The 144,179-nt window shown below is 40.4% G+C and overlaps 4 protein-coding genes and 3 long non-coding RNA genes across 9 annotated transcripts in view; 3 read left to right on the top strand and 4 right to left on the bottom strand.

Annotated features, from left to right (window-relative positions):
• Positions 1-55, bottom strand: part of LOC119022160 — a 911-nt gene extending 856 nt beyond the window's left edge. Inside the window, exon 1 of the long non-coding RNA XR_005075842.1 lies at positions 1-55. This exon is cut by the window's left edge and continues 225 nt beyond it. This is a non-coding gene — a long non-coding RNA (uncharacterized LOC119022160).
• Positions 56-5,465: 5,410 nt separating this feature from the next.
• On the top strand, positions 5,466-12,550 carry LOC119023342. Its single transcript, XR_005076241.1, has 2 exons — positions 5,466-5,588; positions 12,254-12,550. It is a non-coding gene; the product is annotated as an uncharacterized LOC119023342 (long non-coding RNA).
• Positions 12,551-33,247: 20,697 nt separating this feature from the next.
• Positions 33,248-74,558, top strand: snphb (syntaphilin b). 3 transcript variants are annotated; one of them, XM_037103781.1, is made up of 8 exons: positions 33,248-33,433; positions 49,208-49,337; positions 58,879-59,058; positions 59,615-59,722; positions 60,590-60,739; positions 60,930-62,392; positions 66,944-67,109; positions 72,932-74,558. In XM_037103781.1, exons 2-7 carry the CDS (start codon positions 49,288-49,290, stop codon positions 67,072-67,074), a joined length of 2,082 nt encoding a protein of 693 aa, XP_036959676.1. In that variant the 5' UTR covers positions 33,248-33,433; positions 49,208-49,287; the 3' UTR covers positions 67,075-67,109; positions 72,932-74,558. The 3 variants fall into 3 exon arrangements, with proteins under 3 accessions (XP_036959676.1, XP_036959674.1, XP_036959675.1); XM_037103779.1 differs by lacking the exons at positions 66,944-67,109; positions 72,932-74,558 and having other exon boundaries at positions 60,930-65,161; XM_037103780.1 differs by lacking the exons at positions 58,879-59,058; positions 66,944-67,109; positions 72,932-74,558 and having other exon boundaries at positions 60,930-65,161.
• Positions 73,164-94,225, bottom strand: sdcbp2 (syndecan binding protein (syntenin) 2). The gene is made up of 9 exons (XM_037103782.1): positions 94,069-94,225; positions 86,039-86,090; positions 85,003-85,099; positions 82,110-82,210; positions 78,681-78,845; positions 76,830-77,005; positions 75,699-75,870; positions 75,096-75,187; positions 73,164-74,817 (listed from the first exon to the last, which is right to left on the bottom strand). Exons 2-9 carry the CDS (start codon positions 86,087-86,089, stop codon positions 74,763-74,765), a joined length of 909 nt encoding a protein of 302 aa, XP_036959677.1. The 5' UTR covers position 86,090; positions 94,069-94,225; the 3' UTR covers positions 73,164-74,762.
• A 3,285-nt stretch (positions 94,226-97,510) lies between these two features.
• On the bottom strand, positions 97,511-106,724 carry fkbp1ab (FKBP prolyl isomerase 1Ab). The gene is made up of 5 exons (XM_037105656.1): positions 106,574-106,724; positions 106,376-106,423; positions 102,664-102,776; positions 100,423-100,580; positions 97,511-98,872 (listed from the first exon to the last, which is right to left on the bottom strand). Exons 1-4 carry the CDS (start codon positions 106,608-106,610, stop codon positions 100,452-100,454), a joined length of 327 nt encoding a protein of 108 aa, XP_036961551.1. The 5' UTR covers positions 106,611-106,724; the 3' UTR covers positions 97,511-98,872; positions 100,423-100,451.
• A 4,302-nt stretch (positions 106,725-111,026) lies between these two features.
• Positions 111,027-120,960, bottom strand: nsfl1c (NSFL1 (p97) cofactor (p47)). Its single transcript, XM_037104999.1, has 10 exons — positions 120,942-120,960; positions 120,707-120,844; positions 119,464-119,564; positions 119,229-119,306; positions 117,594-117,759; positions 117,398-117,493; positions 116,567-116,676; positions 116,233-116,370; positions 114,979-115,149; positions 111,027-112,173 (listed from the first exon to the last, which is right to left on the bottom strand). Exons 2-10 carry the CDS (start codon positions 120,806-120,808, stop codon positions 112,011-112,013), a joined length of 1,125 nt encoding a protein of 374 aa, XP_036960894.1. The 5' UTR covers positions 120,809-120,844; positions 120,942-120,960; the 3' UTR covers positions 111,027-112,010.
• A 1,776-nt stretch (positions 120,961-122,736) lies between these two features.
• Positions 122,737-131,122, top strand: LOC119023229. The gene is made up of 3 exons (XR_005076208.1): positions 122,737-122,873; positions 130,011-130,101; positions 130,259-131,122. It is a non-coding gene; the product is annotated as an uncharacterized LOC119023229 (long non-coding RNA).
• Positions 131,123-144,179: the final 13,057 nt, after the last annotated feature.

The following is a 144,179-nucleotide window of genomic DNA, read 5'->3' as shown; positions in this document are numbered from 1 at the left end:
CTCCCGTCCGCTAGCTTCCCCCCGGTTAGCCTGCGAGGCTCCGCTCTCTTCTTGCTTCCCGGGAACCCGGAAGTGCAAAAACTCTCAAAGTTCATGAACTTTCACTAGTGATGAGAATGACCTTTAACTTTAACGTTAAGTTCTTAAATGCATTCAGACAACGTGAAATCATATTTCAAAATCAACATCTGAAACAAAAATCATTTATACATTTTAGCCTCTTGTTTGTCTCAAAGTATTATTTATGCAAATTTTAACTTCCCAGGAGACAAATCCAAATAAATACAACTGATATTTATCAGAGTATTACATCTGTGAGCAAAAAACAAGTTTCATGTAGAAAGAGTAGACTATATCAGCCTTTCTCAAAGTGGGTGCCGCGGCACCCTGGGGTGCCCCGTGACTGTGTCAGGGGTGCCGCCAAAAAATTACGTATTCTGTATTTAAAAAAAAAAAAAAAAAATTCTTAAAAAAAAAAAAAAAAATCAAATTTCATATGACATATATGAATATATTTGAATACATAAATACATTCTTTCTTACATATGAATGGATTAATAAAATTGTAAAGTCATTTTAGATAAACAATATATAAAATGAACCATAAAAATCTGTCTCACGTAACGTGACGTCCCCACCGGTGTCAGCGTGATAGCGCAGCACACAGCACATTGTTTTATAATTTAACCGCGAAAATACATTTCACAAAGAGCAAGGAACAAGCACCATGGATCGTTTTTTAAAAAGAAAAGCCCCACAAGAACCAGACATGATTGACTGTGAAATGGAGCCTCAGCCTACTACTTCATGCGAGCCTTCGTCCACCAGCTCTGAGTCTGCACCAAAGGTCGCAAAGGTAGATAAGGCTAAAAAGAGAACATACAACGACAATTACCTCAAACTTGGCTTCATCAGTACTGGGGATGAAGCATGCCCTCTCCCTTTGTGTCTAATATGTGGGATGAAACTGTCAAACCAAGGGATGGTTCCGAGCAAACTTAAAAGACACCTGACCACTAATCATCCATCACTTGCTGACAAGGATGCTGAATATTTTGTTCGAATGAAAAGTCAACACAGCCGTCAAGAACAAATGATGATTAAATCTGCAAAAGTCTCGGAGAAGGCACTGGAAGCTAGCTACCTCGTAGCTGAAATAGTAGCTAAAACAAAGACGCCCCACACTATTGCAGAGACTGTAATTATGCCAGCATGTACAGCAATAGTAAACAAAATGCTAGGGCCTCAAGCTGCAAAAGAAATTTCAAAGGTCCCGCTGTCGGATTGTACAATAGGGAGGCGAATCAATGACATGTCTGTGGATATTGAAGCTGCCGTTTTGGGGAAAATCAAGACAAGTGGACATTTTTCTTTACAACTTGATGAGTCAACAGACGTGAGTGGGCACGCTCAGCTCTTGGCAAATGTTCGGTTTGTGGATGGGGACCGTATTAGAGAGAATTTTTTATTCTGCAAACCGCTGCCAAACAAAACGACAGGAGAAGAAATTTATCGTGTGACAACTGAGTATCTTGAAAAGGGAGGATTGAGTTGGAATAACTGTATTAGTATCTGTACGGATGGTGCGGCTGCTATGACGGGCTGTGCCAAAGGTTTCATTAGCAGGGCCAAACAGCAAAACCCTGCCATCCGCACAACCCACTGCTTCCTTCACAGAGAGGCACTTGCTGCAAAGACGCTCCCAAAAGAACTTTCGGACGTACTTGACAGAGCAGTGGACATTGTTAATTTCATAAAAGCGCGCCCGTTAAAGAGCCGCCTGTTTTCGATTCTGTGCGAGGAAATGGGGGCAGAGCATCAGAGCTTGTTGCTACACACGGCAGTCCGCTGGCTGTCACGGGGGAAGGTTTTGGGCCGATTGTACGAGTTAAGAGAAGAACTCAGAGTCTTCTTGACAGAAGAGAAATCTGCATATGCAGAGCTGCTCGCAGATGAGCAATGGTGCGTAAAACTCGCGTATTTGGCTGACATCTTCAAGCACCTCAATGAGCTGAACATTAAAATGCAAGGCAAAGAAGAAAACCTCCTCTCCTCGTCTGACAAACTGCGTGGCTTCAGATCTAAGCTCACACTCTGGCGTTCCTTTGTGGAACAAGGCAGGCTGGATATGTTTCCCCTGTGCAATGTGCATGTAAACAGCAGCACGCTTTCTGACCTCATAGCCCAGCATCTGAAATCTCTTGACGAGCGATTTAATCATTATTTTCCATCGGAGTGTTATGCACAGTTTGACTGGGTCCGTGATCCATGGAGTTCACGCGCACTGGAGAGCGCAACGGACTGGCCACTGCCAACACAGGAGCAACTGATGGAGATCAGGGAAGACCGCACATTGAAAATGAGATTTGGTGACATGGAATTGGACAGGTTTTGGATATCAGTGGAAAAAGAGTATCCAGTGGCTTCCAGTAGCGCTGTTGCTATTTTGCTTCCCTTCTCCACAACTTATCTGTGCGAACTGAGCTTTTCAAGCCTGACATACATCAAGAACAAGTACAGGGAGCGACTGAGGACTGTGGACCAGGAGCTCCGTGTCTGCCTCTCATCCATCCCTGCCAGGATAGGCCGGTTGTGTGCGTCGCACCAGGCTCACGTCTCTCATTGATTGTGAGTCACACCCCCCCCCCCCCTCTCCCCTCTCTCTCTCAATTGCGGCTTATTTGTGTGCGTATGCGCGCTGCTGCGCGAATGTGGACCTCTCTCTCCCTCTCTCATTGCGGATTATTGTTTGCGTGTGTGTGTGTGTGTGTGTGTGTGTGTGTGTGTGTGTGTGGGTGTGTGTGCGTGCGCGTATAGCACGGATGGAAACAAGCACTATGATGGAAAAACATTCCTGCTATCTCTGCACTTCATTTGAGTTCTCCTGCTCTCAATTTGTTGGGTTCTTGTATTGCCTGTGTTGCTGTATAGCTTGGGCGGTCCACCTCTTATGGTTTTATGGCATTTGTGTCTCTGCTTTATTGTTTTGTGAAGCACTTTGTAAACCTGTGTTTTTAAAGGTGCTATAAAGTTGCTATGAAGTTGTTATTATTAATATTTACAGTTGTATTATGCTCTGTTCATTACTGTCCTGTCTAAATAAACAGGACGTTTGCATTTACGTTTAGGCTATGCAGTGTCGTTTTTAATCATATTTTACACTGGGGTGCCTTGAGATTTTATGCACTTTTGAAAGGTGCCCTGGCTGAAAAAAGTTTGAGAAAGGCTGGACTATATCATGGATGGGTCACGGGCAGACTTTAAATGTATTCCCAGATCACCTGGTTTTATCCTGCATATAAGATTACTGATTGAAAAACATTCACCAATATATCAATCAATCAATCAATCAATCAATCAATCAATCAATCAATCAATCAATCTTTATTTATATAGCACCAAATCACAACAACAGTCATCTCATGGCACTTTACACATAGAGCAGGTCTAGACAATGCGCTTTAATTTCATTTTAAAGAGACCCAATATTAGAACAACACTAGAAGATTTTTTTAATAGCCAAAACTGGATCAGATACGTTCAAGTGGTGCTGGGCGGTTTGACCAAAAATGTATATCATGGTATTCTAACAGTTTCATGGTATATGATGATATTTTTTTTTTTCATGCATAATCAGGTCGTCACAGCATTTTCTACTGGTTGAGAGAGGAATTACTAGCTGCCTTTAGATAGATTTAGGTAAAGGCTGCACTCTGCCGCTCTGTCCTTCTAAAAGGGAGGTTTAATATTCCTTCTTTCCCAAAAAGCCGCCACTGGGCTAGGAATAAACATGTGATGTGACATGAAGCACGAAATTGGGCATGAACAGTGACATACAACAGTTAATGGTACACAGACTCTGTGCAAGTTCATATATATATATATATATATATATATATATATATATATATATATATATATATATATATATATATATATATATATATGTATTTATATTTATATTTATATTTATATTTATATATTTATTTATTTATTTATTTTTTTGTAACAGAAGCTATTTCAAATGTAATGAAGTAAATTACTTCCAACAATGTGTAGTTAAGTAAAAGTAAAATTACTCAAAATAGTACACAGAAAAACACTCAGTTACAATAAGGAGAATAAATGTAGCTCGTTACTTTCCACCCCTGCACATTTCTAAACCAAACTGGTAACTGTTAGCTACTTTTGCTCTACCGCTGTTTAGCAGAGAAGAAAGAGGCACTGAGATGAAGCTCATGAGAATGTGCATGAAGTCACATCCTTTGGTCTTTCACTTAAAATCCGGCCTGGGTCCCTCACAAAGAAATCCACATTCTAGCTGCATTAAACAGCTTCAATAAGTAGTCCACCTCTGAGAGAGACGGGTAAGGTCTCATTTTCCACTTTCCATTGCAATCAGCTCATTGATGGGTGATACAAAAATTATTAAATGTAAAAACAAATGATCTGGAGACAGTGTTTTCAACCCACTGGCACTGTTTAGAAAAGTGAAGCAAACTTTGTACCACCCCTGTCTGAGATACAGGACACAATGTTTGAACAGTTAGTGGGAATTTAATGGTACATTTTCACCCATGCCACTGTAAACATCACATGTGCTGTGCAAAATAAGCAGGTCTGATAGAGGTAGCAAGAGTAACTAAGGAGGTCTGGGCTTGTTGAAAGATCAGTTGGTCAGTCTTGGGTCCAATTACCCTGGGTCAGTTATTTCAGTCTTTTGACATATTGAAGAAATAAAAAGAACTGCCCTTTTATTATTGTCCATGATTACCCTTTTCACTGTGGGTATGACATCACAGGAAACATCAAAAGGTTTTTCTATTTCAAAGCCTCTGTCAACCATCCTTTGTGTGCACCCTTCATCAGTCTGTGGACACAAAGTATTCACATTGAAAGATTCAAGAAGAGGGTTTTGTAAAACTTACAGAGGTGGCAAATGAAAGTGACAGAAAATTGTGTTCTCAGTGCATTCAGGTGACAGAAATACCCAACAACATAGAGGCAGTGACGTACATGTCAAATGTGCTATGTCACGTACAGACATACAGACACACACGGGTGCGCGCACACACACACACACAAACACACACACCACTACCTATAAACCTGAGACAAATGAACTTCTGTGCTGCCAAAGCAATTGAGAAGATGGAGAATAGAGTTGAAAAGAGTTGAGCGTTGAGGATGATTATCACTTCACTGGGATAGTAAACATAAGTTGTTCTCTCAAATGAGGCCAATATGCTTACATGACCCCTCTGTTAAAGCCACACACACACACACACACACACACACACACACACACACACACACACACACACACACAGTATAAACACACACCTGTTAACCATTAAGCTCCACTTTCACTTCTCACTATCCATTCAGTCCCATGTTTAGGTGTGTTCAGGGACACTAAGGGAAATGAAACTTCTTCCGGGGGTTGCCATAGAAACTGAGAAAGTCCTCATACCCTTGGATCAAAATGAACATGATTTTCTGTGACAAGACATCAAAGATAGAGAGGCAGTGAGAAGGCCACACATTGATCACAGCCATGTTGAAGGTTACTGTGGTTATCACATAAGGTTTGTGTTTCTTTACAATTGATATTGCATTTCCATTATAAACTTTCCTGTTGCATGACAGATCAACTACTCTTCATTTTAGAGTACTGAATCACTCTGTTTAAATTAAATGTCACATAAATGTTTAAATGTCAGAGAAGGTTATGCTATTTTGTGTGAATCAATAAGGATACATTTTCTTCCTCATTCTTAAATCATATTTTTGAGTAAAATAAACATGTACACTGATACTTATAGAGTAGCATTAGGTGAAGTATTTATTATCCTCAAGTGACTGAAAGATGGGCATTCATGTATTTGTAATATTTAGATGACAGAATGTGTCTGGAGGCTGCTGTCCTCAATTTATAATTTCCTGCAGCAACATTTTTCACCAGACTTCTGGGTGCAGAGTGTATCCCATCAACTGTAAGCACTGTCTCAGTTTCAAAATACATTTTTGAACAAATTATATTATAGCCCTTGGCAATATTAAAGTTGTTGTCTGTAACTATTTGCTAAAATTGTCAATATGATTTTACAGTAGAATTAGAAACAGGTCAGCTGTGTAAAAATCCACTGTCTGTGGCTCTACCCAGTGGCTGTAATTTGATTTGCAAGAGTCCACCCCTGCCGAATCAACACAACCAATCAAAGCCAAGGAGAGTGTCTGAGGCCCTGTCCACATGGGCGAAAACAATCTTTTTTTTCTCTGTCTTCCTCGGCAGCATTTCAAGAATATTTGCACCCACATGGTCCACCATTGTTGTTGTTGTTGTCATAATAAGACATCACAGGGTTCAGAAGGCGGAGGCTAGAGTTTTAGGGGTGGGGCAATAGCGTCATCATTTCGTAAAGTATGCAGATTTGCCATCCACATGAGAAGGGGAGGGCTGCGTTTTCGGATTTCTCCACCCTGAGTCCCGTTTTCCAAAAAGTGCGTTTTCAGGCCCTGTGTTTTCAGGATCAGTATGGACGGTCAGCCAAAACGATGCAATACATGTGTGTTTTCGCAAAAGAGTGTCTTTCTAAAACGGAGGTTTAATATTCCTTCTTTCTCAAATAGCCGCCACTGGGCTAGGAATAAACATGTGATGTGACATGAAGCACGAAATTGGGCATGAACAGTGACATACAACATATGCATTGGAAAAAATGTGGTGACACTTGATAGATTTGCTTAATTACAGATCCATGGCCCATTTTCTCGCCTCCTCAGTCAAACTATTGACTAAAGGAAGCGTGCAGCGGAGCACCTCGCGTTAGCTGCCTCAAGCAACAGACAGCTAACAGGAAGCAGGTCGAATTTGTCTTCAAAATAAGAGCTTTACTTTGCACCCCATTGGAATTTAGATCTGGATTCCTAGCAGGGGGCTTTTAATTTGAAAGTACCGTTAGAATCTTGCAGCTACAACAATAAGCTGACAGCGACAGAGACCGAGGAGAGCTAGCATCTCCCGGACCTCAGTGGCTTTCCAGTTGCTCATCCTGACGTCCACAGATGAAGTCATGAACTCCAATGTCAATTCTAGCCATCTTCACCATAACATAACACCAGAGCACTACTCTTTACCCTCACCATGCCTCACAGTCGCACCATGCCTGTTTAGAAGCACAACATTGAAAAGGGTCCGGTTTGAAACAGTGTTGCACAGCGCAGCATAGCCTTCTGAACGTTGTGTAATGAAATACACCAGCATGGCGGTATATTAAAAATTGATATCATAACGAAAATATACACCAGTATTCGGTGTGAACCGGTAGGCCGCCCAGCACTACGTTCAAGCATTGCATGTAGGCATGTGTCGGTCTGGCAGGTGAATACCTAAACACCTCAACAGAACAGGGTAATGTCTGCTGTGGCAAAAGGCTCATATTATCATTCTTCCTTTGGTTGCTCTCCAGCTGAAGAATGTACAAGTTAATATTTCATTTTTGTTTATAGAATACACAAAAGAATTCTGTGTGATATTGTTTTACTCTCCCAAATTGAAAATATTTCTTCATGCAAAAAAACATATGTAAATAAAAAGTGTGATTGAAGTCCATAGCATTTCACACCTGTTCAATAGAAATGTAATGTGTTCTGACAATTTAAAGCTTTTTTATCTTCACCATCACATTCACACACATATTCTCTCTCTCTCTCTCTCTCTCTCTCTCTCTCTCTCTCTCTCTCTCTCTCTTTCTCTCTGTCTCTCTCTCTCTCTGTCTCTCTCTTCCTGTGCAAACACTGACAGGGTAGGACACATTGCATGTACAGAGAAAGGGGTCAGTCAATACCAACTATATTCATGGTAACTAAACATCAGCGTCTCACAGGCCATCTGGTTGCTTGCACAGTACAGTGAACCCTTTTCTGTTTCAGTGCTTGTTTATATTACACAGTCAAACTTTTTTTTACCATTAATTCTTTTGAGAGTAGAGACTCCCACATGGAAAGAGATTGCTAACATGATGAGTGACTGGTTTCTGTTATTAGCACATTACCTCAGATTACACAACAAAGATTATTAATTTCGTCTGTTTAAAGGCCTGAAGGTGACAGAGTTTTTTGGGAATCAGGCCTAAAGTTCACTTCAGTTTAGTTAGTGACTTTAAACTACAAAGTACTCTCGACCTCTAGAGTCAGTTTTGCACATTAAGAGTTCTGCCTCGCCCTGATGCTCAGTGGTGAGAACATGGGCCATGTACAGAGGTTTTGTCCTCACCTAAGCAGCCCATGGTTTGAATCCAACCTGTGGCCCTATGCTGCTTTTCTTTATCAGTATTCTTATTTACTCTCTCTGACATGGGCAATGGTGGGGCATTTTTCAGTTCTGTTGTTGTTGTCTGTTCTCCACCATTGCTTGAACTCGCTTTGGCTCTGATTGGTTGTGTTGGAGTGGTGGAATCTTGCAAATCAAATTCGGGCCTTTACGGGGAGCCACAGACAGTGGATTTTTACACAGCTGACCTGTATCTTATTCTACTGTCAGATCAGGAAGACAATTTTACCAAATATATCAAAAATAGTTACAGACTACAGCTTTAAGTCCCTATCGCCATTAGGGTTAAGTCAATGTACCTGACATAAACACCTACCTCATTAAATGTCCAGGTAATATTTCTGTCATCTATCATCCTTTCTTTTTTTTTTTTTTTTTAAGTATTTTTTGGCCTTTCTGGCTTTATTTGATAGTACAGCTTGAAGAGTTGGACAGGAAACAGGGTAAGAGATGGGGAGCAAAGGGACCCGGGCCGGGAGTCGAACCCGGGTCCGTTGCAGAGCCTCGGCACATGGGTCGCGCGCGCTACCGACTGAGCTATGCGGCGCCCCATCTATCATCCTTTCTGTCATTGAATCATTTGCTGTTTTATAATCTGTCCAATGTGATGTTGCTGTGAACTAATTATATTGTTGTAGTAAAGTGGAACCACTGTCTCTGTTCTGAGAGCTGTTTGTTCTTAACTACATGACCCTTTACTCGTGGCTGGAAGGAGGTGACAAGAAGTCATCTTTCGCTCCACTTTCAACATTACTTGCTGTTTTACAAGATTCATTATTAGAAAGTAGGTCTCAATTTATGTATAAAATACCCTCTGCTCCTGGTGGTCTGTTCAGTGGACAGACTGATAAACCAAACTTCATTCTAAAAGCAGGTGTTTTATGCCCAGGCCTTCTTTGCAAATATATTTTTGGTTCTAATTTTACAGAGGCTCTTTTTTCACGTCAGTCGATCGAGGCACAATTTGTACACGTGACATTAACTCAGTGACCTTATTATGTTACCTGTGAACACTGGGATTTTCATTGTTTGATGGAAACAGTGCAACACGCAGCTTTTAGACATGGAGGGCGTGGTTGTTCTGGCGACAGGAAAATGTTGTGTGGCTGCTCACAACTATCCTAAGCTATCCTATTAGATAAAGACCAAAAAAAATCTTGGGAACTTTCCATGCTAGAGGGGTGTTTCAAGAAGAGACAATAGAGGGCTTACACCAGTGTTGCACCTAAAAGTGTAGGGCTGCTGATCAGGCTGCTGTATTTGATGAGTTAGGAAAAAAGCTGAATATCTAAACAACATCCTCATGGAATGGCACAAAATTCATGCTCCTGTTAAACCTAGTCTGTAATGTTGTTCAGAAACCTATTTTGTTATAGGGAGAGTGAGGTAAGATGAGCCAGTGGGTAAGTTGACCCACCCCTTGTATCTAGGCAACAGTGCACATGTTTTGTCATGTGACCTTAAATTCAGGAAGCACCCATCATTTCCATCTTGCTGTGATGAATAGAAGCACATGGGAGAAGTGGTAAGTATTTTTTTACACAAAAAACTGTTTTTTGCTTGTCAAAGTAAATTTTCTGGATACGAGGTAAAATAACTGTCATGTCAAAGCAAATTTATCCAGGTCTAAAATTATACATTATACACATTGGTGATTTGCTGACGTATAAAATCATGAAGATTAGCCTGAATTTCTAAGCTAGCCCGTTCTTTCCAAAATGGTGGCTATGGGGCAAAGTGAGCCAAAGGCCATGGGGTAAATTGAGCCATTGGTTCAACTTAGCCCACCATAAGACACTGAAGAGAGCAAGGAAGGCTGAAGGAAACAAACTCAGAGAAAAATGGCAGTGGAAAGCAGCTCCAATGAGAGTGATGCTGCCATCCCATTTGATGACACTTCTGAGCATGAGAGCTCCAGTGATGAAAGAAGTGAACCAGATGTCTCAGATCTGGTAGTTGGTGACTTTGTCATCGTAAAATTTGCATCCAAATGCAGGAGCCACCATTACATTGGCTTGGTTGACAGCCTTGCGGGCGACGAAGTGAGTGCCAGATTTCTCAGAAGAATCCGAGGGATCACTGGCACTGAGAAACCCACCTTTGCATTCAAGGAAATGGATGAGGCATCTTTCCCACGGAGTGATGTGCTGAAGAAGCTAGGTCAACCTCAAAAGGCAGGAGGAACTGCAAGGAGGGAGCAACAGTTCATATTCCCCTGCAACCTTGACAGTTGGAATATCGAATAGTTGTTTTGATTGAATGGTTAAATGGTTTTGAAACTAACTGGTGGTTTGTTCTCACAAGTTTAAAACTGTTACAACGGTTTGTTAGCACAATATGCTCAGGTGTACATGTTAAAACTCGGATGGTCAGTTTACCCCCAGATGTCTCAACTTACCCACTGACTTGGTGCAACTTACCCCTGACCTGGGGCAAGTTGAGCCACAAGAGCACTTTTTTTTGAGAAGCCATTATTTTGGGCAGCTTTGTCAGAGATGCATTTTTTAAATTTCATTTGATAGCAGACATCCTGAAATAAAGGTATATGTTTTCATTCTATTTCTGTGTCATTTTTCCTTACCTCTAGGACAACATAAGTAAAAATTGGCTCATCTTACCCCACTCTCCCCTACTGGGTGAAATGGTCCTGCTATCCTGAGAGTATTCAATACATAATGTATTCAGATAAAGGGTCGAAAATAATCAGACCTCTGTGGCAGCTGCAGGACTGAGAAAAAGCCAATCCAATCCGTGCTTTTTGGCCCAAATAGCACGGATTGGTCAGATGCCTTCATGTCTCGTTCTACCTGCGCTCCCCTCTGTCCCTCCTTCCTCCGCGCATGCACAAGTTACGTTTCACTGATGCCAAAAATATTCAGCACACTCCTCTGCAGGAGAAGACTGTTACTTGTAATAGCTCACCCCGCTAAAAAAAGGAAAAGAAACCCTGAGGCAGAAATGGCTGCGACAAAATAGGCTCTGGATAAATTGCAGAGGTTGCTCTCGTTCTGTTGGACAGGTAATGCTTTGTTTTGTCTCGGGGGGATTTGTTATTTTCATGAAATATGTAAGGTTTGCCAACTTTGCTACGTTTATAGCTCGTATTAGCCCAATTCTAACGTTAGCTTCTTTGTGTGTTGTTTTTAGCCATGAGAATAACTAATGAGTCGTCCCAGTTTCCACTGGATACGGGTCCGCTGTGGCGCAGTAGGGTAGATAGCTGGCCTCACGACGTGTGCTGGTGTCACCACGGAGTGTTTTATTTTGAAAAGTAACCAGATGCTATTTGTTATTTCGGCGCTATACTTCCTGTCTGCTCCATGCTAAATTCAGCTAAATTGATGCGTCATCCCACTGCCTGATAGTGTTGTGTCGGTCCCGAACATGTCGTTCGAGCGAACAAATCTTTTAAGTGAACGGAATCACTTCCTTTCTCAGTTCAGTTGAGCTCAGCCGCGATCATGCCGGCCGGAAGTGGAACTGCCGCCTCACTCAGGGAACTGTGATTCACGTTCATGCTGTGATTTGTTCATGACAAACTTACTGCACACATTCTCGTTCACATACTGTGCTGACAGTGGCACTGTGTCACTCACTCACTCAGGGCAGAGGAGTTGATTCATGTTCAGTAACCATACTGCTAAAATTAGCGCTGTGTTGCTAACATCCGTGTACCATCTTGTTAAGTGATTTTACTGTGCACAGAGGACACTTTCAATAATTGTGTAATAATTTTAGTAGATGTATACCACTCAAAGCAGCGCTGCATCTCACGTGAATGATTGTGTGCTATAGTCCGTGAATGCACCGTCCCTCAGTAAGTGAACGTGAACCTGAGGGCTGAATCACCTTAGATAGCTCAGCAGATTCAAGGTCTTTCAACGGATCCTGATTTCCTTCTACTCTGCTGCTGTACAGAGTATACTGACTGGAGCCATATCTGTCTGGTACGGTAACAGCTCCTGTGGGGACTGACGAGCCCTGCAGAGGGTGGTGAGGACTGCTGAGCGGACCATGGGTACCACACTTCCCCTTCTGCATGACTTATACACCAAACGCTGTACCAACAGTGCCAGAAGGATTATCAAGGATCCACATCACACCTGCACTGTCATAAAACACGCACAGAGAGGATGAGGAACAGTTTTTTCCCTGCAGCAATCAGAGCCCTGTACTCTGCACTCTGAACAAAAAAAATAAATACATAAAAAAAAGGTTTTTATTGTATTGTATTTATTATATTCTATTGTATTCTACTTGCACTGCATTATATTTTTATTTTTTACTCAAATTAAGCACAGAAGTACAGTACATGTCACAAAAACATTTCACTGCACATCCTGTATGAGTATGTTACAAATAAATCCTTTGAATCCTTACATCCTTGAATCCTTGAATCATGAACTGAATGACGGATCGTTGCTTATCAGTTCAGGGAGTTGGAAAGCACTGAACGATTCGGTGAACGAATCTTGTGAATGAATCATTTTAATGAACGGATTCTAGAGATTCAGTATAGTGAAAAGAGCTGCCGTTCCTGTCACTACTGCCAGATGCGTGTTCAAGTTTGTTTGAGGCGTGGCTTTGGATGGAGCACTGACGGGACCGGGGGGGGGGGGGGCCTGGAACTTAGAGGAGGTGCCACTTTCAAATCTTGCTAGCTCGCTTGCTAGCTCTCCAGGATTGTAGACCCTAGCATATGGACGGAGTTATAGTCCTTCAGAGAGAGAGTGGTGCCACCTTCATTTACTGCAATGGTTCAGTTTTTTCACAGCAATGGCGGATGGAGCCCCGCAAAAGTTCCTGGAAGTTAGCTTTCGCTGACTTCCGCTCAATGTAATTTGGAGCAACACTTGATCAAGGCAAAATGTTTAAAGAATGATATTTTCACATCATTAGTGCATCATAATATGTTGGCGGACTGTCCCTGTCTAGATTAGAAGATTCAGAGAATATTAACAGATAAAAGTTTAAGCTAGCATACTGTCTAACGATAGCAACACATGCAACAGGCTAAATTCTAAATTCTGTTCTCTAAATACAACTTAATCAAACGCTGTCAATTTATACTTGTGGCAAGGTTAATGTGTAGGTAGTGTGATTGCAGTTAAACATCAATTCAATATCACTGAGGCTGCGGATTGACGGTTGAAGCTTATGATATGAGGACTTTCATTATGAACTGAACTCATAATGTCTCTCACCACCGCTTAAGAGAGCTATTTTGTGAAATACTGCAGCCCATACAATTATACAACAGCCTACTATATTAGGGCTTTCAGTTCTTATTTCATATTTGAATATAGGTGCAGTGATGCCACTTCACAACTCCAACACGCTGTTCACAACTGCAGTGCAGTACAACAGCGTGTGTGCCATAAATTCTGCTTTTTTAAATCTTATACATGTTCAGTTTTTGTTGACATTATCAGAAAGGTGTTCATTCTACTTTATGATATATATGCTGAGGTCAGAGTGGGTGGTCGTGCTGGGCTGGACTGCATTATCTCAACAATTGTTGCTTATATTTTGCCTTCAAGCATTTTAATGGAGAGGGCAAAATATCAGCAACACTGATGAATATAATGCATCGCAGCACAGCAGACACTTGGTAGTGAATCCAATGGGGTGTTATTGGCCGTTATCAAGCAGGGGATGAGTAATTACCTGGGGATGATGCTTGATTTGTTGGTGGAGAAGTTCAAGGAGTACGCTAAGTAGGCATTTGTGGACGTACGGACAATTGTCTATTTGGTTGGCCGGTGTAGCTGGTCAAAGTATTGAATTGGCCTTTAGTATTGAATTGGCTTCATTTGTGTTTTTCATCCTCTTCTTTCTATATACCGGGGACGCGAAAGTCCAAGAAAGAAGGGATAACATCTAAGGTCGGGAGACGTATGACAATCACCAGGTTACCGGTTAGGTTTGCTCGTGTCATCCGCCTGCGTGACCCACGCTAAATCTGTCAGGCTAGTGCGATCTTATCCACAAACCCCTTAAGGACACGCACACAAATACACCCGGTTGAAATAACCCTAAGAAGACAGAGACACACATGCTTGGTTGCTGATAGCGATTTTATTATTTGTGCATAGGATTTGATTTGATCTTGGATGATTCAGTATCTGATGTCTGAATTGGTTTATAATTATTGAAGGACATAAACAGTGGAAAGACTGGAACAGACGTCAGCGACAGTTGTCAGTTCTCAGAAGGAGCTGGTGAACTTTTATTTCTATTTTCCTTCTATCCTCACAGACAGTCAAGTCCGGAAAAGTTACAATTTTTAGGGCGATGCATTACGGGCTCTCACTGCGGTCTGCAAATTTGCAAAAGTGTTCAGGGTGACACGGGGTTCTGGGAACACAGTATAGAAAAAAAGAAGGAAAGCTTGCGGAGGAATCAGGTACTTTAGGTGTGCGGCTCAGTCAGGTTCAGATGAATGGATAAGTCGCCAATCAATCCAAACTCTGCTCAGCTCCAGTTGCATAATTGTGGGACCACAAGAAGCACCCATGAGAACATGACATTGACAGAGGCATCCTACACGTGACTAACTGGTTAGTCAAGGATTATGAACAAGAACATGTGACAGAAATGATGGCAGAACAGAGGATGCTGCTTCTGTTCCAACGAAAGAAAACTCTGGCATTTGGAAAAGTAAAAATTAGGAGCTCATGAAAATGATGATCTCCACCAAGGACTGGGACAACTACAAATGGTTGTTTACGGACACAGCACGGACATTGGACTCGGGAAATCAACCCGACCAGCAGAAGTTGACCTCCAACCCAGAACCTGGCCTCCATGGAAGAACTAGTACCCAACAGAGGAAGAGGTAATCCAGGGGACAATATCACAAACGAAAGGGCTACTAAAATCACACGTCTTGTAGATGACAAAGAGTCCTCAGAGCAACACACCATTGTTGCCTGTAAAGAAACCGGATGACTTGTATGTTTTTGTGCACGGTGTAAGAGCGGTGAATGAAGATTGGCTGACTTTCCAGCAGATGTACCTGATCCACATGCCTTGGTGGCTTGAACTCCTCCAAAGGCTTTTTACTTTGCAGTGGAACCTTCTACAGCGTTCCCCTTAGTGTTGAACCCTAGTAATTGTTCGGTTTACATACAGGCAGAGGAACATAGAGACACCTCACACATCATATACCTAATTTAGTAGAGTGAAAATTACAAGAAGAGATTGAATTAAAATAGGTTCTTACTGGTCCAGATCATTCTAAAAGTAATTAGTAAATAAAATAAATACAGCAATGGATAAATAACTGAAAACAGCAAGCTGAGCTGTGCTCACAAAAGAGAAGCTGAAGATTAGTGTGCAATGGACAGGACTTGTCATCTAGACTTAGACCACATAGACGCTATGGCTGTTTTGTATACAAGACCTCCAAGTTGAGCTATGGCTCAATAACCAGCCTGTTAGACCGGTTTACTTTTTGATTAAATGAGTTTTATTTTCCAAAAGAGGTTCCAAAGTCAAGCTACGGGTAAAATAATAAATATTCAAAACAAACACGATAAAGGAGGGTCATGATAAATTTGTAGAACGTCAGGGGCTATAGGAATGGGAGGATGTCATTCTAGCTGGACGCACCACAGCAGATTTTGTTGAATATTTGCCGACCCCAGAGGACGAAAAACCACCAGATGGTGGCAAGAAGCAAATGGGCAAGCCCATGTTGCAAGGGGGGAAGTTAAGAGAAGAAAAATCCAAAGGAGCAGAGTTTTTGGAACCATACCTACTGGAACAAATTGATCATGTTATAGGTGGACGCACAGTCTGTGTGAAAAACAAGGTTAGGAGAAGGGTGATGGTCCCTCCTGGTTATATTTGGACTCCAAGAGATTATATGCATGAGCTAGTCAGGGACTTTATTGATATGATAACATCAAGTGAGGGAAAAGAGATACATGGTAGTAGGTGCAGACCAATTTTAGCAAAGGCCTGAGGTTTGTCCTACCAAGTGGAAGGATGCTCAGTCTGTTGCCAAGTTCTTATGTTGGGAGGTTATAAGTCGATGGATACTTCCAGATCACATATTAACAGATAATTAGGGAAAAATTTGTGGATAAAATTGTAAGTTTGATTGTACAACAATCGTGAATTCAACAACGTGTAGGAGCGGTTTATTATCTCCTCAAAACCAAGACATCTGCGAAAAGTTATAGCGTCCTGAAAAAACGCATTGCTAAAATCTGCCAACACAGGTCTAAATTGGGTAGTGGTGCTTCTGCTTGCATTGATGGCCTTAAGCAAAAGTTTAGTTTGGAAATGTAAGAGATTTATATAAGCAAATTTTGTTATTGTCCAGCGAAAATCAACTTACAAGAGGTCATCGCTTTTGTTGTTCAGTCTATTCAAGGTGCCATTGTTGAATCACTGATCTTGCCATGTATTGTCTTGCCTGAAAATAAATCAAAGGGGGGTGGAGTTAATTAAAATATCTTAAGGTCATAAATGAAGCTGGTTAGCATCCAATATATGGGGTAATATTAACCATATTAATGGTGAAGTTTTATTTTGGATACAGATGCCAGAGGATTTTCATCTCCGATTTATCTCTGTTTGCTGTGGAACTGAGAGGGGAACATTAGTGGTCATTGTGTGATAATGCTCATGTTCAGATGTGGACAAAGGTTGTGTATAGGTATTCCTATACAGGGGCATAGTTAAACTGAGACAAGGTCTCTACTTTGTTTTCTGGCAGAAAACAGTCCTAAAGTTTTGAAGGACAAAGATGCAACTCATTTCATAAAATTTAAGGCGCTATTATTCTCCGGAGGGTCGTGAATTGGGTTCCGATCACATCCAGACAATTTTGGATGTTCAAAAATTGTGAAAGAAATCAAACAATTGCCTTATTGGATTTAACAGGCTATTGTTGTCCATGGATTTATAATTTTGTGGAGATCTCCCAACCTATGTATGACTTTACACATGGGGGAAACATTTGACCAAGACTGGCATTGACTGACTTGTGAGGCAGAGATAACCTCTACTGACTTAAATATACTGACTTAGATCAAGCTTGATTAGGCCTCTCAAACCACTGAAGTTTCTGAAAATTTGTCAAAGGGCGGTAACAGCTGCTTTTTCCAAAAAGCTATGGCCATAGCTGATATAATCATGTGTTATCTAACTGCTCGTGTTTTGCATGCTTCTCCCGGAGGAGAAAAATTACTCCTTTAACCAAAGCATGACTGTGGAACTAACAAAGGTGATGTACAGCCCTTAATAGACTAGCTTTGCTTCCTGCAGGTCCGGATGGAGAACCACATCCATATCCGAAAGTGGCCGATACTTCGTCAAACCAACAGAGCATTACTTGACACACCCCTCATTAACCCTAACTTGATTTTCTTTTCAGATGATTTTGCTGTAAAACTTCTGACCAACGGATCTCCTCATGTCCCATAAGCAATTATGTAATAACACGTCTGATCAGGCAGCTGAAAATGTGGCGATAACTTGAGGTTTTCTTTCCAGGAACAAGAAAGGATGTCGTAGTTAACACTAAATTTTGAACATCAATAATGTCTACCTGTCTGTGTAAGGGTACGCAGATATGAAGTTCATACAGGTTTTGCTGACCCAGAGTATCTCCAAAGGTAGCTGCTTTTACATCTATCTCTCCAAGAGCAAGAAGTTGGAAGCACTGGAGCACCAGGGGAAGATGTCGGGAATGTCCTCACTGGCAGTGAATACGAAAGAAGATCCAGTGACACCAATACATAACATGATTTAAAGGAAACAGGATTGACTGTTTCAGGGAGTTTAAGAAAAAACAATTGAATAAAAATGTTATTTGATGTATGTTAATTAGTATGTGGATGGAATAACAGATGAGTTGTTGATAACAAGAACCGAGAAAAGCAGTAACATTGTCTACAGCAGAAGCGTCCAAACTTTGAATGGGGATCAGTAAATTATCGATGCAAAATTACAGACTGAATATAATAAATGAAATTGAAACATTTGAAATTTGGAAAATGTATGATATTGAAGAAAATTGGGGTTGTATAGTGGTTTTAAGTGCGAATTTTAGGCTACATCAGAAGATTAGTATGACATGACAGATGTGTATGAGTAGATATACAAAGCTGGAAGGAATTCATCGATTCGGAGTGTTTTGGATAACATGCCACTCTAAAGGGCAACGCTGCTGAAGAATGAGAGTTCAGTTGATACAGCAATATGATATGTTTGTTATGTTATGAAGAGTTAGACAGATTTCTGTGTTCTCATATGTGTATCCATATGTCATGATGTGGAAATTGTTGTGTTTTGTTGTAATCCTGTGATGTATGAGCTATGGAATGAGCAATAATCTTAACACTTTAATTAGGTTTTACTTCTCATACCATCATGGTGATATATACATTTTGATAATATTTGAAAATAGAACCTGTAAAAAGTTTGGAGTTCAATGACCGATTGGCATATGGTCATTCAATTAGAGTATAAATGGTAATTGGTACTTGTAAATTACAAAGGAGTCTCCCCGCCTGGATTGGCTTGAAGGCATGGATGCTCCATAGTTGATTAGTGAGGTTTCCTATTTCTTTTTGATACTCCTTAGGAGGGGTATATTTTTGGAATGGGAAGCAACAGCTGATCTGTGAGATTCCCCTACAACTACACATAAGAAGCCATAAGCAAAGATTTCGAAAATACGAACTATTTTTGTTTTCAGAGTTTGCTGAAAAAGTGTACCTGAGGGAAGTCCTGCAGATGAGGCTAAGGGCAGCCGAATTCGATCTAATTAGGATAAATACTGAGCTTATCTAGTCATAAAGTAACTTAAAATAATGTGCTATAGAGACTAATAAGAAGCTAAATAATTAGTTTCCCCAAATTGCAGTTCACAAAAACACAAAATTAGGACTCTGAACTTAGCAATAGGATTGGATGAGGAGCCCTTTGTTGAAAACAGACATACTGCGACAGGAGTTGGATAGAAGCATACTATTGCAGATGTGCTTGTAGGTTTTTCGAGACCTAAAGGGTCTCGAAGGGGGGAATATGAGGTTTCTAGACGGCCACACATTCTGGCCTTTAATTCAACTCAGCTAAATTTAACCTGTTCCTCCTCCTTGTGTGAGTTAGGGAATGCAGACAATACGGGGCGCACAGCTCCAAGAGACCTTGGAGTCAGCATTTAGCTGTGTGGGTCAAAGGTTAGCAGGGGACAGGGCCACTATAGGGACTGAATTGGAGCCTGACTCCTGTTTCAGATGGAGGATGATATTTAAACACGCACATCTCCAGAAAAGGATAGAGGGCTCATCTAGGTAATTTTGGAGTACAAGCCCGAAGGAGGGACAGTAACAGATTTGGTCATTTATGGGAGATGAACCTTCAACCCACCACAGTGACCAATTAGGAGTAAGCAGGTACTGCCCAAAGGACTTTAAGAAGGGTCCCACGAGGAGAGACGGGGGGTGGCACTTGGTAGAATTCCTAAGAGCGAAGGCATAGGAGTTCTGATAGGGCAAGAAGGGCAAAAACGTTTGGCATTACTTTGCCCTAGATTGGAGAACATCAGATGTGTGGCCACACTCTGCTCGGATGCTAGGCTCAAGTCTGTTTTAATAAAGATTGCTCTATCATTCCACCCAGCCTTGCCTCCGCAGAATTTTTATCAACCTACTACACACCGACATTTTTGAGGAAGACAGCCCAGAAACTACAGTAGCTATGTTCTGGTAGTTGGTGGAACAGTGATGTTTGCCTGATACAGGTAGGTAGAGGGGCAGTGATGCTGGCTTTGCCCTGAAACACTGTCAGCTGTTCTGGGGTTGCTTGATGTTGAAATTAGGACACTGTTCTTTTTCTCTTTTTTGGTTTGGCTCTTGCCTCCAAGATGGCCATCTTTTAAGTGTTTTTTCCTTTCCTTTTTTGGGGGGGGCTTCAATCCGCGACTTCAACCTAATAAACCTCCTGATGATCTTTTCTTTTACTTCACAGCATGATTGAAGTCTGCTGGAGAGTGCCAGAGCTTCCTTCTCCAACACACCCACTGCGTTTGGAAGTTCCATGAGGGAGGAACCAGTCTTTGTCCTTCCCTTCCCTTGGTTTTTGCATTGGTTTTTGAAAGTGTGCAGAAGTGCAAGTGCATTGTTTGAATATGATTAGCCCACATATTTTTTTGTTGTTTAAAGGAGAACTTCGGTCAATCTAGACATGCAGTTTCATTGCTCAAGCTACCCTTGACTTGCCAGTACCGAAGACGCAAACACATTTGGTCCAACCATTACAGGGCTCCATGAACGGAGCTCCACATCTCACCCCAAAAGTTATGCAACATCAGCAGACACCTTACTACACAGCACTTTTCGTTTTTCTGTTCATAATGTACATGTCCATGTTACAGCCTGTCATGAGCCATGAGCCTTACAATAGCATGTTAAGCCTGTTGCGCACACGCTCGACGGATAGACTAGTTCGGTCTAGCTACCAGAGCCAAGCCAAGGTTAGCTTGAACAATGAAGCTGCATGATTAAATCGACCAAAATTCTCCTTTAAATCTTTGAAGGTGGCTAAATTGCTACTTCTGACTTTAGCCACCCAGGCTACATTAATTTCTCCGAGCGACTGGAGCATCCCCATGCAGCACAGCATACCATGGTGAAGACTGTATTTAAAGACAACATATCGAAAATGACACAAACAGCTTGACATGCTGATCTGTTTGACTTTAAAAACAGTTTTTAAGGAATGCATCGTGGTAAGTGCATTGGGAAAAACAAGAGTCTGTGAGTTATTATGTATCAATGAGTAGAGTAAGTTTGGGATAAGTACGAATAGTTAACAAATAGTGATAGAATTACATTTATTTGCAACAAATTCAAATCAAAATTTATTTTCCATGGATTTCCTATTAAACACAATTATCATCTAAAATCATATTATCATCATCATCATGCTGTTGTGAGTCCAGTCTTATTCTGCAGTCAACTGGCAAATCACTTAGTCACCTGTTAGTCTGCCACACTCAAGTCTGAAGTTTAAAAAAGAAGAAGAAGAAGAAGAAAATATTACGATTTTATTGCTGTCAATGACTGTACGGGTTTAGTGAAGTTAACAGAGTTCAAAGCAATTAACACAAGTGCGCATATATTGCTAAGTAACAATAGTTGACAAATAGTGAATTCCATTTATTTGCAATGAATTCAAATAAAAATGTTGTTCATTTGCCATGTATTTCTGATTAGAAGAGTTATCATAATGCTGCTGTGAGTCCAGACTTGTCTGTTAGACTGTTAGTCTGCCTCACTGAAGTCATAAAATAAATAAAAAACAACAAAAAATATTACGAATTTATTGCTTTACAGGTTTAGTAAACATAACAGAGTTCGAATCAATTAACACAAGCATATAAATGTTGCAAAGCAAAGCATTTATTGACCATTTATTGACCATTTATTGACCGATTCTCGTGGTTTTCCTAGTCTTTTCTATTGCCACTAAGCACTTCCGGGAACTTTTGGAGGCTACATGGACCACATGATCCACCAGCGTTGAACTTCCGTTGTCACCACTCTCTCTCTTTAGGACTCTAGACGGAGCCTGCTACTCACACCATATTAGAATACATACAGATTTAGTAAAACTGTATGTATTCTAACTCTCTAACTTTAACACTGTTTTACAGATAGAGAGTTAGAATACATCAAGTTTCGTGGCATAGTTGTCAGATGTTTGTTGACAACACAATAAATATATATTTTTGAGAAATTGTTTTATGTTGGATTATTCTTTAAGGTATTTCCTTTAGTTTTGGGATTGTTTGGAGCTTTTACCTCTTGTAAAGTTATTTAATGGACTGTGGTGGAAGTTAGAACAGTGAACAAAGGTATTGTGTCAGATGTGTTCACATAAAGTTTATTATTGCCATCTTCCACCTAATACCATTGTTTTGTATTGCTGGGTGAATAAACAGGTAGGGTAAGGACTAATACAGTATAATGCAGTTATTGTAATTATCATTTCTTTTGATAATATTTTTTAAAACATTTGTTTTGAGCATGCTGACAGAGAGAGAGAGAGAGAGAGAGAGAGAGAGAGAGAGAGAGAGAGAGAGAGTAGCATAATCTGATCTTTCATCTGGAAAAAGTTACCTGATTATAAGAAATCTGATAAACAAACTCAGGTGTTTGCCTGATAATTAGTTTATTCATTGCATGTGTACATGTTCATTTGATTTCAATTATTTTGTTTTAAATCTAGACATGTGCAGGTGGACTCAGCCAGTGTTAAGAAAGGTCTTCTGCCTGCCTGTTGGAGAGCTAGGGAGACTAAAGCCTCAAATTGCAGTAAAAGATGCTGTATAAAATACAGGCTACAACTTTTATTCCTTGTCCCCCCCCTGGATTTATTCTCTAAAATTTTACTTTTTCACTAGTTTATTGTCCCCCCCAACTATGGAATGGGATTTTCGCCCTTGGCCACAATGTCTTAAAGTTTGTGTTTAGTGCTAATCAGTATACAATAAATTAAAATGGAGAACGTGGTGAACATTATAATTACTTAATATGAGCATCACAATTCTTACATTAGAAAGTGTGTAGATAATTAGTTTTATCTTGATGCTTGTAGTGAAACACAGAACATGCATTTGGATATAAAACTCATGTTTTAACTTACTTACTACACTTACTAACAGGAAAGAACTACCTGCTGTGAAATCGGTTCAGATGTATGAATCAATTCCATTCCTGAATGAACTAAAGAGATAAACAAACAAAACATGAATGCTAGCATTTAAGGTAACACTGGCCAATGCTGAAAAAAACTGGTATATGTTTGAACTTCATTGCCGGTGCCAGCATTAGAGGATCTGCAGCACTATAGAAGGATTACACTGGCCATATCCTCACTTTGCTGTGAAGAATAGATCTGAATACTTCCCATAAATCGATTTGTTTGTCAATGAGTTGAAAAATATGGAGAGATGTGAGCACAGTCTAGACTGTACAAGTCCATCAAAACACACATTTCCTCATGAAGGGCTCACATTTTGTCAGATGTCATCTCTTCAATAAATGCTACAGTTTGTGTTATGAAGATATTCAGGTTTACACTGATCTCTGGGCCAGTTTTGCTCGGAATAATATTGTATAATTTCTGTGTGGATGAGGGCCAATCTCATCTCTGTAAATGAGGCACTCTGAGTACAAAGGACTGTCATTTAACAGAACAAATAACTGAGTTGTACTCTAAGTGCCGTTTAGTAGCAATCGAGCCAGTGAGATCAAGAGAACAATTGAGAAAATGGTTTAAATAAGTTAAACTAAACATTGTGTTGCTTTCATGTTGCCGCAGCTCAGATTCCTCAGGTGGCACGTTAAGGCCCCTAAGGAAGTTAATTCAGACAATTAATGTGTCTGTTCCACTTTCACCCCATACAGAGAGGTATGATCATAGAGGTGTTCCTCAGATTCCAGCACACTTCAGCCAGGAAACTAAATAATGTTGGTACCTGTCAGACACACCAGCTTGAATGCACATGTACACTGCTGTACTGATCAAACATTATATCGAACCAGGAAAAGGAAGAGGGAAGGTGCTGCAACAAAGCCTCGTTAACAAGACGTGACTGATCTAACACCAAATGACTGCACTTTCCCCAGCATTGCAAACCAGTCTGACAGGAAAGTGTGTCATTGTGACGGTTTGCCTGTAAAAGGCACACGTGTGCATGAGGATGCATTGCCAGCAGGGGGCGACTATGAGGAGAGCACAGGACAAACTCTGCAGGAAGCGCCAGAACAAAGTGGTGTAGGAATGCTGTATTTCTGTAGGGTTTTTTAGTTGGATTTTGAAATATCACTGAAAATAAGATGTGTAGCAAACACGAGTTTGTGATAATTACACTTTTTGTTAAAAAGGATAATAGAATAGAATTATTTTATTGATCCCAGACTGGGAATTTATTAGATGAACACCACTTTTATGATTTATAAGACTAATAAAAAGCTGGAATTAAAAATCTAATGTAAAGGCTATAGATGAACGATGTTGTGTTCGTATGACTTAAACGTCACCACAATTAAGCGTCTTACTACACTATTACTATACAGTTTTTCTATAAACTGATCAATGTACTGTAATATACTGTACTGTAATCGACTTGTAAAGTTATTTTGTACATGTAAATGCAAATGTAAGTAAGAGTTAAAATAGTTCGTAAGTAAAGTTGGCCTGTTAAGATGGACCAGTGCGTATATGAGTCTCTGTTTTTCCTGTGCCTCTGTATTCTCATTTAGACACTTGTTAGCAACCACCACTTTTAACATATATTTAATAATATGCAAAAATGCAAACAGATTTCCAGGTTTTAGGACTACAGACCACACCACTGTATAGGACCACAGTTTGAGTCCTCTGAGAAGCAAGTATTTAATAGTAAGGGTTTTAATGAAGCAGTTGTTATAAGCAAAACCACAGTGTGTTCATTAATAGTGAATTTGAGAATCCAGATCACCTTTAATCATCAAGGCTATTATGAAAGTTAGCAGACAGGTTAAGGAATCCAAATTAATAATATGAAACCTGTGCTTTAAATTATTATTATTGTTGTACATACTGCACCTTATCCTCTTGCAGCTTATGTTCCACTTACCTTCTTTATTCTATAGATACTTAAGCTATTGAATATTATATAATAATTGATTGTTTTTTAAATATAGAGTCATGTCTGGCTTAAAATAAACTTTCTAATTTAGGTTGAGTTGTTCATTATAATTGATTGCAGAAAACTGATACGTTTATCTTTACAACTCAAGAATATAAATACAAACTAAGACAGATTAAAGACAGTTATGAGCACAACATCCGAATTGTATTTGAAAGGCTTGCTGCCCATGTTTTTGGGGGCACTTACTTATCTGTTGCGCCTCACTAAAGGTAAAAGTCTGAAGTGAAATTGAGATCCCCAAAGCTTTACTCAGTGTACAGTATTTCATTTAGATTTCTCACTTGGTAAGAGCTTCACCATAATCTCAATCAAATGAGATTATTCTTCACGCCTGGATTCCCATATCAAATGACCAGTTTTCTTTCCAATGAACAGTATGAGAAAGATACTGTGTTTTTGAGCATTTGAACAGTAAACCCATTATTATAAGAACTTCTAAATATTTTTGTATGCAGGATGATCACCAGCACACGTTGATGTAAGTAGCCCCAAATCAATTGAATTGATTAGATCTGGATGATTTTGTTAATGATTTATGATAAAATATGATTATGTGCCAGTGCTATTGATTAACCCATATGAATTGTCAAGTCACAAAGTAGTATTTTTTCAATGTTTGTTTTTACTTTGAAAGGGTTTTAGCTGGTCTCCTTTTCATTATGACATCAGTGGGCAGTATGCATCAATAGTACAGAAAGAGATTCACCCACAACTCTGAAATAATTTTATTCTCAGGAAGAAGCAAGTCAGAGTTGATAAAGAGGACATGATTTGGGGAAAGTAATAATTTAGTGACCTCTGCTGGTCAAGCTTTAGCATTACAGGGTCGGGTAAGGGTTGGGTATGACTGTCCAAAATGGAATGAAAGTCAATGGAAAGTCCTAACAAGAACACTTTGAACAATGTTAATATTTTTACTCTTTAATAGTGTTAAATATTTGACACTCTTGGTGTTGTTTTATGACACCACATAAGTGCACTTTTAACTCAAAATTGTGTTATTCCCTTTCACTGTGAGTGTTAGTTTTTAACATACACAGTGTATTTTATGACACATTAAAGTGTATTTTTAACATTTAAATCGTGTTGTTTCTTTCCACTAGTGTGTCAGGCTACGGAAAGTTAACATCACATACCCTCTTTACCGTTATATCATAAGTTCAAATGTGTTAACCAGCAACAGTGCTCAAGTAACAAAATCATTCAAACAAACATTTTATATTTTTTCATTCAAAAAATACTCCCCAGCACCATAGGAATTAGCACAATAATAAAATCAAGCAGAACTTAAACATTTACAAAGAAAATAATGGCACAGTATATTGGCTCTCATCTGCACCATAAGCACTTTGTAAATCGAAGGGCTTATAAATCACAAGATAGTCTGCTTTAACATCTTTGTCAATACTTTTAAATACTTTGTAAGCATGAAAATGTTCATTGAAATGGTCAACCACAAGCTTGTTCACAAGGACCCAGATAACAGTGTCAACAACAATTATTTTTTCTATTCTAGAAAACACAGGCATTTCATGTTCAACCTCACTGCAAATTATTAATCCTGCTCTGTACTCTGTCACACTGATTGTAACCCAGTTAGTTGCATGGATGTCTTGCGATACAGACTCAACATGCAAAGCTCGAGCCAACACATCGCTGTCATTGTCCACATTAATAGATTTCATAGGTCCATACAAATACATTTTGAATGTGATGTCTCCCAATGACATGCAATAGACATCTGATGTTTTTTCGCAAGAGATTTTGTGATTTTTCAGATACAAGAGGGATAGTCTATCATAAAGTGATTTTTCGGGAAACAGCTCTTTGAACAACTCATGATGTACCATTATCAAATGCTTTAGAAGTGCAGTCGTGCCAAGTTTAACAGATGGAGAAAATATAATGTTAATCATCTGCAGTAAAAGCAGCAGCGAAAAACAGTTTCCGTTTCCTTCTGGCACAATGTCACCAAAAAGCAGAGGAATGTTTCTTATAAGACAAAGAGTCTGAATGGAATTGAGCCCTATATTATTGCCACTACTGTCCAAGTTAATCCTTGTAGGTCGATTTTTGCGCTCCACCTACCCATTGTCAAAGGGAAAAATTCTAGACAATAGATCAGGTTTCAACAAAACATTTTCTGAGAGATATTCCAACAGTAACTTCAGCTCATACTGAGCCACCCCTTCAAGAATGTCATGCATAATGTCCAAAGAAAAGTTATGACACACATCAAAGAACTGTAAGCTGTTAAGAGTCAAGTTATTTTTTAAACCAAACATGGATAATGTCTGTGGGTCTGACTGCAGCTCAGTGCAGTGCATTTCAAAAAGTTTCTTTTCTACGCAAGATTATCTTGGGGTCATCCTCATTGTAAACATCCTGGGCATCATCTTTTTCTATTAAACATAAATGACAAAAATAACATCCACTGAAAGATTCTGTAAATCCCAGAATTGCGTGCATCAGTGACGGCTGGTGACTGAAAAAACTGGGGAGGACAGGAGGAAAACCAGTCCACGGTGTCATGTTGTTTTATACAAGTCAACTACTTATCCCTACTTTCTTATATTCAATGAAAATTAAGCAATAAAACAATGACTTCCAAGACTTCTTTAAAAAAAAAAAAATATTAAATGGCAAAAGGCTGTTGACATTAGGACCATGAGAGGAGCAGAGAGGCTGAGTTATTTTTCATATTGCCCATTCATTCAGTGGGTTAGGATTATATATAATTAGGATTATATATATATATATATATATATATATATATATATATATATATATATATATATATATGAAGGTCTTTGTAAGAAGAGACAGAGCAGCAGTCTGTGATCTCTTGCCTGTCAAAAATAGAGGAGGACCAACCTCCTCTGCTTCTATGGACGAGCCTCCTCTGTCGTGCATACTTAAGTTGTCCACACTTATGTAACATATATTGCCATGGACTTTTTCAGCAGAATTTGGCAAATCAAGGCCACAACTCTCAAGTGTTGATGTCATTAATCAGTGTCTCTAGAATAGGATCAAAGCCATATTTTTTCAAATGTTCAGTGTGAAATAATGCAACCGAATGAATACTCATCAAGACAAAGTTAAACTTTGGTGGCAGATGAACTCTGCATAAAACTAATCTTACCTTTGGTTTTCAGTATAAACTTGTAAGCCGTCCTCATGTTACTCAGAAAATCTGTTATGATTTTAGTGGTCGGCAGATTGGTTACTAAGTCTGCCACCCACTTGCCTTTGCTATCCTTGTGGCTCGTAAGTAAAATTTGCAGATAGCCCAAGGCATAATGTATTTGAAACTGAAATCAAACACGCACATTACCACTACATTATTTGACTACATTACTACATAAATTGTAGTCCATCTACTATTTAAAGAATCAATCTTGCAAAAAAAAAATTCACTTTCTCTAGGTGTTTTCCATTTGATTAGAGATATACTGTAAAACTGATTCAAAGAACTAAGTCATTCATGAGGATTTGTTATTGCAACTGCCAGTGCTCCATTTCGTTTGAAAATAATTGATCAGATGTTGTGACAGTCCTGAAGATGAGTCCCACTCCACACTGAACTTGAACAATGACCCCAAAGAGTGCCGTCGCACAAGAATCTTGAGTTAGAATCAGAAACAGAGGGCAGGGACAAGTAAATCCACAAGCAGTTAGAGAAAGGTGCAAAGATTGTATGTAATGGAACTGCCTAAAGGCTCAGGTATAGACAATAGTGACACGGTAAAGTTGTGAAAAAGTCGCTAGTGCACGATAGGGCTGTCAAAATTGCTCTAAATTTACTCTAAAAAAACGCATAGGTTCGAACAAGTCGAATATCTATATTTGAGCATTATGTCAATAACAGGAGGACAAACTAATATAACGAGAAATAACTACTTGTACAGGTATTTTCAGGATAAGGTTCCCATTCTTGACAAAACTCTCTGAAGCCAGTGCCATCAACGACACTGATCGGCCTCATGTCCTTGTATATGAACAAAGCAAGTTTTTTTGTGCACGCCTCTTGTCGTGCTGTAGACAAAGAGCTTGTGGCAGGCGGTGAAAAATATGAGTCGAGATGTGGCTGTTTAGTTGGAGTTCCAGACATCATGCTTATTTGGGTTCACATTTTCAAGATGTGCCCTCATGTTGCTAGTGGTGGAATGGTAAGCTAACTGTAGCTTATACAGCTTGCATACATCTTTATCTTGACGCTCCACATTTTTGCCGTCTACTGACCAAAAGCCGAAGTATTTCCAAACAGGGCTTTTTAGGTTGCTTGGAGTCCAAACCACTCTCTCTGCTGCCAAGTTGGGCTCTGAACTTTCTACCATTTAGTTTTTCTCTACTCCATCTGCATCTGCCACAGTTTTTGTCGCGTCTCACTTTCAGCAGTGAGTGACGCTGTGCATGTGCGCCTCCTGTGACCTGCCCCACCCCATCATGCCATGTGCCCACTCGCAAAGCAGCCGCTGATGTGTTTTTTTCCACAGTCGAATATTCATTTTCACAATCGAATTTCCATTTTTTTTCAATATTCTAATATATGTTTGAATTAAGAATATTTGTTGACAGCCCTAGTGTGCAACATGTTCCCTGGCATGCAACCGTGAGGATGGATGTGAATGATAATGTAAATACTGTATGTACTTTGAGTTTCACATCGATTACAACTCAGTTCATGAAGTATGAGCATTATGAGCATCATATGAATAATATACTGTATATCAAACATTGATGCAAACACATGTATACTCAAAAAAGACAGAGTATTCATTCACATTCAGGTTGACGAGTTGGAACAGTTGACCCAAATGGCTGTTTGTTGTCCATCTGTGTGTAAAACTGAAAAGGCCTACAGGGATGGGCCTATTGAAATAGCATGTTGAATTTTCAAACTAACAGCCACCTTAATCTCCTGGCAATAAGTCCCCTTAAGTTTTGCATTATAGCTTACTTTAACATCTACACCCAGCAAAAAAGAGTAAAGAAATGTAAAAGTTACAGTTACTTATTTGGCATGCTACTTTATCCTGAATAGTTGACATTTTCAAGACAGCAGTATGCTTAACATAGCACTAAACTAATATTATCAAAGGTAGTACTAGCCATGGATGTTTGCAAGCTTAGAAGTTGTATTAAATTAGTCTTTATGTCAAAAGCACTCTTAGCTAGCTAATAGGCTAGCCTATATTGTGCAGCCTCATGCACATTTCATTTGGTGGAACAAGGTATTGATGTTTCTATCCCATGAAATTGCTACAGTGCATGCGTAGCAGAGTCGAAAAACGCAATGATGGTTGGGATCGTTGTACATGTCATCATATACATTGATGTGTCACCATCAAAGTAGTTGGCCAACATAATGCACATGTAAAAACTTGCGCAAAAAAAGTCTTAATAAAAAATTGAAGTTGCAAGCAGCGATGAAAGGCCCCTTGCAGTCCACGCTCGTCGGGGCATGCTGGCGTCAGGGCTTGTTCATGCAGCACCTTCCGTTGAGGAAGTCATTCATAATTTGGTGCCTTGCTTCCACTGGGATGAAATAATGTATGCATGTTCAGGCAGTGAAGCTGAAAAGTAAGAGGGTTGAAACACCTTAAAAACGCTGAGTTTCTCCAGCTGAACATGAAGCTGAATGTATGAAGACGCTGAAATGCAGAAAGATGAATATTTGAAAAAGCTCCTAGGACCAGCAATGCTAGGAGCCCTATTGTAATTGTAAGGATTTTTGTTTTTATTTTTCTCCGGCTAAAAGTGGTGCTGCAGACTAAACCGTGCAAGGGAGGGCAGTGCAATTTGGAGGGTTGGTGCAGACTCCTACAAAAATCTCAGACACAAAAAAATACATATATCCGCCTGCAGGGGGCACTATAACCTAGGCCAATGCGTTTTTGCTTATAACTCCCACACCATATGTCGCACATTCAAAAGTCTGTATCCCCAGATTCCCTGCATGGAACTGAATCACTTTGCGATTGGCCCCGCCCACTTCTGCCTAAAGTTTTTTTCGCCAAATTGAAAAAACTGGAAAACCTACTTTTTCGAACTCCTCCTTGGGATTTTGTCCGATCTGCATGAAACTTGGCACGTACACTCTTCAGCTGGACCTGATCTAAAGTTATCAAAAGAATTTTGCTCGGTCAAAAAATGCACAAATTATTAACAAACAAATTTCTGTAGTTAGCTATAAAAATGTTTGATATCTCGGTCAATATAAATGCTATTATCACCAAATTTGAGTAACGTGGTTGCCATGACACTGGGAAGGGATGAGCTGAACTGTGCTAAAAAGATGGGATGTTCATAACTCTTGAACAGCTACACTGATTTTTACGAAATTTGGTCAGTATGATGAAGGTGGTCATTATTATATTCCAGTGCACTTCCCATTACAGTGAATACCATGGCTCGGATGTTGGCCTGTGTCCTCACTTTTACCCAGAGCCCATCATCCTTTGGGGCCGACCTCCGTGGACTCTGTGCTGCGCGTGGGGGGGGGGGGGGGTGGCTTGGCCCCCATTCATAACTGCTTGCAGTTCTAGTTATTAATATTATTAATATATTATTTGAAATACAATAGGGACATCGGTCTGTGAGCCCTAAATATGCATTCTTCTCAATTTCCTCAGCTCACTCCACCTACACTCAAGCCGAATAAAATCATAGGAAGTTAAACTAGCCAATTTAAGGATATTTCATATTGGCCCTCTGCCTCTCGATTATGGAGAAATAATAGACTTAAAATCAGGCCAAAATTCAAACACTGTAACCAATGGATATAGGACGATATTTAGCCCAAAGCATATCCTTTTGTTTTATGTAGCCTACCTAGCCTACCCAGTTAATAATTATTCACACCATGAAAACGAACGTCTCCACAGGCTGACACTCAACCAAATCGCACATAGGTTGCCTTTCCTTCTTCGTCTGTCCCCAACCATGAGGGATTTACATGCGGGTCTATGAGACAACCCTCCACGTTGAAGACCAATGCAAAGGGGTAGCAGATACTGACACGAGGGGGGTTTGACCAAGTGTCAAGTGTCTGACAAATAGGGATGAGACTGTGTTGGTGTGGTGCTGCAATTTGCAGAGTGCACTAGAATGTTTTCACAGTATGGAAGTTATTGATTTTCATGACCTAATCACAGCAGCTGTAGCTCAGTGGTGTAGAGCAGGTAGGCTAGTGATCAGAAGGTCACTGGTTCAAATCCCAGCTCCGGGCTGAGCTGAGCTGCATGTTGAAGTGTCCTTGAGCAAGATACTGAACAAATTGCTCCTGATGTGCGGTTGGCACCTCTGCCATCAGTAACGGCCCTGTGATGAGCTAGCGACTTGTCCAGAGACAAAACCCCTGACAAAGCAGTTACAGGGTTATGGCATAATCAAATTCTTCTAAAGCCAAGGGATCCCAAATTGATTTGAAAAACAGTATTTACGGCATTTACACACGGTCAGGGTTGTTCACCAATTTCAGACAGACACTAACACTTTAGCAGCTTAAGTGAATATTCAGGGCTTCCAGATACTTGGATAACAGCGGACAAGCTGTTCGGAGCCGTGTTTTTTCTTCTGTGTGTTTTTTACACATTAAAACAAGTCCCCATCTACTTCAGTTATTCAGAAGAATGCTGCAACACTGTTTTGCAGTGAAGGCCCACAAATGTTTAGTGGACTACGAAACTTCACCAAATTCTCTATCCGCATGAGAGTGAGTAGATAATGACTGACTTTTTTTTTTTTTTTTTTTCATTTGCAGTGAAGTGTTCCTTTAGCAATAATTACAATAGTTATGATAAAATAGCCAGTCTTCTGGCTGACGGTCTCCTTTGCTAAATTTAAGTCACTGGCACCAGTATTACACCAAGACTGTTTCATCAAAAGAAAATAACTCCTTGCAGTAGGTTTAAGTTTATGAGTAATACATGTTAGGCTACATACTGAACTGATTAAGATTAATTAATCCTGACTCAGCACTTAATCTCTACACAGCAGCAACCTCGGGTCACTGTCACTTTGAGTAGAAAACTAACACAACAGCAGCAGGGCCCTGTAGCTCTGAGCCATCTTCAACAAATTTGGTGGCGTTTCCCTTTAAAACAAATTCGACGTAACGTGACGCAGATGCTTCCATCCCTGTATCCTTGTGCGTATCCTCGCGCGGCAGCCACCCAGCGCACCTCCTGCACCGCCCCGACCCAGCCCCTCCTCTCCTCTCCTCTCCTCTCCTTCCCTCTTCCCCGGTGTGTGAGCCAGGACCACCGCTCCATCCAGCGGATATCTTGGCGAAGAACCCGAGAGGAAAACAATCAAATCGGAGGCGATGGACCCGCGGAAGGAGTAACAGTGCGACTAGAAAGGGGGCACAGGTAAGCAAGGCCTGAGTTTGTCATTGACATCATCAGAGCCATTGGCCGTGGCGGAGCTGTCATTTTGCGGACGATTCGCCTGTGTAGTGGAGAGAGCGCGCTTGCATGCATCAAGGAACGATGATATACGAATGGAGTGACCGTGCAGGACCGTGCATGTGTAGAGTTTGGTGTTTATTTGTAGTCTTCCGCGACGCTCGCTCTATTTCCAGTCAGTTTATTTTGGTGCAGCTGATGGATGCTGCGCAGTGCGCTCTGGCAGATGTTTGCGCGTCTTGTAATCCTGTGCACCTATTTCTGAGCGTCAGATGCGTGTTGTCCGCCGAACAGTGTTGTCTAGAATAGAAAAGCCCTGACTGCTCCCCAAGCCCTGCACGGAGAAACAGCTCCGTGTGTCTGAGAGCCAAAGTAAGTGACATCCATGTTTGCAGGAAGCAGAGTCGTGACAGGTTGCCTGGCGCTGCAGTTTGACCTTGCAGCATTTCTGTATTTCAGGAACTCACGTGACACCTCAGAGATAAAAGAGGCACAGCTCTTTCCTTTGAAATATTGCGACTGAACTTTTCTAATGATATCAACGCTTTATCCAATTAGCATGGGGCTGAATCGGGTTAACGCTGTGCACATTGAATTTGCTGCCATTTCTCCAACACGTTTGTGATATAAAAGCCTACACGCCTTGTTATGAATGTAACAACTGGCCGCACAATCAGAAATGACTGGACATACTGTAGTGTAGTCTTCGGTTTGAGATTCTTAGATCTTCCTTAAAACATGGCGCAAACCACATAATGTATTTCAACAACTAATACTGATTGATGTGTACTACATATACACATTCTTAAATAAACATATGAACATGGAAGGATTATAGGACATTGGACCCAGGGCAAATATGTATGAAAGGAACCCTATCCTATTCCATCAGAGGAGCAAAACAACCTGATTTAAACAGACACTTTGAGTCTTTTGTAGTCTCTTTGTGGTTTCTTTGTTGTTGTTTTGATTCTCTTTGTAGTCAATTATGTCTCTCTCGAGTTGTTTTGATTCTCTTTGTAGTCAATTATGTCTCTTTGTTGAGTCTCTTTGTAGTAACTTAGTTTACATTTTTAGTTGTTTTGAGTCTGTGTAGTTACTTTGTTTCTCTTTGTAATTGTTGTATCTCTCTTCATAGTCGTTATGTTATCATTATGTCATTTTGACACCTTAAGTCCCTGTGACCTATACTCCTGCTCAATAAACTTTCTGTGCATATGGTCTTTTATTTATTTATGAGGCAACATACAGTCTGCACAGTGTTTGAAATGCAAGAGTGAGCAGAGAAGAAACACAAACACACCTCGACTGAAGAGAAAGCTCAGTATTGTGTACTGTCCTTTGGTACAGGTCACTTTTGCTCTTTGCAACATGGCCATCTTGTCAACCGCAGGCTCCTCCCTCCCATTCCTCAGGATTCTTAGCCAATAGCAGCTCTCCTCCTGCTCACGTTCCACACAAGTGGCGGACTGAACGTCGCCATGGTGACTTGGCAGTTGTTATCACTGCAGGGTGTTTGCTCAAATGCGCCTGTGATGGGAAAATTCTGCCTTCAACCATAAACAGAATTCTTGGTCCTTAAAAAGTGTTACTCCACAGCAGAGGTCTCACATGACTTTATACAACAGATAACTTAAGTTCTTTATTATGGCAAAATCTCTGGTGTCCTTTCCATTGTTTACTACTCCTCTTTCATGCAGAGCATGTATCTGTTCTTCTCCTCTAGACTTAAGTTGCAGAATTAATCATACCATTTAACTCCATGGCTACCTTTGCTGTAGAGGGCAGAAGAGCATTTCCATCTGAGAGAGTTTCAGCCTGTATGAGTGTCACTATCTCAGTTGATTGTACTGTACATTCATTGGAAATGGTGTTACTGATAGCTGAGTTGCTCTGAGGGGAAAAGTACACGTTTGTCATCTCCTGCCCAGGGGCTGCAGATGTATGTTAGCTTTTAACTAACTCTAGTAAAGCTAAGAAGCCGTGCAATGTCCCTGTCAATACATAAGCAAATAAATAAGAAAGATATTTGGAAATGGCAGTTAGCTTAATGAGGTCATTTAGTTATTCTATATGGTACATGACAGTGGTTCAAGTTTTTGGCTTGTTACCTTATTAAGCAGTGCTGCCTAAAGGAGCATCCTATAAGGTTCTTTTTGGCCCACAAGATGTTTCTAGCATGAGTTCAAAATGATCAACACAATGTCAATAAATAACAGTTAGCGTGCCAACCAGCTATCCCCACACCCAGGAAACCTCTTTTCCTCTGCAATCCGCATCTCCTGTGCTAGCAGTGTAAACACCAACACTGAGAGCCCAGTTAGCTGCAAGGCTAACTGAAGTAACAAACTAACAGTAGCTACGGTCATGTATTTATGAACAGAAAACAGTCAGCAGTAGTGAGCAGTTGCTCTGGTGATATGCTGCACCTATTTGTTGGGAGTATGAATTCAAGTTCGCCAATTCCTACATGTTACACCTTTACTTTGTTTATGCTTTTATTGTTTTGTCTATGAGGTAAAAATGCTCTTTAAATATGTAGGATCAATAATGTAGTATTTTTCATGATGTGATTATGGCAGTCAGTGTGACACTTTACACAGGAAGTCAGTAAATTAAGGATCTTGTGCCATTTTGCAATGAAATTCAATAAATGCTTCCTTTTTGCATGTAACCCACCTTAAGTTTAAGTTTTCATATATCTGACAACACATCAATAGTGATTAATCTCCAATAGATCTGCCATAGGGAGATATCAGCAAAAAAAATAGGTCCATCGATGTACAGTGGTGGTCAGGCTCTATTTTCATCAACCCTGTTTCTAGCAGCTCAGATTTAGCACAAAAGAACAGACTGACTGTCAAAGTTAATGACAGTCTGATGATCACAGTGGTCAGCCTGTAGCTGACATATTGTTCCATTTGTTGGTGAAGGCCAATGCTGAGCATAGAGTAAGTTAAAACAATGGCCAGAAACACTCTAAACTTTAGATGATGGATATATGAATAAGCAACTGTTTGCCATATCATATTTACCAAGAGAATATGATGATATTCTAAAGAAAATGATAAAAAAAAGATTTACTGTCTTCCTCTTATTAGTGCATGGGCGTAACCACGCATTTGCATTCAATATTGAAAAAATGGCAGTCCCCCCAATATACAGTAGAAAATATGTTAAATATGCACTCTTTTATAAACCCTGTCAAAAAAGAAGTCTTGTTATTTCTTATTTATTTTAAATTTATTTCCGTTTCTGAGCTCCCAGAGGTTCTAATTGCTTCAATTTGCATATGAATGTCACTGAAAACATGCTTAGGCAGATCAAATCTAATCAAATCACTACTTATAAACAAGCAAATCATCAATGATTGGTGGGCAGATCTGTCACTATTGGTCACCCTGGGTCATTATAAATTTAAACCCCAATGATTATATATATATATATATATATATATATATATATATATATATATATATATATATATATATATATATATATATACATATATATACATATATATATATATATATATATATATATATATATATATATATATATATATATATATATATATATATATACATACACGTAAACATACCCCTACCCTTTACATGTGAATTCAAATGGTCAGTGTTGTCCTCAAAACTTCTAAAAGTGCCAATTTTCATATATAAATTATCATAGAATTGTTGGAAATGTACTTTTAAAAAAAAAGGGGAAAAAAATGGTGGAAGGGCTCTCATTTGGACCCACCCAATATCTAGACCAGTGGTGTCAAACTGATCCAGTAAAGGGCCGCTGTGGCTGCAGGTTTTCATTCCAACCAAGCAAGAACACACCTGATCCAAATCTGGTGTGTTCTTACTTGGTTGGCTGATTGGTTGGCTGATCCAAATCAGATGTGTTCTTGCTTGGTTGGAATGAAAACCTGCAGCCACAGCGGCCCTTTACTGGATCAATTTGACACATGTGATCTAGACCATGGTTATGCCCTTTTATTAGTGTGATGATGAATGACGCCTGATGCTGACAGAGAATGAAGAGATTAATAATCTCCAGTCTCCTCCCACATGGCATTAATGTGATTGTGAATATTGCTTTCCTGTTTATATCACTGCTCTTGGCTTGTCTTGCCCCAGAGAAAAATACTTCACACAGACGTGATCGCTTAGAGAGCAGCACTCTGGCATGCTTTTAATCGCTGCGGCTTGGCTCACTGATGACAAACCCATGGAGAAAGATATTTTGAGCTTATGACCTGATTTAAATTACGATGTTCAGCTCTGACAAGAGAGTTGTGTTAATTGCCTCACTAGTCAAATGAACGCCATTTGCATTTCACCCAGAGCTTGCAGCCAATGAGGGCTAAATCATGTCAAAATCCAGTGAGAATATGATGTAAGAACGTTAATTGGCTTTATTTTAAGCTTGTAAACAAGAAAAGTATATTTTTTCAAGTTTTAGGGAAATATTATCTTCATTTCACCTTTCACCCTCTGTACCAAGTGTTGTGGTGATTGATGGCCCTTTAAGGGCAGTGCTTATCGCTGTGCTCTGCTGGATCTTAGCTATGCCAAACTGCATCCGCTGCAGCAGCAGGATGACTCTGCAGGATTGGCCTGACCTGTGTATACTGTGAAAACCATGAGTCACTATTTGTGACACTAAACATTATTTTCTGTCTGTTTTTACTGAGGACAGATCTAATGAATGTGTGAGTATATGCTCAACACTCTCCTCTCCAGCAACATGCTGCTTTACACTAATGCACTTTCACTCTTGGACAAGCATGTCTGTGGAGCTGCTAATGGTCTTGCAGTCCAGTATGCTCATGTGGTTTATATTTTCCATTGGTGACATTAACAATTTGAAGAGTAATTCCACAGCTTGGTCAGCCTTCAAACACACAGTCATGTCATGTCATTGTTGCGGGGTGTTGCTGCTGGAGCCAATCCCAGCTTTGTCTCAGGGCGAGGGCAGGGTACTCCCTGGATAAGTCGCCAGCTCATCACTAGTGAGCAACGTGGGGTTCAGTATCTCGCTCAAGGACAGTTCGACATGCAGCTCAGCCTGGAGCTGGGATTTGAACCAGTGACCTTCCGATCACTAGTCGACCTGCTCTACCCGCTGAGCTGCATACAGGATAACTCTCTGGAAGTGCAGCAAAAGTCATCTTTAAAGTGTTAAGGTGTTGTGATTGAATTTTTTTGAGTTACTTTTGCTTAAAGGTGCACCATTTAGTTTTGGGGGAAAAATGTAATCAGAAGAGAAAGATCTTCATTGACAAATGTTTTAAACCTAAATTAACAAACTCTCTTCGTTTTCATGACTGAATATGCTCCGTCCAAAGCCACGCCCCCAAAAACTTGAACATGTATCTGGCAGTGGGACTCAGCAGGGAGAAGGAGATGCCGGAGCATGACGCAGCAATTAAGCTGAATTTAGCACGGAGCAGACAGGAAGTAAAGCACCGAAATAACAAACAACATCCGGTTACTTTTCAAAATAAAACACTCCGTGGTGACACCAGCACACTTCGTGGGGCCAGCTATCTACTGTACTGCGCCGTGGCGGACTCAAACCACAACCAATGGTGACTGCCGGAAGGCGGAGCAAGACCGGATCAGAGCCGTAATGCAGTGGACTGTATCCAGTGGAAACTGGGATGACTCTTTAGCTATTCTCATGGCTAAAAACAACACACAAAGAAGCTAACATTAGCATCGGGCTAATACAAGCTACAAACATAGCCAAGTTGGCAAACCTTACATATTTCATGAAAATAACAAATCCCCCGAAACAAAACAAATCATTACCTGTCCAACAGAAAGAGAGCAACCTCTGCATCACTTTTCAGGTCCTTCACACGCCCCAGTTATCTCCACCACTCAAACGCCGCACCGATATTGACTCGGGTCTGACTTCTTTCTTCATCCAGAGCCTATTTCGTCGCAGCCTTTTCAGCCTCAGGCTTTCTTTTCCTTGCCTTTTTAGCAGGGTGAGCTGTTACAAGTAATGCTGGCTGAATTTTCTCTGCCATTGTATCCAAATGAACGTCTTCTCCTGCAACTTCATATTTCTGCAGAGGAGTGTGCTGAATATTTCCGGCATCAGTGAAAGGCATCTGATCATGCCCGAATAGCACGGATTGGCATCTGACCAATCCGTGCTATTTGGGCCGAAAAGCATGGATTGGTCAGCTTTTTCTCAGTCCTGCAGCTACCACAGAGGTCTGATTATTTTTGTTCTTTTTTCTGAATATATAATGTATTGACTACTCTCAGGATAGCAGGACCATTTCAAGGACAACACAATTTCATACTCTTCTGCATTGTTTTTATTTGGCAGACCCTGCCACCTTTAAAGCTTCAAACAGTGTTTTAGAGACTTTCCCCCTGAAATATGCTTGTTCATTATTGAAAAAAAAAAAATTAGTTTGTATTATTACCCCATGAATATTGTGAATTTCCTCTCCAAAACAACAAATTGTCCCTTTAAGAATTGAACTAGTGACGCCTTTCGTGTCTATACCAGCAAGCACTGCACATGAACTACTCAAAACCAGATGGAGTACTTTATGGTTTATGTGCCTTAGCGTGAGTCATTTATCATGCTTCCATTGAGTCAAGTTTTGCTTGCTCGACAAATGTGCAACACAACGTTTGGCAATATCACAAGTCACAAATTTGTATTACCTGGTAGCCCTCTAGAAGCAAGGAAATACTCCATCCCTCGTAAGAGGAGAAAAATGGAAGAAGCAGCCAAGATGATGTTTGTACAGAATAGACCCGCGTAGTAAAATTACAACAGGAGGACATCGAGCAACTTTTGGTGTAACCAAACAGACCAGAGTCACATATTCTATCCACAGTGGACACCTGGAAAAGGACAGACTATACTAACATGCAAGAGCAGTGTTGTCTGTCTCTCTGTCTTTCCAGTTTGTTACTAATTATCTTTGAAGAAGGTTTCTGCCCCTCACTTGTCATTACATTGCAACACATCAACACAGTGAACGTCCACAGTGAAATATCGTGACTTAATTTGCAACTGGAGCTCAAATACTACCAGCCAGGACCACCTGGCAATCCTGTTTATGTCATCCTGTTAGGGGACAGTGCTATAAAGACACAGTGCAAGAAACCTGTTTTGGACTGTCTTATCTACGCCATAAGAGACTGCAGTGCGAAACATGTCACTGCAGGAAAAGTTAAGTGTGTAAGTAATACAATTAACAGAGTTTGAATTCCATTTAGCTGCTTCAGTTTTCAGGGTACTTCAGGATATTGTGTACTGGGAATAGAGCCTTTCTAAACATTATTAACACCTGTGCTGTTACTATTGCGACCAGTCAACATGACTACAGGGGAAGGACCTGTAATGTGTTTTTTTCTTTTTTTTATCTGGAAATAATCAGCATTAATGGAGCATGAACTCATTAGATTGAAACCTTCTCAATTTATGGAGTTTGGGAGATTGAGTAGAAGACTAAAAATGTTAAGAGCTTGTTTGTAGTAGCAACCTTTCTTAGACCAAGTCGGATGTCCCTATTTAGAGATTATTTGTGCTAATGAAACAAAAATTATAATCCCAAAAATGTACTTGTAGCAGATGGATGTTCAGTCAACTGTCACTTTGTCATGAATCGCAAATAAAGAAGTTACCAGCACTCACTGTTGTGAGAGACTGGCTTGGACAGAGCCACAACAATCAGACATTTTTTCTTTTCATAATTTCCTAAATCAAATCACCTTGTTTTAACAAACTTTTTTTCCTCTGGAAAGCTGTTTCTTCCTGTGCAGTCTTTGGCTCAATCACTGTACACAGCTCTGCCCTGCCTCTCCCTTTTGTGCATTTTCGCCTCAACATACGGTGTTGCAATTCTTGTTGGAATTGGGGTAGGGCATAGTGTAAGGCAGCGGTCCCCAACCTTTTTTGCCCCACGGACCGGTTTAATGTCAGACAATATTTTCAGGGACCGGCGTTTAAGGTGTGGCGGATAAATACAACAAAATAATATGATATGACCTGCATGAAAACTGTGGTATTTTCTAAACATAATAATAAACACAAATCATGATGTGAGCCGCCGTCATTTGCGATCTCCAGCAGTTGATCTTTTTCTTGCACAGACATGTTGGATTCACCTGGTTTGTTGAGAAATGGGTCGCGGATCCATTCTTTGGCAGTTCATGGATCTTTTGTGGTTGGGAAGTAGCGCTCAAACTCTTTCAATAGCAAAGACAGGTGATCGTGCACCTGCTGGGAGAATGAAGGCTCAGATTTGGTCTCTTCCAAAATCCCTGCTAATGTTTGAAACATGTCAAATATACCTCTGTTCACGCGCCGTCCCCACAAATCCAATTTGGCTTTAAATGCAGCTACTTTATCTGCCAACTTGAAGACAGTTGTCATTTTCCCCTGGAGTGACAGATTGAGTTCATTGAGCAGGCTGAATATGTCGCACAAGTAAGCAAGTTTAGCGACCCATTCCTCGTCACTGAAATGTGCAGCCAGCGGTGACTTTTTTTCTGAGAGAAATCTCTGCAGCGGCTCCCGTAATTCAAACACTCTGGCCAGCGATCTCCCTCGGGATAACCATCTTATTTCTGTGTATAACAGAAGGCATCTGTGCTCCATGTCCATCTCCTCACAAAGTTGCTCGAACAGGCGCGAGTTAAGGGCGTATGCTTTGATGTGGTTAATAACTTTAATGACATCATTCAATACGCTGTTAAGTTCCGGTAGCATTTTTCGGCAAGCCAGCATTTCCCTGTGAATGACACAATGTGTAGACTCACATTCAGGTGCAACCTCCTTAATCCGAGCAGTTAAACCAGACAGCCGTCCGGTCATGGCAGCAGCTCCGTCTGTGCATATGCTGACACAAAAGGCCCATTTCAGTTTTCCTGATATATAATCATCAAGGGACTTGAATAGTTCTGCGGCCGTGGTTTTGGTTGGCAATGACAGTGCTCATAAGATATCCTCATGCACATCCTCCTGATGAACATATCGCACATAAACCAGTAGTATTGCCTTGTTGTTAATATCTGTAGACTCATCAACCTGGAGTGCATACCATGGTGATGTATTAATCCTCTCCAGCAATTGTGTCTCAATGTCCTCTGCTATTTCTTTGATGCGCCGAGTGATGGTGCTGGCCGAAAGAGGCACCTGTGCTATCTTTTTAACCGCAGCCTCTCCTAGAAGTTCACGACAGATGTCTTTAGTGGCGGGCAGGATCAATTCTTTGCCAAAGGTGAATGGCTTTTTAGCCTTAGCAATACGATTAGCCACCAAGTATGATGCTCTCAGTGCACTCGCATTTGTGGTGGCCCTCAGTAATTGTTTCTGTCCTTCTTGTTCACGCTTTTTTCTTTCAAGATACTCCAAAGGCTTGTCTTTTAATGCAGGGTGCTTGGTCTCCAAGTGGCGAAGCAGTTTTGAGGGCTTAATTGCCTCATTCGAGAGCCGGTCGCCGCATATTATGCAGAGCGGGCTTGGTGCGTGGGAATCTCCCGTTGGGATAAATCCGTATTTTAAGTAGGACTCCTGATATTGTCTATTAAATGTAGCTTTCTTTTTCTTGGAAGTCGTAGGCTCCTCTTCTGTCTCCTGGCTGGGCCTTTTCCCCTTTGCAAAGAAACTTTCCAAAGACGTTTGTTTTTTACTCATTTTGCTAGCTCCTGGGTTTCATTTTAGCGGTAACCTATCACATGACCGAGAAGAGCGCCTTGACCTGCGTCAAGAGTGACATAGACAGATATAACAGAGAATCAGGTAATTTTTCAAAATAAACTATCTTTCAGATTCCAAAATAAATAAAACAGAAGTAATGTAAGTTATTTATTCTTTCTGTGCGGCCCGGTACCAAATGACCCACGGACCGGTACCGGTCTGCGGACCGGGGGTTGGGGACCGCTGGTGTAAGGGCTATATGTTTTTCAGAGGCACACTTCATACAGAGTAGCTATATGACCTCACTGTCATTTCAGTGTGTGTTGTAGTCTTTACTTTGTTACAGAATGAAAAATTAGCTTGTAGCCTTGGTAGCTAATTAGCTAGCTAGCTAGCTTACATTACATTGTTATTGTAGATTTAAGCATGGCAGTCCCGCATTTTGACATATTTCAACATTCCATTCACCCTCTTTTAACTGAGGTCCAGCAGTGAAGTCACTGGACTTGGTGCAATTCCTCTAACATCAGTGCAGACTGGCAGCATAGGGGCACAGGTTGTGTGTTAGCCTATAAAGCACCGTAGGTGGCCAGATAATGAAGAAGTGTCCTTTTTTATTTTAAGGGCTCTATGTAACTATTTGAAGCAATTCTCATGTCTGAATTACTTTTTTAGTGTCGATTTGTGACTGGATTGTAACCTGACGAGGTAAATGAGACCTTCCCCATCTCTCTCAGTTGCCTATACAAGTGGACAATTTGTTGAAGTTGTTCAATGCTGCTGGACTGTGGATTTCTTTTGGAAGGATTTGGGTTGGATTTTTTGCACCACTCAATGATGCAACTTGCACGTCTTAGTCCCTCTCTCCACTTTGCTAACAGTTGCTAACATTAGTTTAGAAATGGAGTTGCTAACATTAACAAATGACTGGCTTCCAACACAACACAGAAGTTCTACAGACTCCCTTTAATGACATGATTTCGAATGTCCATGTTTTTCTATCTCCATCAGATGAAGGGCAAATGGCATTAACACCAGGATGCCAAAGCTGAAGATGGGTTACTGGAAATTCCCAGTCGTGTCTGTTTAAATAGACCAGTACTCCTTGTAAGTGGGGGGTACTTGATTTGCCCTTGCATATTTTCCAAAATGTCAAACTACTCTATAGAATTCTGACAGAAAATGCTAAATTATATCTGTAATATTATTTTCCTTTCTTTATCAATTGTAATTTAAATACACTAGAAAGTGTATTTACACTTTCATACACACTTACATACAGCCCTGCTGATTACGTTTATTGCAATAGTGACTAAATGACATTTCTGAAAACTTATTATGACATGTCTGTTACTGCAAACAATGAATGGTGACAGCAAATGGTCAGCAAGGTACATGATGACAGGCAGGCAGGATGATATACAGCTTTTAACATCGTCCTGACTAAGCACAGTTTTGTTCTCTGCATGATATAACCTAACACAGAGGGAGCACAGAGAATACACACACTAGGTAATCACTGCCTCTCACTGATCAGTGTCCAAACACCAGACAAAAGAAAGTGCTGAATTGGACCAGAGAGGCACTGGATAAGAAATACTCACCCAAACACATCCATGAGTGTTCATTGGAGTCCCTGGATTAACAGCAGTGACTCAGTGTTGTTAACCCTGGGACTGCTAAAAGTCTTTAATCTCTGTAGGATGGGAATGTGCAAGGACACTGGACTCAGCTGGTGTGAGTCATGCTTTCCTACAGACACATGCACACCCCCTCCTCCCCCACCCTGCCCCAACCTATGAGGTACGAGTTGTGATTTGCGTTGCCACTGCAGTTTGGTCCGGCTGCATGAGGAGGGGGGCTTCATTACCCCCTTGCATCTCTGCATCTAAACTCTTTCCTTGCACTGTGCTGTGTATAACCAGTAGCTGTCACAGTTGTATACAGCTTCTGGACTTTCACACACAAACATGCATTCTCCAGCTCTGCAGAACATTTGTTTTTATGTATCTCAAGGGATTAGTCAATGTCACATCATCCAAGTTATCAAGGACTCACTGTCCCTCAGAAGAGAAACAGCAGTGTCTCCTCTGCAGCACTCACAGAAGGGGATGAACAACGTGGGTTTTTAATCATATTCTTCCACGGTGCTGTCCATCCTCCCTCTATCATCTGTCCCTTCCTCATCTACTCATCATCCTCCCGTCCGTCTCTACTTTCTTACTTTCCTCATGTGCCTCTTCCTTTCATCTCATTGGCTTAATATTCTCTTCTCCTGCTCTTCATCCAATACACTTTCTCGCCTCTCACCCACCCTATCACATCTATTCTCTCTGCCTGCTTAGTATTTTTCAGCCTTGTCAGCACAGATGCTGCCTGCGTGCTGTCCTTACTGTCTGTGGCTGCAGATGGTGTTACATAACAGGCCTAACTTAATAAATCCTGTATGATGTGCTGTGATGTGGTTTTGATCCTTTGTGACAGCAACCAAGGAACAGGGTCTACATCACACTGCTTAGAGTAAACCAATATTATATTAACTATGTTACACAATAAACAATACAGTTGTATGTCGTTCTCTCTTTTCTTTCTTTTACGTGCCATGTGTGCATGTATTTTCATGTTTATTCTCATCCTTAATTGTCACCAAAGCGTCACATTCTCTGTAGCTTACCCACCAGCCAATCAAATTTGAGTACTGGCTGCGGATTTGTTCCAGTTCATCTTCCCTGCTCCCTGTGTTTCATCTTTTTGAATCTCTGAGTCATCGATCATAATGATTCATTATCATATCACATACATTTATTAAGCAGACTGATAATTGATTGGAACTGAAAGACACATAATTGAACTAGATTTGGAGGCATTAGGCCTGTTTATTCTGGATTTAATTATGCAGAATAAATAATTGAAGCACTCAAAGCTGTCTGACCTCTGTGTGTTCATGCACACATTTGTAGTGTTTCCCATTAATTACCTGGACTGTGGTGGGCCAGCAAAAGCTAATTTTTCCATTGTTTTGTACTGAAAAAAATTTCTCACAATAGCATTAATGATATTCACCGTTTTGTGCTGTTACTTCAGCAAAGCATCCATCACTTTGGTTTGGTTTTAACCTCCAGGAATGTCAGGCAGTGAGGAAGGAAGTCTGCTAACAAGGCTAAAATGTAATGCATATAACATAAAACATTACCTTGTCCATGAACATCTGTGTCTGAGTCACATCAGATAGTGACTAGTGATTCAGCAGAATGGCATATTATGTGTTCAATGCAAGTGGCCCATACTATGTTTCTTCTTTGTAATGTTGAGGAGGAGATGGTGTAACAGAACAAGCAGGATATCATGTGACCCAGTAATACATCTGCACTGTCACAGCAAATGTAAATAATCTTGCTAGCTGAAGTAGAATTCCAACATTTATTTGTTAGAATGAGTGGATTAATGTTTAATTTATTTGCTGTATAGTTACACTGGTCTGGGGCTGATTTTGGATTAGAATTTGGATTGTTAAGTGTTAGTCTAGACACTGATGGGAACTTCAATGGTAGTATAATATGAAGCAGCAAGTAACAACCATAGTGCCCAGATCTTTGATTCTTCTAAGGAAAGGTCTAAATATGGGAAGCTATCAAGAGAAATTAGTGGTTAACTGTGTGTGTGTGTGTGTGTGTGTGTGTGTGTGTGTGTGTGTGTGTGTGTGTGTGTGTGTGTGTGTGTGTGTGTGTGTGTGTGTGTGTGTGTGTGTCATGTTGGAGGACTGGATATCAGAACTTTGAAATGCTCAGCATTGGTCAAAGTTCAAAATGTGTGTGAAATACGGTGGGGTCTCGGAGGGCGGAACTCTTGACAAACACTTAGAGTAAACCCCCTGTTAAATGTAAAAATCACATTTCTGGGTTGTGGAAGCAGCAAATAAAAAGCAGCTGTTGCACACTGTGACATAGCTGCTGCCTAGTGTGGTGTCTCATGATGTTGTACACTGCAACTACAAATATTGGATAATTAATACCTTTAAATTCCACCATGTATAATTTATGTTGTGCAAGCTACTTTGAATGTGTGGCTGATGTAGACCTAGTCTGCGGAAAGTACCATGAATGGGACTGTGCACCCATCAGAGGATATTTTGCAAACTGTTCCAACACCCTCTGGATCCTACACCTCCCATAATGCAACTCAGTTACCTCACAATCCCAGTTTGTAAAGCAAGCATTTTGTTGGGGGGAAAAGAAAAAAAAAAAAAGATCTAGTTTCCAATCTCAGTATGAGATGACTCAACTGACATAATTTGTTTTTACACTTTCTTCATTGGCTCCGTGTTACTCTTCATCATTAGTTCTCTTTCCCTTTAAACATGCACTGTGAATATAACAAGAATGTACACGTAGACACACACGTAGGAATAAGACAGTAGAGTTGATAAAGTTGTAGGAACTAGATAAATAATCTGTTACTGAAGTGACACAGCAGGAATATAACAATATAAGACTTTATTTCCATCAATCCACTGACTGTATGTCAGTGTCTGAAAAAGGACAGAACAGAGTTATTTGAAACAGTCCTGGTTGGCTGAGAGACAACACAGTATGTAGGTGATACACCAGGAAGGTGACTTACAGCAGGTTTCATTTATACAGGCTACAATCAGAACATGGCCGGCATGGGCTTTGTCCTTGGTTTAACTGTTATATGCTTTCATCTAGCACAGAAAAAACAAACTGGTGTGTGGCTGCAGAATTTTGAAACTGTGTCTGAAGTGAAACACTGCAAGTAAATTAGAAATGTTCGATGGTACAAGTTCCACCCTTAAAGTAGACATATTATGTTCATTTTCAGGTTCATGATTTTATTTTTGGTTACTTCTAGGATAGGTTTACATGCTTTAGTGCTCAGAAAAAGTCAGCTTGCTCATGCTGTTCATTGCAACAGCACTGTATTCTCCCTCTGCTCTGTTTTAGCTCCTGTCTTTTCAGTGCCAAGTCTCCTCTTATTGGCCAGTTCACACACACCTGAGCCAGTACCACTAATAACAACAGAGCAGCTGTGCTAAATCAATTCTTAGGCTATGATGCAAATGTGTGACTCTGTGATGCAGTGTGATGTCACAATATTGAAGGCGGGACAACTGACAAGGCATTTCAGGAGCAGTGTTTTCTGTGGGAGAAAACCTGTTGGTGTGGACTTTTACCCTTTTAGCTTTCAAGTGCAAGAATATAAATGAAATACTGAAGCAAAGGAAAAAACAAAAAAGCATGATAAATCACTGTTAAAATTCCTGTTTGGAAAGTACTATCCCTGGGCAATAATGACCCCTGGAACTTAATACAGATGCTGGTCCATTTGGTTGAAATCCACTGAGTTCCTCCAAAGATTCCTAGTCCCTGGGGTCAGTTCCCAAGAAGGAAATGCAGCTACTGATGCGAATAATCCCACTTTCTTCCCCTCTTGTTTCCTTCTCTCTATGTCTCCAACTCTATCATACTGTACAATTTAGATGAAGCCTTTCTAGCAGTGTAACTCCTGGGTGAGCTACCCACTGATTTGGGTAATGATTAAATGTTCATGAGATGCTCTGTCCTCATCTCCCTGCATCCACACAGCCACGTGTGTGTGAGAATACTCAAAAACGTACATGGGAGCACTCAAATCATGTCAAACATAAAGAAACACACTTCACCAAACACAAAGATATCTGTCCTCACACACGGATGCAGATGCAAATGTCAGTACTCTTAGCTCACAGCTGCCACTTACTTAGTTCTCCTGAATTTCTGGGAGGTGATTGGCTGCTGAAACCTTATATTTTGTCTTTGCCAGCTTAGTGTCAGCTTGAGTCAGCAGCACCATGCTGCATGCTGCGTCATCCAGACCTAATGCAGATACAGTCAGCAAATCTCATTCCCTATGTGTGTGTGTGTGTGTGTGTGTGTGTGTGTGTGTGTGTGTGTGTGTGTGTGTGTGTGTGTGTGTGTTTGTATGTATGTATGTATGTATGTATGTATGTATGTATGTATGTCCTCACTCACCGGTCATGTCTGTGTCTCCCTCCAGGCTCTCAGTGCTGAGTAGAAGGACAGAGACAGAGTGAGGACAGAAGAATCTAACGGTTTCCCACAAAGCTGTCTTGCCCCATGTCTGCCCCTGCTCCAGCCAATCGGAGGTCTGGGTTAGGCTCTCGCCGGTAGGTAGCAAATGACCATCTGTTACCCGTTTTTGATGTCAGTGTCAGGGTATTCGGTGCAATTCAGTATAGCCACCATTAAAAATAATGTAGGGGACAAACAGATCGAGTGTAAAATAGTTTAAATGTAATTATTACTTCAGTGTGCTGGGTCTATGGCTTCTGTTCATTAAGTGTCTCAGTAGGAAATCATGTGTGATGTTGTATATAGAGGAGTCAAATAACTTAACTCTTAACTTTGAAAATGGCTCGTATCTTTGCTGATATTTTGGATGTAACATGTTGTTAGAAATATGTGAGGAGGAAAGAAATAAGTTTGGGACTGACCTTGCAGGTTTCAAGTGAGACATACTGAAGAGGTCCTCCCAAACTTAAAGCAGTGGTGGTCACTGATGATTTTGTTCTATAACAACAACATAGGAAGTTATAAAGCAAGCAAAGCCTCCAATAATGCAGATTCATTCCAGTTCTGCAAATTGTTTCATAGTGTTCATATTTGTACAAAAATAACTAAATTTTCCCCACCTGTCTACTTTGGCCTGGCATTAATGTGCATCTTGTGTGATCCAATCCCAAGTGCACAGCTGTAAATACAAGTGTTAAATGACCACCATGATACGATCATTTAAACCAGTTGTCACGGTGCTTTGTGAAAAAAACAAAAAAACATTTTGTCACAGTGATCTAAGTGATTATTTGCATAAAGAGTGAGGAAGTGAGATCTGATCACAAGTGGTCGCTTAAGGTGCATGTTAAGACACATTCTAATGCCTGGTGTCAATTGGAGGACTTGGAGCTGTCCACTTGAGATTGGATAACCCAGGATACATGTTAATACCTTGTTGTTGAAAGGGGATTGGACAATGGACAACAGGATTCCATATTCTCCATGGATTTATGCATCACAGCCACCACGGTCTTTGTAACATCAGAGGTGCATGTGTTATTTGCATAATATATGCAAGAGGCAGCTTTTTTTTAGGAATCACAAAATACATGAGGATATGTCAGTCAAGTCAATTACTATTTTTCAGTGCATGTGGATGTATTTTTCTCAGCACCACTTCTGGCTTGAAAATATTTACTTACAGGCTACAATGCAAACTGCTTATTGGTAAATATCATTGACAGATTATATTTTTACATATTATATACATATACACATATATCAATACATAATCTAGATAACTTATAAATATACCAATATTTCCCTTCATATATATATATATATATATATATATATATATATATATATATATATATATATATATATATATATATATATATATATATATATATATAATGTCTTATTTGATCTCTGTCTAATATCTCAAATCTTTTTATTGCTGAGTTAAAGTCCTCCTGCTCACTGCAAGTTAGTAAGTCATAAATTACTCTCAAATCTCACTCTCAAGTAGGCGTGTTTGTCGTCTGAGGTTAACTTTCAGTGTGATCCTGAGATACTTGATGCCCAGATGGTACTGCACTGATGACAGAACCGTATTGATTCATCCAACTTATTCACAGTTCTGCATTCCTTTTCCTCCTCAGCTTTTGAGTGTCTCTCATTTTGTTACCCAGTTGTGTTGATCCTTGCCAGAACACCAAATGGGAAACCTGTCAGATTAGCTTTTTAACAGGAGAAGAATGTAGGTGTAAAAGCATACTCCCAGTGTGTGTGTGTGTGTGTGTGTGTGTGTGTGTGCGCAGCTGGATCATTTCTAAACTTAACGTGTCATGAGCACAGCTTACCCACAATGCAAACAGCTGGTATCACCTTATAATAAGGGGCCTGTTATCAAGATTTTATGAGTTGTATCCAGTTACTGTATTAATGGTTAACAAATAATTTACTAAAGCTCTACAGATCATTTAAAAAAAATACCTTTTTAGTTTAATCAGGCAGAATGCTCCAGTGGACAGTCTGACCACTAACCTTTGGGAAAAGTGCTGCAGAGCATCTGGATCCAAATTATGAGCAACTTCTTTGACAATTACATAAAACCAACTTTGTTTTACTTTTTGTTTTATGTAACACAAGAAACCTGTGACCGTAATGACTCATTAAAGCTGGGGTTTGTAAGATTGTTGAACCCAGCAAGAGCAGGCTAACTTTGGAATCCACCAAAACACGTGAACACACACTGCCAGACTACACCTAATGTTGCTCTGGGGCCGTGTACATCACCATTGCCATCGTTAACCGTATCCCACCACCTCGAGTCTCATTCACTTTTAAGAAAACACATAATCAATGTAAAAAAATGTTAGTGTGAGCACTCACCACTGCCAAGCTAACGTGGCAGCACTAGGACCTTTTGGTTGCTCTTTTTATGACTTTCTTGTGCGACTAGCTTGCAAAGAAGTTTGGGCAGATATGTAGGTAAAAAAGCATGTGGGCTTATTAGAAGCCTGTGCAGGCTCTGCGTTTTTTTCGCCAAGCATTTGTTTTAGTCATTGCTGTCAGGTTTCTAAGAGATTTTCTACAAAAATAATAAGCAATGCTTCTAAATAACTTATCAACCCTAACTCTAACCCTAACCCTGGCTTTAAGATATGTCACTGCAGACTTCTTGGATACTCCATACTATTTATTTATAACTTTATTAATGACTTTACTATTAATGACTGTAACATATTTTGATTAGGCTTATAACTCAGCATAAAGCATTAGGACATCACTTTTTGAATCATTTATGAAATAATAATTTGCAACTTAGAAACATTCTATAAATGGCACCCTCACAGCTTACTCAGCAGTTTCCTCTCTCCCTCTGCTGCAGTCATGCTTGTGTCAGCATTTTGCCCCAATTTGTTTCTGTACTTTTTTCAATTAGCTCTAATGATCCTGATGGAGGAGCTGTGGTCCTATTGACAAGAAGATCGACTTAAAATAAACTAAATGCAGTCTGCCACCTCCTACACACTGACCAATAATCAGCAAGTTTACTGCAACCCGAGCACTGTCTGTCGAGAACATTGATGTGTTCCTCTCTTACAGCTACTGGACTCCATTGGCCTGTTTACCGGATGGGACCATGTTGTTGAGGTTTTGTTATCTACAGGGATCATTGATTACTTTTTCACCATCCATTAAGCTACACAGGCTCAGACTTCAATGTGAAAGGGGCTCCAGAAATGTCATACACAGAATGTATGTGTTATAACTAGTGAATACAATGTGATGGTGGTGATTCCTGGTTCATATCTGTGATCCAGTTTTACAAAGTCACTTCTTTAATTCTATGGAAAGCTTATTTGGCAATGATGTTGTCTGATGAGCTGAAGTAGTTCTATGCATATTGCCAAAAACTCACTTATGCGTCAGTGATTTAAAGTGTTTTAATCAGTTGTCTCGTCTTATCATGTTTGGGTCACAGACAGATAAATATGGTCCTAGACTGCAGCCAAGACATCTGGTTAGTGGTTGTAGTGGTATGGTAATATGTAGCTACACACAGTCCAATCTGTAGTTGTGGTGTCCTCTCTCTCGTGTCTTTTCCTCAGATTCAACCCTCTGAAGGTGCTGCAGCCCAAACGCCGATTGCAGCAAATCTTGGCATCCTCGCCCGTCCCAGTACCCAAACCGGCGTCTGTGTCAGGGACAGGGACGGGGACGGTTGCATCAGGGGCCACAGCGCCGGTGGCCATTCCTGTGCCCGCGCCCCCTGCGTGAGACTCACTTTAGTTACAGTCTCAGATAGCATGCTCAGTAGCTATAGCTTTAGCTCCAGCATGCAATGTAGCCACTAAAACAAGACCAACAACAGCACACAGGCAACATTTATACCTACCTGGATTACAGCTTAAATGGCTTTCCCTCAATACACCATATTTGGACAGCAGCCATTTTCCTCTGACGTCACACTTGAGGTGGGAAGCTAAAATGCTGGTATCAAAAGAATTATGTCATATGTCATAGATTCCTAATTGATCAGCAACTGAAAAGACAATGGATTATGAATAACTGCATGTTAACATTTGATAATTTATTTAAGAATCTCTCATATCATGTAACACTATGAAATGGTAGCGGTTAAATATTAATGTTAGCTATTGTTTAACAGTAGCTAAAGCTCCCTCTGAACTTTCCTGAATCAGTACATTGTCTTTTTAATTATCAGTGGAGAAGCTGTGATATGATAATATTTTTTCTTAGTCCCTACATTTTTATTCGACTTGAAACCTGCACTACAGCAGTAGGACATTTGAGCTTCCCACCCTGAGTACGAGGAAAATGGCTACCATGTGAATATGGTCTATTCACCAATTTTCCTTTCGCTAAGCTCCGCCCTTCAGTTTATGTTGGTATACTTGTCAAGCTTTCCATTTTACATTAGCCATACATCTTGATACACTCTTGGCTCTTTCGGGTCTAGCTAGTTAAAACACTATCTCAGGCTGAGGTCATGGTAACGAACTGAAGCTAAAGCAACACGTACCAGGCAGGAAGTTATTAAGCGTCTTCTCAGGATGATGATGATCCATGTAGAAGGTGTAGAGTTCAAGAAAAAACATTTTCAAGTATGACACTGTAGAGTTATGAAGGCCTTGTCCACACCAGCCCGGTTAATTTTGCAACCAAGGTTTTGTTAAATAAAAATAACTCTGTACACACGCAACCGTAAATCCACCACCAAGCTACAGCAATATGTGGCGCTGTAACGTAAAATAGGAAGGCTGTTTTAACCAATCAAAATAGTTTAAAACCAGAACGGGAAAGTGCGGCGAATACCAAAACATAAACAACAATGGCAACTCGCAAGGGTGAATCATTTGTCTGGACCGAGCTGGTTAACTAGTATTAGTTCTAGATCGTTAACAACCTCTAACCACCTTCTGTCGTTACTCTGTGTTTACATTGCTGCGCACGCAATATTTACAAAGGCACGCGCTCAGCTCTGACATAAGCAACGGAAATATTCCTGACCCCGGACCCCGGTTTCAAAAGACCACGGTTTCAGTGTTCCAAAAGCACGGTTGCATGTAGACAGAACAGTAAAACTGGGAACATAACTTGACGGTTGCAAAATTAACCGGGCTGGTGTGGATGGCTCCTTAGTCTTAGTATGCTGAGGAAAAATGTAAAACTGTTATTATGTTCCAAAAGAATCCTGTTCAGCTGCTAAGTTTACATACTTGGGTTGATTTTTTTTTAACCTGTGACCCCATACGCTGTTGTATCCTGGGTAACTAATGATATGCTCCTTGACCTTTGAGTTTTGCTCTTGTGTTTTTGGAAAGACTAAACAAAACAACTAACCTGTAAAAGACCCATATGCACTGCTTCAGCATGTGGAGAAATCCAAAGTTTGACAGGCCTACTATGCTTTGTTACAGTTGCTAAGCAATGATTGGCGGGGTTTAGTGAACAGTTAATTGTTGCAGTGCTGACCTGTCCAATTGATTTAATGAAATTGAAATGTTGCAAACAACCCTCAGATAGCCCACTATGTACATGATGAAAATAACACTGGGATGCTCACTGGAGCTCTGTGTTCTTCAGCAACAGCAAACAGCACAGCACTGTGTGTATGTGTGTGTATGTGTGCTGTTTCATGTCACGTCTGATCTATAGTGTCCTGGCAGGACAAAACAAGGGAATCCAAGATGTACAGGTGTGCACTTGCATTGACATACTTAGTCACAAGATACATTTGAGCACTAGAATTGGAGCATATATGACATAATTTGGTCCTCGTTCCATGTAACATTTTGTGGCATGAAGTTGTGTTTAGTGGCTACATGCACAGTACAGATATTGCTATCATGCTGTGGAAGCATACTGTGATCACAAGTGATCACTGGTTCACAACACAGTGAATAACAGTCAGCACCATGCTTTTGACATACACTAACAAGTTCAACAGCAAAGAGTTGGGGGACATTGACATTGTCGACAGTCTGTCTCTACCATTAAAAAAAGCACTGCATAAAGCGATATTTCTTTACTGCACCCACTAACACTGACCAGCACTTGTCTCCTACAGCCTACCTGTGATCACCTCCACCAGACTGTCACTCACCACCCACAGTCCAGACACAGGATCTATCCCAGCACACAGTTGGGATAGACTGTCACACCTGAAACACTGTTGTACTGTGAATTCTGTCCCTCTTCAGACTCACTGCTTCAGCTGCTTCCCTCTGCATCTTTTTGTTCTGTCTTGGCTTTTGTCATATATTGATCTTCAAAGAAACTACTGAGTAGTCAATATCTGGCCTCCTCCCCCATTGTATCACATGGGACACTTTTCCTTACCACAACCTTTGCTAGAAACTTGGAGAAGTAGGGGTCGCACGAATAAAATATGAAAGTACAGTGTAAGTTTGCACAAAGAAGTGAGAATAACACAACATTGTGTTAGTGTGTAATACAAGCTGTGTAACATTGAACAGCTACAAACTGTCTCCAGTGAATTATGAAACATGCCGGATTTGACCATATGTTTCCGTTACTCTGACATCTATATACGCCCTGAAAACTGAAAGTGTAAAATGTAAGAATTGGCCACCCGTCACATTCATACTTAAAGCAAACCGGGGGCAGCCTCTCAGCACAGTAGCTGCTTACTGCTAGTAACTGTAGCTGTAGTTAACCAGTTAGCATGGTTAGCTGTTCTTCTAGCAATCTTAACTGGGAGTTCAAAGCACTAGGTGAGTGTTGGTGTTTACACTGCTAGCACAAGAGCTTTGGACTGGGACAGCCTGGGGTTAACAGGTTAGCATGCTAACATCAGTAGATATCCTTGCACTACAACATAGATGTCATAATTGTAATTTTTTATGTTTTCATTGAACTTTCTTACGTATTGCACCTTGTGTCTCCATATACCTTTTCCTGAACAATGGCCAAATGCTGAAATAAATAGCACAAGTGGAGAAAAGTCATGAAATCAATCAGTAAAGTCTTGAGCATGAATTTTGCTACCTTTAGCTAACATTAGTCACAATAAGCTACTGGTCCTACCAGGACATGTGACTGTAGCAGCACAACCCCTGAGTGTAGTTTATCAAACAACAGTGAATTTTAATGTTAGTGAATTTAAATGTTTATGTGTAAGATTTTTTTTTTCCTTCCAATAGTTACAGTTTGGAAATTCTGGTTTCCGTTTTTTGATCAGATTCCCTTGTGTCTGTTGCACATGAGGCAGCTTGCTTGGTGAAGTCACTGAGTTGGGTCCGTGATTTGGATCTCACTGCAGCAACATAAAGTTATTGTGTCCTGTGTGAAAATCCCTCATGGCTGCTGTGATTGGTCCTGCTTGTCCCCTCCCCCCGTTTTTCTGAGACCAGTGACTGGGCAACTGTCATGTCCTTTTAAAGTGACAGGTCATTACAACATTTGGTATGAATTATTTAATATCACTTATTATACAATATTTCAATAATTTTTTTTTTAGCAAAGAAAGTCATGACAGAAGTTGCCCATCACAGAACACCCTTCATTTTCCTGGCTACCACTGATGTAACTATGTACTATGTGCTGTGATACTCAAAAACTTTATTTTCCTTAGCAGGATAATAGCATTGGTTGAAGCTGAAAATGTGTGTTTATTTAAACTGTGTCCTAGACTGTTTTTGCTGAAATGATATACATTGTTTGACATGGTCTTTAAGGTGATTTGTTTTACAATTGTGTGCATTGTCTGACATGGATAGTTCAAAGGAATCGTTTAGCATTTTGTGAAATATATTTATTTACTTTCTTGCCAATAGATAGTTGAGATGATCAATACCGCTCTCATTTTGTTTGAACAGAGTATGAAGCTAAATTCAGCAAGCACTTCACTTAGCTGAGCTAAATTTAGAAGAACCAGCTAGGCTGCCTATCTACATAGCTTATCCACGTACAAGCATCTCTAACAAATACCTTTTTTCCCCATGTCCCACACATTAGTAATTCATACACCAATAAAAAAATGTGGAAGTTATGGAAGATATGAAGTCCTAACATGAAGTCTGGCCTGGCCTCCACTCCGCTAGCTTCTGTAACTCAGGCAAACTGGAAACCATGAATGCACTGTATTATTTAGACCTCATTGTGGTGGTCTAAAAAGCATTTTTCCCATTGAGCGCCTTTATAATAGAGAAATCTGTAAAACTGTTTATAGGACACCTGAAATGGCAAACAACATCATTTGTGACTTTTTCTGTCGTAAATGATGTATATTTGATCCACTGTGGCTTTATATTTGTAAAACTGAGAAAAGTGATTTAAAAAGTCTGTGATGACATCGCAATCTGAAACCAAGTGAAAACTATGTGGGTGGAGCCAGCACCACTACAGCACAACACTACTGAAGATAGAAAACTTTTCTGGTTTATGTGCCAGCGAGCAGTTCTCATTGGACTGAATAGGCGCCATTTTTGCATTCGGTATATTCTACTTAATCTATGCTAGAAACCAGTACAGCTTTAACAAAGCTAAACAATGACAAAGCTAAACATGTCCTTTTAAAGTGACAGGTCATTACAACATTTGGTATGAATTATTTAATATCACTTATTATACAATATTTCAATATTTTTTTTTTTAGCAAAGAAAGTCATGACAGAGTCATGACAGAATGACTTCTTTGTACGCATTTCTGTTTCTGTTCTTGATGCTAAACTAAGCTAATCTCCTCCTGGCTCTAGCTTCAAATTTAGCAAGCAGACATGAGAGTGGCAGAGATATTTTATCTAATTCTCTTAACAAAATAAATAGGCCTATTTACAAAAATGTTGTTTAGAAAAACATTAAGTAGTTAATAACTGTTATCTACCTTCGTCATGCAGGATGAGGATTTTTATGTTACGGTCTTAAAAGGGAGCAGAGAGCTATTTCATCATAGTGGTTACTGTACATATTTTCTGGCAGTGTGTGTAGAGGAAGATGAGTAGGGATGTTAGATAGTCCAAGGTTGTGCTGGACTTTACAGTTCATATAATGGCCAAATCTACATCATCAAGGACTTAAGTAGGTCCTTAAGTAGTCTATGCTGATTTTAGCACATAAATACAACTTGTCCTGCTAAAAGATGTTGCTCCGATGATCTTTTGGGTTGTGTCAGATGTGTCAAAGGTTGAATTAATGTTTGGTTTGAAGTCTGCCAAAAGTTTGTGTGGAGTGAAATACTAATAATAAGGCTCTTATGAATAAATGATAATGCTGTTGCCGCCCTGTAGAGTCTTAGAACACTTTACCTTTTGTGAATCATGTTTCAGGATGCAGATTATTATCTTCTGAGCCGGTAAAGGCCTCATAGCAGTAAATGACTTCACATAGAATGCATAAAGAAGCAAAAGTGAGCCATCTCACTGCTCCTTTTGAAAGCTTTTAGTGAGCCACCTCTCTTGGGCCCCTTCAGTATTTGAGTGCTTGTTGATATTTAGCATTGACTGCCTGCAGCTTGGGCTCTGAATGAACATGCAAGACAGCTTTGTCTCACCTCAATAGTATGCTGTGCATACACTTATAGAGTGCACGTTACAACTTTCTTGTGTGGTCCTCTGCTGTCCTGTGTGATTTAACACCCTGTTGTCTCTGCCTGGTCAGGTTTGACTACTGCAGATTCATAGAGCTAGACTACATTCCCATGGAGACAGGCTATATGGTCTCAATGCGTCCGACTAAAGGCTATACATCAATCAAGTCGCCAACTAAAGGATACGCTTCCACCAAGTCGCCAGATCGCCACAGCCGTACAACAAACTCTCCCTCCACCCCCCGCTCTCGGTCTGTCCTGAGTCCCTGTTCCTTCCTCCCCATCAGTTTTGATTATCTGAAGCATGGGAATGATGAGATCCTTTGCACTGTTGTGAATGTTTCATAATGTGATATTGTGGAAAACATTTGAGAGAAGTGCTGCCATCGCATCATGTCTAGTCTGACCTGCTACCCCCTTCTTTTCTCATTTTTTGTTCTCATTTCTTGTTTATGTTCATACACTTTATCAAAAGTTATCTTCACTCTATTTCCTCTGGGTAGTGCTCCTTGTGGTTATATAATTGTCTATTTCATTTTGATTTTTGGTTTGGTGTTCATTTTTGCAGAGGACACTCCCTTTTTGAATAACTACAGCATCACTATTAATGTGTCTTTGTCTCTGAGGCAGAACTGTGGTCTGTTATCAGTGAGTTTGGCCTCTGCATTTGCAATGTGTTGTTCATAGTTGTGTATTTCTGTGTTGTGTTGGCATCAAAAAAGTTCACAGTCACCTTGTTATTTGGAGTAAGTTTTCATGGTGTGTTTCCAGGAACAAATTAAAATGTCTCCTCTTACTTTGGACCAGGCGAACACCAGCCGCGCCCAGTAGTAGAGATCCCTATGGCAACGCCTCCGTCAGCAGCGGCAGCAACTCAGGCTCATGTAAAGGCAGTGACTGCAGCCCCACCAAAGGGTAAGGCACTGGAGCTGGTGCTCCTGTCCAACATACTCCCCGGAAAGATTGAGTGCACTCATTTCAAACCAAATATAAACATTTTGAATAAAAATGGAAATTTTGTATGACTTCTGCCCCTCAGTGAAAATCAGATCCCAATATTCCCATAACATATATAGATGGCTAAGTTGTGTTTACAGGTTTTTGAAACCACTGGTCTACAATTGCTGTCCTGTTACACTGTTGGACTGATTATGGACAGTTTAAAAACAAGTGAATAAAATCGATACAGCAGAACCAAAGATATCACTTTTTGTATTCCATGAATTCTTCTGCCTTTTCACAACCTGGTGCCTAGATTACCCACAGCACAAGTTAGCCACAGAGTGTCATAACAGGAGAGAATTTTGTCAGATTACATGCTGCTCTGGAGCCACGAAAGACTTTTTTCTAGTTTTTTAAAAGTGCAATTGTACAGCCCTGTCAATAGACTCTAATATTAATAAAAATATTTGTGCTCATACGGCACTAGAGTTTTCATCAAAATCTCTTGTTTATATAATATGTATATCTAAATAATCTATATAATAATTTAGTAAAAGTATTTTGAGTAATTTTTGTAGAGTGTGTCCTAGTGGCAGAAATGACATGTTGTGCATTTAACAATAAGCCAGAAATTCTCAAATATTAAATTATTTCCAAATACAATACATACCTATACAATTTCAAAAAATTCAAATAAAAGTCCAGTCTAAAATGAACAAGATTACGAACCTTACCAGGTTTTCTATACTTGACAATTTTTGACATTTCAAAATACCCAGCATCTCGCTGAAGTGAAATCAGTTGTGAAGAACTTGCAAAAACACTTTTCACATGTCCTAGACGTCATCAGAAGTACACGTCATGTACGGACAACCATGGAATCCGGCCCCCACCACCAGAGCAGTACCTCTCACCCCTGCAACAGAAAGAGGTGTGTATCCGACACCTTCGGGCCAGGTTAAAGGAAACGATCAACACTCTACAAGACAGGTGAGATACTGAGATAGACAAAGTTGTACATTGTCTGACTTTTTTAAAAAGTTTTTCCTTAAGTATGTCTTCCAGGTTCTCATTCTGCCCTTATCCTTAAGCCTGTTTTCTTTTTCCATCTAATCCCCTTATTGTCTCCCTGTCTCTTTTGGTCTTTCTTTCTCCCTTTTCTTTATTTTTTCCCTCCCAGGGACACAGAGATAGATGAGCTGAGAGGCCAGCTTTACAGGATGCAGGAGGACTGGGTGGAGGAGGAATGTCACCGTGTGGAGGCTCAGCTGGCATTGAAGGAGGCACGTCAGGAGATCCAGCAGCTCAAACAGGCTGTGGACACTGTTCGTGCCAGGCTGAGTGATGCTGGAGGACTTACTGGTGATATAGGGGTCCAAAAGTACTTCCAAGACATCAACACTCAGAACCACAAACTTGAGAACCTTTTGCTCAACATGGAGCTAGCCCAGGCTGGATTAGCCAAAGAGGGAGAGGCCATATCAGGCTGTCGGTCCCGTGTTGGGGGTTCAGCACCAGCATCTGTATCAGGGGAGAGTCCAGGCGGAATACCAAAACCTGGAATAGGAGGTAGGGGTTCCTGCTCCTGTGACGGTTCGCCAGCCCGTTCTCTTACTCGGAGCTCCACCTACACTAAACTAAGTGATCAGGCACTGGCTGACCGGAACGGCAATGGCCCAGACTTTCCTTGTCTGTCAGGTGATGGCACCCAGGACAGTGGCTTTGTGTGCGGTGAGGAAAGTAGCATCCCAAGTCGGGCTGACCTGCTGCTGGAAGCTGCCTTCCTCTCTGAGGAAACTGCATCTTTACTCAACTCCTACACACAGACCTTTTCCCACACTCTGCCTCACTCTCTGCCTCACCCTCTACCCCACTCCCTACCCAACTCTTTGACCCACTCTCTATCAAATTCTCTGCCTCACACATACTCCCATACCTTACCTCATTCTTTCCCCCATATGTCCCACTCTGTGCCCCACACTATGCCACACTCTTCCACCTATGAGAAGCTGTGTACAGGTGAGCGATTGGCACAATTTCGTTGTGGCCTAGGTGGAGTGGGCTGCATGAGCCATCCATGCCTTTCTCACCATCACCTTTACCTTCACCCCCTGCGGGAGACAGGCATTCAGACCGAAAGCTGCCCCATTCCTGCAACAGCAGGTTACCCGTCTGATCTGGATACCATTGCAGAGCAACGCACTTTCCGCTCCCAGGCCTGCAGCCCCACCTCCACCTGGATGTCTGATGAGGGGGAGGAAGAGCTGGACTCTATCACCACCACAACTTCAGTTACCACAGCAACGGTAGTGAGTACAGCCACAGAGCCGATTCCGGTCTCCAAAACAACACTGGTTCCTCCCTTACCCCGCTCCGCTACTGTGGCATGTTCTATGGAAAGTCCTCTGTTTGGGGGTGATGAAGGAGTGGAGGAAGTAGAAAAGGAGGAGAGAGACAACAAAGAGAATGAAGCCGTGGCAACAGAGAAGCCAGAGGAAACAACAGCACTAAGAGTGGCAGAAGATGGGCTGGAGTTTCAGATGGGATCAGTGGGACGAAGCAAGATGGAAGTTCAGGGTGCAGTGGAGGAGGCAGCTCCATCAAAACTGTGTGATTTAGCAGAGACATCAGCAGGGACACAAGGTGAGCTTACATTTGGAGGATGCTGTGGAGAAGGCAGACAGGGTGGGATGACAGTGGAGAACCTCAGGGTTGAAACCACGCATCAAGAAGTTGGTCTATCAGAAGGCTCATCCCATGTAGAGGAGACAGAGCAGAGTCCAAATTGCCCGGGATTATCACCAGGCGTAGAACAGCCTCACACCTCCCAGCCAAGGAGATCTACCTCCGCTGAGGAAATAGCTGGTGTTACTGTAGTGGAGGTCTATGATGAGGACGATGAAGATGACGCTAAAGAACACGGGGCCACAGGGGGTGCCACGGCAGAGGAAGATAATCCATCTGACTCTGGTAGAATTCAGAAAAGCTACTGGAGTCGCCACTTCCTGGTCGATCTGCTAGCTGTGGCAATCCCTGTGGTGCCAACAGTGGCTTGGCTTTGTCGCGGTCCAGTTCGTGGCGGACAGCCCATGTATCATATAGGGTCACTGCTGCGTGGCTGTTGCACTGTGGCGCTGCATTCGCTGCGCAGGGGAGGTGGGTTGAGGCATTACCCCGCGGGCGGGGGAGACCTGGGCGGATCAATGATATGAGAGGAGAATTGGTTCAGCGCTTCTGTGTTCCCAGAGCCTAACTACAATCTCTCCTTTATGGGTCTTGGTCCTTAGCTTGTTGGAAGATACCTGTAGTGTAGGGCTGGAAAAATCTCCCTGTCCTCCATTTCTGATCAGGCCTGATAGCCGAGGGGAGCATAAGGAACAGGAAATGTGCATTCATGACTAAGATCTCTGACAGCTAAACTCTGTTCTGTTTGGTCCTGCTCCTTATCGTCTCTTACCCACTGGTCCTTGCTGTTGCTACCAAGATGTCTGCTAACACTACTGACTTGTGCAAAACTGAATGAGCAGATTGAAATGAATGATCTGTGCTTGGATGTTTAAAACTGATTCCTTTATTTTTAAGTGCAGGAAAATGTTGAAGGTTCATTTATCTGTCAGCCTACCAGTCTGAGTCAATCCTGACATGTTTGAATTCCATTGTCTGCATTAGACAAGCCAATCCAGTGAGTGAGGGCAAATCCACCCTAATTCAGAATGCTATCACGTCCAATGACTGGAGACAGTTTGGGCTTTTCTTTGAGTCTTCACCATCTTTACTACTTGAACATGGAGCTTATAATTATCAAGAAACAGAACTCAGGTCTAAGGGTAGAAACACACTGAAAAAACACCACAGTAAAGCTGCCAAGAACCATAGACTTCCAAAACTCAGCTGTTGGCTAGATTTTAACACCAAAGTAGTTGCTCATTAGATTGGATTGTATGATGTTTAGATTGAGGGGATCACAACACCATAAAGGGGGCATTCAGATCGATCACCATCCTGCATTCAAATAAATGAAGGGGCTATATTGGCAAGTGCACTACACATGAGCTCAGGAAATTTGGTTTGAGTAACAGATCCAGGAGTTTGAGGGCTTACCAGACTGAAAAATACTGGTTTTCCATTGTACTCAAAGACAGGATGTTATAAGTCTGGAAAGTTGGCATCAGTTATTCAATCTTTTGTCATGACAATCACAAGGTAAACAGTAGAAACACAGAATTCCGCTCACAAAGTAATCTATTGCATTTATGTGAGATTGGAATGGTTTTTTTTTGTTCATTTTGTGAGCCCTTTGAGCTAATGCTTTGTTGCTGGGCTGGCCTCATTCAAATCAATGATGGTGTGCATTTTAGGAAGGCTAAACTTGGTCTGAACACTGCGTAACCGCCCAACAAATCAACTATCTGGATGTTAGATGGATCAGATGGATTTTTGGCACAAATTAACATTTTTTCAACTTCCTTGAAGATTGTCCTCGGAATAAAATGTACTGCTTCATTCCCCTAAACCCCTATGCCCAGTAACCCCAAGACAGCCTGACTTAGCTGCGTATCTTTCCAATTCGAAAGCAAAAGGTCTAAATTTCAAATATTAATAGGGTGAGATTTGCCACTTCTCGTGGAAAAAGAATGGTAGCTGCTCCATCCAGCTCGCTGAGGTCAGTGTGTTTCTATCCTGAGAAAATGTGATTACGTCTATAGACACCGAAAATAGCTGATTCAGATGCAACAGCTCAAGTTAAGTGAATTTACAAAGTTGGTCTACAGTTAATTATCCTGCAAATCTACAGATTTATTCAGGTCAATCAGTTGTTACTTCCCTGTGGGTTTTACTGTGCAGTCACAGCCATAGCCTACACAAGTAGTCTACATTTTGTGAAATATGCTCATGGTAGGAAGATTGGCTGCACAATTAAATTATTTTATTCCCATTCAAGTAAGCCTGGCACTAAACCAGAAGTAAGCCGGCTCGGTGGTAGTCTCTAGTGTGCACGCTCTATGGGCAACACAACACAGAAGAGCCAAGTATTTTCATATCCAGGAAGTCAAGCTCTTTTGTCTTCAAATGCCACTTAGCAGCTTTCTGGGGGTTGAATTTGGCTCCACCTCCATCACTGTTCAGGTCAAAGGAAATGTCCTTGGTCACTACAGCCAAAGATAGCTACAAGCCATAGACATATAAAGAGTAGACGCCGCATCGAACGCTGCTGCCTGTTGGCGCTGATGAGAATTGGGGCGGCCATCTTGAGGCGGTCACCCGTTCCACTCAGTGTAATCTGTTCAGCAGGCGCGATTAGGTGTCAGCGCATTCAATCAATCTTAACTCTGATATAGAAACTGATTTTCACGCATTTTTTTTTTTTGCTGTTAACGTCATACATTATAGCTATGACACAGGACACATGGGCCGGCGTATTTTATTCATTAATAAATGGATTAACAGTAATAGAATATTCTGATGTATGATATATGTTCTGTATGATAGGTATTTTGCAAACACTATAAACACAACAGAAATCATATAGGCTCTCTCTCTCTCTCTCTCTCTCTCTCTATATATATATATATATATATATATATATATATATATATATATATATATATATATATATATATATATATATATATATATATATACATGTATATATCAGAGACTATGAAAAAAATATAAAACAGATATATCTATCCATATATGTAATAGATACATTTATATATCAGAGAAAATGAAAAATATATAAATCATGTAGAGTATCAATATGATTCATATATAATATATTATATATATATATATATACATTTATATATCAGAGAAAATGAAATTATATAAATCATGTAGAGTATCAATATGATTCATATATATTATATATATATATACATTTATATATATATATATATATATATATATAGATAGATAGATAGATAGATAGATAGATAGATAGATAGATAGATAGATAGATAGATTTATATATCAGAGAATATGAAAATATATATATAAATTATATATAGAGTTTCAATATAACTCATATCAGGTCAATGAGTGAGAAATGAGAGAGAAAGAATCATGAGTGACTAAAACAAAACCTGGATAACAAATGGGGACGGGAAGGAAGTGGAATGCCTCTTTCTTCGTTCTTCTTTGTAGCCTACATTCATTCAACTCGGAGTAGAATGACCGCCCCAAGATGGCCGCCGCATTTCTCCCTGCCCGGCAGCCGTTGCGGCGTCTACTCTTTATATGTCTATGGCTACAAGCAAGCAGCACAGTGAGCAGCAGTTCGCAGTTACACTGCCCCCTATAGTCGCAGAGCTAAATTAGAATTCTGGCATTTTTCAAAAGTTACAGCTTTAAGAACACCTCTCAAACACCTTTTTTTCATGTCTTCAAATCACAGAGAGAGTGATGATAGGAATAACATTGTGTTTTTAGGGTGGATTTAGTCATACGGTTGGTCCTTGCACCCTTGCATTTGGAGCAAACTCAGCCTAAATATAAAGCTAAACGTTTGTTTATATGTCATTTTACAACAACAGGTTTGTAAAACGGAAAGTCCCTTTATACTACATGACAGAACGGAAAAAAAGAAAACTATATAACTATTGAATTATTGGAAATAATTAAACTCAATTTGGGCTACTTTAATTTCACATTGCACACAGGAAATCTCTTCAAGTCCTCTGATTTATTAGGAAAGACATATACTGATCAGACACTTGTTTGTAGATACTCACTGGCTTAGTTTAACACTTTGATGCAGATCTGAATGAAGTGAGTTGTGCTCAGTCTGTGCTGTATATTTCTGCTAACTTAATGCTCTCGTGGTGTAGTTCAACTGTCACTCTGGTAGTGTGTATTTCAAGTCCACTGTAAGAGAGTTTGTCAGTCACTGCAAAAAAAAAAAAAAAAAAAAATATATATATATATATATATATATATATATATATATATATATATATATATATATATATATATATATATATATATATTTGTTCAACAGATCATTCTGTAAAAGCATTTCTAGACATGAATACTACATGTTAGCTGACACTCCAAATGTAAATGGATAAGTTATCTGGGTTGTAATCACATTTAGGATCAGGGTGTTTTCTTTGTTTGGAATGTGCTTTTCGAGAGAACTTTAATGAAAATGGCATCTAATGGCAATTTCTTCTGTTTGTTGATCTTGTGCAGATGTTAATCTTATGTGTAATAAGGGCAAAAAGCAGCCTGCAACTGTAAAATGGTCTGACTGTCAGAGACGCATGAGCCAAACGTGGATCGAGAAACACCCGACACAACCAGCAAAAACTGTCCAACACTAACGGAGTTGTTCAGTTCTTCGGTGGATAAATAAGCAGTATGAAACTTTTTTTTCTTTTACCATTTGGTTGAAATCTTTTGCACTATTGTTCACTTTATGAATTTGAAGCAATTACTTGAAGATGAGATTGTATCCAAAGTGTTGTATGTCCACTGAGTTCTGATTGATTGTTAGTTTGCATCATCAGTTAAGTTTGACGTAGTGCTGATGACGAAATGAAACAGGTGAGGAGTGACTAAGGTTACACAGAAATTTCAGGTAGATCCTTGAAAATACAACTATAATACATGTCATTATATCTGTGAATACTGTAAAGCACTCACCTTCATCCATAAGAGCTGTTGCTAATGCTCGGTACATTTGACCATGATATGTATCTACAGGTCGAACAAAATGATGGACATTTAAGTCAAACTGCTGTTGTCAAACCACACACTGACAGAGAGTGAGCAGTGTTCATGCTGCGTGGTCAAATGATGTAATCATCGGACATCAGCAACAATCAGGATGATCCCTGTTTTTGTTTGATTTTCACCACATTGATCTGAAGGATCCACATCAGCAGCAGCCATATCAATAGATTAAGATCCATGAAGAGGTTGAATGAATGCCTTAGAGACACGCAGGACTGTCTCTTCTCCTTTGTAATGTTTCCTCATAATCATGAGTTGTGAACGCCCATCTCCTGACTGTGTGAACCTTTGGATCAAATGAAGGAGGCTTAAACAATTTCATGTTTAACTAAAAAGCCATATGATCCTGTGAGGGAACAGGTGTGAGAAAGTGGGAGGTGTCCTCCTCCTCTCAATATTAATGTGTTGTGAAAAAATGTGTCATGATGAAAGTTAACGACTGTATGTCAGCATTGTACTTTGATTTCATCAAAATGTTGTGCTGTCATAAAACACATGCTGATATAGGGAAGGAAAGGCAGGGTTTAGTGAACTAGTGATGCTGTAGTAGTTCAGGCAGGACTCATCCCTACAACCCCCTACATTTACCTCTATGCACAACACTCATGTAGGTTAGTTTCTGAGCTTGTTATTGAAATGTAGTGCTGTTGTGTTATGGAGACATCCGAAGTCCTGAAAGATTTTTTTACTTTTTTTTTTTTTTTTTTATGCCTCCGTTTTCCGGGGATAGCCGTAACTGGAGGAAAAATGTTTTCAGATTGACTGTCCATTCTTGTGAACACGATATCTCAGGAATGCCAGCAGGGAATTTCTACACTTACACTGATTTGAAATTGTTAGTCAAAGATCAAGTTGACAGTGGACATTACTCAAGACCTTCTCAACAAATTATGAAAAAACTTCACACAAATTTGTAAAAGGATAAAATGATGAAGAGATGAATATGAATAAACAAACTGACCCCAAAAGATATCACAATTTCATACTGTTTTACTTGAAATATGGCGGACCCTGCCACCTTTCTAGCTTCTTCAAACAGTGTTCTGGGACCTTATTTTCCACTGAGATCAGCTTGCTTATTCACTTATGGAAAAAAGAAACATTTCTAAGTTTGCATTATTATCTCATTAATATTGTAAATATAGAAATGAGTGTGAATTCATCCATCCATCATCTGTACATATTCTATGTACGCCGCTTAATCCTCTGCAGGGTCGCGGGGGGGCTGGAGCCTATCCCAGCTGACTTAGGGCGAAGGCAGGGGACACCCTGGACAGGTCACCAGTCAGGGCCACACATAGAGACGAACACTCTTACACACTCTCATTCACACCTACGGACAATTTAGAATGATCAATTAACCTCAGTATGTTTTTGGACTGTGGGAGGAAGCCGGAGTACTCGGTGAAAACCCACGCTTGCACAGGGAGAACATACAAACTCCACACAGAAAGATCCCAGGCGTCCCAACCGGGACGCGAACCGGCGATCTTCTAGCTGTGAGGCAGCAGTGCTAGCCACTGGGCCACTGTGCAGCCCTGAGTGTGAATTGTTTTTCCCAAACCATATGGTGCACCTTTGATCATTTGATCACTCCATGTACCATAAACCATGTGAGTACAAGTTATGTTCTCATACACATAAGATACACATCTTATAATTTGAGACAGCTATAAGATACTTGATGTGCTACGTTAGCTTGCTATGTTATGAATCTTGCCCACACACGTTTTTATTGCTACAAAGAACTTTTCACTAGCTATGAGGCCATCTCTGTTTTATACTAAAGCCTCTATATGACCTACATTAGCAAATAGGACCATCAGGGAGGAGATCTGAGGATGATTTCAGAAGTCTCACAGCCTGAGGAAACAATCAGCTCTGTAGTCTGGTGCTATGGCACTGAGACAACATTTAATTTGCATCTTTTGTCCACAGGGGGCCGCCAGATCAACAAAAGATAGAGTTCCTTGTAGCTTTAATTAATTAATTAACTAATTTTTCCCAAGGAAATTACCAATTGATCCACATAGCCTGATCCACTGCTAGCATTTGTCTAACACTGTAAATGTACCAGTGTTAGACAAAGGCTTGTACACACAATTTCTTAATTTGTTCACACATGTTGTTAAAATAATAATCTGTGGGAACAAGAAAGGACTGAAGATGAAAAGTGTAGTTCTTTTTTGCGCACAAGATGACATTATAATTATTTGAATTCTTTGAGGACTTTGGGGCCTTTGTATTCAAAGGCTTTTTGTCTTTTGCTTTAATATGTTTAACATATTCTGGTATTTCTAACACACTTAACACTTATGTCTTCACTTGTCCTGATAGGGTTTGGTGATTGTAATCCCATCCTTGGAGCCATTGTGTCTCCTACATTTTCTTGTTCAGTGTGTAATAAATGTTATGGCCTGCAGCAGCCTTGTCTAGGATTCTGACAGTTGACATGTTAAATGCTTCGATTCCAGCAGAGGCTCGAGACTCATCAGGGTATGATTTATTCATAAAAAGTTAAATCTGACTTTCATCCAATCAATCTTCACTATACAGCCTTTTACCATAACCCAGTCCAAGATTATTGCAGTGCCAAGGAGGCAGTTGTCCCGAGAGTGTCACACTCTGCAAGAACATTGTTGAGTCTGGTGACCCGGCTTTCTCTTTTAGTCATATCATGCACCTGAACTTCCTGCTGTACAGTGTACAGTATGTCGGTGGAGGCGGATGACTGAGTAGTTATATACCAGGTATATATCATTAGACACATAATGCTGAATATGTCTTGGGGAAGACAGGAGGAGGTGGGGGGTGTTTGGCTTTTTTCTTTTTTTTTTGTCAATATTTGAATGTGTATTGTCATTATATGCTTTATTCTTGTCTGATTATCTGTGTGTTTCATAACCTATGTAATGATAATTAATGTAAACAGAGGTTATACCGAGTCCGTTTACATCCCACCATACAGGACATTCAATGCCTTGTATAGGAATGCAGCTGACATCATTGATATCTACAGATAATGTCATGTAAATTAACTATTTTAATGGCAATAGTAGTGTGTACAGTAAAATACATCAGTAGGCTACTTCTCCATTCACACTCCCACCACACTGTATAAAGAAAGACCAAAAGCCCCTATATTAAACAGCATGGAGGAAACGTTTCTGTTGTCTTCATCTATGTGTGTGTGTGTCTGAATCTTATATCTCCATGTTTTTCTTGCTTAATATTGTGACTGATTGTGGAACTTACTTGTTGCATTTGTTCCCAATTATGATGGTTCTAAACAATATACAAGAATATTCGTCCTCCACAGAGGCAACCAACCGATGCAAATGCCACCCATTAACAGTGTTGGGAAAGTTCACTTTCTACATGAACTAGTTCAAAGTTCAGCTCACAAATTTTAAAATGAACTAGTTCAGTTCATAGTTCATAATTCAATATTTTGAACTAAGTTCACAGTTCCAAAAATGAACTAGTTCATAGTTCTTTTTTTTTTTGCCTGCTATTATTTTTCTATATTATAGCCACAGCCCATAATTACAGACAGCAATTGTTTTATCAGTTTTAACACTGAAACTGCAGGTCTCCAACAATATACTGCAAAAACCAGGTTGTCCAGCTGTGGCTGGGAGATGAAGACAACGGAGCTGCCACTGTACACTGTTAATGTGATTTGGGTGGTAGAGGATCTGTTTTGGCTCACTGTTGCCATGTCTTTTGATTTTTTATTCACTTGCACATACCTTGAAAGGCTTGCCGGATGCTTTAGTTCAATGTGCTTTAGTTCAAAGGTTTGCGGTACAGGATAGAGTACAAATTAAAAATGAAAAATAAAATAATACACAAATAAGTAAATAAATATTTTTTAAAAAAAGAAGAAGAAAGGGAAAAATAAAATAATAAATAAATGGATAGATAGATAGACAGTGGCTTCAGGGAAAATTTTTTTATAATGACTCATTATGAGTAAGGTATTACTTTTTTGTTATTTAACAAAATCAGAGAGTTAGAGAGAGCAAATTTAGGTAGTGATTTTGCAAATTTTTGTTTGTGAATAAAACATTGTGCATAGGACAACAAAGTTCATCATGTGTTCAAGAGCATTATTCTGGGTTAACATAGTAGCAAATAACATGTTTAAGGGTACGAGAATGGTCAGAGTTAGCAGCATCAAAAAAATGAGATTCAACATCACTCCAAAACGTTTTAGATATTTCACAATAAAAAAACAGATGTAAAGTCTTCATTTGTTTTTGTCTCATGCTTAGCAAATTGATGACGCATGCGGCGGTGCGACTCTGTGGTGGCTGGTGTCTGCTGGTGTTGCCAGTGTTCCTTCCGTTCAGGACGAATTAATCTGTGTTCGTTTGGTAATGCCTGGCTCACTGTATGTTTAGAATGCAGCTGTTTCTGTCTGAAATAGTTACTTTCGTTTTGATCGAAAGGAAAGCGAGTTGCACAAACCAGCGGCCTTTTATACTCAACAGCCAGATTGGGTGTTTTTCCGCTACATATTAAGGCCTGTTCACGGTGTGTTTTAGCCGGTTTTCGTCTGGAAGGCTCGATGAAAATCTGGCACTGTCTTGAAAAAAGTAAAACTGTGAGAACGCGCCGTTCACAAACGCCAGAATGAACGCGTTCACAATAACGTTCATCAGGCTTCTAGAATACAGTACGTTCAGTTCACGTTCGCCCAAAATATGAACGCGTTCATGAACGATCGTTCATTGAACGCGTCCAGGCACAACAGTGCCCATTAATTCCCGATTATTGACATCTCGCGAGACATTATTCCGCATTATACCATGATGACTAAAAACTAACCAAGAGCATTCATTTATTTCATACATTTTCCTGATCACAGTCTTAAAGTTTTCACAAGCATAATTATTCAGGGGTGTGTCCAAAAGGGGGTTCTGAAGTCTGATTGGCCAGTCGAAGTGTCACCAAAATATTTCTTAAGTACAACTGGCGATCTGCCAAGTGAAAAGTGGGACTTAAGTTCAAACCAACCATTTGACTATTATCTTTTAATGTGCATTGTCTTCCTTTGTATGTAGCCCTCTTTTTATCATCATAGGTATCATTTATTTTTTTTAAACTTAGTTATGTAGTGGGACTTTTTATCTTTTAAGTCACATTGGAAAACGGCATCAGCTAAATTAATGTAAGAAACCGTAAAACACTGTAACGCATAAGTAACAGCCCTACGGACATGCTTCAGGTTTTCCTGGCAGGACCTGAGGGTTGGTTGGGTTTAGGTTAAGTATATCAGGGGAAGCCAATCAGTTCGAATAGGGCAAAAATCAATGAGTATTAACCAATAAGAAGTAGAATGGGGCGGGGCTTACAAGGAATACACTGGGATCCAATATAAATTGTACAAGAGTGTTCATAAGAAAGTGAAGTCTACATCTGAGACCTTGTGTGTTGCAGGCGCCATCCTGTGGTGTTCAGAGGACAAAGCACTGAAGGAGAAGGATTGGGCTGGAGGATGTCAGTTAATTGTTGAGATATGGACACCTAAAAACTTCGACTTATGAATGGTACCTCTGCTGTCCATCAGGAATTAAGTGACACCGTGTTGCCAATCAGGATCAAGTATTCATCCAGTCCATGGTAATATACTATATATTAGTATGAAAAGAAGAAAATGCCACCAAGTGGATCTGAACAGAAAGACTGTTTATTTGTTTTACAATATTATCTTGGTTACATTTGTATATAAACTTTTAGATTTTTTCTAGCATTTTCTTACAGAATGACAGTGATGTTTATCAGATTGCATACCTAGAAAATTAAAGGAATACATGCATCCAAACATGAACAGCATTAAAAGGAGCAACTTTATATAACAAGTAGAAATTCACAAATGAGAGCTCTGCTCATTCTCACTGTGCTCCTCAGTCAAGGAAGGAATATTACAGAGGGATATCCTGTAACAACACTTAGCAGAGGAGGGCAAGTTCATTGGCTGAATCCAGGATGTGGAATTGGAATGCCTTCAATCTGAGTGAATGATCTTGAGCATCAAATTTAAGCAGTTTCTTTTATTTAACATACAAGTCTGTTTTCATGAGTTCTCTCATTTACATGAGGCACCACAAACACAATAATAAAAAAGCACAACTGTTGAACTTCACTGCTGAAATGGATACAGGAAACACAACCTCTTTAAAAGATAATGGAAAGTGCACTTAGTGGGTCGGCCCAGCACAGACCCTGTCTGAACAAAAACCTTCGAAGATCTGTTTTTGAAACACAAGACCATATCCAACACACACTCAACTGAGCGGCATTCATATACAGCACTGTGATCTTAATTCCTTGTGCCTCATAGTTCTAAGTGTGTTTGTGGACAGGCCAAGTCCCAGCTGTATAGGGCAACAAAACACCTACTGCAGCCCCTTTCCCTACACTTTTCCCTGGAATGTGCACACAGTGTTCCTAGTACCTACAAATTCGACACATCAGTCTCATTATGCCTTTTGCCCATGGAGACAGGATCTACCACAAGGTAACTCTTACTTTTATGTTAGAACCCAGGAACCATTAGTGTGGGTGATCCACAAAAATAAAAAAATATCTAATTTTCACCAAAATATGGTATAAACTAAAATCAGCTCCTTTCCTAAAACCTGTCAGCTTTACTGGCAAAGTTAAAATGACTGTACAATGGAATCTTGAATAAAGTCAGCAAGTCTTTTAATTAACACATAGCCCCTGGTGTTAATTCAACTCAGATTATTAACATACACATATCAGGGGTCAAGTGCAGGGACTGGGAGCACAACCGTAATCTACATGGAAGGGCTATGATAACCGACAAGTGGCTTTTACAGCATTTTGACAAGATGAAAACTCACATGCCAATGATTCATCTCCACAATGAGGAGGAAGCTCTGGACTCATGATAGTGTGCATGGCTTGAAAAATAAAAATTTTGTACTGTCCTTGATCCCAAATACAAAACAGGAAAATAAACATGTAATACTAAGTCTACAAGGTTAACATATAAAAAAAATCATAGACATGTCAGAGAAGAAGAAAATATAAAAAAAAATGTAAAGAATGTACTGAACAACTGAAGAGTAGAAAGAAGGCATTTTAAGATTATGTTAGGGTGAGAAAAGGCGCCAATGATGATTGTGATGCATGAGGAAGACAGAAAGAGAGAAAGACAGAGGGAAAGAGAGCGAGAAAGAGCGAGAAAGAGATAACTCTGTAATGAGGACATCTTGACAGTTTTCAATCCTCCTCCTGGTCTTCACACCTCTGGGACAGAGTGATCCATGGCTGACCGCAGAAGGCCGGTGGACATCCTAGAAAAAAAAATGTGTTTATTTATTTATTTAAAAAAACAGAAAGCACACATCCATGAGCCTTGTCAGTGAGTCAGAGTCATGAAAAATCTATTTTCTCACTCTGTTCATCCAAGGTCGCTTTCACATCCGTCTATGTTGATACACATGGAAACTTAAGTTCTGGTGACTGACAGCAGGCACATACAGCACTATAATGTACTGTATATGTAGTTACAGGGTCATCAACTCGTGTGTGTGATTATGACACAAGGTTAACTAAAATGTTAAAGTCCTACCTTTTAATCATGTGTTCATAGATAAACTTTGGCATGATGGTGATGGTCATGGCTGTCGGAGAGGTGGTCAGAATGTCCTTGATTTGAGAATCCTGAAATTTTCACACAAAAACCAACATGAGGATTTGTTTGATTAATGAAATGTCAACAAATATTACATTCAAACCAAAACATAAAGGGACATTTCACTCGGAAAACAGGGCAGGATGAAACTACACACCTAACAAAGAAAACACTGGACTAAAGCAAATTGCAGCTACTTCACTGACAGGAGCTAAACACCTTTTCACTTCACATCTGTACAGAGTTGGAGCTGATGAATGCTGCACTTACTAATAAATGCTGTACTTTCCTGTGACACTACACACCACCAGGGTGTAAGCAGACATCCCTGTGCAAAATTCAAATTAGCTGCCACACATTTCATTAGCATCACAGATGGTTTTGTATTTATTTAAATGTTTTCGTCCATGTTTTTCCATGAAGTTAAACACTGCATTTCTTCCTGTTTGAATGACCACCAAAGTAAACAGTAAACAGTTCATATTCGTCACTGGCCTAACTACTTAATGTAAGACTCGTATGGAGAAACAAGTATCTGACCTTGAGTCCGATAACGTTTTGTCCGTTGATTTCACAGATGTAATGTTCAGTCAACAAGCCGTTGCGGGCAGCAGAGCCGTCCTTGACCAGTGAGGTGATTTTACCAGACTTGTAGATAAAGCCCACATGGCCTGAGCTGTCTTTATGCATGGTGACAGTGCGCTGAAATGGCCTGGAAACAAACAGAAAGGATTGAGAATCCACTTGTATGGAAAACTACAATGCACCAGTATGTATTCATTTATTATTATGATCAAGAACAGATGGAAAACAAACTCTTTTAACTGCAGATAAAAACAAAACTACAAGGAGAGCTGAGCAGAGTGCACATGAACAGCCAACAGAGGGCACCAAATATTTCAGCTTGTAATTAAATCCTATGAAACTATTCAGAAAACATGACAGACAGAAAACCTCTTAAATAACAAGATATGTGATTATATACAAACTTAGACGCCAGGTTTGAATGCAGATTGGTGAAGCCCACATTTATGTAGGAGTAGTGAGCACCCACTTATAATTTTCTCAGGTAACTCAAAGCTCGGAACAACCAGTAATTAACTAACCATTTCCTTTTAATTCAATATGCTGTTACTGATATAAGTTTGAAAGAGATGTACATAATTTTGACAATTGGATTTTCATTTAAAACCAAGATAAGAAAATACGCAAAGATATTTGAAAATTAGACGAATGGATGATGAGTAGTATTCAGAGCAATGTTCAGCCAAAAATGCTCCACATCATGTTGCAGATAAAACCACAGTAACTATTCTAACAATGACACTGAGAAAAACAGCTTCAACTTTTATTTCACTGTCCAGACAAATACAATGCAAGTAGAAAGGCAACTGTGTGCTTACTAAACATGTAGTCTTTGAGGCATTTTTCATGGCTTTAAATTCATGACCAGTTATTTGACCTATGACTCTAAAGATGCAGATACAAGAGTCACTAGCAGATAGTCTACATACAGATCTTCTTCGAAAGTTTACTGAGCTGACTGTCCTGCATTAATAAGCTGCCATTTGCGCTTTGGTTCAGTTACCTAACATTACAACTCCTTAGGAGGAAATAAAGCATAGGAAAGAGGGACATTTTTTATAATCCTGTGTATTGAAAAATTCTCACCTGTCCCTGACCACAAGCTCAATGCGAGTCTCGGCCGCAGCCTTCAGCGCCTTGTGGGACTTGTCTATGCTCCAGCCGGCACAGTTCTGCCCATTGATCTGAAGAACCTGGTCCCCAAAACGCAGGCCAGCCAGGGCCGCAGGGGAGTTAGCTTGCACCAGCTGGACAAACACTCCCTGAGAGAGGAAAGAGGAAACGGATACAACATTCAAAATGAGTCCAAGGACTGGAGGAAGATAAGAAGATAGATGCTGAGAGTGGGGAGAAAACAAAGGAGTAGCTCAAGAGGAAGGAGGCAAGGACAGAGAGAGCAAAGAGGGCCTCTAATGTTTATCAAAGAGAGAAAAGACATTAAAATAGTTGTTGCTATATATCTGGAACAGTGAAATGTATTTAACCAAACAGAATAAGTAGAAGGCTTGTACCTTAATAACCCTTTAAAAATAATTAGTTACACTGTTTTACTTGATGTCCATGCATTATTTAAATTATTTGATTGGAATGATGTCCTTGATTTTGAGAATTCAGTCCTCTGTTGAGTCAATGTGCTGTTTAATCTCTCCATTGTTAATACACTTAAACTTCTATCTTTGCCAAACTACTACAGTCATTCCAAAGGCTGCCCCCTTTATTTGTGCAGCTGAGAACAAACTGAATATTTAACTATGTCAAAAAGCCTGTTAGCACTCACAAGCTGCCCAATGATATAAAAAGATTAAACAAACTTTTGGCTGTATTCCTTACAGCAGATCCATGGCTCTATGCTTTGTACAGATAATAAACACCATCCAGTACAAGCAAGTTACCCATGTTATGACTGTGTCCCAGGAATATCAACATGACTATGAAAATAGGTCTGTTGTGCATCTTTGATCATTTTAATTTCAGGATGTAACATTATCAGAAGCAGGTAAAACAGACTGTGTCCATGTGTGTGTGTGTGTGTGTGTGTGTGTGTGTGTCATATTATATTATATTATATTATATTATATTATATTATATTATATTATTTTATTTATTTTTATTGTTCTAGTTAATATCACCAGATTTACACTGGTTTGATATTCATCCTTGTGTTATAATTTACCAATACAGCACTTCCTTCAAGTGTTTCATCATAAATATGTTTTAATGTGAAGGAGGTTGCATGCCTTTACTGTGAAATGACAAAAACATATGTTGACGATGTAAGTGAATAAACGTTTCACTTGTCAATCTATTTCTATTTTGACTAATTAGTTATTTAGTTTTGGTGAAACTGCTGGTGATCAGCATGTTGAATAACCCGAGCCACTTGAAAAAATGGTTAGTTTCTGGCTGCTTGTGGTGAAATAACACACCTTTAAACCCACGCCAATAGCTCAAATAATGCCAAATAATCCTGCGATCAAACTCATGTGAGTAACACAGGGTGGTTTGCTTTATTTCTGTCTGAGCACAGCTAGCTTGTTAGCCTTAGCTCACTGGTAGCTTCCAGCTATGTGGGTGTGTTTCAGTAATCAGGCTTCATTCAGCTCACTTCAGCTCCACCTCTATGCCCATTTTACGATTAGCCAGGAGTTAGGCAGAGATGGGTACTGCTAAGATGGTGACAGCTTGTACCACCCAGTTTGAGTGTCATTCTGGCTCTTTGGGAACCTATGGGTGAGGTCACAGTGGCTCCGCCCACTGTTTACAGTCAGTGAATTTGACCCAAACCTCAACCCTGACTCTGAAGGGAAGAGCAGAGGAGCTGAGGAGCTGAGGTGTGGATTCCCTTAGTCATCAGTGTAACTGGGGTGTTGATGACAGTAGACTTGGTCTGAATAATTAATGTGAGAACAGTGTAAAGAGTTTGTGATGCTGACTCACATTGTCGATGGCCCTGAGCCGGAGTCCCACCTTCCCGTCCTGGTCCTTACAGAGGATAATCTCCCGCAGCCCGGGGCGGATCTCTGCCCTCCTGATGCCTAAGTCTGCCCCTGTGACAGGCCGCACCATTGCCCCGACACCTGAGCTGGAAGGCAGTGCCACTTGCTGAGAAGGGGGAAGGAGGTCAGACAGCACAGACAGCAAGGGAGGTGAGAAAATGAAAAGGTAGGTTAAGAAAGAGCAAGAGATAACGGATTAAAGAGGCATGTTACATTAAAATTCAGCTGAAGATAACAAGGAAAGCTACATCAAACAGAGGTATGTGGGTGGATTTAATGTTATCTCCTCAACCATTGAATGAAATCAGGAATGCTGTAGGCACAGCTTTTGAAATCTTCAATAATCATTACTATGCTCTGCACCAACAAGGAAGAAATCAAAAAACATTTGAAGAATAATAGCTGAGGTGAAGATATCAGCAAAATGGCAGGGAACACAGATGGTTAAATGCCAACTGCCAAATGAGGTGCTGCAAGAGCCTTGACATCTGCAGGAACCACACATACGCACACACGCATTTGGAGGGGAGTAAAGAGCTCACACCTTCCTACACAGACACACAGCTCCAGACCTGTGGTGAGTCACTCAGTAATGTGGATCTCCAGGAACAGAAAACTGTAGTGCTCTGATATGCCTACTAAAAATCACAGCTGTTTTAAAGCTGGTTTAATGTGAGAGTCTTTAATGTGACCTGAAACTTGAATGTCGGTTCCAAGGAGTCTTGTTGTTTTGGTCCAGTTTATAAAAATTACAGTTTTAAAAAAATGTAATAAAGCAGGGGTAGACAATAAGGGAAATTTTGAAGATCACTGGCCCCACCATTCTAACCACCGGTCCAGGACAATGTCAGGTGTCAATCCCCATAAAAACATAAAAGAACATATCCCAGCCAATTCCTGCGATCTAGCCATCAAGGCTGGAACTTTCTATGATACCAATACTAGTAAATTTCCATGATTCTCGATACTTATTCGATACCATGATTTCAGAAAAAAACAAAAAAACAAATTCATTAGGCTACTTTATCTAATAAATAAATAACTGTTTCACATCAAACTTGTTTTTAAGCTCCACTGTGCTTTAACAATGAAGTAAAAACAGAGTTAAAATGGTAAATATGCCTCAACACAAACGGAAAGTCATGTGGTCATTACTTTTATCTTCCAGTAGTTCAATGACACACCTGTTGTTCTCATTCATTCACTTTTAGGCTGCTTCCACAGACTGATGCAAAACTAATCACTGTTTCATTTTTCCACTCTATTTTGTGTTTACACACGTTTGTTTTTTCTCTGCTTTAAACCATTGATGCATTATGGACCAAACGCGCACCACCGCTGTGGCGCACACCAAGCAGCTGGAGCGGCTCGAGGATCAGCGGCATTCACATAAACGGACTGCGAGCTCGACTGTGGCCACACCGAGACCCAGCACGTGCCCTGGCCCGCGTGTAACGTCCGCATCGGTCCCAACAGGACTCGGCACGACGCACGCTGAGGGCAAAGTTTCATGGTACCGAAAAAAAGGTTCTTATTGGCTCAAGTGACAACCTTCAATCAGCAGCAGTGAGCGAGCGGCACGCGTTCCGCAGTAGTGAGCGAGCTGTGCACACTGCAGTTGCTTGCAGGTGGTGTGCTGACGTCCCAGGGCACAGCGCTCGCTGCCCACAGGAAGTAGATGTCTCTGTCTTTGTTCGGGTCAGGATCTCTTAACACTATCAGCGGTAATTATCTACAGAGACGATTTCACAGAAATCATTTCAAACCACAGGGAATTAACGTGAAATTAGATTTATTACATTCTTTACTTGTTATTTTTTTTCAAAGGCATTATTTTCCACTGGCCCCACCAGGCCAGTGCTTGGAGCGTTCTGGTGGCCCTGACAGTTTTTAAAGTACATCCGGCCCACCGGGCCATTAATATTGTCGACCCCTGTAAAGATATCAAAGGAGAACAACAGATTTTAGACATTAAAGTCTGTGTGCTGTGTGAAGTCCGGTAAGGGTCATTCCATCCCGAAGTCAGAACTCTTCCCAGTTAATGTTAAACTATTAAATTCATGGGACCTGCAATCTGACCTTGAGATCTGGATTCTGAATACTTTTCAGTCATGATTTTTTAAGTTTTGCCATCAGAGCTAAATTTAATAGTTTTTGTGACTGTTTGCATGTGTATTTCAAGTCTCAGAAATTGCTTATCACTGTGTTAACATATGATGATTTACCTCTTTTTTTTTCCTGAACTGAAGAATCATTATCAAAAAATGTTGATTATGTGTACTATTAATATAGATTAATCACATCTAGAAGTTCTTTGTCCTTGCATAATAATGTAGCCCCACAGTTTTAGCAAAAATTTACACTTTTTATATCATATGTTGACCATATATTTTCCTAAGTAGGATTATTTCAATTATCCTGAGCCTTGAAACGATAATATTTAAAATTGAAGATGTTACATTACTCCTCAACCATTTCATATTTATTGTAAAATTGACAGTTTTTTATGCTTTTCATGACATCCCAAGTTGAACATGAATTATTTCAAGAAAACTGATGACATGAACTGGGTGGGCCAAGCTGAGTTGGTATGGAATAACCCATAAATGTTCCTCATTTGAGTCAGCATCTGTTGGGGCTGAAGATTGCTGAAGTTTCAAAATAAATTTAAACTGGGGGTTAGAATCTCAAGCAAGATCACCAGAACTCTGTAGCTGCTCCTCATCAGCTGCAGGCTAGAGACTCAAAGCTGCATTAGCTGCTACAAGCATAACATACCTAAATCCCCAACGGAACTGTTGACAGTCAGGTTGCATTGTGGGTCATGTAAGAGGAGGGTATTGACATGGAAGCATTTTAGCTTTCTTTTTAAACTGTCCATCATGAGTGGAATCAGCTGAAGTGCTCTTTTCATAATCCATCCAGGCCTGGGCGATAAAACAATAGCAATATGTATTGGCTCTGCCTGCCACTGCTCTGGGGCAACTATGGTTTACAATCCCCCGCAGTGTTTTAAAAAACAAACTCAAGCACATTCCCACCAAAATGAAAGAGCTGAAACTGTGAATAGAAAAGGGCAGGTCACCAGCTAGTTTGGCAGTATTTTTATTTATTTGCATGTTTTTCATTGTTGTGTTAACATAATTATAACCTGGTGCCTTGTCAAAGTGGTTAAATTCAAAATAAGGAGGTTAAATTCGCCATTTTTCCTGTTCTTTAAAAAGTGGTAAAAAATAGGACATTAAAAATGATCAGTAATTATCAATATGGGCAGATACAAAACTTGGGCCTAAATACATCCACACAGATGTTTACATGCATGGACACACATCCCTGAGACACAGACACAGACACAAACACACACACTCACATTGTCAGCCACAGGCACCAGGGCCAGGTTCCTCTGGACTTCATCACTGTTGAGGGCCAGGCCCATGTAGTCTCCCAGCTCCTCCAGGTTCGGGTACAAGCCTGGGAGAACAGGAAGTGGAGGTATAGGTTTCTATTAGCATTTCCACTAAACTGCAGCACTGAAGACAGGTAATTTAGTCTGAGTGTACATTTTGTAATGTTTGTAATTTGAACTCACAGGTCTGCAAACATTGTTCCATAACATTGTAATATTAGTTGCACCTAAGTAAGCTTTTCAGCCGAGTTCCTTCTTTCATTATATTTTATTCATGCCGTCCACCACAGTCAGGTCATGCTTGAGCTAAGTTGAGCCCTTCATTGGAAGAATGCTAATAAAGAGCACTCAGTGTTGCAATGCACTAACGCTTTCCAGGATCTGCATTGATTCCCTGCTATGACGGAAAGGCAGCATGAGGAGGGGTTGCCAGGCTGTTGTGGCTGTGTATTGTTCTTTCACATGCTACTGAGGCTCCTGTTTGCTAAATACATTTTTTAATTGCCAGTATGTCTTGTTTATTCAGACTTCAATCATACATCCACCACACAACACCAAACAAGAGTCAATATCAGGTATGTAAGGTGTTTGACATTGGCAGAGAAGATTTGGCACATACCTAGTTCTGCAACTCATCCTACAAATGCATGATCCTTACAAATGTGGCACCATTTAAAAGGGAAATAAACAGGCTTTTCCAGTGGTGTAAGATTTAATGCCAAGAAGCAACAAAGAAATAACCTACCAAACACAAATTTCCTTACATTTTGTGCTTAGTTTAGTTCAGTTAGCCTTGAAACTAGGTGGCTCTATTAGCTGACTGGAGAGTGTTTCTGGGTTGTGACTTTGGACCAAAGGGGGAGTCAGCACAGGCAACTGGGCTCAACTCCATCCCAGTGAACACAACTGGAAATCAGACTTGGACTTAACACAGCACCTGGGACTGACAGAGTGAGGGTCGGCATCGTCAGCAGGCGAAAAAGGTGCATAGAGCAGGAATATTTTCAAATCTTACCCAGTCAAAATAGGTGTAAATGTCTCCTTTCTTTACATTTTGAGAGTTTGTTTAGACTGAGTACAAACCTCGCCACTTACATACATCTCCCAGCTGAAATGCACCATTTGCGGGACAAAGACATTACAAGACAGGACAGGCCAAGGCTAGCTGGCTAGCTTGTTATGCCGTTGACATAACATCAACTCTGTTGTTTTAGTCACACTCCATTGATAATGTTAGTTGATTTGTAATAAAGTGTATTAACTGATGATGCATAGCATAAATGAAATACCATGAAAATGAGTCCTTGATCAACACTCCACTATGAACAGTTTAATTATCTGACTTTATTATTAATTAATAATTAGTCTGTATCATTTCTGTTGTTTGTTTGTGTGTGAGGCTGTTTCAACAACAGTGACTATGCAATGACTGCATTAGGCAGAGCCAAACCCAAGGTCAACATGGTTTGTGTAAGTCACTACAACCACATACACACTCCACCCAAGCACACAGAGATCAGCCACTGTACAGTTACAGGTGACTGCTCAGGTTGTTGCCCAAACAGTGGATACAGCTATATAAAGATGCAGGTCATGATTCATCCTGTCTTCCCACACTACACCCTGATAAAAACACTAAGTGCCTTTCATTATTTCAGAAAACTGAGAATGTCTCATCCTAACCATTGCCCTCTGTTTTTTCTCATATATGTTGTGTTATCTCCTGTTTTATCACTATCTCTTTTATTGAACTCTCCCACCCACACCTTGCATCTGACATACAACCATATACGCAAATCACCTAAAAACAAAACAATCTTGTTGGCTGGGAAGAAACTCTGCTCATTTATTCAATATAACACTAATCATTGTTCTTGGAATTTTACCCTTTCCGAAATTTGACAGTAAATATGAATCTGGATCCATGTCTCCCGAGAAATTCCCAAGCAAATCAAACCTTGTCTTACTATTTAAATTATTTTTGTATTTGGTTGGCCTTTGGTCCAGTGTTGATGTCAATCAGGACATCTCCTTTTACCTCCCTGTTTCTCCTCTCCAAACTCCAGCCGATTCTCCTCCAGTTCACCCTCACACCCCTAGGTCTCCCCGTCCTCCCTCCCACTGTCCTTTTGAAACCCACTCCTCCTCCTCTCCTTTTCTCCCATCATGCCCTGTCCCAGCTCAACTGCCAGAGCCAGTCTCCATGGTGACTCATAGCTAGCTCTGCTGAGGAAAAAACAAAAGACCAAAAGCCCACAGGACTTTGCATCCAAACAGAGAAAAAAGAAACCAAGTGAGCGGGAGAATGAGAAAAAAAGAGTTCTGCTCATTTTGTAAGTGACAATAAGCAGAAAAGTTGTGTTCTGTGATCTCACCATTTACCCACTTTTAATCTTTTGTGGATGCCTCCTTTCTCTCCCGGGCTTACCGCAGAGTTCATGTCTACTTTCACACAAACACTGAAAAACGTAAACTCCCAGGCAAATACAATGAGAGAGGGAGAAATAGAGAGTCAGAAACGTAGATGGAAACAGAGAGAAATTATAGCCCGGTCGGGGGGTCCATTTACTCCCGGTTTTGTCTAAAGACAGCATATCTACTCCTCCCATCCTGGTCCACTCACTCCAACCATCTTTATCCTTTCCTAATACTACATAACTGTTCTCCTCCAAAAAATAGCACAGGCACAGATATCCAGCATAAAAAAATGAATAAACATAATCCAGCCATCAGTCTTTCTGTTACAACTTAGAGAAAGAAGGTTATTTTTCTCGAGTGTAGAAAGTGTAGTACTATGCAACTAAACAAAGGGATTAAATACTCTCTAAAAACTTTCAATGGCATATGTGAGACTCACTCGATCCGGGCATCCCAGCAGTGGCAGGCTGAGGCTGGTAGGTTCCCTCAGTGATGGCTGGCATGGGGGTGGTTGTCTGGGCAAACTGGGCCTGGGCCTAGAAAGCAATCAGACACAGCACTAAACTGTAAGTGTTCTTACACAAAAATGGTAAATACTTTATGAAAGGAAACTCTCAAATGTACAACACAAATGAGACGGGGAGGGACAAAATGATCAAAGTAGGAGACATTCCAGTAGAAATACATGTCCTTTTAAAAATATATATAAACACTCAAACTGTGCTGAAGGTAACCTTGGTTTAAGCAATACAAGTAATGATAATCGGATTAAGTGATTGCAGAATAGTTCTTCCTCCATAACAATGTGCGGGGGCAGCAATCTATATCTTTAATGACATGCAAATATGATGTGACAGGGTACTCCATAATTTAATTTAAGGTGAGACACTACAGGTAAATGGGGCACCATTTCTAACTATTACATATTGTTGATTACACACATTAAGACAAAAAAAATTGTTTTGTACCTTACATATTTTAGGTTTAAATATGAAAATTAGCCATTATCAAAAAATGCACCAATTTGCATTAATGTCCAGGACAGATATGTCAACACTGGACATAGCCAAGTTCAAAATTCTTGTTTCAGTTAACAGATTTATTAGAGTTGAATATTAAATGTTAGGGGGAATTTTGCATATCTCTTTTGATCCCTTCATAAATCAGAAAATGCTGTCAATTTTATGGAAAAAATGTAATGCTCTTCAAAACGATCTGTAATGTTTAAGCTCCCTGCCATTTTGCTATGGGTGCCACATTTCTCAGCTCTACAGTTGTAGTCATATTTGGTTTCTGCAAACATCATGCTCACTGCAGAGATTACAAAGAAATATAAATCATTTCTGTAATCCAGTCAAAAATGAAAGAAATAAAATAAATCAACTAAAATGGAAGCCACTTCTCCAGACTGCAGAGCTAATCATCTCACCTGATAGTTGTCTCTGTCTAAAATCGATTCACCCTAGCACACTCACCTTGATAACCTTGTCGACCTTAAGGTCCTCGAGGGATGGATACAGAGACATCCTGAAGAGAAAACACAAACAGCTGTGAAGGGAGGGCCTTGAGAAGGAGGGTGACATATGAAATAACATACCAGCCAGACAAGCCTCACCAGACCTGCATAACCTTACAAATCCTGAGTGTCGTCCATTACCTTTGCACTCCATTAATCCATTAAGCTATATTGTATTTTATTAACATTAAAGAGATAGTTCGTGTTTTTTGAAGCAGGGTCATATAAAGTGCATATCTATAGTCGGTCTGTTCCCCACTGTAATCACCGATCAGCACAGCCTCAGTTTGGAGAAGCAGAGAGCCACTCCAGCCCAGATGCTCAGCTTTGTACTGCAGTGAACGGGGTCCAGAGAAAAAGAGAAATAAACCACCTAAAACAATTCAAGTGTACGTTGTCTAGGGAAAATTCACACCGCTTTGCATCGCCGTCAGAGCTGCCTTTCTTTTGGCACAACATTTTCTCAATTCAGCCACATCCTGTTTACGGTAGTGGTGTCTGGACAGACAAAACTAAACCATAGCTGTTTAATCCACCAGTAGAGCTGGGCTAGTTAATGACATCATTGATAACCATCTTGGATAACAGGAATTACAGTTTAATTAGGAGGGGGCAATAAACTCCACCATCAACATAATCATGATGCAATGATATTCCTTAAACCTCCAGAAAATATTGTTAAGCAGATTTCTGTCATCTCACAGTACATATCATTATAAACATTACAATGATGTAGGGCAGCAAGTAATTATTGTTTTCATTATCTGATGATTATTTTCAAAATAAACATCTATATATCTATAAAATGTCAAAAACCATGTCAAAGCCCAGAGAGATGGCTTCAAACTGCTTCTATTGCCCAACCAAAAGCCCAATAGCCAAAGACCAGGGATTAAAAACTATAAAATAGTTCACTACTAATTTTTTTTCAATTGGCAACTCAATCATCTAATCTTTGCAGCTCAACAATGTTGCATTTATAAATAGCTTTGGGTATTAAGAGACAAATACATTTAAGATAAGGATATCCTTATGATAAAGCTCCAGAAAAAAGAAGAGCAGTGGAAAATGACTCATTGCTAATGGACGGGTGCACACATTATACTGTCAGTATGTGTAAAGGACAATGGAAATAATAGGAGCAACTGTTCCAATACGTGTCCTGAATTTGTGACGTCAATTTACAGCATCTTATCATCGTATCACACTGGGTGTGTGTATTGACTCCAACATTCTCTTATTGCAATGAATGACTATTAGAGCCCGACCGATAAAGGATTTTTAAGGCCGATACTAATACAAATATTTGGTCCAATCCAACATTCCAATATATCGGCCGATATATATATTTTTAAAAATATCCAGAAACACAAAACAAAACAAACAGATTTCCGTAACAGTAGTTATTTGTAGTTACTCCTCACTGAGGAGCCGTCCATACCAGCCCGGTTAATTTTGCAACCATTAAGTTATGTTCCCGGTTTTACGTTCTGTCCACATGCAACCATGCTTTTGGAACACTGAAACAGTAGTCTTTTGAAACCGGTGTCCAGGGTGAGGTTTTCGGCCGATTCAGGTTTCAGCGGTTGCATGTGGATATAACAACCGCGAATATTTCCGTTGTTTACGTCAGAGCTGAGCATGTGCCTTTGTAAATATTGCGCTCGGTCCAGACAAATGATTCCCCTTGCGAGTCGCCACTGTTGTTTATGTTTTGGTATCTGCCGTGCTTTGCCATTCCGGTTTTAAACTATTTTAATTGGTTAAAATATTAATTAAATTAATCAATTAAAATATAAATAATATTTCTAGTTTGTTTTTAAAATCCTGAAACAAGGAGTCAGCTGCCTCAATGAAGGCCTCTTTTATCATCTCAGCATTTAACAAAGTGGAGCAAACAAGACAAAGAATAAATGGAGCGCCTGTCAGTCCGCACGGAGGGAATAGCGCCATCCATATGAACACACTTGTGTCTGGAGGCTCCATGCACACAGCGAGGGTGACGCAGGAGACTCAGAGATCCAATCCCTGTGATGGAGCCTGGGGTCAAGTAACAGCAGAGGTCCAGGAGCTCCTGCACTGAACACCTGAAGACACTGCCAGCAACGGTGGAGCAGCGACCATCCAACATCACTATGAGCCGGGGGAGACCACAGCAGCAGAGGAGAGCGACAAAGGAGCCAGGTGGGGAATAACCCTGAGGTTGTGGTAGGGGGAGGACCGATGGAGCAATGATGGACAGCCCACAGAGTATTGAGTACATAGGTTTGAAAGTTAGCATTACTAGGCTAACAGCTGATCGGCGAGGCTAACAGCTGATCGGCGAGGCTAACAGGTAATCAGCAGTGAAAGGTGAGGGACAACTTGGCTTTCTTTTTCCAGCAGAAAAAACTGTTTTGCCACGGATTGAGAAGCGGCGATATTCACACCAGTGCCCTCTTGCATGATAGAGTGACTCACCCATAACGATGCTTCAGTGTCGGCCTTTGCTTGTGAATTTCGCTGTGTGAAAACGACTGCTGTTCGATTAACTGTGATTTTAGTTCCTCAATTTTCTCCTTCTCAGTTCACTTTTTGGAGGGAAGACAGTGTCGCACTTTTTATGAACAGTTCAACAGTGACTCTCAACATTCCCCTGCTTCGGAATAGCGATGGTAGCTAGCTCATTTGCACATGCATCGGGACCTGTGACACGTGACGCATGACCCTACAAGAAGAGATCTCAAACTGGCTGTCCTACACGTCAATCAGGTGGCATAGACTCGACCTGTTGTTGCGTGCCCTCTGGTGGACGCCAACACTCATAACATGATTGGAGGGTGTTTCGTCTGTTTTTGTTTTATTTTTCAAATATTCATTTATCGGCCATTATAAATGCAGATACCGATAGTTGCCTATGCCTAATATCGGCAGATAATATCGGCCCGCTGATAAATGGGTCGGGCTGTAATGACTATCATGTGCACACAGTACCATGGCAGGACGAGGTCAGAGAATATGCAGGATGAAGCAGCACGAGGCGTCAGCAGTAGGAACATTTAACATCTTTGTGTGTTATTCATCTACTCTCAAGCTCCACTGCATAGTAACACTGCTTTTTGGCTACGTTTTCACGATAAAGCCTTCTGTTGGAGAAACACCTGGGCCTGCACATACTGTATAGCGGTGAAGTACAAGATGCCACAAAACATAAAAGATGTGTAAACATTGGTGGAGGGGAATACACATGAGAGCAAAAAGCACAGACAATGGTCAGTGGCACTCAGGGTCCCATTATTGTATTCCATTATAATAATAATGGTGATCTACTCTGTGCAAACTGGACTAGATGTACTCAAAAGAAGTCATTACCACAGCACATAAACAAAATAGCAGACTGAAGCAGGAAGAGGAAATGAAAGACATTATCCGTCATCTGACTGAGATTATTCCCACAGCACAGCACAACTGGCTGAGACCCGCAGCAGCATGCTGACAGGTAACAAACACACGTATAGTATGTTTGAGTCTGACACCCAATCCAACCCATTCCTACATTTACCTTTAGATACACTAATGTTCACATTCCTCTTGTGTGTCTACACAAGACGGGTGATGTAGACACTGTGTTTAATGCGGCTTGGTCTTTGACCCAATGCCAAATCGTAAAAAACAAAGTAACTGCAATTAAGGCTTTCAAATCCTTTTACTTTAACATAAAAAACAATGAATATTGACAAAGTTTCAACAATCTCTTACAATTATTTATCAATACGCTCTAACAACTGTGTGTCACTATCACAAGACATGTGAAAACATCTGTTACTCAACAAGAAACAGGAAACCCAGTAAGAAGGATGACACAAGTAGCGCTAAAAGAAAATAAAATGCCATAAGTGGTGGTCGGTCCTGATTTAAATTAGTCAATGTGAGGGAAACACTGTAATGGGTATTTCTGCCAAAGTACAGCCAGACTACACTACTCTAATTATCTGCGAGACAGCAAGTAACAACTGGCACTGCGAGGGTGTGTGTGTCTGTTTTTGTGTTCATATTTTTCTTTGTGAGAAAACACTTAACACTCACCAGAAGCCAAGTTTCTTTGTGTTAACCTGCAGTGTCATTTCTTCCCATCTCATCTCTGCACTTTCATGAAGTCAATGAAACCACTTTTATAAAGTCAAAAATAAAATAAAACACAAGTTCTGTGATCTCCTTAACTCCCACTGTTGACTCTTCCAGAAGCTTCTGGCTTCTGCCCACAACTGTCTTCTCCAACTTTCGCCTCAAGTGGCCATTCAAGGAAGTTAAATTCAGAATATCCACATTGGCTTTATTTTTCATTGCTGGAGGTTACCTCTTGATCATAATGTGCCAAAAGACCATCACAAACTCTATTCAAATGGACGTAAACATATAAATATGAGAGATGGATGTATGATACTTCACTTGAAAGCTGAGAACCTCTAGTTTCTGACAATGTGCTTACCCAGCATGTACCATACACACAACCTAAATGACATCAGTTCAAACATGGCTCTAAAACATTTTTTTTTCTTCGAAAAAAATAGGTCATTTTTGAATAACAATAACTCAGATGTGCTTTAGGTAAGGCATATGGCAATATACCACATACCTTCTACATCTTGTCAACTACACCTGGATGAAATTTCAGACTTCTAGGCCTAACCTTATGGGAGTTATGGAGTTTTTAGTTTGTGGTGTCACTGGCGTCCACAAACCTCTCCAAAACGTCTCCAAATGGCCAAATTGTGCCAAATGCTTTTTCTCACTTCTGTGACACTGGAAACATTACTGAAGCATTTTGGTGACTATAAAGCCTTCCTCCATGATTCAAAACATAATGTTTTCACACATTCATTTGATGGGTGGTCGGAGGGGTTTCCACACACTTCTAGGTGGCCATATTGAGATATTGTCATGCGACAAGACACTACAGAATAGTAACCATTATACAAAAATGACATACTGAAGTGAATTTCAAACAAGGCTTTTATTATCTTTCAATATACTAATACTGTATGTGCGCAGCGGGGGAGGTAGCACTGGTGGATGCAGAGGAGGATCGTTGGCACTTCTGATGACCGTCTTCAGCAGGAGAGGGGGTTGGGCGTCTGACTGCCTCACTTTCAGGCTCCCAATCCACGTCACTGTCTTCAGACTGTGACCTACAAAACACAATGCAATGCACAAATGTTACCAAATATAATGAAAAATGAAAAAATATATAAATGCAATTCAATAGGGTGCTATTTACATAGGAAATAAATAAACACAGATATATGATATTACATATTACACAAAAACATCAGGAAAGTAACCGTACATAAACAGAATAATTGAATTGGGGGAATATTCCCAGTGTCCGGTCAGTGAAAAAGATCTATTCAATTTGTTTACAAGCTTGATAAAAAAAAAATCTAAATAAAAAGGAATTAGAGGCTCAAAGAGAATTACATCATAGAACAGAATTACAAGGATTACCTAGCTTTGGTTGAGTAGTTGAGGCTAGCTAGGCTAATTAGCCCCTGGGGCCCTAAACATTTAGCGTCATTTATGAAATGCTAATGTATACTGTACTGTTCACTGTAAGCATAAGAACCCCTTCCCACTAACTTTCATTCAAATTTCACTCATGGCTAAATAAATAAATCAAACATCATCAAAGATAACGTTACTCACCGATCTAAGATGTCGTCGAGGCCCTTAGCAAACATCTCCTCTCTCTCAGAGTCCTACTCACTGTCTACAGTTTCATCAGATGATGCCATGATCCATTCCAGGTCTTCTTCTCGGACATATTTAGTGTTTTTTGTGGATTTCGCCATTGTAAACTGTGAAAACTGCCGTCCATTAAAATTTAAATGTCCGCTGCGAGTGCGTCTGCTGCGCAAAGTTAGCCCGCTAGCTGCCAGACGCAGCGATATTCCTCGGCTCGTACAGAACGGACCTGGGCACGCCTACCATCGTTGGAAAGGTAAAATAATTGGCTAGAAGCCTGAGTGATTGACATGTTGATAGCCAAAACGCTATCCCTGTACTAAGGCGGCAAATAACAGTAGACAAAGCCGATTGGCCCTTTAAACAAGGAGCGCTCCATGTACTTCACGGGCTGTGCTGGGGTGAAAACTGAACAGAGAAAGATGGGGACACTTTTGTTTTGTAGCCAGCAAAGTGATGAAAACAAGCATACCCAACAACACAATACAGGAACTAGAGAAAATAAACAAATGGCCGGCGAAGTCTGGATTTTATTTGACAAACAAAGTCGGTAGACGGTAAACAAATGGACTTTACAGGACGATATTCACAACCTGGAATAATTTTATGAAAAACCATTTTGATGCTTTTGATCAGTGGATTCTTACGGACAACTGGAATATAAATAATTGAGGATCGGACACATATTACGTATACTGATCAGTCATGTGCTTAAACATTATTTTTCTCACAAGTCAGGGAAAAATGCATTGACTCCCTAAAATAAACAAATCATTTTGACCACAATCACATTACTGCCACATCCCACTCTCCAGTTACTCCAGCCACTACTCTAGTCTGTTATTCTCAGTCCTCACAGACAAGTGCATCATTGTGTGAGTGGACACAAAGAGGCATTTTAATACCTTCAAGTGTTTACTTTTCAGCTGTAATTGGTTGTATGCTTTATATTCCTCCCTCATTCAGACCAGCCGGCCAGAGGTATAAGTGAATAAGCCTAGAAAAAATGGATGTTTGGGCAGCTCTTGTAATGACATAACCTAATCCTGACTGCAGTTCAACTGAAATGGACAAGTGACGTTCTCTCAAGAGTAATAGTGTGAGTGTTCATTTCCTACATGGTGAATGATTTGTATAAAGCACTTTTCTACCTTTACAAGCAGGATTTCTCCTCTCAATAACCCTGTCACACATTCAGGGTCAACTTAGGGTTCAGTGTCTTGCTCAAGGCCACTTAAGCATGTAAACAATAGGAGCCAGGAACCGAACCAGCAACTCTGTGATCAATGGGCACCCTCATTTGTCAAAAGTCCATATGATAAACAGGCAAACAGGTAAGAGAAATAGGAGGCTGTCCTGTAAAAGCAAAACTGGCAGAAGATCAGGCGGGGATGCACATCACTATTGTCCTCAGTAAGACTCAGCATGACAGTATGTAGCTAGCAAACGGAACGCCTTGGTGGAAACTGGAAAAGAAAGCCAGAACGAATTGCTTATATACAAGAATGTGGTCTTCTTGGCAGCTTATTCCGGTCTATTGACATGGCTGGGAAAGAGACAGGGCGAGTGGAAAGCAGGAGGAGGAGGAGTGACAACGGTAAAAGGAAGTCTGAACTGCTTTCAAGTGACCCACACCCTTTCCCCTGTAAGCTTTAAATAGAACGTGTTGTATTAAATTGGTTCATACGTAACACACACACATATATAGATATAAACTTCATACATAGGCACCATGAACTATTGTATCAACGCTTAACACATGAACAGCTTTTGTGTCAAGAGATAATACGTCGTTTAGTTGGGACTTCACTGACGTTATCTTAATCAAAACATATTAGGCGTTTCCATAATGCTCTAATGCGGAGTAAAATTACAATCACTTCTAAAACGGGACCACTGTCGTCTTCTGTCATATGACTGCTCAGGTTTCGACATGAAATGCTGCAAATCAACGCTGGCTAACGTTACGGTACTTCAATTCACAGTCATAAATTATTAACCAACCTATTCACCGCTAGCTAGCTGAGGCACCCAAACTAATAATCAGAAATAGGATGAAAAACGAACATACTGAAAAGAGAACGTGGGAAAACAAATTGGTGCCCTTAGCTGAATCCTAAAGAACACCGTCTTTGTTCCGATATACACAGCAGGGAAGAAAAGAGCTAGCCATAACGCTAGCCTGATAGGCAAACGAAACCTGGACGTAACAGTTCCCGCTACCAAGGGTTTGGTAACGACGCAACGCTTTGGTAAAGACAGGCTCACCTTTAATGCCTTGCTTGTAAATTCAGTTGAACACGTAGGAATCTCAGACGGCAACAAACTCCTTTATTTGTCTGTTTCTCTCCTCGGCGCTGAGGCGGCAATGAAGGGGATTTCTGGAAAGTGATGTCACTGCTGGCTTCCTGGTCGTGCTAACCACGTCAATCATTGTTGACGTCGTTAGCCACGCCTCATATCGGTCACATGAACATTTGACTCATGATGACTGTATCATCATGGCCTACCTAAACCTTGTGGGGGTATTTTGCTTCAGTTAAACGCCATTTTGTGTCTTTTGCTTCGTTTTGCTCCGTCCTTGCATTATGTCAGGGTTCAATCAACAGTAGGACGCACCAGTCCAAATCTATGTGACAACTTTGTCTCTACTCAGCATGAAAATGAGTGACTGTAGGACTCGACCACACTTTACAATGTCCTAAAGATTCAACCACAAACTTTCTCTGGAGGAACACTTAATACAGTGTTCTGACTGCAAAAACTGGGACTAAGTTCAACCAACTCCCAGTGTTTTTTGTTTGTTTGTTTTTGATTGATTCATTGATTTAAAGTGAAACTCTTGCCAAAAAGCAACCTAGGCTTTATTTGTGATTGTATATGCGTCAAACCTTCATGTAAAAGTATAATTGTGACGAAATAGGCACTTTTAAGATTTAACTTAGTTTCGATTTCGGGCAAGCCGAAGGGAGTTTCGGGGGCACTTGTACGCTAGCATCAAAATCGCTATTTTTAAAACACTAAGAAGGCTCGACACAACATGAAACCTTGCTCGTAGTACCACCAGGGTATCTACATATGAACACGAGCAATGAGAACATTGTTTGTGTACACAGAGTTTACTAAAAAGAAGGTTTTTGAGCAACTTGCCTTAGCCGCTGCATCTCCAGCGCTCCCATCATGGCAGACAAAAAGTGTTGATCCCTAAGTGCAACCTAACAGGCAGGAGAGTAATGGTGGACCGCTCCTCAAGCCTTCCTGTTTCATGTTGTTTCCAAAGATATCACATTAAAATATTACGGATTTGGTAAAATCATCAAAAGTCCCTGATAATCATATTACTTGACAAAAAGTCTTTTTTGGGCCTCTCTGATATCAAATAGTGAGTAAAAGTCAATTCTATGTCAATGTATAAACACAGCTCAAAAAAATTAGGGTAACATCCTAATCACACATCAGATCCTCATAAATGAATAATTCAAGTTGAACATTTTTACTGAAGTACATTGAATAATTTGTTGGAAACAAACTGATGCAATTATGTCAGGGGAACAAGAGGGCCATTTAATGGCCTCAATGGTCTTGGTCATTCAGGAACTGCCTCTACACACTCTGGCTACATGGCACTGGTGGTGCTCCTCCTATTCGTACTTGCACAAAGGAGCAGATGCCACTCCTGCTGCTGGGTTGAAGCACTTCTATGGCCCTATCCAGCTCCCCTTGTGTAACAGCTGGTCTCCTGGTATCTCCTCCATGCTCTTAAGCCTGTACTAAAAGTCTGTGAGAATTAAGTCTTCCCTTAACTTTTTTGACTAGTGTATATAAACCGGTGGACTCAGACACTAGTGATTGTCCCTCATGTCTGTGAAAGTGTCACTTGGATGCCCCTGTGGTAAGTAAGAGAAGATAAAGTGCCCTCTCAGATGATCTTCCAGCGGACAATACCTTCACGTGTTCTGCTGAGCTTATAGAATGACACAACATTTATTTCTGTCCAGAGTTGCATTGTTTTTTTCCCCAAGATCATCCAGCACATCCCAAACATTCTTAATGAGGTTAAAGTATGAACTCTGTGGTTGCACATCCATGTGTGAAAATAACGTCTCATGCTCCCTGAGCCACTCTCTCACAGTTTGAGCCTGATCAATCGTGGTACTGTCATCTTGGAGTATGCCTATGCCTTGGGAAGGATAAAATCCATTGATGGTTGCTGAACCTAGACCTTACCACTTAAACCACCTGTGGACTCATTAGACCACATCATCTTTTTCGATTGCTCCAGAGTCCAATCTTTATACTCCCTTGCAAATTGAGTTCCCTTGTTTCCGATTAGCCTCACTGATAAGTGTTTTTCTTAAGGCTGTACAGCTGTTTAGTCCCAATACATTGAGTTCTCTTCACATTGTTTGTGGAAATGCTCTTGCTGTTGCTATTGAATATAGCCGTGTGTTCTGTTTTTGTATTTTTTATGGTTTGATTTCACCAAATGTTTAAGTAATCGCCAATCACAATTATTCAAGATTTTTTTCTGACCACATTTCCTCCATTTCCTCCAAGATCATGGTTCACCACTATCCTTCTAGGTTTGAATGATGCGTTGGGCAGTTCTTTACCCAACTTTAGGAGTTTCAGCAATCTCCTTAGTTGTTGTCTTATTTAAATAATAATAATAATAATAATAATAATAATAATAATAATAATAATAATAATAATAATAATAATTGACCCTTCTGAAATAGAGGAACATTTTTTCCACTACCACAGGATATGTCTTCTGACATGGTTGTCACAGAAATGAGAAGCTTCTCACTGCATCAGTTAGAGTTAAATAACTTGTGTCGCCAGCTAAAACTGTCATGTAAAGTACTGTACTTGAGTAAAACACATACTCTAGTCTTTTAATTTAAAGCAACTTAATACCATACTTTCATATTATAGACGAGCGCTCACTTAGAGCTACCAAATTCATAACTGAGGACACGAGATCCCTTCGGCAAATTGCAAGTCCTCATCCATATGGAAATCATGTAGACTTCAAGAGGAATATGACTTTTTAACCATTTAATTTGTTGTTCATTTAACAGACATATAGATTTATTTACAATGTGAATGCAAGGAGCATGGCTGCAAATCCCACCTCAAGTGGTACTGTTAGAGTCAGCACAACACTGAATAAGGTAATGGTTCATTTATTCCTCATTTTAGAATACAAGGGCTTCAAAATTAGTCTCACTGTCTGAGGAGAGAAGCTGCTCTGCTGTGGTATGGCAGTGAGTACTTCTGTAAACCACTTTATTAATGCATATTTTACTGCATGAATAGTGCATAATTGAAATAATCAAATGCTGCATTACTATTTCTGTGACTATTCTGGTCCTCCATCATGTTATATTTTAAACTTGGTTTCTGCAAGGTAGTTGGTTACATAAGCTCTCAGATAAAGTTATGGAGTAAAAAGTATATTCTGTCTCCAGTAATAAATCACATTTCTAGTTATTCAGAGGCATTAACCCAACATGATGCTGTTTTCCACTACTGTTAATTAGATTGTGGCATCGCTGTTTTGTTTAAAGACACATACATCTACCATGAGTCTATTATTGTAAAACATCAAATGTATAAAATCACATTTTTAATAAATCACTATTGTATGGCAGTAGTGAGAAAACACACACAAAAAACAACTAATAAAGAAAGACTCCATTGGAAATCAGAGAGCACTTATTTTATTTTAAATATGTCATCATTGGTTTAGCCTGCATACAGTAACGTATCAGCAAATAACTACACAGTACAGAGGTGGACTGCTGCCACACCAGTTGCAGCTTGACCAATATGTAACATCGATAGCCACTGTCAATATCTGACAGCCAGGCCAGCAAATTCTATGTTTAAACTCCATTTGAAACGTTTTTATTTGAGATACAAAACCACTAGGATGCCTGTGTGTCAGCATTTTTATTCTACCACAACACAGACTTTATTTGGCAGTGTGGTTCTTTACTGACACTGGCAAAAACAAAAAAGAAAAACATTATCATTGTAGGTTACACATTAGTCTGTTAAGATACGAAGTTGGCATCGAAAAATACATGATTGTAGTTGTTAGACAAAATAAGGTCAGGGGAGGTCACAATCTGATTGATTCCTAAACCCCCTTTTGTAAATTTCAAGCATTTCCCTTTTTTTCTAAAAAAAACAAAAAAAAAACAACAATCCAATTGATGTGTGTAAACGCAAATCTTGTCTTTGCACTGTTCAACCTTTGTATGACTTTAAATGGGGTTTAAAGACTTTGCAAGATGTGAGGGTAATAATAACGCAAATGGGATGCAAAGCTTTCAACCAAGAAACATGCAGATAGGGCAAAGTAGCAACCATGTGTCTGGTGAGAATATTGAGGCACGCATTAAAGAACTATCTACAACTCCGATTGGTTGTCCTTTGCGCCAATTACCCGTTTCGAGAAAACACAGTGGTTCTCTGTAGTAATGGGCATTTTCTAAAGCAAACTCAGTATCTCTATTGCACCATTAAGGATTCCCCCACCTTCACAGTCCACTACAGGTAGCCACTAAACTCAACACTAAGCCTAATCTCTCTAACAAAACTCACCTAATTTGTTCTTTTTAAAGCTCTACAGGGATACAAATGTGTGCTTTTTGTTATTTCTACTTTTTTTTCCTGAAATATAACAAGCACCAGCTCTCAAACAGTATAATGTTAGTATGCATTGACTCATAAAGAATGACTGTCGCTGCTAGTGGTTCATTGGTATTTTGTACTTCTCAGCATAACCATGCACAACCAATACTTCAAAAACACAAAGAAAAGTAAAGAGTGATTCAAATGAATTCAAGATTAACAACATGGAGGTTTGTAAGGTTATGGCCCATAGTTTTTAGGAGGTGCAATATGATGGAAAAATATAATTCACTCAGTCACAGAGACAAAATAACACAAACTGTCATAGTTTTATGAAATAAGTGGTGGAACTATAGACTCAAGCCTCTTATAGAATCAAGTGCAGACTCTCCTAGCTCCTCTCCAGGTCGCCCAGGTAGGAAGTCACCTGTGAAGACAACAAGACGAGGCGTTCAAGATTAAGAAAAAATAACACGATGCATCAGGTGACCTTAAGAGGGACTGTGACACAAGCGAGCTGATACCAGCAGGGTTGAGGGCAGTACTGTAAAACAGTTTGTTTGGCAGACAGGCGACATGAAAATTATTTTTTACTTTAAGGTGACTGTTCATTACTGCAGCACCTCTATTGAGATGCCCCTCACATAGTGTGCAAATTTAGTTGTACCATAACACAGGACAAAAGACATTTGTTGAGTGGAAAGAGAGAAGGCAGAGACTCTGCTCAACTGAGGAGAGAGTCTGCCACAGAAGCAAACATCTGGGAGGAATAAACACCAGGATTCACAGCAGATTCTGCGAACGTTTTAAGTTTTGGTACTATGTGGATTTACCAGGTAACTACAGCTCATGACATATTACATTTTAGGGCATTTTAGCCGATGCCTTTTGTCCAAATGATGTCTGGGTGGCCTCTATTACTTACAGTAATTCATACATACATACACTGATGGCAGTGGCTGCTATGCAAGGTACCAACCAGTACATCAGGAACAGTTTAAATACGCCAGGGAGGGTGCACTTGTTGCACTCCATTATCAAGGGATGTAACAGGATGTTGTTTGCATCTAATACATACATGTAAAACCATCTAAAACTATTGCTATCGATGATGTGTCCATTTTTGATCTGTTATTATGAATCCCACTCCTGTTCTCGCAAGATCTGCCCTATTCTAACTCTGACTGGTTGGCCTTATTGATTGCATCCTCTATGGTTGACTCAAACTGTTCACTCACACAGTAGCTCTGATAATGGGTGTTTTCGGTGTCTCATAAGCTGTGGTTCTGCAGGTAAACACACAACCTCTTGGGGTCCCTCTACCAGTCTGTTCTTGTCCAGTTCACTCATCCTCTGGAGCTGCTCTTCACTGTCAGGGTGTCTCCAAGGTCATCAGAACCTGACGCTGCTCCACCATCCAGCCGGTCTGCTTCACCTAACGAGCCCAGAGACACTGTAGCTGGGACAACCAGTCAGCTGCATCAGCTCTACTGCTGGCTGGTTGATTTACAAACCAACCATAAAAATAATTGAGCCCAACTCATTAACACCAGGCAGCTACTCAACATACAGCTCAAAAACTGCTGAAAAGACATTACAAGAGCTACTGGGTGAGTTAACAGTTTGAGTCAAGCATAGACAACGTAAATATAAAGCCAACCAATCAGAGGGAGAGCAGGGCAGTTCTTGCAAGAGTGGCATCACTGATACATACTACTACCATTTAATGGCCGAGGCTTATTCAAACCTATCCCCTATCATGATGAGCCATAATGTTAACACCTTCATATCAGATCACTGGTGAAAACATTCTCAAAACAAATAATAAAAGTTCTTAAGATTTGATCTGACACTCCCACACCCACCACACAGAACAGTGTTTGCATGCCATGGTCAATTCTGCAATGATCAGACGATTGATAAACAAGTCGATCCAAACAAAATTAAAGTAAGATTTTCTTAGGTTCAATTACTTACACAAACAAACAAAAATCTATGAATTTGTTTCATTCCAAACCCAGCAGCTCAACGTCAAAGATGAGGGTGGCGTTAGGAGGAATGATGCCTGGGTGGCCTTTATTTCCATAAGCATAGTCAGGTGAGCAGGTCAGCTTGGCCCTCTGGCCAACACTCATCTGGAGGGACGATGAGACAGATGATGCAAACACGGGAGAGAGAGAGACAGAGAGAGAGGGTCTGTCAGTTCACACCTGACAATAGAATGCGTCTCAACTAACCACTTGTCTCACTTCACCGCCCTGTCGGCAAATAAATAGGTACATCACTTGGGCAAACAAAGATTAAATTTTTTACACAAAGAATGAAAATACTAAATGTATAACATGCCCAAATCATTAAAAATTTGTCATAGACAGTGTTCAACAACATTTCTATCATTTATTCTAACTCGCCAACTGACAAAATAGAGCAATTTTTTTAGGGAGTCTGGGCACTTTGGCAACAGTGAAGTAGGAGATATTAATAACTGTTAACTGTATTTGTGTAATGTGACATGTTTACCTTAAATAAAATGCTGTCTTCTTTCATAAATTTGAAATCAATGGTGAAATCTGTTGCAACTGTATGTTCAAACCGCTGCTAAATGCTAGCAGGTAAAACACACTTTAGACATCGAAGCAGACAGCCTGGTAGAGCAATGATGGGACATACTGACACATTTTACAAAGAAAGAAACAACCTAATGTATTTCATTTAATGTTGAATTTACAAGAAGGCACAAATTATTTAGAGTCATCCGTAGCTGTTTTGCAAAGGTTTTAAGTTTCACCTCAATCAAAACTTTCAAAATGATGCGATTTGTTAAGGGATTCTAGGGCTATTGCAGTTACTTATTGAATGGTTGTATGTGATGCTAACATTGTCTGCTTTCCTGGCTTGTTTTTGTTGTTGGGTCGAGGGAAAGTTGAAAAGGCGATCCGTCAATGTGGCCCAAGACCACATCTGTATGGTCTGATTCAGATCTCAGATGGGTCCTCAATACATCTCGAGGGCATTCAGAACTGCTGTGATCGGATCACTCAGGAAGGATGCTACTACCATGTCTGAACAGGGCCTGATTTGGATAGTAAACCACTGGGGATGGCGAAAGGTAAAATGCTTCATTATCAATAATAATGTTGGGTTTTTTTGTAAACTATTTAATGTTATGATCATCAAACAGCTGCTTTTATAAGATATTAAAGACTGCTGTTGTAAACACAGCATATAGAGAACAGGAGGCTACAGGACATGTACACAAGCAGCACCATTCACTAACTACCTTATCTAAATGCTGCAGGGTCGAGTGTGTGAGGTACAGAGCTGCGTCTGTGTTTGCAGTGTTAAAGGAAACCTCGGTGAGTAAAAACTTGTGAATGGAATCATGTAAATAAATGAATGTATTCCAGGAGTGGAACAAACAACTCTAGCAGTTGTTTCTTTATGACAATCCAAATCCTTTCTGCCTCTGACTCGTGACTGTTAGAGCTGCTTAGTCACATGATGTTTTTCTAGAATCTGTCTGTTCCAATGGGATTAATAAGTACACAGCAGCATGTCTCTGTGGGGATGAACAAGTGCCACCTGCAGAAGTTCAATCAAAGCTAACATTAAAAAAAATTGACTTAAACGAACAGTTCACCAAAAATGACAACTTAATCCTTACTCACTACCATGCTGATGGAAAGTCAGGTGAAGTATCATAGACCACAACACATTTCTGAAGCTTCACAGCAGAAGAGAGTTGCAGCATTCTCCCTAACCCTAACCCTAAACAACTGAGGTAGAAGGGGACTTGTTTTCTAATGTAAAAAAACACTGTCAAGATCAGTATATAAAATGGCTCCATACAGGCTGTCTGATGTAATCCAAGTCTGTGGAAGCCCAAAGATCCCAAAATGATTTGAAAAGACATTATTTACACTCTTTACACTCAGTCACGGACAAACTTGGGATGTTGTTGCTTCTGGACACTTGGTTTACTATGGACAAACTTTTCTTTTTTTTTTCTGGCCTTTCTTTACGTTCTTAAACAAGTCCGCAGCTACTTCAAGTGTTTAGGAGAATACTGCAAAAATACTTTACCTTGAAGCTTCAGAAATGTTTTGCAGACTACCAAAACTTCACTGCCTTCCCGTAATTTTCCTTTTTTAGGTGAACTTTTCCTTTGAACGAACATATACGTTATACATGCAGTGTGCTTCTGGTTCTACCGCCTACCTGCACTACACCCTCTTCCCAGCCCCGGATCACTTCCTGCTTGCCAATCTTGAACCTAAAAGGCTTGTCTCTATCACGAGATGAGTCAAACTTCCGTCCGTCGGTTAGGGAGCCTGCCAGCAAGAAAAAGGACAGAAGAACAGAGTCAGAAGAAAAGTGGAGCAGCTGCCAATGTGTCCTGTGGGTGACAAAACCAGCCATTACCTCTGAACATGCACAGCATTGCAGGATTTATCACTGAGAGAATTCCTGCTGCAGTAACTGTTTTGTGCACAGACCAGATAATGATAAAAATGACAGGCATTCAGAATAAAGAAGCTGTATTTATAACATTTGAACAAATCTTCCAGACTTGTCTGACATCCATCTTCCCTGCTGCGTGTATATTAAGAATGCAAATGAAGAGATTCCAGGGATCTCAGAAATAGCCGCTGCAGCTGTCTGCAGGGTGGGTTTCAATGTGACAGTCAGGAAAACGCAAGCATCAATCTGCTGAATAGCACCCCTCCAAGACTATTTATGCCAGCACTATTACTGTTATTAGCACTGGCAAGGCTGCATGTGTGTGGTGGTTTGGTGTGCTGTGGTGTGACTGTGTGTGCGTGTGTGCTGTGTGGGAGAAGGTGCAACACTGCGCATGTTGCTGGGCACATCAGGGGGCGGCTGTCAAGATCCAGGCTGTAATCCAGGCAGTGGAGCTGGTATCCTGTCCTCCTCTGGACATCTAGAAAGCAGCTTCCAGAAATTATTTGTGAGAGCTATAAGGCCGGCTGTAAGTATCAAAGCCAGAAAACTGGATTTCTCATCGCCCCACCAAACAACAGCGGCCATTTCCTGCAGGCAGAGCCTCTCCAAAAACTGTTGCAAATCCCATGTTTTGATCTGCACTTGGGACATCTACATTTAAAAAGGCTTGTGTGATGGAATATTCTGTCTCGTGTCGTAGTTCAAGGCTGCTTCTTGCTGCTGACAGGAAGAAAGGAAATCCTGTTTGTGGGATATATTTCAAAAGAAATACCTAAAAAGATGAAGAAATACTTCATTGTGCAAGGCCCAAATCAGGTCTTACTTCAGGTTACATAATCTTGAAGCAAGGAGGCTTGTATTACAGGCTGAGTTATGTCTGTCTCACTAGGCAAGAGGACTGAGACGGGCTTTGCCAAACTAAGAACAGGTGCAGACAGATATACATTCTAGTGTGCTGGGAGGCATATTCCATCTGAAGTCACATTTTGCTGCTGATGCTATGTTATTTATTTATTTTTTTAACTGTATTTATTTCCACACATCACCATGATCAGATCAGAAAAACTTTTAACATATTTACTGCAGGACTGTTCTGCTTACTGGCAGTTCAGCCTTTTTGCTAGTTTGTGGCTATTTTACATTGGAATGACGGCACATATGGACCATTACAGTGTTTGTGTGTGTGACAAAGAGACACCAAGCCAAGACTCCAGCCACATTTTTATACATTTCATTTCAGTTCATGTCAAATTTTGTGAAACTGACACCACAGTGCAGTGAATACATGCATAATAATTCTGCTATCCAACATTCTATAAATAGAAAATTAAAATCTTTATCATACATTGATCTGACAAATGAAAAATGCAATTTTAGAAAACAGAGTTACATTTTCCAAATTTGGGATTTTTCATTTTGCAATTGGAAAATTGCTCTGATAAGCATTACACTAACCAATTTGCCTTTTAGGGTTATTTGTGTTCTTCACTTACATGGATGTTGTGATATGTTGTTGTTTGTATGTTTGTTCGGTATATTTGCCATGCAATGTCTCGATAATCAAAGAATCGCTGTATTGTGATTCTATTGTAATTGTGGGCAAGATACCTTGAACCTATTGTGAGTTAATGTACTATGTGACTCCCGCTACTTATTAGGAAATGCATGCTAACACTGTAAACGAAGACAGTGACCATGCTAAATATTATACACGCTGAACATGTTGACATTACCATTGTGAGCATGTTAGCATCCTAAGGTTTAGCATTTCGCTAAAAGCACCACGGTGCCAAAGAAGAGGCTCACAGAGCTGCTGGCATGACCTTACACTCCGTGTTGTTATTACAGAATTAAAACTGAAATGATTAGCTGACAAAATGCACAGAATGTCTCTCTTTTTGCCACTAGGAGTCTCTCAATCGAAACAAATCACAAGACGTAAGTAGTGTGAGAACATGGGAGTTGTCTCTTCAAAAAGTTACCAATGTTCCTAGACAAGGCAACATTTAAATGTTTGAAAGTAACGTCCTCTACTGGTCCACAACACAATGTTCTCTGTGGGATGGGACCGGACGTAAGTGATGTCCGTCCATTGAGTGTTTGGTTCCAGTACAAGACTGATAACAAACCTGCAGGAACGTTCTGATTCAGTATTTCAAAGACATATTGAAAATGTTCCATTTTGGTTCATGATATTATTGTTATTGTAATTGGGACGTTATCAGGACGTTCCTGGGACATTTATTGTTTATTAAGTACACAACTCAAAAAGTTGTCAAAGGTCTGGTTGTTAAAATGTTAAAGCTGAAGCGTTCTATATTTATATGTTTAATCAAGCAGCTGATTGACATAACAGACATGATACTGGATTGTTTCAATTATATTGTTGACAAAAATTCACAGATTTCAGTTTGGGAAATGTGAAGGGTTAGGTTCAGGTCAGGACACTGACCTGAATATTTGGGTTAGGGACTTTTGAGCTGACAAAACAAGACAGTTATATTACAGAGCAAATGACTGATTGGTAAATGGAGACAGGCTTATCATACTGATAATAATTAAATAATTAAAAAAATAATCGCGAGTTACTGCCCTGGATATAAAAGAGCCTGCTGTAGATTAAAAAAAATATTACAGGCATATTACAGTGACTGTGGCATTATTGCAGTCACCCAGACGTTATAATCCGCTCAACCCCCCCAACCAAACTCTAACAAAGACAGAAAAGCGCTGGAAATCAGACAGGATTTAAACCCCGCTGTCTGCTCTCTGTCTGTCTGTCTGTCTGGGCCTCTGCGTGAACCCAGCGGCGGATTTGTTTATTTATTTATTTATTTTTAATTAACTCTCCAGACAAGACAGATGACCACATTACCCCTCTGGTCTTGATGAGACTACAACGGACCGCTTGGCCCAAACCGGTGCGCGCATGATTTTTACGCAGCGGTGACTCCAGCCCACTGTCCCCGCGACCTGCTGTGGACCCTCTCAAATCGGATGGGTGTTAAGCGCAAATGTGCCTCCAGGAGGGTGAAAATGTGGGGAAGGGGTTAAATTTTCATGCAGCCCCGTCGGTGGCTGACAGTCATGCCTCTTTGCCCTACTGAGAAATCACTGCCTGGGAGGTTTGAGGGTGAAAATGTCTGCTGTGCGGAGTTTGTGGCACTCAGCTCTGTGATCACGCTCCTGTGAGGATTTACAGCTCTTTACAGTCTTTGCAGTGATTCCTGCAGGATTAACATGCTGGTGTGTATATATATATATATATATATATATATATATATATATATATATATATATATATATATATATATATATATATTTGTTTTTTTTCTCAGACGGGTGTAGTGGACAGTTGCCCACAACCGTCACTCCACTTGCACGGCCTCCGCGAGTGCTCATAACCTAGTGGAGCCGCTGAATGTGCACAATATGCAGAGTAATAACTTTCTGATTACAAACTCACCAACATAATGCACCACACACGTCTGTCCTTTTTTGGGGAAAGTCCTTCCTGTGGAGAGAGACCAGAGGCGCTCAGTACAGCGGGCACACTACGCAATTAAGGCGGTGTTTCTGCGGCTGGATCTCAACATGCAGAGAGAGAGAAGTGCAAAATGTGCACCAAACACCAGCATGCTCACTCCCCGCGCAGCATCCTTACCGTCTCCCGGGGTTATAGTCTCGATCTCGACTCCCATTTTTTAAAGCGACGTGTTTGTGGAGCTGCAACCGGCAACACTCTGTGGGCAGTCTGTCTGTCTATTCCTCCGACGGATGTTCTCAGCTCTCTCTCTCTCTCTCTCTCTCTCTCTCTCTCTCTCTCTCTCTCTCTCTCTCTCTCTCTCTGTGTGTGTGTGTGTATGGCTCCGCTCTGTGCACGCACACCAGCGTCAATTACTCACACTGCACAGCGACACTTCCGCCCACGGCCTCCAAAGTAAGAGGCGTACAGAGAGCCCCCTGGTGGTAGCAGGAGAGGCCCACAATAACGCGAGTGTTCAGGTTAAAGGAATAGTTCAGCCAAAAAAAAAAAGAAAGGCAATCCAGTCATTACCTGCTCACCGCTATGCTGATGGGAAATCGGTTGTGTAGTCCATAAAACATTTCCGGAGTTTCACAGTAAAACAGCTTTGCAGCGTTCTTCTAAACACCTGAAGTAGATGGGGGATTAAAGGGGTGCAATGTAGTTTTGTAGAAGAAATTCAAACTCAGAATTTTAACATTTACAATGATAATGAAGTTATACAACAAACTCAGAAATATGTATCTTTTCCATAAATTTATATGTCCTTTAAGGTCGGATTGTTAATTCAGTTTATTTGGTGATGTAAACAAAGAGTTTGTTTATTTTGTTTGTTTAGCGGGAACAAATCAGTCAATAAAGAACTTTCTCTTTTGATTAAAATTCTTCCCCAAACCATGAAATGCGACTTTAAAAATGAGAATTGCACTCAGTAGTGCACACACTTCCAAGAAGGCCCAGCAGTCCCCCTTATTTCCATCAAGCCTAATGCGATATCAAACTCAGTAGTCCTGTATCAGTCTAAATTTTAAACTCAGTAGATATAGAAATTGTAGTCACTCACAGAAACCAGCCATCTAAATTCCCCTTATTTATTTTCCCTTATATTCCCAGAGAAATCAACAAAAATGTCGAAAACACCACATATGTCTCAATGATAAAGAAACTGAGAAAAAAAAATCCTGGATCTTTCTCTTTATCTAGATCTGGACCAAAAGTTAACAGGGTCTATTTTGAGCTGAGACCCATCCTCCCTCAAGGTTTTGTGGAAATCTGTCGAGGAGCTTCTATGTAATCCTGCTGACAAACCAACCAACAAAAAAAGGAAGCATCAAGCATCCAAACAAACAGACATGAGGAATCCTAAATTGTTTTGAGGAAACATTGTTCACACCCTTTATAAACCAAACTTTTCGTTCTAACTGCTCAGCTAGAAGTGTTAGCACACACACCTCTGTCTGAAGTGTTTGCCTATGCTTGACTACACATTTTACAGAATCAATTCTGGATCTCGGCACTTCCAGAGACTTTGACTATCAATACCAGGACACTCAAACAGATGTAGCTGAATGGAGCTCAGCCATCATGCTGACCTGCTGTGACATGTCTTCCATGACAAAGGTGGGGAGAACAGAGCTTCAGATGATCTGGGTCTAATATTCTTGTGAGTGTAAAATATCGCTGACAGCTGCCTTCACAAACAAACGCCTCCAGGTTTGACCAAGTTTATAAAAAGTTTGTCTCAAATAAGTCTTCTCACTCAACCAAACCGAATCCTGGACATGAAATGAGGCGCATTTTGGACATTGCGTGGTCACCACGCAACTTTTAAGGAGAATAAGGTGATAGACAATCAAGACCAGACAGAGAGCATGTATAACCCTTGTTTTAAAGTCATTGACTTGGTTGCCTGTCAGTTTTAGAATCAGTTAGATTATTATATTCTTCTTATTAATTGTTAAAAGTTTTCTTTCAGGTCCGCAACCATGAAACTGTGCTGTTGGCCGTATCGGCCAGGTCTGTTGAGTCTGCATTATTACCTCATCAGTGTTGTAAATGTTTACATTTTCAGTTTGCATTTCCTCTCAGAAATACATTGTGCCCCCTTAAGGTGTTTTAGTCTTATCATTGCTATTCACATTTTTGTCCATCGTCTTGATTTATTTTATTTTACTCTTTCAATGATTTCTAGCATTTTATTGTTGTAATTCTTAAGTATGGCAGATTGCATTTACTGTTTTATATTTGAGTTTTGTACTTTTTTGCTGTGCTATTGGCGTTAGTCAAATGCTTTTGTTTTGCACAGTAAGTACAGTATTAAGAACAGTAAGTACGCTGGGGGTTTATTGTATGTGTCACTAACTTGACATTATCGTGCCAAGTGTCTGTATGTGTGTGCGCTGAATGTTTTATTTATTTATTTATTTTCATTTTTGAGTAAAACTTATTTGAAATAGCAAACTGTAATATCTCTGATTCTTGGCCTTACATCAGCATCATGTTCATAAAATGCTGAAAACAGACTACAAGATGAGCCTTCACAGAGGAGCACAGCTTCCAGTGCACTGACTGCAGGTTACTACAGAACACTGCAGTGTGAAACTAATGGACAGAGCCAGGCAGTGAGATTTGTGGTTAATGTAGGTGACCAGCTCTGAGTCAAAGCTTCCTCTCACCCCAGCAGACACTCTGATGCTCTCTGCTCACATCTCCACAGCTCAGTTGCATCCATAGCAACGACCACATCTTCCTTCCTGTGGAAAACAACAGCCATAAAATAAAGTGCTTCTCATATCCACAGGAATAATTACAATATAGTGGGAAAATTAAACTAGATTATTAATGATGTTATGATCCCTACTTATGAGTCAGGTTTGAGCTGGAGGAGAGCATATTCGCTAATAAGCTTTTGATTTTCTAACTTTCTTCATTGCTCATCAAACTGCAGCTCAGTTGTTTTACGGGGTGTGATGCTGCTGCGGTCACAAAAGCAGTTAACTGGGGAGTCACTGAGTGTCCACGCATGGCTCTGGATTACATGTTGGTTTAAAATACAATAAAGACCTCCAGATTATCTTTGAATTTCTTAATTTATAGAGATTTAAAGGCAATAAAACATTTCATATGGATGTTTTCTGCTGACCAGAGATGACACTGAAGATCAAGAGAGGTAATCTCAGACTTAAAGGATACAGACAGAACACACTGAGTCACTGATAGTGTGATGTAGTGGAGAAATATGAAAGACAAACAGGAAACAGATTACACAAAGTTGGACAGGAAACAAACTTGTTGGGCATACGTGATGTGTAAGTCAAGATGTGTTTTGTGTTCAGAGCTTTGTGGTAAAGGATGTCCGCATGTGCTGTAACTATGCTTCGGTATGTTTGTGACGTGTTTTTCATCAAAGCGTTCTGCCATCAGATTCCTGACGTGCATTATGGTCACTTCTGAGTTGCTTTGAACAGATCTTTATACAACATAGACATCATTTTTGTATTTAATCACAGGATCACAGGTGCTACCAGAATCAACAAAAAAGCCAAGGTCCTTTCAGCAGCTTTGAGTGATAAAGACATTGTGAAATACAAGGTCACAAGTTATTTATCTTTTAACAACACCAAGGTTGCTTGTGAGGAAGAACAATATCCAGTTGTGGTACTCAAGCCCTGAGTTAAGTTTTCCAATCCTCTACATGGGTGACACTGTATTAACTGCTGAGCTGAGGTCAACACACAGTATCCTGATGAAGCTGTTGGCATCCTTTGGGGATCTGTTGGTTAAATGATTGATAAACTCATGTTTTGTCCTGTGTTGCTGTTAGTTGCAACTGAGGAATCTGGGGCCACTTTCAGTAAAGGTATGCAAGAGAGTATTCCAAGAAAATGTAGGTTTAGGTTTTCCCCTATGATTGTTTTACTATTAAACTGTATATTTTATCATTACATTATTATTAATCAGAATCCTTATGATTGAGCACCATTTTACTGTTGGAAATGAGTGAAGTGGAGCTCATTGTGAACTATTATAGGACTGCAATTTATTATTTCTTGATGAGCCAATATTCCAATTAGTTTCTCCAATAATCAATTGATTGTTGGTTTGTTCAAAAATCCACAAATAGTTTGACTTCAGGATGACTTTGAGGACCATTTCTTAGTTTAATACAAACCGTCCCTGGTTTCCATGAAAATAATTCTGTTTTTGGGATATGGTCCATCTGGAGCAAGCAGCCTCTTGGCTGACTCGTCCTTGTTTTGATGTCAGTGGTTTCAATTGCACATTAGAAAACTGGATCAAAGGTCTGACAGACCAAGGAATCAAACAGTAATACACCCTTAAAAATCTAAATAAAGATGACACTTATCGATATAACCACATCCAGAATTAACACAAACATTTGTCTCATATCACAATAATAATTTATAATCAATACATTGCTCTGCTCTACTGTAATACTGACACCAAGAAATTTGGACATAACCAGTCTCACATTCAGGAAACAATCCAAAAAGTTGTCATGTTTCCCATATGTTAGGAAAGTGATAAATATCTATTTCCCAACCTATAATAAAAACACAAGACAACAGGCTCTTTATACATCAACCATAAAATGGATTTATTTTACCAGAGGTCCAAACATATTTCTGTGTTGCTCCAGGATGCATAGAAGATGTCAGTGTGTCATAGGAATTCCACTTCCACCACTACAAACCAGTGTTTACAATCCTTATGTTCTTATGCTCAACCAGTGGTTTGATAATAAAGCCATGTGTAACTGCTGGTCATGCTACACAGTATCAAAGTGCCACTGTCAACTGGGACAATCCTATAATCTGTAAAGGAAAAATAAGTCAGAGGGAAAAAAGGCAGTTTAAAAAACAACTCCATCTTAGTTTGAACAAAGGGACGGGTGTAGTTATGCAGGTGAGTGTAAGGCTACTGGTATCAATTGGTTTGGAGAAAGAAAACCTTTTGTTTTGTCACATCATTACTCTTCTCTCTCCAAAAAAATATGTGGAGAGAAATGGAAACAAGTACAAAACCACGCTATCAATATGACCTTTTACCGTAAGACTAGTATTCCTCATGTGGTTCTGGTTTGTGCTGTTGAGACAGAGTCGAACTAGAAGTGTGTCGCTGCATGAATCTGTCAAGGCCCCAGCACCTGAGAGTACAGCTGAAGGGTCAAATGAAGATGGAAAAGTGTGGTCTTCAGAAAGCTCCATTGCTGCAGGGTTGAGTAAACCACACTGCTGTCAGGTAAACACATCCCCATCAAAACCACTATTCAACAGCATCTGTTGGCTTTCCAACAAATCTTAATTAAACTCTTTTTGGTTCCCCCCTCATCCCTGCCATTCACAGACCACAGAGAGGGGAGGGTGAGAGTGGAGGTCTGGGGAGCAGAATGTAATGGATCACTTTAGAAAAAAAAAAAATCAGAAATTAGAAGTCCATACATAAGTCCATGATTTCTCCTCCCTCAGAAGGGGCAGCAGGTTTCACAGGGCTGCAGTTAATCAGCCACATCACTGTGGGGGGGCGGGGGGTGTTTCACTCCTACTCTCCCCCCTCACTTTAGCCGCTGGACGATGACAGCGTTGAGGAGGTTGGCCTGCTGCAGCGTCTTGTTCTCATCCGTCAGCTCCATGTTGGGGAAGGTGGTCATGAGAACAAACTCTCTGGCAGCCATGGCAGGCCGGGCGGCCACCACAAACTGCCGTAGGTCAGACACCCTGAGGGACACCAGACAATAAATATGGCTTTCACTACAGTTTGTGTAACAGCATGAAATGCAGTTAACATGACCTCAAAATCCAAATGGCAACAACCTGGGGATACATTTTTGCTTTTTTTTCAGCTCTACTCAATTATTTTGAATTGGCTTCTTACATATGCTGAAACTACTGGTATTTCGAGTGTCTGTAGCAAAAACTATATTAAAAGAAATTTATATCTCAGATTATTGAAAAGATAAGTAAAACATTTAGATTATAGCTTAAGAAACTAGACTAGGAGTTTGACTTAATTACTTACTACTGGATTTATTTTTTTTTAAGAAAGAAATGGAATGATTCTCAGGCAAGTTACATCATTTTCTACTAGTTGAGAGAGGAATTACTAGCCCCTTTTAGATAGATTTAGGTAAAGGCTGCACTCTGCCACCCTGTCTATCTAAAAGGGAGGTTTAATATTCCTTGTGCCACCACTGGTGTACGCATAAACATGTGATGTGATGTGAAGCACGAAGTTGGGCAAGAACAGTGACGTACAACATATGCATCGGAAGAAATGTGGCGACACTTGATAGATTTACTTAAATCACTGACCCGTGGCCCATATTCTCGCCTCCTCAATCAAACACACGCCGATGTTAAACCCCCACTATTAAAGAAAGCATGCAGCGGAGTGCCTCACGTTAGCTGCCTCAAGCAACAGACAGCTAACAGAAAGCAGGTCGAATTTGTCTTTAACTAGGAGCTTTACATTGCACCCCATTGGAGTTTAGAGCTGGATTCCCAGCGGGGAGCTTTTAATTTGAAAGTAGCTACCATTGCAGTAGCTACCGTTGTTACGGTAGCTTGCAGCTACAACAATAAGCTGACAGCTACAGAGACTGATGAGAGCTAGCATCTCCCAGACCTCAGCGGCTTTCCAGTTGCTCATCCTGACGTCCCCAGATAAGTCATGAACTGCAATGTCAATTCTAGCCATCTTCTCCATAACATAACACCAGAGCACTCCTGTTTACCCTAAAAGCGCCTTGCAGTTGCACCATGCCTGTTTAGAAGCGCAACATTGAAGAGTCTGGTCTGAAACAGTGTCGCGCAGCGTAGCGTTCTGAACATTGTGTAATAAAATACACCGGCAAGGCAGTATATTAAAAATTCATATCCTGTTTCCTGTTTGGGATGACGCATCATCCCAAACAGGAAGTGGTAGTACCCGCGGAGGCTGAGAATAGCCCCTCTCACACAGAGACCCTGCATAAACGCAGCAGTGGCGGTTCATCAATTCGCCGCCATTTGTCATTCACGCAGAGCAAAGCACCGCTGGAGTTAAGATGAATCGCTGTGTAATTAACTCAGAAAGCTGAGCTGCGGCTCCTAAAGAGACGTGACCGTACACGTCTTGATGATGACGTCGGTGTGTTTCCCAGGTGTCCCCCCGTAAATCTAAACCCGCGGACCGTTTATAATGTGTATGCTTGAGAACCTGGCCCCCTAAACATCCTGGAAAGTGAAAGAGATACGTTTTTCACGCTAAATTACATTATTACATAATCGCCATCAGTAAACAGGTTACTGCGTGACTCTGTCAATTGCGGGGACAGAGGCCATTTTTTGGGGGAAAGTTCACTGACGTCTCGGTTGGGAGGGCTGTTCATCGCGGTGATTTCAACAACACAAGCACTTGAGTGAGTTGAAGGTTTTTGCTGGTGACAGACACTGTTTTTCGGGCAGAAATGTGACCAAGAGTCAGTAGGACAGGGGGGAGGGCAGACGCTGCTCCGCCTACAACTGCAATATTGTTTTCTTCATATAATCAACAACCAACCAACCTCACATTACCAACGACAGGTACAGTCACTACATTACTTTTGTTTGGTCATGTAACATTACGACTAATCTAAAAAATAATCACTAGATTAATCGTTTGAAAAATCTTTTCAAACGATTAATCTAGTGATCTTTCATCTTTAATAATAGCCAAAGTGACTCCTATATGTTAACTGCATTATGTAATCATAGTTAAAGCTGTCAAGTTGACAACAATTCAGTACAATCATTTTTTCCTTTTTGCTAATGGACCGAACTAATCATTCTTTGTAATACCTTGATTTTTATATATCAGATATTGCTAAGGAGTGAGACATCTTGCTTATTTCTGATCTTTGATGAAAGCTGCACCTGTGCAGTACCAATCCATTATTGCTACTGCAGTGTCAACTGACCAGGGGGTATATCACAATAATAAACCTTCACACTGCACACAAAGCCAGATGTTAGTGAGTGTTAATGGGTTTTATGGTAACTGTGAAAGGGGTATAAGCCAACATCAGTACCAACCTCATTGAGTCACATTATCTACCCATCTCAACGTTTTTGTTGAAATGACTAACATAACCAAATGCTTGTAGGCCAACGATAATTCTGCTTAGCTCTGTAATCGTTGATTACATTGCTGAGCAGTCATTTAACATCAGAAGAAGACAAATATGTAGTGATCCTCTCTTATTAATTAAACAAGGCTTAACTGGCATATCCACTTGTGTTCCAAATTTGGTGACCCTATGCAAAAAAGCAACACGGGCATTTAAATAAAGTTAAGTCAGGTCAGTATAATTAACTCTTCATATTAAGATCTGGTAAAATGGGAAACACACATCAGATGTAGTTTGTCACTCTAAACATATGTTGGTTTACTGTCTCTTTAACAGGCCAGGAAACATTTCCACAGACCAGCAGAAATGTACTCTTAGTGAAGCTGTCTGACCTCTGTGCCTGCCAGCTTCCAGCTGAGAAGAGTGAATCAATCACCTGTGGGTATGGTTGAACTTCTGGACCAGCCTGCCGCCGTCAGCCAGTCGGATCTGAATGTTAGTGACAGGTTGGGAGGGGTCAAGGGTAACAGAGGAGCTGGCTTGAGCCTCATTGGCAGCCTGGTCATGCTGGGAGGTGGCTGGAGCTGTGGTCAACTCTGGGGTGGCACTAGAGAGGAGGAGAATGGAAAAAGATGAATTTACTGTGGGGGGGGGGGGGGGGGGTCATACGAAACTTTCTTAAACTCGTGACTCTCGCCAGCATTTGACGGATGATGTCGTTTACATGGAGACACCACAGTGTGTGCATGGAGGAGAGGGGCTGTCTGTGTGAGACGTGTGAGTGACAGAGAGACGGAGGGAGAGCAGGGAAAACAAATGCAGCCGAACGGATACACTGCGTTTTTTAGTAGCTCTAAATAATTATGACGTAATATGTGGTGGTCAGTCTTGAGTCTGTGGTGCACCGCCACAAAAAAAGTCAATGTGAGGAACACGCTCATGTCTTGTTGTTCCACATAGGAATGAACTAGCGCAGCACTGGCTGAAGGTGTGCTTACATCCAGAGCAGCTGCGGCAGGGGACCTAGGTTCCAGATCAAACATGGTACACTCTTCAGCTTTCAGATAAACATAATGTTAGACCCAGTGTTTCATCAGGTTAGACGTATTGCCATGGTCAGCTTTGTATTTTGCATTGCAATGACATTGCCCTGGCTCATTATGACTTGTGGGTTGTGTCCCTCAATTTCACTTTATAACAACACTCCATAAAGTGCCTTCAAATAGTGAAATTTTGCACAGTGAATTTAACGTGAATCGGTACTAGGTGGTACCGATGTAATTTGTTGGTACATTTAAAAGTACTGAGTTTGGTACACAACTCTAGCATTAAGTCATTTATATGGTGAGCTTATTGCAATTATTCAATATTTAATGTATTAATTTACTGGAGCGATAATTTGGAGAGAGATGGCTTTCACTGGACATTGACAACATAAACATTAATAATTATGGACCCTGGACTGAAGGGAAAAGAAGAGCACTGTTGGATAAAACTGTTTGCGGAACCAGTCATTTATCTGGAAAGAGCCCTTAAAGAAAGTCAATGCCCACACTGAATGATTCATTACAACAAGTAAAACTGGTTTAACAGCCTTTGTTTAAACCTTACTGTGTATTCAACTGCTGCTTTGCCTCTCATATTTTGCTGAGGAGAAACAATATAGGACAAGACTGCTCATAAATCTCACCTTCCCAACTTCTGTCCTTCACCCCCAAAGGCCCTGAAGGCAACCTTTGGTTTGCTGAAATCCTCATCCCTGTGGTCCTCCATGTCTAAGTTGACCTGACCTCCTCGAGACCGCTGCCTCAACTCCAGGGGAATCTCCCTAAAGGAGAACAATCAACAGGTGAACTGAGGCCTTAAACACCTGCCATCAATGTTCTTAATGCAGCCCAGAGAACAATCATTGAAATCAGCATACAAAACTTATTTACCAATCCATATTTAGATACAAACACTAAGGACACATTGTGTCCTCATGATGAACCTTTCTTTGAATTAGAACAATTTAATAATCTCACCCCCTCCTGATTGCCTCAAGGAAGTTGGCATTGCCAGGATCACTGTAGTTTCTGAGTTCACCATTATCCAGACTGAAACCTGTCTTCCATAGCTTCAGCACCACGTGTACCTAACACACACGCACACACACAGAGGTTATTCTTCAATATGAATGAATGATATTGGAATAATGATGAGAGGGTCTACTGGAAAATGATACATGAGACTTAATTGACAGAAAAACTAAGAAGTAATGCAAATAAGACATGTGTTCAAAGAGGGATTTCAACCTAGACATGCTTGTCAACTACAATACTACTAACAATAATAAATATTTAAATCTGACTATGGCATACTCCAGAACCAACTTGAGTTCGATTGACAGACTTTCTAAGATCAGTAACACCCCTACTCAGCATATAATACACAACATTTGAATAAATATAATTGCACAGATCCTGAAACCACATCTAAATGCTCATGCAGGAGGAGGCTGGGGAGGTGAAGAGAGTTACAACAGTACACCACCGACTGCACGGTAGCAACAGCAAGGTGCAGAGTTGAATCTGCAGGAAAAATGAGTACCAGCGGTGTTGATTTCGACTGTCTACTTTAAAGACAGGTATATAGATAAAACAGCATGATAAAGAACAGCATGACACCTGTGACTGTCTGAACAAGGTTTCATAAAAACTATGCATATGCTAATGTGTACAGAAACAAGTGACCAGCAGCAAAGTTGGTTGACTGATTACTTGCTCTATCGGCTAAACAGCCACCAAGAGGGCAGAAAGATAGCTTGATCTGCAAAAAAACAAAGAAAACAGTACGCATCATGGTTTTGTACTCACATCCTGCTGGCTGTTGGAGGCCTGTCTCTCTCCAGCCACATAGGCTGACTCTTCCTCAGGAGCTGCGCCTAGCCTGTAGCCTCCACCAAGAAAGGGCTTAATGTTGAGACAAGACAACAAAATAAAAATGAAAAACTATACAATTCACAGACGAAATTTTAAGGACAACACTTTGGTCTTGTCAAGATCCCTTTACCTTGGATTTGCTGGGCTCTCCTGGCCCTCTCCCACTCCGGTCCAGAGGCACAGCTCCATGTTCCCTGGCCCCCTTGAACAAATCCTCCACCACCTCATTTGAGCTCTTCTTCTTGGGAGGCCCAACGATCTGCTGCCCACTACGCTCTGATCCCCCTGCAAAAAACCTGCCATGGTGGAAAAACAAATGAGATGGGTCTAATAAAATCTGAAGCACAATCTCTATTCTGAGATTGCACCAGGTCTATTAATACACCAGAGGTGATGTGTGCCCCCCGCGACTATTGAGATACTATGTGGCAGGGCCGCACAATATATCATTTTAGCATCGGCACCACAATTTGAGCTTGTGCAACAGTCAAGTGCAATATCAAGTAGGCAAATTATTTTCACACCATACAACCTACAACCTTTTGCTGCTTGAGTCCAAGAACTGTATAACTGTACCTATATTTCCCTCTATTACCATTTTTTGAGCAACCTTAGCATGTATGTGCAGGTTAAAGGCTGGTCAAACCTGCTAGAAATACAAGATTGGCTCTTTTCCTCTTTGCCAGTGGCAGAAGATCATATGCCTCATACAAAAGACGTTACACATCCATGGCTTATGGTGGAAGTTGCTAGGGAGTGAGTCTTCTCGCTTCTTTCTCATCTCTGTTTGGATTTGCACATACACAGTATTGATCAGGCAGCTGGTTGGTTCAGGTACTGACATGGAAGCCACTAATAATGTAACACTGGTTACTTTCTTACATCTTTTACTTCAGACTGTTGACGCTTTAAATAGTGAAATCAATTATTTGCTGTACCCCATCAAAGACTTTAAAATGTGGAATGTAAATTATGTATTATAAAGACTCTAGACAACACAATTATTTTTATGTTACTTACTGTATTGTTTGTAATAAAAAGAGTGTAAACAGACATTAGCCGCCCCACACAGTCCCTTCACAACCAGCCTTACTGCACTGCCCCAGCAGCAGAATCTGTTGATGCTGCAGAAAAGCACAACCAGCTCACAGTGAACAGTGTGAGCCCAAAAATAGTTTGGTGCATTCTGGAATCACCCAACTAGGTGTGACTATCTGTCATCCAATAACTGTGAGGATGTGCAGCTCAGACGCACAGCCGTGTCTACAGCCCTGATCAACTGTGACAGCCATTTAGGAGGACTCGAAAGACCTCCACAAGCTTATTTTACAACATACAACCTGACTGACACATGATCAACCCATCCTAACTAATCTAAGCCTGATCTGTTAATTTCTTGGGTCCGATCAGAATGTAAACAACCCAGGATCATTATGATGTACTAATGATGCTGGATGACTATTGCCAAAAATGACAATTTAACAACTTACTGTCAGTTTATATGATTTCATATTTACTCCTCTTGGTTGGTTTGTAATAGTCAGAGAGAACAGAAACTAGTCCTAAAATGCAACAATGTATAATTTCTTTGCCTTGGTCCAGACCAGAAAAACATCCTACAGGCATGAAAACACCATAAATCATAACCTAAAAAGAAACATAACTCAAAGATTATTCAAGGCTGACTTCCTCATCTGGCATTGTTAAAATGAATGACCTGTTTGCCAACAAAAGATGAATGGTCAATATTGGGATTTAAGTTTACCTCTGGCCTTCCTCTTCATCACTCTCCTCCTCTGCCTCATGCATCAGGTCTCGGAAAGAGGTTACTCTGGGCTGAGAGCTAAAAATCACAAAAACATGTGGTTAACGTGCTGCAAAAAAAGTCTCCAAAGTTTACTGCATGTCATTATAGCACAGGGCACTGGACTTTGCTGGACAAAGAAGCAGCTTAAGAGTCCAAACAAATCCAAGAGCAGTATCAATAAAAACAGCATTACCTCGGCCCTGCAGACCGGGACACTGAAGAGCCTCCTTCAGGTTGAGGAAGTGTCACTATGTCGTCATCAGCTCCATCCTCAAAGAAACTGGCAAGCGCAAGCTGGGGGGGAGGAAATGTGTCTGTTAGATTTGTAGCCAACCTGATCCCAATGTCATGCATAAGTGAGCAGCGATAATCTCACGAGATCAAGGCAGCTGAAGTTTTTAGAGCCACTTGCTCCACCAAATGCAAGACCCAGGGCCTGACCTGGCTGTCATCAGATCTTATCGTTATTATTATTACTATTAATATTATTATTATTATTATTATTATCATTATATGTCAGTTCAACAATATTTCATTAATCTGATCTAAAACTTAAAATTGGACAGAACAACATCAGATATATAATGAAAGCGACGCGACTGTCTGGCCGATTTATTAACATCAGCAAAAAGATATGAAACTCATGGGGAATGGACTATTAACTGAAACCAACTGATCTTCAAGAATGTGCGTGATAATGTAACTCACTGGACAGAACGGTTGACAAACGCTACTACTTACCTAGCGAGTGTTCCGTATTATTTGTTAGTAGTATTGAGTTCACCTAAAAGCGAGATCACTTCAGTGTTTATACTTATATACTGGGATTCTTGACCCCTCCATGGCACAAAAAGACAGCAGACAGAAACACTTACAACTAGTAGGCCAGCTAAGCTAATACATTATTTTCTTTTTATTCGATTGTCAATGAGCAGGTGCTTGTCCAGTCACAACAATCATTCAGTTTCGTTTTCCCAATGTGCTGAAGTTCATATTTATTTTCTTACTTAACGCTGCCAGTCATGACGAAAATACTGCCCGGGGCAAATGACAACGCAGCATCACAAGCTAACGAATGTTGATTGCTAGAATTAGTTAACATGTACGTAGCTTTACGCTAGCGCTAGCTAGGGGCGGCTCAATGGAGAACGGCAGATTAGCATTCGCCAAAACTTAATGGCAAACTGCTTTGTGATAAGACAACAGGAATGAACCTTCATGTAACAGTGGCTGTGTCAAGTGTAAAATAGCCTTGCAGTTGGTGGCAGAGAGCGGCCAGGCCATTGTCAAAGGGTGACTTGCACAAATAACCGGCAACACAGGCTAACGTTAGCCGGCGGGCTATTTGTCTAACACATGTAATCCAGTGCTGTTTCTTTGGATTTTTTTTTCGGATTTTCCACCACAACGGCAGGGAAAATCCATAAAGGGCGTACCTGCAAGTTCCAGCCGGCAGACTCCAGGAAAAACCGGGCCCGCTCTTCATCCACATCAGTAACAGCGACGAACTCCCGAACAGACTCTTCTTGGCTCGCCATTTTGATCTGCTCCTTCGACTACTCGTCCGCCTCCACCTGAGGAAACAACCAACAGATGGTGGTTCCTATCCGGTTTGAGCAAGGGACCGTAACAAAAGAGAGTTAGACAAACACATTACATGGAAAAAAATACCTTTAATATGGTTTAAAATCCATGTATATATTACAAAAGAAATATGAGAGACTCTTTCAATTGCATCCGTCCTTAGTCTCTTTTTTGATAATCACGATTTGCTGCACTGCTAACATTATTTTGGCCGCCAGGTGGCAAGGTATCCACAGGACATAAAACTACATTATCTCATGAGCGTTCTTTACTCAGAAGAATGATCCCTTGACCCAGCAGGCAGCAGAGGAAAACGTGACGCTGGTACACCTGGATGCATATTACCACATACTTTTCTATATGACAAGAGATAGAGAAGGACCAGTAGTTACATATAACATTTATTTAAATCATATTTGGTAACAAATGATCACACTGGTTTAGGCAATATATTTGCTTTGACTATGTACAATTGTAATAACTAGCCTACTTTTCAAATAATATTCACTGTATAGTTTTATCTTTCACCTTCGTCATCCACTTGGTCCACTTTGTTTAATGCATTTTGATCTCTAGGTTATCATAAATGTGTTTAATCATGCACAGACATTGTTCAGCTGTTCTTGTTTCATTAGTCAGATCCCAATCCCACGTCATCAAGACGTGACACCACAGTGTGAGACCAAGGAGCTTCTAATGCAGTGATCAGATCTTAATCTGCATGTTATCAAACTTCTTGAGATAACCAGGAAACAGATGTTGACTGACAGAACAGTTTCAGCGACTGTGTGCCTCTTCCAGCACGAATAGCAGATGGAGAGCATGTTCCCATGGGAGACACCTTTGTGCCCCTGCTAAGGTGTCTGACGATGGGCTGGTCAGGTGGCACAAAGTAATAAATAACAGACAGATCGGGAGCATCTTAACTGTTTCGTGGGGGGGAAGGGTTGATGCAATTTTCATACGTTGGTTGTTTGATCTTCAAGGCTAATTAATCTGTAGCGAAGTGAGGAAATCATGTTGTCACCTCACTTCATGAAGCACAACCCCCATCTCTTCTCAGACGTGCACAAAGAACCAGATAAAGACATATACAGTGCATCACACGGGGGATGTTTAGGCGGTGGTGGTTGTACACTGTTTCCCCTGTGGATGTTTTTAGCTTCAGGGTTTGTGTAATGAGGCAACAGCACCCAGATACAGGGTAAGAGAAAGGAGGAGACAAAGAAGACAATGGTGAGAAGAGAGAGATGTTTAAACTGACAGACTGACACATTAGGAGCAGTGAAATATTATGTATGTGAGAGAAATTGAGAAAGAAACAGCCCAAATAAAGCACTAAAGACAACAGTGATAATCCAGAAATAGGTATTGTGCAGTACTGTGTATAGTGGTACACAGTGGTGCTTATTCATATTCCTTGAACTTTTCCACCTTTTTTCATGTTACAACCACAAACATCAACATATTTTATGTGGATTTTATTTGATAGACCAACACAAAGGTGCATCATTGTGGAGTGGACGGAAAATGATACATGGTTTAAAAAAAAAAATTACAAATAAAAAACTGAAAACTGTGATGTGCAAAATTATTCAGCCCCTTTTACTGCGATACTCCTAAATAAAATCCTGTGCAATCAATGGCCTTCAGAAGTCACCTAATTAGTAGATGGAGTCCACCTGTGTGTAATCTAATCTCAGTGTAAATACAGCTGTTCTGTGAAGGCCTCAGAGGTTTGCTAGAGAACATTAGTGAACAAACAGCATCATTAAACTCAAGGAACACACCAGACAGGTCAGGGATAAAGTTGTGGAGGAGTTTAAAGCATGCTTAGGTTATGAAAAATTTTCCCACACTTTTAACATATCAGGAAGCACTGCTCAATCTGTCATCTGAAAATGGAAAGAGTATTGCGCAACACCTAAACTGACAGGCTGGGCAAGGAGAGCATTGATTAGACAAGCAGCCAAGAGGCCCATGATAACTCTGGAGGAACTGCAGAGATCCACAGCTCAGGTAGGAGAATCTGTCCACAGAACAACTATTAGTCATGCACTCCACAAACTGGGCCTTTATGGAAGAATGGCAAGAAGAAAGACATTGTTGAAACAAAGCTATAAGAAGTCCTGTTTGCAATTTGCCACAGCAATGTGGGGGACACAGCAAACATGTGGAGGAATGTGCTCTGGACAGAACAGACCTGACGTTTGTGGCCTGAATGCAAAACACTATATGTAGCGGCACATCACTCTGAGCACACCATCCCCACCATGGTGGTGGCAGCGTCATGCTGTGGGGATGCTTTTCTTCAGCAGGGACAAGGAAGCTGGTCTGAAACAATCAAAACCTGTTAGAGTCTGCAAAAGACTTGAGACTGGGTCAGAGATTTACCTTCCAGCAGGACAACGACCTTAAACATACATACAAAAATTTGGAAACCATCTATAATTTTCCTTCCACTTCACAATTTTGCAGCTCTTCGTGTTGGTCTATCACATTAAATCCCAATAAAATACACTTACATTTGTGGTTGCAACGTGATAAAATGTGGAACAGTTCATGGGGTATGAATACTTTGGAAAGCCACTGTACATGAACACACACTAATGCAACAAGAAAGGACACAAAACAATAGTCACAGCCATTACCCAAGTGACGGGCTGACAGTGGTGAATGTAGCCTCATGAAAACCTGGCGTGTGTGTTGATGTATGTGTACATATGTACTTAATCTTCCCATGAGATCTGAAGCTGTTGTTGTCGTAGTGTTATGTTACCACTGGTATATAGTTAGGAAAGGTTAGAAGCAGAAAGTGGACACTGATGGCTGAGGCTCTGAGACACAAAAATAATACTCACTTTAAAGATAGTTATTTAAAGGAACTGCTTCAGTAAACCTGGTGTGACAGTGTATGAATGTGACTAAATGTAGTCCCCAGGACAGTAAGAGTGGTAAGTTATCAGACAAGATCTGATGGGTTTAATTTACTGGTTGAGACTGATAACCGAAAGGCTTTTTGCATACATGGCAAAAGGAATGTCTCTTACACGACTCCAACAGTGTTCAAACCTAGAGAAATCAACAAGTTTACTCAAAGTGAAGGTGCATTTCAGTTGGTTGCCTGTCTCTGGTAGGTCCAGGAGAGAGTCAGAGAGTGAGGAAAGAAGTGGAGGAATGAGACTAAATGTAACATGATAAAACTTTAAAGATGATCTGATCCATAAATATTTGTGCCTGGGGTCACGTCGAGCCCATTTCTGTCAGTAATGGTGGTTCCTTATGCTGTTTCATTGCTTTACTCATGCAAGTTTCACCCAGGGATCATCTGAGGTTATTTGCCATAAAAAACCTGACTACTTTACTGTATATTAGCTGTAAGATAGCAAGCAATGGCACTCACTGAGAGTGTTTGTGTGTGTCCGTATGTATGAATGCAGGTCAATCTCTCACTAGGCTCAGCACTCACAAGAGACTCTGGTTCTCTTCCTTATTTTCCCCTCATATCTGTGAAATTATGTTCAGAGGGCTAATTGAATTTTTCCATGAGCTCGGCTTCAAATTTAGGGAACATAAACACCCGTTTGTGGTTGTAACATGAAAAAATGTGGAAGTTTAAAGGGTATGAATACTTTTACAAGCCACTGACATGGCTACACTGGCCCAAAAAACATTTTCCTATACACAATCAGGGCAACAGGAGTCAGAATCTGATTCGTTCAACCCATAACCTTAGGAGAGACTAATCTGACTGGCCGCACTTTCTGCAGTTGCCAAATCAAACAAGAATGTAACTGAATGTGCTTCACTGAATTTGTCATTTTTCACCTTTAAGTGTGTGTATGAAGGAAACAAATTTGATACGAGATGTTAATAATTGAACAATACCATAGAATTTGTCAGCACATTTATGAACCTGAGCTGTCTCCCCGTTTCCAGTCGTAATGCTAAGCTAAGGTAAGCTAATCACCTCATAGCTCCAGCTTCATTAGTTCACGTGCATCTGTTTCAGATCCTTTTTGAGGAACAGTTACCTCATGATTATGGCTAAAGACTATTTGAAAAGACAAGTTATTTGACAGAAACAGCATATCCATATTTTGAGAGTATTCAGATATTCTTACCTCTTGCACTTTGCCATAAGAAGAAAAATACACTCCTGTCGTAGGTTATAGTTTAACCTTGAGCAACCTGCAGGAAGTCAATAACCAGCAGAGCATCATGAAAGTCAGGTGAAATGGCAGCTCATAAAAGTGAAGCTGTTAAAGGAGGTTGACTAGGACTAGTATCCATAAACCCAGAGACCCAAGAACATTCCTCCATCTCCCTGTCCCCTGCCCCTGTAAATCACATACACACAAGTTGTGCAATTACACTACTCTTCTTTCCTTCCTCTGGCATTGGCAGCATGTCATAAAGAGAACCACTTTATGACTCCTGACAGTTGGTAAGTGAAGATACCCTGATCACAGTTTGTTTGCCCGCAGATAGCTAATGGTGCTAATGGTGACAATAGAGCCTTGTGTTAACTACCCTGCTAAAGGTCAGTAGTGTCACAAACCATTGTTTTTTTTAGAGGCAAATCTCCAAACTAGACTGCAGATGATGCATGAGCAGCAGACATGGGAAAAACATGTTTGGCAATAACTCCTGATCCAATTGATTCTCTTTCTTGCCACACACAATATGTAAATACTGCCAATAGGAGTCTCTAAAATCATAACAAAAAGCATTTGCTGAGTTTTGTGTGGGGAGAGCTGACAGATCTGCTTGAGTAATATACATCCAGTCATACCAGATTCTGCTTTAATTAGAATCATTCAATGATTGGAGGAGAGGTCACAGATTACTTTTATGTATTGTAATGTTGACTGCTGACTGGAGCTGGAGGATTGATAATTTACTTAATGAACTTAACATGCTGGAAAGGTTAGGGGTAAGAGGGGAGAGAACCAGATTATCTGGTGGGTTTGAGTGGGTTGAGTTTAGTCAGAGGTTGGCCTGAATTTAAACATAAACACACTACCCTCAGTGCATGCCATTGGTTACTATCTTAAAGTTAATGTACAGTGTAGTAGTAGTGTAGTAGTATTTTGTGGCGACTGTGCATTTGAGAGGAACACTTGAGTGTCATTCACTAACTTCCTTTTTCACTCTCTGTCTCGCTTACGAAATTATGGTAACAGGCTAGGAAATGAAATGCACCTTGAGTAAACTTGTTGATTTCTCTGGGTTTGAACATTGTTGGAAACATTTGGCATAATGTAAGCGCACAACAAAATATATATTAAAGGTCTCGTTAACTTTAGACATATTAATTAATTATTCTTGAAAATTATATTTTTAAGACCTTAATCTAATGCAATACAGCTTTGGGATCTTTCCTCCAAAAGATGATCATCATATTCATACTTTTAGTGTAACACAGAATCCATAGTCATCAGGCTGTCACAAGGAGCCACAGGATTTTTGGCCACTGCACTTTGATACTCATTTTGCTTGTATTAATGTCATGACCAATGGCGGTTTAATATGTTGAAACCATTCACAATGTTACATTGGTATTTCCCTTTGGGAGAACTTTATAGACAACCATCACATTCGTCAGCTCCAACAATGGCTGCCCTGAGGGTAACTGTCAATGCGGGGCTTTGTTCCCACCCATCAAGAGCCTAACCATAATTAAAAGCTGTCAGACCTATTTCTAAGGATCTGTCTGACATAATACCACTGGGACATACCTTATATCATTCTGTAATGTGTTAAACATGTGGAAAGTTAGTGAGTGTTAGTGACTAAGGGGCCCCAGAAGAAACATTTGTGGTGGTTCACCATTCATTAGATGCTATGTACCAATAATATCTGCAGTGACAAAATTAATGCCATCATACAGAAAGGAGATGAGAGAACCAAAGAGCTGCAAGGCATGATGTTTTATTGACTATGACCTGATACTTTAAACTGATAAACAAACCCAAGAAGATGAGCAGTGGTTATTCCCACTATCTAAAAGTCATCAACATACAGAAGTGGAAGACAACCCTTTATTTAATTGAAAATGTCAATTCCACAGTGCAGTCCTGTGTTCAAAATGTGATGTACAGGTGCAAACGTTATGTTCAGTGCTTTTTACCAAAACAAATTGTTTGTATCCTTTAGATCAAAAAGATGTACAGATCCATCCGTCATCAGTTAAAAATGTCAATTTGTCCAACACTTTGCACACCTTTACTTTATGACCAAATACGTACCCTATAAAACAAATGACATTCTCATTGGCCTCATCTGTACATTGTGTTTGGAGATTATGATGTGTTTGAGTTGAAACAACTTTGTAGTCACCATTTTCATTTCCATTTAGTTGATTTTTGCTTGATAGAAGTCTTTTGGTACAAGGCTTCTTCTCTTGTCTCTTTTTTATGTACACTAATCTATTAAGTTGAAGGTCAGAGACTTGCCATACAAACATTCGCTTTCAAGGGGCAGCCATGTTTTCCCAAGCAGATTCACAGATTGGAAGTCAGGCATACCATCTTGGTAATATGGACTTCTGACTTGTAATGGATTTCAGCGTTATGATCACATGCTAGCGTGCTAACATTCCATACTATGATGGTGAAATTGTCCACTAATCACCAGAATATTAACATTGTCACTTTGAGCATGTTAGCATTTTGACATTAGCATTCAGCATGCTGTGCCTACGTACAACCTCAAAGGGCTGCTAGCACCCTTGTAGGCAGCACAGGTCATTATCGATTATGTATCTTCCTTGTGGCCATGGTTAAAGATACCACATTAAAACGACATTATCTGTGCATCTGTTGCCCTTACTCTGTTCATTCTTGTGTTGCATTAGTGGCATTTTGATTTCAAGTTTCTTGGAATTTGAAGTCACAATCAAATTCAGATGATTTTCCACTCTCATCAGTCATTTAGCTAATAATCAGTGAACCCAGTGGAACATTTAGCAGATATTTTCCCCATGAGTTGGTGGAGACTAAAAATGGAGTTAAAAGGAGAGTGAACTCACATTTGTAAGGTGGGCGCAGTTACAACTTTAAATGTATTCTAAAATCGCTCTGTACCTACTAGATTTGTAATTTATGAGTGTTTGCTAACATGTTTGCAATATCCACTGAAAAGATTCCAACAGTAGCAAATCCTATGCAAGTGTAAGTACAGTGGCTGTCTTATACCATCAGAAGTTGTATTAATCATTCTCCACCCTTGTCAAAATCTTGCAGAGAAATAAAAGTGCTGCAGTAGGCAAATGATATTTACATTCTCAATCATCAAAGAGTTTTCCCTTGAGTAACGGCTATCCAGACAAAGTCCTTTCGCCCATAAGGCTGTACAGTGTGAGGAAGAAAACAGTCTGGTATCAACAGGAAGAAAGGAAGAGGAAGGGTCTTATTATCTCTGCAGCTAGTATACTGTTTAGCTAACTAGTTAGATTTGCCTGTATCTCTCATCTTTCCTGCACGTGCACATACTTGAAGTCTGTCTGTTTGCTTATCTGTCTCTCCAAAAAGCCAAACCCAGAGCCAGCTCCATTTCTATCTCCATGGCGGCAGACAATCATTTGATACAGTTGGCAGTTAGCAGATCCGGGTCTGCGGGGAGCAGTTAGGAGCTACTGACCTACATATGACAAGAGTACATTCACTGTAAATCACATTGGATTAAATTGTCTGCATATTGTAGCAGATCATAGGGTGGGCTATATCAATAATCATATAACAGCAGTGAGGTCACTCTGATATTGGCTGCAGGCACTACAAGGCTGTGAATGGGGCGACTGAAAAGGATCCAGTCCATTCTCTTATTACCCCAGCAGGCAGCCATAAATCTGGACGTGGCCCTCTCATCTCTCCGCTGCCAGGAAGAGATTTACTACAACCAGCATGCTGCCTCTCCTTTCCTCTCTATTTCCTCTTTGCTGCCTTTATTTTAACACCTTCGTCTCTGTTTTCCTTATAGCCCATTTTTCCTAACACATTTCCTCTTTTAATCTGTGCAATTTACCCCTTCACATCCATGTCACTTGGGGTCAAGCACCCACCACTCCCTTGTTGTTACTGAGTGACATATACTGACACAGCTGTTAAGTTTTAATAAAACCCATAATGATTTACAGCTGATGGACTGGCTACAAATGAAGAATTTGAATGATGTCGAGTAAAAATGATGACTTTGCTCTCTTGTGCACAATTGGGACTAAATTTCGGTAATCTGAATAAAGTGTAAATATCTGTGTGTAATTGGTTTGTTAACAGTGGACAGAGAAGATGTGTGAATTGGTTTTAAAGCTACTGTAAGTAATGTGTTGTTATTAAAACAAGTGTTCAATAGCTCTATATTTCAACATTAATAACTGTTGTAGAGTGTTTGGTCAGTAACCCATGTCTCTCCTCCCCCACTCATGCAGTAAAAGAGAAAATATAGTTTCTGGTATACCTTCCCACTTTATCCAATCAGGAAAGAGAACTCCATAAAAAACTGTTGAAGCTGAGTTGTTATCAGTGAGTTTCAGCCAGCTCTTGGCTTGAATGCAGGCAGCTAAGCCTGCATGACGTAAATCTAGAACATTTGGACAAGTCAGCATCAGCTGCAGTATCAGGACAGCCGAACGAAGACTTAGGGAGTCTCACTGTCCACAGATCACAGTCATGAGTCCCACCTTATCACATCAAACTGAAGATGGTTTCACTGGAGACACATTGATTGAGGCTGTAACCAAGCCAATCTCTGTTACCCAACATTATCCACTGTACTGAACTTGAAGTACTAGGGGGGCGATGGAACTGCCAGTCTGCAGACAAGAAGGCGGACATCATTTCAGCCTATGCCTCCCTGCACACTCCCCACTTCCTGGCCCTCACCAAGACCTGGAACCCCCCCGCCACTCTAGCTGCCCCCTCAACTGCCTACTCATTCTCACTCTCCCCATGACTGACAGCACTGTCTCATGCTCGGCATGGCTAACCTACATTTCTGATCATCAGCCAGACTCCTCTCACCTGTATTCCTTCTACACTAATCACCAGATACCTGTTTTAAGCCAGTCATTCCCATCCAGCATCTGCCAGTTCAACTCTGCTCTGTATTTTTTCACCTGTCTGAAGCCTGTCTTTTCTGCCTTCTGTGCTACAGAGCCACCACATGCACCGGCCTTGCCTGTTGTCTCCTCAGAAACCCAGCTCTGGACTATACAGAGGACTTTCTGGGAGCTGCTCTTTGTGAGGTATTTGTTTTTGGTTTTATTTGTCATTAAAACTGACTTTGCTTAGATCTCCTGTCTCAGCGTCTGAATTGCGAGTCCAGTTTTGAATATTAGCAGTATAACAGTTTTCAACCTACCCAAATTCTCCCATGTGACCCTCCTCCTCTGTGACCTCCAGTGGCTTCCTGTCACAGCTGCATTCGATTCAAGACAATTCAAGGCCGTCAAAAGAACTGCACCCATCTACCTCTAAATACTGACCAGACCACTGCGCAAGCACCTTGCTCCACTACATCAGCTGGCTGCTGGTATACCACCATCGCTGCAAACAAAGGTTGCTCAGCAAAGGCAAGGCTCTTCTCTGTTCTTGCGCCTCAGTGGTGGAATTAATTCCTGATCAATGTCAGGACAGCAGATTTACTCGTGTTCTTCCGCAAAAGACTCAAGACTCACTTCACCTCCAACCCACATAGCATGCCCTTGTCCCCCCACTCCAAAATTGACATGCACTTGTATGTACTCACCCTTAGCACTTAAATCACAGCACTGATGTACTTACTAAATAGCAGCTGCCATGCTCAGAGGAGGGCTTGAAAATTGTGTTATGTTGTTATGGTTTCTTCCTAGTACTTTGTACTTGTACAAATGTAAGTAATTTTTGACAAAAGCGTCTGCTAAATGCACTTTTGTAAATGTTGAAGAGGCATTCCTGTCTGTACAGTGAAGTGGGGTAATGTAGAGAGGAGGGAGCAGGAAGCTAGCTAAAACAACACTGGCAGCAGCTTTAACTATAGAATATAGAACATTTTTACCTCATTTTCTCATGTGTATTAAAGGATCTAATCAGGTTTATAACAGCATCTGGTGTAAAGCCATAATGAAACCTTGTGTATTATAGCGTTCATAATCAACATCTGAGGAAACACATTGCACAGTAATAGACAGGCCAAACCAGCAATAAGTCAACAGGATACATGAGACTGACTCCAGGGCATGTGTCAGACAGCCCATTTCAAATGAATGTATCGATGAATAAAGCTGAAATGAGGAGATCAAAAGACTGTATGAACTTTACTAAAAGAAACCAAAAGGCTTGGCTTTAGTATTGAGCAGAGGAATATAACTTGGTTGTATTCCAAACTGACACATTACACAGCCATATTTAAAAGCAGTGTTTGAATATATTATGTTCTCATGCATATATATGTGTTTTGGTGCAGGCCATTACCCATAATGGCCATCAACAGAGATGTGTACATAGTAAATCTGCTGTGGGTGTGTAAGAGCTATTTATATGGAGACATTTGAATAGCTTAAATGTCTCCATATAAATAGCACCCATTAATACCCCACATGTGATCTTAAAAAGAGAGTCAATGGGCCCCTGTAATAAAGCCCCCAGAGGCTGTGTGCTGCTGTTATTGGTTACTAAACCTGAATCAAACTCTGATAAAAGCAGCCTATAAATGGACATTAAAAACCCTTGTCCATTTGTGTGTGTTTTATTACCACACCAGAGCATCCAGACACCTCCAAGGCCCTTTCAAACCCTTTAAATGTCCAACACACGCACACAACACACAAAGCTGTACACACACTGTTTGGGGTAATACCACATGACACTACACTAAATGCCTCCCAGACAATCCCCCCACTGCAGCTTTCCAGCATTTTTATTGGTTGTGATGAAGTGAGACCAGGGTCACTGTGGTAACCACATGGTCTGCTGGATACAGGACCTCATCTGGCTGTGTATAGGCGTCTGTGTCAAGCCTGCGGGGAAACTGCCCCAGATCTCAGTTGACATTTGGCAGCCTTTAGTGTCTGAGTTAGTGTACAGTACATGTGTTTGTAGTGGGGGAGGGGCTGGAGACTGTGGTAGTCGATGAGTAATATGAATATATTTCTGTATCATGGGAGCATTTGGATAGATCACAACAGGCCACTGGGAAATGCCTTTGATATTCTGACATTATTTGTGTGTGTCTTTGTTTGTGTGCATTTTCCAACACATCTAAAGCCATATATGCTGACTTATGGCTGGGATGAAGAGTCAGGGTAAAATGTTGATTTGCCTCATTCAAACTGGGCTTTTTAACACACATACACTTTCAAGTGTCTCCTTCTCATCACAATTAAAGATTCTCTTTTCTGTTTCCATCTTTTCATCTTCACAATTTTTTGGGGGTCTTTGAATTTCTGGTTCAGTCATCTTGCTTTCAAAAGGTTTAGTTATTCTCATTCTATGCATGTGCTTATGTAAGCCACTGACATTGCATTGTGGCAAAAAAAAGAAGATAGAGAGCGAGGGAGAAACATTGAGTGAAAGAGAGACAAAGCAATGAGATAGGCAGACTGAGAGTGATTAACAGGATTATACAGATGTATGACTGTTCCTAAAGCCGTACAAATCACTGTCTTCACTGATACATACGTCAGCCTAATAACTAAATCAATCAATAGCTTAGCAGCAGCAGGACAACCATCTGCAGTAACTAGTTTTTATTTAGAGCAAATATCATTTTATTTGACAGCTGATGAATGTTTCAGTAAACTCAGATCATTTAGTCCCATATTGTTATATGTCCATATGTAAACCTGATTTTATACATACAACTGTTTACTCTTCATTGTAACTACTTTGAAAAATAGATGTGTAATGTCCTAATTACCCTAATTATGTCATAATGATGTTGTCAAATTTCTCTAAGCTTTGGCTAGGAGACAACACATTTTTGAAAGGGAAGCCAGGGGGTGTGGAATTTTTAAACTATTTTGTTCGATTCCCCCAGCATATGCATGCACTTCTAAAGGTACTACAGCTGGGGTGAATGTACGCAGACATGATCCAGATGTGCACTTGAAAACGAGATAATGACCACACAACAGCTAGGACAAGAGCTACTTTGTTTGTTGTATTTGACTGACCTGAAAAGAGAAACAATTAAATGAAGTGTGGTCATGATCAGAGCTGCCATAAATCACCTCTGCACTCTGTCCCGGGATAATGGCATCCGTTGACCCTCGGGGGCTGAGGTTGGAGTGTGCACATACTCCCATCAGTTAGAGCCACATAGCTCCACTGCTAACTGTTAGTTGCTACAGCCAAAGATAGCTACAACAAAGAGTAAAGTGAGCAGCAGTTAGTGGTTATGCTGCCCTCGGAAGTTTTGGAGCTACCTTCAAATTCTGTAAAGCCATGTTTTACAAATCACACCTTTAAGCTGTAAGCTTGGCAGCTATAGTGGTCCATGTGAAAACATTTTGAATCATCAACATGGATCACTCCTCATTGCCAGTTTGGTTACTTGAGTTTATCTTTGTAACACTGCTTTTAAACACTATTTTCTACCAAGTCACCCTTTAAGCTGTCCTGTATTCTGTCGGACGTGGTTCTGGTTTACAATGCAAGAAAGGCGAAAGTCAGAAGGTTACATCCCAGCTGAGTCTGTCTGCTGCTAGCAACAAGGTTTTATTAGCCGCCTTTGCTAATCGCAGCGTTGAACTTGTCAAAGTCACTGCACTTGTGGACTGGTTTGAAGGAGTCCATAAAGTGCCACCTCAACACAACTATTTGAAGGGGTATAATCTATATACTCAATATTTAAGATTCAAAGTGTATAATGTCATATGCACTGTAAGGAAACAGGTGTCTCTATACAATGAAATTCTTCCTTTACTGTCAGCCAATGTGAAAAAATATACAAAATAAAGTCATTTTAAAGACAGCATGTGAAAAATAAATTAAAAAGCAACAACAATGATAATAATTAAACAGTGCAAATATGAGCTGTGCAATTATGCATGTGCAATATGAAAATGTGAACAGTCTGTGTGTGTACAATTTGAAAATTGAATCTAAACAGTCGAGACAGTTAAATGAAGTAGACATGATTGTAAACTCCTATCCGCTGTTGAGGAGTCTGATGGCAGTAGGAAAGAGAGTTCACAGCTGGTCAAGATGCTCTTGACAGTGCAGCTGTAGAAGTTGTTGATGATCTCAGTCGACATGCCAAACTTCGTCAGCCGCTGTTGGGGCCTCTTAACCACCTGTGTGGTGTTGAGTGACCAAGTGAGGTCCTCACTGATGTGGACACCGAGGTATATAAAGCAGCTCACCCTCTCATGGTCTCATACATGCTCCTCATTATAATTGGAAATTCAGCCCTTCTCTTCATTCAGATGATTCTTTCATTGGCTACATTTCAACCAAGATTGCCGCTTATAAATGACATGGTACCATTTCTGATTCAACTCTGTGGGAGTCCTTTAAAGTGGTTATGAGAGGTCATGTCTCATGCAAGTTGTCTCTTAAATGGGCCAGGCTTAGGCATTCATTTTACATTGAGTTATATATTGGAGGACTCTTCCCAACACACAGTTTCAGATGAAACCCTTAAATCTTAATTTATGAGGTAAAATATGAGTACAACCATGAACAGGTTGGGAACCATATCAGTAAACTAGAGCAGAACCATTTTGAGTTAAATGATAAGGTCAATAAATTGCTTGTCAGGCAGCTGAAAGATGTCCAAGCTGACAGGGCAATAGATAAAATGTCCTTGCTCACTGGACAGCTATTAACTGATCACAAGCAGATTAATGATACGTTTTTTTAGATTTTACACTCACATTTACACCTCTTTATCTATAGCCACTGATTCGGATATTGCTAATTTTCTTTGTGCCTTAGATATTCCTGCTCTTACGGAGGCTGCAAGACTGGAACTTTACATTAGAGGAATCAAAGATGCCATTCTTTGTTTCCTAACAGCAAAGCGTGTGGGCCCCAGTGGTTTTTGGATTGAATTTTTCAATGTCGACATCTTTTGCTCCTGATGGTTATTTGAAAGTTGGCATTTTACCTCATACCCTGTATGATATGCATATTTGTCTCCTCTTGAAAAAAGACAGGGATGATACAAATGTTACATCGTATCCATCGTAATCCTGATCATCCCTGATAGATAGTCATGCTCCAATACCAGCTGTCTGTTAAATTTAGTGTATTCATCCAAGTGGCCCCACTCTGCTGTCATCTATCTAGATGCTCAGCAGGCTTTTGATCAAGTAAAGTGGAGATACATGTTTGCCGCTCTCAAAAAATTTAGTTTTGGTGTGAAATGTATAACTCTATCAAGGATGCTTCATGCTTGTCCCCAATCTTCTGTTTTGGCAAATTATTATCAGTCTCCTCCCTTCCAGTTGCGCTGTCGTACCAGGCAGGGCTTTTGCATCTCTCCAGTACGCTTTGCTGTAACTCCAAACTACTGGCTGTAGCCAGCACAGCTTGTCCCCAAATTTCAGGAATAAGATCTGGTGCTTCAGACTGTACAGTGATGATGTGATTCTGACCCTTTCGGATGTGCGGATATCTCTCACATCTCCCCATCTTGATCTGATAAATGGCTTTAGGCAAAAAAAAAATCTTCATTTCTTTGTCTAATGCCCTCGATTACAGTTTCCTTCCAAATGTACCTGTCAATCCTAGGATTATTTTACCAATGTGGGGATTAACATCCCCAGGAACCTAAAACAGGCTCAAGAACATGATAGACAAATAGAAACTTATTCCCCTCTCATTCATAGTTCAGGTGAACATTAATGAAATGGTAGTGCTCCCTAAAATTACTTTTTTTCAGAGTGTGGACAACTGTCACACATCCTCCATTAAAATGCTAGACTCAATTATCAGGCCCTTCATTTGGGTTTACGAGCCTCATGTACAGAAGCACACGGAAGAGGCTGGCTTAGGTCTCCCTGACTTTCGACACATTTTTAGGCCTGTAATGCAAGAGCATGGGTATTCTGGAAGTGTGTGGGGGGTGTGCAGCAAGGCTTGCCCGAGATGGCCTGATATTAAATCTTGTAATACTGTATCACTTACCGGTGCTTCCTTGTCAGCCATTTTTTTCTCCAATCCTGATGTACACTTTAAACCACTGAGCAACAACTTATTTTTAAGTAACTTGCTTTAAATCTTAAGGCAAAAAAAGAGCGTGCTCCTCTATGTCAGAACCCTTAGTTTAAACCAGGCCTGACTGGATCCCATTTTTAAGCATTGGTCAGATAGGGGTTTATCTATTATCAAGGATCTTTACATTGATCATTGTTTTGCATCTTTTGCCCAAATTTGATCTTCCTTCAGGTCAATTTTGTAATGTGCACATTACAAACTTTGTTAGGCCATTTTTTCCTCATGTTGATGCAATGCCAGGACAACATTTTTTCAATATAATTTTGACCAAAGCCCCACCTCCGAACATTTGATCCCTCAGTTTGTTGACCTCTTTTCTCAGGCTGCCCCTTCTCTCCATATTAAAGAGGTATGGATCAAGAACACTGGTGAGGTGATCTCAGATGAGCCGTGGGTGAAAGGGCTAGATAGGACAAAAGCATCCTCTATTAACACGAGGCTTCAGCTCCATCAGTTTTAAGTCATTCACCGGTTGCACTTTTCTAAACTGAATAAAATTTTCCCTTCTGTCTCTGCTACCTATGATAAATGTAAGTCAGCTGATGAGACTCCTTTGCCAACCTTTTGGACTGACATCATTTATTTGCACATATATGTGTCATATATGATAGATTGTTGGTTCCTGACTGTCTTTCTTTGTTTGTTGTATTCCGTCCATTGTCTGTAAGTCAAACGTTAGAGGCAAGTAGAGGCCAACTAATTCTCTAGCTTGTGCTACGTTGTGTTTGCCCCACTGGATGGACATCGTCGTCGACATCGTCCCCCCCCCCAAGGTCCCCTATTCAAATCAGTTCAGAAGTAGGAAGTGGGATGAGGAAAGCAGGCCGAAGTTGTGTTGCAGACACTCGGTGTCGGTTACAGAGTCAGCCAGCGCAGAGAAAGCGATACCCAGCCTGTGAGTGGAGATAACGAGGAGACAGAGGCACAGCCCCAATCACACATGAAAGGGATTTTTGGAGGCTGAGTTGAGGTTCCTTTCCCCTGGAGTCCCTCCACCCTCTGTCACACACACACACACACACACACACACACACACACACACACACACACACACACACACACACACACACACACACAAATACAACAGACATCATACAAAGCAACACACACTTCCTCCCTGTCTCTCACTCTCTTTCACACAAATGCACATGTAGCTCCTGGCTCTCTCCTCCTCCTCCTGTCTCTGATTCTCACAGAGACAAAACAAGTCCTTGGATCTTGTGACACTGTTGCTGCCGCACTAGCTTTGTGTGTTTTTCTTGCAGTCTGGCTCTTTTTACTGCAGCTCTCTCAAACTGTCTATCATCCCTGATCGCCCCCTCTCATGTTATCCTCGCTTGCCTACACACACACACACACACACACACACACACACACACACACACACACACACACACACACACACACACACACACACACACACTTTCTCAGCCTTTTATCTCTTTTGAATTAATTAGACAATTGCATGTCAGCTCCCATTTTGTCTTTGCATCATCAAGAATAACTGAACAATGAGAATATATTGTTTTCTAAATACAACCATGTAACAGCTTCTTCTCCAGTTTTCTCAAACACTCCAGTTTATTCACCAAGCAGTCAACTAGATGCTCCACCTTCCCTTTTCCACAGCCCTGTTTCTTCTGGTGCGTTTTCCTCCCGGTCTTCTAGAGATTAGTGTTATCACACAGGAAGTAGTGGATAGTGGCGTCCTGTCCCATATACTCAAGGCAGCATAATGGTACCAGTGTAAAAAGAAAAGTCAGACTGTGTATTAAATATTCAGCAGCCAGGAGCTCACTAGGTCATAACATCAATTTTTAATTGAGGGCCTCAAGAAGCATCCTTTACCATTTTATTGTATGTTATTTGTGTGTGTGGCTTTTCATGTGCATGTATTGGAGGTTACATCAGGCATTTCAGCTGCACTGAGCATGTTTTTCTCAATAAAAATTGAACGCGTCTGGAATAGCCTAATTAACTCCATATTTGCCTTATCAATACTACTTTTATGATAGTCAATAATATCATTATTGAGAGTTCACCACACCTAGCTTAGCTATAATGTATATGTGGACACTACATTTAAATAGGTTATACCATTTAAAAAGTTCTTGTATCGAGAACATCCATCCATTGTCTGTAATCGTTTATCCTTTACAGGGTCACACCGGGGCTGGAGCTGATCCCAGCTGACACTGGGTGAGCAGCGGGGTACACCCTGGACAAGTCAGTATAGGTCATCACAGGGCTGACATGTAGGGACAAACATAAACCTCACGTGCACGTCTTTGGACTGTGGGAGGAGAACTCAAACAAGCAGGGGGAACATGTACATTCCACACAGAAAGGCCTTTGAATCCAGGTCTTGAACCCAACCTATGCTGCCGTATAGAGAACAGTTGATGGTGAATCTCTACATCCACTTACTGCTGGGTGTTAATGTACTGTTTTGTGAAGAGTTAAATCAAGAAGGGGCAACAGTCTGGATGCAGCAGAGGCGAAACAGCGTCTTTATGAGTGGAGCAGCAGGGGGCATGGATCAGAGGTGTGTCCATCTTATTTTGTGCACAGCCTGACAGCTAAACCGAACCTTCACTCATCAAATAAAAGCAAAATGACCCCTGAGGCAACGTTACAGGACCAAACAACAGTAATGTGGTAAATGGTACCTGTAAAAGTGTCTGTCATACTGCTATACTGCTATAATTGGTCAAACTTGTGGGAAACTACAATGATGCAGAATTAAATGGGATTGATTGAATTAACATTAATTGAAAGGAGCTGTTTATCAATCATGTAAAAACATATTTAGACCTGCTGTCCATTGTCAGTACTCCTGAAGAGCCGTCTGTCAGAGACTGAAACATGGCTAAAAACATTATGACATTGTGAGCTATGCAGCACACACAGGTCATGCTGATTGTGCCACAAACTTTAATACAGCTATTTAGCATAACCACAAAGATGAAGAGGAAGAGAGAACAGCCGTTAGTCAGACAGAATGACGTATGTGAAGGTTATTTAGACTTAATCACATCTGAAAATGAGAAGTCAAAGAGCAAACTCAGGGAAAAGAATGAGGAGGAACTGAATAGTTAGGAAGTTTATTGCATTTTTTGAAGTTTCACAACTCTTGCATCTGTTGTGTTTTTCTGTTTCATAGAGAGAACAGACTGCCTCTGATTTATGGCTGATAAGACACCCTCAGATATGTTGATTACCTGGGGGCATGTTTGTGATCTGCTGCATGCACACTGTCACACTTGTGTTTCTGTTGGGCGCATGTAAGAGCATGTTTGTATTTGTGTGTGTGTGTGTGTGTGTGTGTGTGTGTGTGTGTGTGTGTGTGTGTGTGTCTGGCTCAGAGTTAACTCCCTTCTGCTGAACTTGCGTCACAGTGACGGCCACAGGTGATTCAGCGTGTAAGTCATGTGTGGGAGCGTGTGCACTGGTGTGTGTGTGTGTGTGTGTGTCTTATAGTGTGAGTGTGCAGGAGTGTGACGTGTCAGATTTTGATGGAACATTTTGGAGGGAGAAAGATGGAAGTAGAGAAGATTTAAAAGAGTTGACAGCTCAGTAGGATGAAAAGATGAAAAAGTGCAGACTGACATCTGTGTTTGTTTGTGCTATTTGATTTATTAAAGTTTGGTACAGCAAGAGGGGCAAAATAAATGATTTTTGGGTGGATGAATGATGTCTAACCAAGAGAAACCTTAGGGGAATAGCTGATCCGAGAATTAGAATCTTGTCGTTATCCCCCATGTCGAAGGAAAGTCGGATGAAATTTTGTATTCTACCTGACATTTCTGGAGTTTCACAGCAAAACAATGTTGCAAAATTCTCTTAAACAAAAAGTAGAGGGGTAAATGTAAAAAATAAAAACTGAAATAAGAGATTCCAAATTGATTTAAAAAGACATTATTCACACGCTGGACCAATGATCGAGCTTGTGCATCCACTTCAGACATGATGCCCACTGGCTCTTTTAAGTTAGCAGCTACAGTGACAATTTTGGCTTGATTGTTCCTTTAAGGTTTCTAGACAAAGAAATTTGGCAGACACACTTTTTCTTTGACTTGTTTCAGGAATTATCTTCAAACATCTTACAGTGCGTTGAAAACAGACAAAATAAGACATCCTACAGGTGTCACAAAGTTATTTACAGCTTGAGGAAATATCTGAAAATATGAATGAAAGGAAGACAGAGAAATGTAATTTCTTTCAACCAGTTGGTCTGGCAGCCTATGCCGACCAAAAGATCAGAGTCTGACTCCTGCTGTTGGCATCCTTCCTGCTGATTTGTCGGCAAGTAAGAGTCCCTTTCAACACCAGGGCTGCTACTCTAAGGCTAATCCTGACCCCTGAACTCCCTGTGGAGGAGGGATATCATAAAACACTTTTCCTATGAGAGAAATGTGTAGCGTTTGGCTTGTTGCAGAAGCAAGATGTAATCATTTTGAAGAGATGTAAAAGTCAAGGTAGAAAATGGGATGTGTATGTGACGTTCAGCTCTGACATGAGGCAACTGGATCAGACCTCTTACCTGGCTTTAGTGATGTGGGAATACAATAGATTGAGCAGAGAGAACAAGGACCTGCAGTGTCGAGGGGATGAAAACATTACAGGCTGTAATAACATGCATTAAGTCCTGAGCGGCAATAGAAACCAATACATGGTGATATCAGCTCCCTTTCACCTGGATGTGACTATCAAAAGGTACAACCGTGTCTCTAATACAGATCTGCAGATAGGAAGATACAGCACAGACACACACACACACACACACACACACACACACACACACACTCAGTCTAGCAGTCAGTCACACACACTCCCACACACGTGCAGATACAGACACTCTGGCCAGTGAAATTCCACACCATCCCTCTGTTCTGCCTCAGGTTACATTGTGGCGTATGAATAGCAGCGATTCCACTGATTGAACTGACTTGTAAAAAACAAGTGAATAATGTAAAGGTTCCTGCTGAGACATTCTGCTTTGTTGACTGAGGAAGAATTTGACAAGCAGAGAACAGACAAGTGTTTGAACAGAGGTAGAAAGGAGAGAGTTTGAGGTTGATCTGTATGCTCGCACTCTCTGAAAGTCGTATTCATATCTGCCTTCTTCTACTTCTGGATACTTGTTTAGAAGGTTGAAAAACTTTGAAATGGCTTTTTTAATGAATCATCCAGAACCTTAAGGTCATCTGGGCTCCCTGGATTTTAGTTTTTATGCTGAATACCTGAGATCCAAACTGTCAGCTCATTTAAACCAGGGCTTAAACATTACTGTTTACTGTACTGAGTACTGTGTTATACTTCCAATATAAAAAGACCTTTGTGATATATTCTTTAATTACATTCTTCAGAATGCTTTGAACAATGGTCAAACCCAGAAAAATCTACAAGTTTAAACAAGGTTCATTTAGCAGCCTGTTGCTAGTTCTCACAAGAGAGTCAGAGAGTCGCGAATGACACTAAAAGTAACTTGAATACATCTTTAAAGCATTGCCTTATCTTTAAACATTTGTGAGTCACATCAGTTAGATTTTCATTAGCAATAGGGGTTGTTTAATGTTGTGTTCAACACCAGCCAAGTGTGTTTTAGCCTTACATTAACTGGACAGGATGGACAGCTGGAAGCGTTACTTTCACTAATGTTTATTTGCCCCCAACTAGACAGATTACCTGACTGTGTACAACTCATAAAATAGCAAGTGTTTGAATTCAGGTAAACCTCTCACTCAAATCAGCACTCACTAAAGGCTCTGTCCTCTCTCTTCTTTCCCCCTCTCCTCTCTGTTCTGTTATGTTCATGAAGTAAACTACATTTCCCCTCCAGCTCCAGTCAGCAGTCAACATTAACGAACATACATAACACCTGAAAATGGTGGTCACCTCTGTGGATTGCTGCTTGGGTCAGGTTGATAAACAGTAGTGAAGATGAATCGACTTTTTAATTCCAAAAATTTTAACTTATTCCTGAGCTCTCACTGGATCAGAGCAGAATCAAATGTGACTTCATGGTGTTTATAAAGTTTATAAGTTGGCTCTGAGCAGCTGCTTGGCAAATATTGTTCTCGTAGTGTCTTTCGGTGGCCCTGTAAAGCACCATGGGTTGCCTTGTTTCTGAATAGTGCTATATAAATAAACTTGCCTTGCATGGAAACTTCAATCAAATATTTAAAATGTTCAGCTCATTTAGGATATGTGTCTTGTGTTTCAGCACTGTTTCACCCACACTTCCTGCATAATTGACTGAGATTTTGACACAGTTTGTTCAACTGTTGAACTGACAATTCAACTGTTTCATCACTCACTCTTCAACCATATCATTTTAACTTTTCCATCTCATTTGAGCTGCTGTCAGTGCACACATTTAAAAGCTCTTTCACTTCAACTGAAATTTGAATTGCTTTTACAGCTGATGTACCAACTGGTGCTTAACTGACTGCTTTCATCTCTTACTCTTCAACTGACATTTCAGCTGCTTTCATGTACAAAATGTCCATTCTTCAGACACAATTTGCTCTAGCTGAATCATACCAGCAGTTCTTTTCAGTATCTGGTTTTGTAAATGGCTTTCAGTTTCAGGTTAGAATGCAAATTAAATTAGATAACAGCTATGTGTCTATTTAATTATCATTGTAAAGGAAACGTGAATTAGGCATGTTTCCATCAACTGGTTTATAGCAAATATACTAGCTATAAGCTATATGCAGAGCATAGTTTCATTAGAAATGTGATTCTTCGTGCCTCCAATCAAGTTCTCAGAATGACAACGATCAAATTTCTTTAGCAGACATTTCATTTATCCTTTATCTTAAAAAAATGAATTATATCTGCTTATACTTGGAATACCAGCTGTGCATGCCAACACATTCGCTAAAGCTATTTTGAATTTTCAGGTGAGTTTCAGCAGATGAGTTTGGTAAGAATAGACTATTCATGGAAACACTGATGTTACAATTTTGTACACACAGTGACACCTCTCTTATTGATCTTTCCTGTCCTTCATGTAACCTTGGCCTTGTTGCTCAGAATGTGCGAAAAGTACCATTGATGACTCACAGCAAGACAGCATACATCTGTGTGGAAATGCCACTATGAGTCAATGGACATGACATTTCATTATGTGTACACATGGTGCAACTAGTTGTGAGTTGAGTGGAGATAACAGACTATTGAAGGCTGTGTGCTGTGTCCCTGTCCTCCCATAAGGGCTGCTGCCGGGTACATTTCCACTTTGTTTCCACTTCGGAAACCTGAGACATTATCTGAAACGCAAATGTTACCAATACATACTCTGCATCTGAGCCACTTTATTCCTCTAATCTAAGTTAACTTGGAAAAAAATCTATTTAATTTCAGAATTGTAATTTGACAAATGAATCAGGTATTAAAATCTGCTGTATTTAATGTCTTTATATAAATTGTGGATGACTGAATTGTGAAATGTGAAAAAAGTTGCTTGCCAGACCAACAGTTAACTACAAACTTGCTATGTCATTCCCATTAGCTCTATGGTGCATTTTAGAGTTTTTCAGCTTATTGTTTTGGTTTTAGGCCCAATCCCATGTCCATGTATTAGACCTACCCCTGGTTTTTGAGTGTTCCTTTTCCCCTCAGAACAGAAATAGTGGTTGAAATCTCCCCCTATGACATGAGACAGCCCATTAAGACCTTCATACTTCATCAGTTGATGCCAGTGGTGTTTATGTACAACCGGACATTGACATTGTCTTCAGCTGTCCTGATGTCTCTTATGTTTCTGTGGCGGTCTGCACTGATAGTAGTGGTACCAAGTGCAGCATCTTCACTGCAGGACTTAAGTGAAATTTTGGGCATCATGTGCCATCAAATGGGGAGAATGTCACTTAAAAATACATCAAGATCTAGGACTGCATTGCACAAGTAATGACAATGTGATGTAAGCAAGGTAACTAAGTAGCTAGTAGACATCAACAAACTGGCTGCAATTATTTTGTGCTTGATATAAAGAGGATAACAGGAAAAAACTCTGTTTGGAGGGCCCTATAGCCCCAACACTTTGCCCTATAACTCTATCCCAACAAGAATCAGGACACCCTATCTCGAGATGTAAATGCATAAAATGAAGGGT

Source organism: Acanthopagrus latus, chromosome 7 (genome assembly GCF_904848185.1).
Source record: "Acanthopagrus latus isolate v.2019 chromosome 7, fAcaLat1.1, whole genome shotgun sequence".
Classification (NCBI taxonomy): domain Eukaryota; kingdom Metazoa; phylum Chordata; class Actinopteri; order Spariformes; family Sparidae; genus Acanthopagrus; species Acanthopagrus latus.
The sequence above is the reverse complement of the archived record's forward strand: the minus strand, read 5'-3'. Positions and strand labels throughout refer to the sequence as shown.

What these genes read in the sequence shown, in the direction of transcription:
- nsfl1c (XM_037104999.1), bottom strand. Translation starts at nt 120,808, where the DNA reads ATGGCGAGCCAAGAAGAGTCTGTTCGGGAGTTCGTCGCTGTTACTGAT. An exon ending in GATGAAGAGGAAGGCCAGAG is followed by an intron (nt 117,760 to 119,228) that starts GTAAACTTAAAT and finishes CCACCATGGCAG; the next exon opens with GTTTTTTGCAGGGGGATCAG. An exon ending in GAGAGCCCAGCAAATCCAAG is followed by an intron (nt 117,494 to 117,593) that starts GTAAAGGGATCT and finishes CTCAACATTAAG; the next exon opens with CCCTTTCTTGGTGGAGGCTA.
- snphb (XM_037103779.1), top strand. Translation starts at nt 49,288, where the DNA reads ATGTCTGCCCCTGCTCCAGCCAATCGGAGGTCTGGGTTAGGCTCTCGC. An exon ending in CCCTCCACCCCCCGCTCTCG is followed by an intron (nt 59,059 to 59,614) that starts GTCTGTCCTGAG and finishes ACTTTGGACCAG; the next exon opens with GCGAACACCAGCCGCGCCCA. An exon ending in GACTGCAGCCCCACCAAAGG is followed by an intron (nt 59,723 to 60,589) that starts GTAAGGCACTGG and finishes CACATGTCCTAG; the next exon opens with ACGTCATCAGAAGTACACGT.
- fkbp1ab (XM_037105656.1), bottom strand. Translation starts at nt 106,610, where the DNA reads ATGGGAGTCGAGATCGAGACTATAACCCCGGGAGACG. An exon ending in GACTATAACCCCGGGAGACG is followed by an intron (nt 106,424 to 106,573) that starts GTAAGGATGCTG and finishes CTCTCTCCACAG; the next exon opens with GAAGGACTTTCCCCAAAAAA. An exon ending in GTGTGTGGTGCATTATGTTG is followed by an intron (nt 102,777 to 106,375) that starts GTGAGTTTGTAA and finishes TCTTGCTGGCAG; the next exon opens with GCTCCCTAACCGACGGACGG.
- sdcbp2 (XM_037103782.1), bottom strand. Translation starts at nt 86,089, where the DNA reads ATGTCTCTGTATCCATCCCTCGAGGACCTTAAGGTCGACAAGGTTATC. An exon ending in TGCTGGGATGCCCGGATCGA is followed by an intron (nt 82,211 to 85,002) that starts GTGAGTCTCACA and finishes CTGTTCTCCCAG; the next exon opens with GCTTGTACCCGAACCTGGAG. An exon ending in TGGTGCCTGTGGCTGACAAT is followed by an intron (nt 78,846 to 82,109) that starts GTGAGTGTGTGT and finishes CCCCCTTCTCAG; the next exon opens with CAAGTGGCACTGCCTTCCAG.